Raw genomic sequence first — 144,179 nt, 5'->3', positions numbered from 1 at the left:
AGCTCAAGGTTTGGAGTCAGGAAGCACAGTTATAATCATTACCAGTTATGGACCACCCACCAAGAGCCAGGCATTGTATTTGGGGCTTTGCATATATTATTTTTAATCCGTAAGACAATTCAAATAGTTACTACGATCCCCATTTTAGATGTGAAAAGTGAAACCCAAAAATGATAAGGAACTTTGTCAAGTCACAAACCCTTATGTATTCTTTCCACTCTGGCTGACAGCAATTTCAATTCTCTCTCTGACACTTTCTTACTAAATGTTAGACATTGGGCAAAATAGTTAACCTTCCTCAGTGTCTTCATCTGTAAACTGGAGAGTAAAATAAATAAATAAATAAGCAAGCTATATGGAAATGTATTTGCCATCAGTTCAAAATCTGCATCTAAATCACCAAGGTAAAGGGGAAAGAATCAGCTGCTGGAGTGAGCAGCAGGAAAACGGTCACTTACAAGCTTGGTTGTACTGTTTGGCTCAAGAACCAAGAGGGCCCAGTGTTTGTAAACATTCTCCTTACTAGAGATGCAAAGGTTAGTTTGGGTGTTTCTAAGATGATGTTGAAAGCCCAAGAATGAAATGGCAGATTGTGAGGTAAGAACCAGCTCTTGACCAACGCTTACTAGACACCTGGCCCAGCAGAGCAGAACATGTCGCTGGCAGCCGAGCAGTCAGGGCAGGAAAAACCCACTAACTGGGCTGCACCTGCTCTGCTCTGTTCTGCTCTGCCATTACAAGAAGCCATTTCACTTTAAACCAGCTCCCTGTCCTTGGTGAATTAATCAGTGTCCAGGTGGAGGTGTGCACCATGGGATGTTGGGGAACAGATGTCCTCTCACCAATCTTTAATGTACCTGAAATATTACAAACACCCACTTCGAAGAGTTGTTTAGAGCTGGCTGCAGAGGCTCACACCTGTAATCCCAGCAACTCAGAAGGCTGGAGAATGGCAAGTTCAAGACAAACCTCAGCAACTTATTAAGAGCCTAAGCAAATTAGTGAAACCCTGTCCCAAAATAAGAAATAAAAAGGACTGAGGATGTAGCTCAGTGGTAGAGTACCCCAGATTCAATCCCTACATCTCACCCCTGCCAAAAAAGAAAGGGAGGGGATAATAAGGAAAATCACCAAATTCTAATGCTGTTGGTACTGGCGGAATGCAACTATGGATGAGTTGTTCAGACTGAAAAGAATAACTTTAAAGTGCCTGGTAGAGTGGCCTGCACAAAATATGACCTCATTGAATGATAGTTTTTATTGCTATTTTATTTTATTTTTTTACTGACCTTGTATTACCTTTTATGGGTAAGGAAATGAATGTTTAAATAACTTTACATTTCAGCTGGGATTATGAATACTAAGTAAATTTGAGATGATGTTACATTTAAAAAAGGGTATTTAACTCCTACTTTATACATTTTGAAAGCCATACATAGAACACATAGGAATTGACTTTAGGGAGTATATTTTCAAAATAAATTGTTTTCTTTAAAAAACACATTGGCAAAATCATCCTTATAAGGATGAAGTATCTCTTGGGCATTGGCTTCTATGAATCACAATAAAGAAATCTGGTCAAAATGAAACATAAGTAATAGAATTAGAAACCTAATAGGCAAAAGTGATGCTAAGGCTAAGAGGTAAAAACAATTCAAATGTCCACAGGTAGGTGAACAGATAAATAGAACGTAGTATATAAACACAATGAAATATTATTTCATATGCTATGTTCAGAAGAATATGCTAAGTAAAATAAGCCAGTAACTAAGAGATCATTATTATATAATTATACATATATAAGATATTAAATAGTCAAATTTGTAGAAAAAGAAAGTAGATAGTAGTTACCATGGCAGGAGAGGGGAAAGGGAGTTAGGGACATAGAATTTCAGTTTTGCAATATCTATTACTAGTCAGGGTTCTCCAGAGAAACAGAAATAATAGGATGTGTATGTGATATATATGTGTACATATACAGAGAATATATGTATAGAGACATATATGTCAGAAACAATATTACACATAATGAAAAACTGGCTCATGCAACAATAGAGGCTGGGAGGTCCCATAAACTGTCTTGTACAAGCTGGAGACCCAGGAAAGTCAGTGGTGTAATTCTAGTTTGAGTGCAAAGGCCTGAGAACCAAGGGAGCTGATGTTATAAATTCCAGTGCAAGGACAGGAGACAAATGTCCCAGCTCAAGTGGGCAGGCAGAAGAGAAAAACTTTCCTCCCTTCTCTTTTGTTCTATCCAGGCCATACATTAGATGATTAGATGATGCCCAGCCACTTTGGTAAGAGTAGTTCCCTTTACTAAATCCCCAGATTCGAATGCTAACATCTTTTGGAAACATCCTCACAGACACTCCCAGAGATGCTGCTTACTCTAAGCATCACATGACCCAAAATTAACACAAAATTGTGTTAAAATTAATGACCCAAAATTAACACAAAATTTACCATCACACAAGACAAAAAAAGTTCTGAGTATCTGTCTCACAATGTGAAGTACTTCCCACTACTGGGTCATACTCTTAAAAAGGGCAAAGATGGCTTTTTTAAAAGTAATGAACTCAATTGCCAATAAATCATATTAAAAGATCATTACCTTCCCCCCAATAGGCATTTCATCGAACATGTATAAAAATAAATGTGAACCATTAAAAAATTGATAACAAATAAAAGAAGCTACTAAACATTAAAGTATAGTTACTACTGAAGAAGGAAAATGGAAGATATGTTGAAGCAAAATTCTCTCTATGTCTCCAGGTGGCAAAAGGAGGGGCCATTGGTATGCAACCTTGTATGAGAACACAGACTTTTTTTCAGAGCAAGGGCAGAGCAACCTCCTTCTCCTCTACCTGTGCTGTGACTCCTGAGTCCCAGCTGCCTTGTTGTCTTAGGAGGCCCCTTCAGCTCTTCAGACCCATGCATCAACCAGGTCTCCTGCAATGTGGGCCACGACCATCTCCATTTTACACCAGGTAAGTATTGATTCTGCTCTTGGCATCATTATCACCTGCTGCATGAGACACTTGAGTCCAAGACAACCCTACCTCCACTCTGAGAGTCTAAATCATTAGCTTTGATCAAGAAAGTAACCATATGCCAGTGGAAAAGGCATGGGAGAAGATTAAAATAAGAAAGTTCCTTAGCCAGCACGCTTCTAACTATGAATAATATGAAGGCTTGGCTGGAAGTAGTTAAAAGATAAGCGAATGTCTTAATGCAAGAAGTCAAAGGTAAGTCAACAGATGCAATAGGCTGCTGGTTTGGTCAGTGAGTATCTCAACACTGTAATCAAGCCTTAGGTTGCTTCAGTCTCTGCTCTGCCATCTGGGGTATTGGCTTTAACCTCAGGCTGTTGGCAAGGTGGCTATACAGTTCCAGCTATCACATTCAGACACCAATACCCCCAGGAAGAATAGCAGCTGCCTCTTCCTGATTCTCATCTTAGTGCAGGAAACTTTCCCTATTTCCTTTTTCATCTCATTGGCCAGAAAATTGAGCCACATGTTCTTTGCTAACTATTTATTATAAGAATATGTTTGCCAAAATTGGGTGAGTCAAATTATTTAGGGAGACCATAGTGTACAGTAATGAATGTAAATAAGCCTGTAAGAACGGCAGTTGTGTCAAAAGTTGGCCCTGGTACTTTTCAGAGCAGAACCATAGTGCTTCCTCAGACCCACTGTCCACCCCTACCCTCAGTCTCAACTCATGATGCTCTGAATTCTCAGCATTGAAATCACTCATCTTGGAAAGAAGAGAGGGAAAAGGATTTTGTGGTCACATATGATTGGGAAATATATACTCCACAGCTCTCAGGGTGATTCATGGGTATCATTAGTACATTTATTAAAAGCTAGGTGAAGTCCTTCAGATTTTTACTCCATCGTTTCTCAAATTTATCTGTCTATGCTTTCCCCACCCCATTGATTTAAGTTACCTGTACAATTAATGTTCCTCAAACACTGAAAAAGTTACCATCTTTCTTGGAAACAGACAATATTTTGCTCCTCCCTGTTCCTTAAATCTTAGCATAAACTGCTCTTCCTGGAAGACTGCACCCAATAGAGGGAGACCAAAGCACTTATCCTATTGTATTGACTTTGCTTGTTCTCTGAGTTTTCTTCCCCACAATTTCTTTGAGGTCAGGAACCATGTCTTGTTCATGGCTATGTGTCCAATGCCTAGAATAGTGACCACCAAAGAAAAGAGATTGAATATCTCTTGAAAGACTCTGATGGCTTCATATGGTTTTGCAGAAAGGCAAGGGAATGAACTAGAATGAGCCAAGATAGACAAATACTGACTTCAGCCTTTCTAATCCACTCTGCCTCTGTGTAATCACAGAGCACCTCTCCAAGACTGCTGGAGAGCTAACTTCTTCCAGAAACTCCAGTCAAACAAAGGAAGTCTTTGTTTGGAGACTGCAGGTCTGCATCCAGAGCCCTCCTTGTGGGTGGAGTCCTTCTAGGCTGTCACTCCTATTGGAGAACCCAGAGGAGGATGTGTTCTGCCTCCAGATTGGGCCTTGGGGACTGCCTTGTGACCCTCACACCACCTCTATAAATGGAAGATAATAATCCTTTGGGCATAGGTCATCAAGTCTGCAAAAGTGCCTTTAGCTTACTGGAAGAAAGGCCTTTTCCTGAGTACAAAGTAAGATTATAACTAGCCCAGCTGGCACAATCCAGAGGCATCAGATGTGGAGGCCCCAGGGTAGGGCTGAGTAAGGGAAGATACAGGGGCAAGTAGCTTCCCCTCTCTGGTGTGCAGACAGCCTGGAACGTGTGGGAGCTGGAGGATGAGCTCTTGATGCAAAATCTCCTGGCTGCTCAACCAAGATCTGTTGCCCACCTCTCTCCCTCCTTTCGAACAGAAGTGAGATCTGGCTCAGGTATGCCCCTTCCTTCACACAGCCATGTGCTTCAGCAGAAGCTAGGCTAAACTCAGCTCCAGATGGTTACTCTGGTGTGTCAAAAGCCAGCCATAGTAGCCCCATTCCCCTAGACAAGGGTGTGTGGAGAAATGGGCATTCTCACCCATTCGACTTGAGAGTAAAATCTGCTAGGAGGCTTCTGGGAAAGTTTCCTTGTTTCTAAAAATAGATGAAAACAAACCTTTCTTCTTCTTCTGGCCATTACTGGCCCAGGAGTGATGGCTGGGAGTGCAGCAGCCATCTTATCACCAATGTAAGGATGAAGCCAACACTGAGGTGACAGGTGGAGAGAGAGAAGCAACCTTGAATAATGCTGTTGGGCTCCAGTCTAACCTGAAGCCATTCCAGATTCCTTTATTTTATAAGCAAACACTTGTATCATTGTTTCAGTTATACTGTGACCAAAAGCTTTTTTTGACTGATTTGAATGTACAGGGCCCCAAAGCCAAGTTTGTGCATTCCGTGTCCAATCACTTTGACTTTTCCTCCCCGGTGTGGGGCAGTGAACACCAATCACCAGTATGAACTGCCACAAACTAGATGTTTTATGTCACAGACAAAACCCTCAGGCCCCAGGCCTGTACGGTGCAAAGCAGCCATCCTTCCTGCTCGAGAATGAGATCAAAGCTGGACTATTCCTCTTCCTCTTGAGAAAGAGTAGAGCTTTCACCCAGGTATGTAAACTGGCAACTCTGTCCTCAACTGAATTAGGGCAGGAATGTGGCCAGTGGTGTAAGGCCACTGCCCCTGATCCAGGCAAAACATTAAATAGGGGCTGGGTACAGTGGTGCACACCTGAAATCCCAGCTACTCGGGAGGCTGAGGCAGAAGGATTACAAGTTCGAGGCCAGCCTGAATAACTTAGTGAAACTCTGTCTCAAAATAAAAATAAAAAGGGCTGGGGATAAAGCTCAGTGGTAAAACACACCTGGGTTCAATTCCTAGTACTGCGAATAATTAATAAACAAGTCCTCAAATAAATAAGCTAGATCACAGCAGAATCTGGTCTGGGATCAAGGATGAACAAGACTGATACATTTGGACTTAGATTACAGCTGATATTATTTTGTTCAACTGAGAGAGCAGCTAATGAGTAGTACAAAATGAATAAACTAGGTAAAGTTAAACATAGATGAAGGTAGCTTTCCACAGACTCACCTTATTTCTTATGGACATAACAGAAATTTGGGGTCTTGGCTATTACTCAGGAATGAAACACCTGGCTGACTGGAGCTGCATGGAACTGTGATCAGGGAAGCACATAGGAACCATATGAACTCTTGATAATTCAATAATTCTGTCACTCAGAAATATATGCCACCCCTCCTCACATCCAGCATCTACATTTTAGAATTCCCAAGTGCCAGCACTGGGCCTGAGACCTGCCTTGTAAGGCAGTTTTCCATTTGTATCTTCCTGGGAGTTTCTGTGGGACTGACCCATGAGATAGTGAGTAAAAGCCTGGCTTAAGACCTGGCACTTAGTGCTAAATAAATGATAGCATCATTGACAGTCGTTGTCTTTGTCCCCATTGAACATATGACTTGTTCCACTGCACCAAAAACTCGTAATTCAAGAGCCATTACAAAGGATTTACTGAGTGCATACCACATGCCCATACATAGGCACAGACTGAAGCAGGGTTTAGGAAATCATTTTTAAATGTCAGATCTCTTCCTCCTCCTCCTCAAATCTTCTTTAAGTCAAGGGCATCACTATCTTTCCCCTCACCCATCTGATTCTTCCCTTGCCCTCCCCTACCACATCCTGGCTGTCAGCAGGTTCCAAAATCTCCCTGATTCAGATCTTCCACACCCATTTCACTGAGTTCAGTCCCCTTTACCTCTATCTGAGGCAGGCAAGGCTTCTGATCTTCTGTCTTCACCTCACAACTCTCCCCCTCCATCTCCATACTCCTGCCACATACTTCTTCCTATCATTGTCCTCCCCCAAAATCTCATTCTCTTTTAACTATCTGCAAAATCAGGACTAATTTATTAGCAAATATTTTCAATGTATCTCTAAACTACTTTCTAGATTCTTCTGTCCCTGACTCCTTACTACAACATTCCCCAAAATTCCCAGACAGAAGCACATCATTGAACCTCCACAAGTCTCCTTTCTCCTTAAGATGTTTTCCTCTTGCCTCTAGTAGCTATTCTAGCAGTACTCAGCTGGGGGTCATCTAGCAATGCCTGAAGTCATGGGTCTGGTAGAACATGCTAGTGGCATCTAGTAGGCAGAGGTTAAGGATGCTGTTAAACATCCTGCAATGTACAGAATAGTCCCCAAGAACCAAGAATTTCCCAGCCTCAAATGCTCATAATGTTGAGAAATCCTGGTCATGAAAATGCTACTCAAGCTTCAAGACCTACCTGGGTGCCATGAATCTTCTATGTGAGGGTCTGAAATGGGAGCAGTGTACCTCCTCTCTAACCTCAGCCCAGCTCCAGGGATCCCCATCAGTCTTCTCTTGGCTTTCCTAAACCAGAGGTCCATTTGCTGACTTGTGTTTTTCTTCTGCCTAGACGAAAGATCCCAAATTCACTCACATCAAATCACAACCAGATAAGACCGTCTTTAATTGCCATAGGTCAAAATTAATTGTAACTCCAGATTGCTACCCAAATCCATTTTTCCCACTTATTTGATTCTGCTTCATGCTAGCAGTTAACAAGTTTTGTCCACATATGGAAAGAACTGTCTAATCCCTGGCCCCATGTACCACATACCTGGCCAAAGTAGGGATGGTAGTTTAGTGACAGTTAAGTGTCATTGAATAAATCTTGATTGTCTCCTCCCAGCTCCTACAGAAAAGGTTTGACTGAGCAGCTTTTGTTTATATCTTTCATTTGTCTAAATAACCTGTCAGTTACCTCCTCCAAAGTACCATATAGGGAGGAATGAGCAGCGGGTTCCTTTTCTCCTTTGAAGAAGAGCATAGAGTAATCCAGCTAGTTCTACTTCTGTTTAAGCTACACCCTACTTCAGCATTAGCACATCCCCTTCCCTGACTCCCTAACTTTGCCAGGCCAGATGAACAGAATATCCTTCAGAGAAACACCTAAAACTTTAAAGAGCAGAGAGTTTCTAAAAGCGCCACTCGTCTTAAAACTGACACATCTGCTGAAAAGACCAACTGACAAGTATGAAGTTAAAAGCTGACACCCCAATAACTTCCCATACATATCTCTGAGCAGGACCACCCTCAGCAAGGCAACTTTGGACTTTGGGAAACAAATCACTGATGGCACCATCAGCTTCAGCTTCCCTCCCGAATACAGGTACCTGCTCCTCTCCTCATAGTGTCATGGGTGTGGTAGCTTGGCACGTGCCCTCACCCCATTTCTTATGCTGTGACTCAGTAAGCAGCATGTTCTCAGGACTCCATTGAAAGAAGATTGACTTGGCTACAACATGGAGCAGGTCAAAGTATGTGACTGTAACTGATAAATAAATTATAAATACTGTTCCCAGGTTAATCTCCGATTCCTGCCTGGCATGGATCCCCTTGGCAGACCTGGCCATCAGGTTGGCTAAGCGCTTTGTGATGTCATTTGCCTGGCTCAGCTTTGATTTGGGGGGCATCAGGTTTCTTCTACTTTCAAATGCAAGTCTTCCTTCCAGATCCAAATGATAAATCCCATAACAATTTCTTGCTTTCCTGGATTCACTCCATCTGCCCCTAAACAAGACCAAATTCTTGATGCCTCACTGGCAAACTGAGATTAATAAATGGTCCTTAAATCCTCTTTTGTCTTGCCTCTAGGCAAGGGTGCTTAATCTGGGTGTCAGCTAAGAAGGTGGTGGCCTGTGTACTTGAGTCTTTGCTCTCAAGGGATTCCCTTAGCCACTCTCTGCTTGGGATCTCACTTCTCCTAGGGTAATTAAACTGCTCCACTTCTTACCATTCAAAATGTCCACAATCCTTGCTTCTAATCATTTATTCCTTCTCAAACCCTTCTTTTTAAAAATCATATGAGACTTTTGAGTCTACATTGCTCATTGTCCTGTCCTGTCCAACTTACTGACGGGCCTGAAAATCCATCTCCAACATTATAAGATAATCATTCCCCAACTACACTGGTATGTACATCCTTAAGGCAGCCTTTGTCTTCAGAAGAAAGGAACAAAATCAAACTGCACATAATTAGGACAAGAGATTGTTCATCACAATCTGATATCACTATAAAACTAGAGGCAAATTTTCATCAGTTTCCTATTATAGACAATCAATCCAGATAATTCAAGAGAGCAAAAGGGATCCCCCCCCCCTTCACTTCCAGAATGATTTTCCTAACCCCAATAAAGTGATAAAGAGAACTGAACTTAGGATCAGAAGACTTGTGTTCAAATCCAGCCTCTGCCACTGACGAGTACATGACACTGGGAAGGTTTAAACACTCCAAAGTTCAGTTCACCCACCTGTACAATGGGAAAATAACATCAGCCTTGCCTAGTTACAGTGGATTTGGATGACCTGCTCCACCTCCCAAGGACCTAGCTCTAAGTTTATTCATGGGCAGTTTGATCTACACTGGCTTTAGCACTTTCCCTTTGCCACTTGCTAATTGTACGATCATGGGTACTTAGTTTACCTTAATCTCTCAAAGATTCAGTTTCTTCATCTATAAAATAAAAATAATGTCCCCTGTCCTGCTTATCCTATATAGGACTTTTTAATCTGAAATTTCTTGGTAAACTGAAGCATACCATAAAGTGTTTGTTTGTTTTGAATTGTTTTGTAGTTGTAGATGGACAGAATGCCTTTGTTTTATTTATTTATTTTATGTGGTGCTGAGGATCCATCCCAGTGCCTTACACATGCTAGGCAAGTGCTCTGCCACTGGGCTACAACCCCAGACCCCATAAGTTGTTTTGATAATGCCTCTCCTTCTAGGAAAGACTGGACTGGTGTTATAACCAAACTTCCCCTCCCCCATCCTTCCACCCACCCCGCTGCCCCTTTCCATGGTCATTATATTCCCCAGGAGAAAATCAAACAAGGGAATCCTTACAGTTTCTGTCTCTGGGAAAGTAGGGCAGACTCTATTCAGCCTGGAGGAAGTTGGGCCTGGAATTAAACCCTCAGGCACTCCTGAGCCTTGGAGTTGGTAAATCATCAACCTTTCATTCCTTGGCCTAAGTGACAACTAAGCTCCTTAAAGTCTCCCAGAGAAATTCAGCAATGATAAATATTATTCATACTATCATTTTTATCCAGCATTTTTTGAAAACTGATGTGCATAACAATACGGTTTTTGTTCTGTGCTGTGTTCAACTTTAGCCTGTCTGAGCAAGTGTTTCCCATTAGTGCATGTGTTCTTGGTGTATCACACTCTTACCAGACCCCAGAGCTGCTAGGGGACCCTGTTTCGATGGAAACCTGAGGTGAACACAATTAATGTCAGAGACAAGCAGCTAGAGTTAAAAAAAAAAAAAAAAAAAGGCATAACAATGACCATCAGGAATGTTTTCTTCTGAGGAGGAAAACAAAATAATCAAAACCTATAGCTCTACAGAATTCCTCCCAGGCCTGGATTATGACCCTGGCTCTACAAATGTTCAGTTCTCAGAAGGTTCCAGAACTGTCTATAGGCATATTCTCTGAGGGAAACAGCCCAGCTTCCACCATTCCTTTATTAGGTCTAACCTGACCTTAAATGTCACTGATAAGTGCAGGAGGGATGGGAGGAGAAAGGGGTCACGTTTTGCTTCGTTTTGTTCACAGTTTCGTTGTTTCATCTGGTTTTCAGCTTTCATCAAAACAAGTTGTTTACCAAGATTAATGCCGGGTATAATAAAGGCTCTAGATATTTCTACCTGTGGGTACTGAGACTCAATAATGTGCTGCTCAAATTACACACCCTGCCTCCGCAGGGCAGCTCCAGTGTGTTATTGTGAGCTGCTTTCTGTTGATTTAAAGCGAGATGACATGGAAACAGATTAGTGAAAACCACACACATTATAAATTGCAATTTGGCCTCAAAAGAGGAATGAAGAAGAAATCCTTTGATCTGCGATTCAGAGCTGAGCTGCAGTATTTACAGCAAATAAAGAGAAAGAGAAAGAGAGAGAAGCATAAGAAAGAGCCTTTGACTATTGGGGACATCTTCTCAAATTGCAGAGGAACTAAATGAAGGTGATGGCATAAGCAGAGAGTGCAGGGGTGCTCTGGTGATTTCCTCTGTCAGGATTAGGAGTGAGGGCGTTTGCACTGGAACATTTGTGATGAAACAGTTGTGGCGCCTGGCATCCTCCAGTTCAGAGCTACAGCAGACCAAGGCTCCTCATGCATGATGTCCTCCTGCAGCATTTCTTCTTCCTTGGTGCGTTCCCCAGTGAATGTTTCATGGTCACCATGTGACCAGAGCAGAGGCACTCAGGGTCAGTCCCCTCTTTGCCCCTGCCCCACTGTAGCATATGAAGCCATTCTGGGAATTCTCAAGGACTCAGCCTAAGGACCCTGGCAGTTGTTCAACTTCATACAGAGCTGACATGTCCCTGGCACCCAAAATTGGTCCCAATCTCACTCTCTAGACTCCTTCCCACTCTCACCTCAGCTCCTGACTGATTTATCTTTGATAGTATCATGGAATGTTACAGTGGAAAGGGCTATTGGAGGCTAGAGAATCATCCTCCCAAAGTCATACATGGGTAAACTGGCTCAGAGAGGACAGGTCACTTCCCCAAGGTCACACAGCTGCCTACTATACTTCCTTATGGGAAACAATAGTTTTATAACCGAATGGACATAATGAAGCCCTAGTGAAATCAACGCTTAAGGAATATCTTATTCCCTCCCCTCCAGCTTGCATCTGTGACCTACAGGAATAAGGGATGCACAGAGACCCTTTTGGTATTCCCTTCCCTGGAGGTAGAAGGGTACAGAAAAACATAGGTTAGCAAGTAAAATGTCAAATTAGGTGTTATATATACTTATTATTGCTGATGTTTATAGAGCTTTCATTGTGTGCCAAGCAGGTAGACGTATTTATTATAGTATTCCCATTTTATATGTAAGGAAACTGAGATCTAGAAATTTGAAGCAACATCTCCAAGGTCACACATGTAATAAAGAGCAGAGGCAGGCCTTTACCCCAGGCATCTCAGTCTGTGTCCAGCATCTCCCAGTTCTTTAGGCAATACCAGCAGGTCCCAGACCTCAGTGTGTGTCCAAACCACCCGAGGTGCTTGTGGGCAAGACAGATGGGGGCCTCCCTGCTTGGTTTTCCTCAGCACTCCTGGTCTAGTCCCCACCCCTCCCTGTTTTCTCCCCATCAGCACCACCTGAAAGCCTCTGCCATTCAAGCTGCACACCTCACAGCTGATCTCCTTCCTCCCCAACCCCTCCCTCTTGACTCTTCCTTTCTTTTGTGACCTCCTTTCCAAGGCTGCTCTAGCTCCTTTTCATTGCAGTCTTCTCCTCCTCCTCCCCTGGATTCCCACACCAGGGCCCACCAGCCTCCCACATTCCTCCCTCCTGTCTCCCCTCCACCCTCCCAGACACATCTCATTTGGATCATAGATCTGGTGCACATCTCTTGGCCTTCCATATTTTAATTAACTTAGACAACAGTGTTATGTGAACACCAGTTGACACTGACACTTGTCCTGGTGATATTCTCACTGGGGGCTGGAAGGAGGGGCATTTGTGCCTAAGTCTGTTTTTTTGATTGTCTCCTGTTTACCCAGTAAAGGTTCATGAAGCAATAGCACCATGCTGGGTGAATGAGGCACAGATCCTGGCCTCAAGAGGTTACAGTCTAACTCTTCTATCTGAAAAATGAGAAGCCCACCTCCCTTTCTTCACAGAGCTGCTCTTCACTCAGTAACTCAGCAGATATATTTGAAGCACCTTCCATTCTGCTAGATAGTGTTTGCATCTAACAAGGGAGAGACTGCGGGTTGTACTGCAGTGTAACTATAGAAGCCAGCGAAAGGTTTACTGCCTGCTCACAAGGCACTTGGGAGCTAAATCTTGAGGGACTCAATGGCCAGGTAAGACAAGCAGAAGGGAAGAGCAAGCAGGAACCACAAGGGCAGAGAGACTGAAAAAGTAGACTGCATTCAAAGAATGCCTAGTGCCTCTCTGAGGCTTTGGGTGAGGCAGCTGAAGTGGGGGATAGGAAATGGAAGTGGGAGGGTTGTTTGGAGCAAAACCACAAAGGCCCTCCCTCTGTGATCAGCCTGAGAGTACTTGGCCCTCCTTCACCAATCTGGGATGCTAACACTGCTCCTCAGATGCTGCTGGGGGTCTGAGGACCTTTTTCTCACTTCTCTATATATTGCTTTCACAAACCTGTGGCCATATCCAAGGATATCCCTCAAGGATCCTTCTGTTTGGAGACTGACCTTGGCATCACCTTGTCCCAGGACCTCTGTATGAGTCATCAGCCCACCACATAGACGGCCAAACATTTTGAGGTCAAAGCTAGTTTATTACAGCAGAAAGAAATCTCAAGGCCCAAAAGCTAGACAAGTATTTAATTATGGGTGCACAGTTTAATTACTTAGTCCAGCTTTATGTGACTTAATTTATAAATATAATTTACAGCTCCCTTGTTTCTTTCTCAAGCCATTTAGCTCATTAATAGTGCTGACTATAAGAACTCTTCAGTCCTTTCTTGCTGGGCTCCAGGCCAGTGGTGTGCCTAGGTAAGGCTGAGGCTGGGAGAAGTCTGTTCCTGCAAAAAGCATGTTATCACTGGTTTTGTTGAGAATTTCCAATTCATGATGATAATAAAAAGCAGAGCAATATTTGTTTATTATTGTTTTTTTCAATCCAGTCCACTCTCTGCTCCCCTAATCCCATGACCTACACCCATGACAGATCACTTGCCCCTCAGCCTTCTCCAGGCCTCTGCTCCAGCACAGTCTTCCCTTCCCCACTAAAACCAGCTCTCTGCAGCAACCTGCTGTGGCTTTCTCATTCGACCAGCATTTATTCTGTTACTACTATGTGTAAGACTTTGTTGGCAGTGAAATGCAAAGCCAGGGTAAAACACAGTGCAATGATTAGCAGTTCCTGCACACTCACTAAGTGCCAGGCACTTTGCAAAACTTTTGCAAATATTACATTTAATTTTCACAGAAACCCTGGAAACAAGGCTCAGATTGTTTTACTCAGTGGCTCACAACCTTGACTGCATCTTTTTATATATATATATATTTTTTAGTTGTTGGTAGACTTTTATTTTATTTATTTATATGTGGTGCTGAGAATCAAACCCAGTGCCTCACACATGCCAGGCAAGTGCGCAACTGCTGAGCCCCAGCCCCAGCCCCTTGACTGCATCTTGAAGTCACCTGAGGAGCTTTGACAAGAGAGAATCCACCCTCTAGGGTTTCTGGTTTAATTGGCTCAGGCCATGGCCTGGTCATCAGGATATTAAAACAGAACAAAACAAAAAAAGCCTCTTAAGACAATTCTAATGCTTAGCCACACTTAAGAACAACTTACTTAAGTAATTTCCCTAAGGTTGTTTAAGTAGAATGGAAAAGGCAGGCAGGCCAACTGAGCCCTACTGTGAGCCAGACACAGAACTCAATTCTCTCACTCCAAAGAATGGAACCGAAAGCATGTGCCATTAAAAAGATAAAATGCTACTGAAGTTCAAAGGACAATGAACTCAGGGAATTCTTCACAAAATAGGTAATTTCTAGATGATTGTTTTAAGAATTTACAAACTATGCAGAAGTGGTCAAAGCAGTAGGGCACAACTTGTAGGCAGAAAGAACCACATGAGCCAATGGGAGGAGGTGCAAAAAGTGAAGAAGGTGTAAGGAACAGCAAACAGACTGCAAGCACAGAACCAGTTGAGAGATATGGGCAGGTAGCTGAACTCAAGGGCTCAGGCCTGTAATCCCAGCTGCTCCAGAAGCTGAGGTAGGAGGATTATGAGGTCAAAGCCAGTCTAAGCAATTCAGTGAGGCCCTAAGCAACTCAGAGAGACTCTGTCTCTAAGTAAAATATAAAAAAGGGCTGGTGATGTGGCTCAGTGGTTAAGCGCCCCATACTGAAAAAAAAAAAAATAGGCAGGAAATATAGGTCATTGACAGGTTGTAAAAGACAGTGTTTCCCAAACCACTTCAGATTGAAGCTCATGATCGTATTTGTGGTGCCCAGCAGGGGAAATGAGCGAGGCTGCTGCTCATGGGATGGATGGGCAACTCCCCCATCTGGCATTCCCACTGGGAAGCTCTGGTATAAAGCCTTGAATCTGATCCAAGAAGTTTGAACTTTATTTGTTGGGTAATAGGGAGCCAATGAAATTTTTATATCAGAGTGGGCAGATTGTGATAGAATCAAAGTTGGGTGTTTTTAATATAAATCCTAGCGTTGTCACATTGATTTTCCAAAGACAAAGGCTTGACTTAGGGAACTTTCTGCTGAACACTACTAATAGAATACTTTCATAATATGTTATGATGAGCCAGCCATACAAGTGATGTCTTTCCTGGCAAAGTCTGAGCTCTTCAACCAGAGGGATTGTGCCAGACAGGTTTTTTGTTGTTGTTGTTTTATTTCTTTAATGCTAGTGTGTAGCACAAGGCTTGGCACATAAGAGGAATACAATTAGAAACAGCCTTTGAACAGCTTTAGTCCAGGCTATGACCTGGTCATCAGGATATTAAAAGCAGAACAAAGTGGGAAAACAGAACAGAGTGGGAAAGTCAGGCAGACCTGCTGAGCCCTACTATGTGCCAGGATAAGCACTCAATCCTTTTCTTAAAGTCCATTCAGGAGGTGGTCATTTAGTCCAGGGGCAGGGGTCAAGAGATGACGTGAATGAGTGTATATTAGAAAGGGAATGTGCATTGGGGTCAGAGGGCCACTGTGTCCAGCTGTGCAGGATGCACAACATGAGCTCTCTGAAGACAGACCTGTTTTCCAAGGGTAGTTCTCTTCCCCAAGCCTCTGCTCCTCTTCTGTAAGATGGATGACTTTAAAAAAAAAAAAACAGCAGGAATGTTATAAAATAACACATGAAAGGACAAGGTAAAACAGCTGGCACCCAGAAATGTCCATTCACCCCAACCCTCTTGACCATGTGTAATATTCAAATGCTTAAAATCAAATAATGAGATCAAATAATTATTCTAACTTGTATGAGTTGTATTTTCCTTTTTAAATGTCTTTTCTGATGGGTGTGCGGCAGGGTTGCTACCCAATATGAACCAGAAGCTTCATGCCTTCACGCCTTTAGTTAGTCTCCCATTCGGTCACCAATGTGAATTATCATAGCCACTATTTATTGAAAATTTCCTGTTTTAGGTTCATACCATTTTACGTATGCTATCTCATTTGATTTTCTAATCCTCTTTTTTTTTTGGAGGTACTGGGAATTGCACACAGGGCTGCACTACCACTGAGCTACATCCCCAGGCCTTTTTATTTTTAACAGGGTCTCACTATATTATCCAGTCTGGATTTGAATTTGCAAACCTCCTGCCTTAGCCTCCAAAGTAGCTGAGATTACAGGCTTAATTTGCTCACCCTAAACAACAGGAACTGCCAAATCTGGTCCTGGGCCTTTTTTTTTTTTCTTCTTTTTAAAAAGTTCATCCATTTATTTGTTTATTTATTCTTTCTGGACCTGTTTTTGCATGGTCTTTGAGCTAAGAATAGTTTTCTACATTTTTAATGGCTTATAAAAACAAACAATAAAGACTATGCATAAAAGACTCTATATATGCCACAAAGCCTAAAATATTTACTATCTAATCCTTTTCAAAACAATTTTACTGATCCCCACCCTATGAAAACACTAAAATTATGCCCACTTTGCAGAGGAGAAAACTGAGTTTTAGAAAAGTAATTAAATAGGTCACACAGATAATAAGTGTCAAATCTTGGTTCCAAGTCTTAAAGACTTAAATTAAGTCTTAAACACCACCGCTATATTGCCTTAAAATACATTGAGATTTTTCCTTTCTCTTTAATGTAAACCCACACTTGACCCATCCATAGTTTGTTTCTAAAGGTTCTGGGACGTGCCTTCTCTGTTGCCTACACCCCTGAACGTGCTAGTCCTCACCTTCCCTCATGTTACAAAAAAAGTGGTGGGGCAAACTCCCATAGCATCAGTTTCCTCTCCCACACTGCCCATGGAGTTTTCAAAGCTGCAGAGGGTCAAGGGCTGCAGGAGAGTTGCAATCCACAGGAGAGCCTGCTGAGTTGGAAACAAAGTGCACTGTCTGCGGGGAGTCTGGAGTCCAGCCTTGGGGGAAGGGAGAGAAAGCCTTTCCTTCCAAAGGAAAGCACTGCCCGCCAGACATTCCCTGTCAGCACAAATCTGAGCAGCCTCCTTGTCACTGTCTGGGTTTGGAGGAAAGAGCCCTGAAAGCCCTGGTTCAAGCTCCAGCAACGCATCCGCTAAGAGCAGCTGCCCCCTTCATGGGTCCCCTATTCAGCAGGGGTTAGTTTAAGTCTCTGACCCTGAGAGGAATAAGCCTACACTGAACCCGTTGTCATGTCCAGCTGGGGAGCAAGTCAAGTCCAGCTGGGGAGCAAGGTATTCTGCTTTGTCAAGTACACTGGTTCATGGAGGGCTTACATAAACCATCATTAGTGGGCAACCATACTCAAAGACCCAGAAGACATAAATAATATACTTTTACCATAACTATCCAGAGAATAATTCCACTTTTTTAGGCATTCTGCAGGCATGGTGCCTCATGACAGTGTCCTAAAAGGAAGGGGGTGCATTGAAACAGAATTCTCACTTACCAAGTTCTATACTGCTGACACTACACTGGATGGTTTCAATGTGCCTTTTAACACCGACAATCCCCAATGTTCATTATCTCCACTTTATAGAAGAAAAAACTGAGGCTCTAGATGGATTCCTTCATTCATATGACATTTGCCAAGTGCTTCTGATGCACTTCAACACTAGGAATACTGTACTGATAACAAAGACCCTGTCTCTGCCCTTGCAGAACTTCTATTCTTGTAGAGGAGTGTCAATTAAACAGCGACACAAGTAATCAACGAGTTTTGGTAAAAATAAGACTTTACAGAGGGCAAGTAAGGATGCCATGAGAAGATGTCACAAGTGAACTTGACTGTCAAAGGATTCAAGAAGACTTCCCCGAGGAAATGAGACCAAAGCTTTGACTTGAGAAATTCTTCATGAGAGAGACAAGTACATAATCCCAGGACCATAGATCCTCCATGCTGGAGGGAGGCAAGGCCCTCAGAGAATTGAAAACAGCCACAACAGCTAGAGCAAAGGTGAGAGGTGGCACAAGGCAAGATTAGTATAGCTTAGAGCCACACAGGGCAGCATCACAGGGCAAGTCAGAAAGCTGGACTCTATTCTAGGTAGTCCCAGAGGAATAGGAGCCATGAAGAGACAGAATAGTGATGCAGGAGGCCATGCTCACAAGCAGGAAAGGAGCAACCAAATGCAGGTCAGACTGTCAAGCCTGTGCATTTCCACTAAATTCATCACATTTATCTCATTTTTAAAAATTTAAAATTAAAAAAGCCTACAGGGGGGCTGGGGATGTGGCTCAAGCGGTAGCGCGCTCGCTTGGCATGCGTGCCACCCAGGTTCGATCCTCAGCACCACATACAAACAAAGATGTTGTGTCTGCTGACAACTAAAAAATAAATGTTAAAAAAAAAATAAAAATAAATAAAAACCCTGCAGGGGTGATCAATTGACAGGATCTGCCAACCAACAGAAAAGGAATCTGATATAGAAGGAAAGCCCGGAGTTAGGCATCTGAAATCTTGTTCTCCAGTCTGCCTCTGCCCATTCCTTGTCCCTAATGTCCCAGTTTCCTCGCCTTTAAGAGTGAATGCAGGACATAGGAACACAGGTAAACCACTCAGAACTAGGCAGGGCCCAAGACAGACACCCTCTGCATCTTGCTGTTACTTTTTTTTTTTTTTTAGTTGTAGATGGACACAATATCTTTATTTTATTTTTATGTGGTGCTGAGAATCAAACCCAGTGCCTTCCAACATGTGAGGCAAGCACTCTATCCTTGAATTACAACCCCAACCCCCTTGCTGTTACTTATCAGCAACAGAGCTCTAATATTCTATGACTCTTAACATACATTCTGTGACTAAGACTACGCTATCTCCAAGCCCTCCCTTCCCAGGCCCAGTAATCAATCTTAGTTAATTCTTGAAAAGATGGTAAAATCATTCTTTTGACACAATCCTAGAATCCTCCAACACTTAGGAGTTCTTGTCTCCAGAAGGAACCATGGATTTTATAGTTCACTTAAATGATCACATAATTGATTTGCCCCTCTTACAGGATTTACCCACATAACCCACAGGCAGAAATTTAATTACGGTTCTGAAGGGACTTACTGTTATAATACTGGCAGAGCTTTCATAGGTTAAGTGATAATTAAAGTTTAAATTCCGCTGAGGTCAAGCAACTTTCAAATGTGATCTTCCCCCTGATCCACCCCGAATTACAAAAAAAAAAAAGGTAATTTAGTTTCATAATATAGGATGATCCTAAACATTAAATTATTTTGTTCATCTATAAAGTTGTGCCTTTTATTTGGTTCCTTGATTTGGCAATAATAAACATGCACATGTGTATGTATATGTGTGCCTATAACTTATTTTGGGGGTTAGGAGGAATTGGGGGAGCTCTTCTTGATGATTACTGCAAGTCCTAGGCTTCTTTCCTCACAACCCCTACCCTGTCATTCAGCAAGTTTTCAGGCCCTCTCCTTTCTTTGCCCAGCTGGTGTGTGCTTTCTCTGGGAATGCAAACTCATTTTAATATTGGCTTAAGCAAGGCTAATTAGGAACACAAATCTGCTGCAAGAAAACAATACAATTCATTCAAAAGCCAAGATTCAATGACTTTTGGATTATCTGTTGTTAGGCTTTTTTGCATCCTCATTGCTCTCCATTCCAGTAATTGAAAGCTGTCTGCATTTCTAAGTATGCAGCTGTAATTGGCTAATACACTCTCCAGAGCAAGTTCTGTTGTTTTGTAAGAAAAAAAAAAAAAAAAAAAAGGCTAGCTTTTCTCCCTTCAGCAAACCTAGAAGAGGAGGAAGATGAGGTCCTTTCCAGATTCCTCCTGTGACAGATACAAGAATAGAACTCACTATAAGCTGGAGTTGAGTTGCACACAAAGGGTATTTCTTACACTGGGTACTATTGTTTTTTTTTTTTCCTTTTTCCATAACAATCTTCCTGTGCTTTGTCTTCATACTTAACCATCTGCCCTGTTCAACAGACTCATTTTGTCTTGAGACTTGCTTGCTTTATCCTTTTGTCAACATTACAAAGCTAAAACAAAAGTAACCACGCACCTGATTTTTTTTTTTTGTCACTGAAGGACTTCAATTATTAAGTGCTTGTTTATATAACTGTGTGTGTGTCTGTGTGTGTGGTGTTTGGGGGTGTATGTATAAATGTGTAGGCTTGCCAAACCTAAAGTCAGAAACTAGTTTATAATATATCATGTCATAATGGGCATTAGGCAGGCAGAGGACTGTTGGCTGGCTTCTATATTGGATAACACCATCAGATGACAAAATTCTCCATGATTTAGCTCCTAACTCTCTTTCCAGGCTGATCTCATGCCACACCTCCACTGCCGTTTCTACACTCCTATCATACTGGCAGAATTGAGTCCTTGAAAACTATGTTCTTTGCCTCCTGCAGGGCTTCGCACATGTTTTCACTCTACCTGAAATCTTCTGCCTCATCACAAGCTTTTTATTCCTTACCCTTCAGGTCTCAAGCTCCTTGTCACTTCCTGTGAAAGTTGGCTGTGCATCTGGATCCACAGTTACACAGGTTTTCAACTATGCAAACACTTTTAACTCTTTCTTCAGGCAAGTCCATGTGTTAAGGGAGAGGAGGAAAAGGGCCTAAGGGGATCATCAAAAGACTTCCCACATCTCCATCTATAGCACTTCCAAAGAAACTCATTTCTGGGACTCTGCAAACTGCTAATTTCCTTGTTTTATAAACCATTTAATTTATTGATTCTTTATGCCATTTTGCACAGGTATCTACTAATTTTAAATTTCTTACATATAAGATTTATTATACTTCTAAACTACTTACAAAGCCTAGCACTGGATGAATCCACAAGAAATACACAACAAATGCCATTGGCTAATTGCCTATTTACATGCCCTAGGGGTAACTTCCACAGGAGTCATTCAACAACACTGTGAAATGCCCAGGAGATTGTAAGCTGCATAAGAACAGGGACCTTGTCTACCATGTTCAGCATTTTCCTAAGGCCAGACACAGTGCTTGGCATTCCACAGGCACTCAACAAAGTTTGATCAAGTATACAGATGAATGAATGAAAGAAATAAAGGCAATAATGAACACAAGTCCTATTCTAAGGGAACTTTTGGACAATGGAAAGAGACACATTCTCTTCTCATTTCCCCTACTCTTGCCTTCAATGAATATTATTTAATTCTCTTTCTCATTTCTTTTTAAGATATTTAAGAAGAGTTTTTACTCTTATGTAGCCTTTGTAAGGAATATGAATAATCTGAGCAGATACATGTAAGCAGGAACTTTTTCTTACACAGCTTTAAAAAATACTAGGAATGATGATTCAGATAACTGGTCTATCCCTGGAAATCTTCACAGGGTTGAGGTTAAAAACAACCTTCTTTTATGGCCTTCTTTTGTTCATAAATAGTCAGTTGGAATCATTAGACATCATAAGATCAAAATCTGTATATCAATATAAGTCAACACATATTCATTCTGTGTTCAGTACTGGAGATTAAAAAATTAAAAGATTAATAAGACTGGAGTGTAGTGAGAGATAATGTAAACAACTGCCATACTCCATGGTAATTGCTATGGTGGGGGATGGACAGAGTGTTCGGGGAATAATGAAGATGGAGCAATTAATTCTGTCTCAGAGCATGGAGGAAAACTTCACAAGGAAATTGGTCCTTGAGCTAGCCCTTCAAGATGGTAGGGTTTTGCAATTAGAGGAGGCTATATGTGTATTCCAAGTGAGACAACAGCATGAAGTTATCAAGTATGCATCATTTCCCGGATGATCAAGACCAAGTGGTTAAGATAGATAGTCCTGAAAAAAGCCAGACTCAGAAAGTCAAAGGTTGTATGTTTTCTCTCATATATGGAAGCTAGAGAGAAAAAAAGACAGAAAGTGATCTCTTGAAAATAGAAGGGAGACCAATAAAGAAAAGGAGGGAAGTCAAGAGGAGGGAGAAGGAGAGGTCAAGGGGAGGTACTGAGGATTGATATTAATCAAAGTATGCTGTATGTATGAATGTGTCATAATGAAACACACTATTCTATAGAATAATTGTGTTGTGCTCCAATAAAAAAGAGAAATGCAAAATAAAAATATACCCAACAATGTTATTATCAGTCTTATTCACCCTTATATGAAAATAGTTGCAGCTTTAGCATCCCGATTGAATATCACAACAAAATATACCACATATTTATTAAAATTATTAAACTAATATGTGTTTTATTAATCACCACAACATTATTGTACAGCCCAAATATAATAATAGATGATATCAGACTTAATTTGTCTTTCCTTTCCCTAAGTGTTCCATTAAAATTAAAATGGAGGAGACTTGGCTAAGAAAAATATGTATTTTATTAGAAAATCCTCAGTATCAGAGACCACTAAGGTATCAGAGACCACTAAGATTTTAGGGAGCAGGTAGTTATTTAACCCACACAGATAATCAGTCATGTGTCAGGGATAGGGGAAGAGTGATCAGTTGAGAAGCCACAAAGAAAAGCAACTCTATGCATGAGTGAAAGGCAACGTACCAAAGTTCTCTGGCACCAAAGCAAAGCATTTTTGCAAGAGTAGGGGTTCCTAAATGCCTTCTGGAGGAAAACCTACCTACTTAGGAAGAGTCCCATAAGCAGCCTTTAAGCTCAAGGATCTATACAGTGCAGAGAAAATATATCCAATAGACTCTTTTTTAAAAATCTTTTTTTATTTGTTATACATTACAGTAGAATATATTTTGACATATCATACATACATGGAAAATAACTTCCCATTTTTGTGATTGTACATGATGTGGAGTTACACTGGTAATGTATTCATATGTAAACACAGAAAAGTTATATCTGATTCATTCTACTGTTTTTCCCATTCCCATCCCCCTTTCCTTCCCCCTAGTCCCCTCTGTCCAATCCAGTGACAATGGCCTAACTCTTACAAATATAACCTGGGAATTATCAACAGATGTTCTTAAACCAATTGCAAAGAAAAGAACCCAAATACTAAGCAAATGATCACAGAGGAAATATAATCCAGGAAACACTAAATAAGCTTAAATTTTTTTAAATTAGAATCCTCAGAGATTCAAGATGTTGCATCCATTAAATAAAAACAGGATGCCATATTTAAAAAGGAACAATCATCTAAAACCAGGAAATAGTTCTTAGATATTAAAATTTCCAAGAAAAGACATTCAATAAGTGGGCCAAATAAAACAATGAATATAACAGATGATTAAATCAGATAAAATCAAGGAGAGTTCCTAAAATTCAGATCTAAAAAGGAAAAAATAAAAAATATGTGAGAAAGAAGAGGAAACAAGAAGAAAGGAAGCACAAGGGGTGGTGAGTTCGTGGTCTTTCATAACAAAGAGTCAATAAATAATTCTCTCCATGATGTGATAACAAGAAATAGAGGTGCAAATAAAGGTATATAGTTACCAGTAAAATTAAAACAGCTTGAAAGCAGTGACTGACTCTATGACATGAAACCAGGCAACCACCTCTAAGATGAAAGAGTTTCTTCTCTCGTCTCTTGTTCTTTAGAGAGAGAGAGAGAGAGAGAGAGAGAGAGAGCGCACAAAATACAGATATATTTTTCCTAATATTTTTAATGAAACTATCCTTAAAATATTGTGACATATTGACAGAATTGAGACACCATTCTCATCAAGTCCTCCTACCCACTAGAATTATTTAAGGAAGGGGTAGATGGAGCTCTAGGTGAAGAGGCATTGAAGAAAGAAAGAAAGGGAAGGGAGAGAGGGAGGGAGGGAAGCACGGAGAAAAGAAAGAGTGTTATGGTTCAAACTTGAGGTGTCCCCCAAAAGAGAGATCATTCAAGAAAGGTTAGAGGTGAAATAATTGGGTTGTGAGAGTCTTAACCTAATCACTGAATTACTCCACTGATAGGGATTAACTAGGTGGTAACTATAAGCAGATAGTTTGTGGTTGGAGGAGGCAGGTGATTGGTGGTGTGCCTTTGAGGTATATATTTGGTCTCTGTGAGCAGAATCTCTCTCTGCTTCCAGGAGCCATGTCCTGAGCTGCTTTTGTCTGCCACACCCTTTTACTATGATGTTCTGCCTCATATTGGGCCAGGAGGAATGGAGTCTACCATCCGAGGACTCAGACCTCTGAAACTGTGAGCACTCAAATAAACTTTTATTTCTCTAATTGTTCTTGTCAGGTCTTTTGGGCATAATGGGGAAAAAAACTAAAATAAAAGGGAAAAGTAAGAAAAAAGGAAGGATGGGAGTAAGGGAGGGAAGAAGAGTTTATCTGATTATGTGTTATGGGCAGTAGCACATATTTTAAGGATAGTTTCATTAAAAATATTAGGAGAAATATATCCAGGTGCTTAGATATCACTTAATAAACAACAAATGTTCCTGCATTCATGCAGCCTGTGCTATTCTCTTAATACAATAATTCCAGCATTATTATTTTGCAGTTAATAGAATCACTGCTATTTAAACTGAGGGCTGTATTTCTCAGGTGGGAATGGGTCAAATTATCTTCAGAAGAAAAAAACTTGAAATTTCATAATGATGAAGTGTTTTTGTTGTTAGGTAAATTCAGGTGGAACTCAATATTCCCCACCCCACTCCACCCCAAGAAGAAATCTTCCCAAGGAAGGGTGGGGAAGGTGACCAGATGGGCAAGATTTGGAGAGCTTTAGGGAAAGGACAAGATAAGGGAGCTGTCATGAGAGACCAGAAAGAGAAACACCATTGTGTTGTGCATGAGAACAAGGTAGCAGAAAGAAAAACAATCATCAGGCTCTGTGCTATGTGGTTTGCTTAACTGAGATCAAACTTTTGCTGAGATTTGGTCTTGGTGGGAATTTGCATGGGGTCCTCGGGAACATTATTTACCTTGAAATGAGGACACCTTGTAGGTTCATAGAAAGAAAGGACAATTCCCCAAGGCTGAGAGCCTATCAGTGGCAGACCAGTTCCTGATCTTACCCTTAGCACATCACTCAGGACCACCACCTGACTCCAGGAAAATATGACCAAAGAAAGAAATATCACTTTCTCTTAAATGGGCTAATATTTTTGACCACTACTAGCAGATCATGGAATAAAAAAAAAAAAAAAGTCATGAAAGAAAGTGGATTAGATTTAAACCAATTTACAAAATACCATTTTCTCTACATATCCGAGAAGTGTGTTGTTTTGTAAACGTACAACTGATATTTAGGTCACATTACTTATTCAGGTCAAAAAAATCTTGATATACTTATTTTTTAAATAATCCCATAGGACTCTGGAGTACACAGGTTGGAAGCATCAGTACTAGTTTGAGAAATGAGATCAGGGAGGTATTGGGGCAAAATTTTGAAAACTACCTCTCTGCCATACCAAAACCTCAGAGGAAAGTCAAGAAATGTACAATGGAATGAAATGAATAAAAAAGAAATGAGTGAGGGAGAAAAAGATTTTAAAGGAAGGGGTGATATAATAAGATCTGGGGTTTAGAAAGATGATTCTGGCAGTATTGAATAGTGAATTTGAAGGGAAAGAGAATTACAGACAGAGAAATCAATTAGGAGGCTACTGTAATTACTCAGGCAAGTGATGCCCTAAAGCAGTGACAGTAGGAAAAAGTTATTTCTTGTGCACTACTTCAGATCCTTCCTAGCCCATTCTATACCCTCATCACTGCTGCAGTTGTCTTTTCTGTGCAAACTTTAACTAGCTCCTGGTGCAAACCAGTTGCAGGCCATGTACTCCACAGTCCTTGACCAAATTTCTCTGATGTTGCTGCATGGAACATTCCAAAAATCCACTCTGCAAAATCTCATACACACTGCAGCTTTACGAGGATACAAATGCTCACGGGGCAGGGCTTGAGTGATGGTAGACAGGAGTCCCCTGCATGGACCCTTCTGTTACATTTCACAATGCTCCTCAAAAGATCCTGCAAGGAAGGCTTGGGAGGCTGAGGCTGGAGGATCACAAGTTCAAAGCCAGCCTCAGCAAAAGCAAAGTGCTAAGCAATTCAGTAAGACTCTATCTGTAAATAAAATACAAAATAGGACTATGAATGTGGCTTAGTGGCCAAGTACCCCTGGGTTCAATTCCTGGTACACCCCCCCCCCACACACACACACACAAAAGATCCTTCAAGATCAAGAATTTGCAGCATTGGCCAAGTCAGTAACATAACCTTGTTTCAGCTCATTCTCCTTCTCTGTTCATTCTCCTTCCCTCTCACTGTTCCCTGGGTCCACTGTCAAATAAACCACTGTCCATAGGACTTGTCTCTGGCTTTGTTTTGCTGGAAACCAGACTAACGCAGGTAATCAGAGAACCCAATAATTCCCTTGCTATTGGGGTCAAGAAAAGGTTCTCCTTAAAAGTTTCTACTTGTAAGATGGCTAGAATTTCCACTGTGGGTGCTGGAGCTGGCATGTGCTGAGGTGACCTGGTGTGACTGTGTCTACCTTGACACATGCACACACGCATGCACATGCAATTCTTTTTTGATTTTTATGTGTAGCTCAAATATAACTTCTGGTTCTTGAGTAGCCAACTTCACCGAAGATCTGACTTCTTAAAACTGTTTGCTTTCTTCTATCATGTATATGTTGTTTTTATCTCCCTTCCTCCCTCCCCCTCCTCCTCCTCCTCCTCCTAGTCCTTTCTCTCCCCTCATGTCTTTCTTTTTCACTCATACCACATAGTCTATTTTCATGTTCTGACGTGAAAGTCTAACAAGCCAAATTTACATAGAGGGAAATCAGTAAAATTTATTATTATTATTATTACTATTATTAAAGGCAGAAAGACAAGAGTAAAGGCAACACATCCCTTTAGTTATTTGGGGTCTGGCAGGGACTGACTCCCCAGGCTCCTGTGTACAGCAGCCATGACTCAGTTTGCTTCCCCACCCACTAGATGTGGAGGAGGTCCCTGCACAGGTAGAGTTAGAAGAGCCTGAACCTCCTTCACCCGCTGCTTTGTGCTTGTGCAGTGTTATATTGAAGTCGTGGGTGGTAAGCAGAGTGTGATTTTGTATGTCAGTGAGTCATGTTACAATGAGACTCTATTTCACTTTAGAAAGTCACGGTGACAAAAAATGTGAATCTGGAAATATGACCATTCAATTCAACAAATATTTATTGAGCAACACTCATGTTCCTTGATGTATGATAAGGTGACATCCCAATAAACCATGGTAAGTTGGAAATATTATAAGCTGAAAATGCATCTAATATACCCAATCCACTGATACCATAGTTTAGCAAGGCAGTCCGCTGTAGAATATTAGATATTTTCCCTTGTGGTTCGATAGCTGACTGGTAGCTGTAGTTCATGGCCACTCTTGGCATCACAAGAGAGTAACACACCAAAAAATATCAAAATTCAAAATTCGGTTTCTACTAACTGCGTTAGAAAGCTGAAAAAATTGTAAGCTGCACTATCATAAGTCCCAGACCATTCATACCTCCCGACTCAGCCTAATTAGACTCTTTGGTGTAGGATCCTAGGCATCTTTCATTACGCAAAAAAAATCTGTCTTTTAACTCACATCCCAGAATTTGGAGTAGAACAAATGAAATTAGAGCCCAGTGTTCTCCATGTGTGACTCTCCATGCCCTCACAAATGGCAACAAAATTCCACCACCGCCCCATCCCTGACCCCTGCCACACATTCGCCCCCTTTCTTTCTCTTGTCCAGGTTACAGAAATCTGGTCCCTGTCTTAGATGTATAGAGTACATATCAGAAGAAATTGCTATGTTAAAAAATGTACTTAAAAAAAAAAAAAAAGCTTGTAGCAAGCTCTCAGTTTTCATTTCCTTCTGACTCAGACCACCCTTTTCACTGATGCCAGCAGGAGCTGACCTCTTGTCCCGCCATCCTGAATCTCTTATTGTCATCTGCCTTTGACCAGAAATATCTCTATAACTATAGAGGGAATGAGAGCATAGATCCCCTTTAAAAATTTCATGTTTTGTGTTCAAGGTCAATTTCCCAAAGATTCTTTGGGGAGTGAGGGGTGGGAGTATTGGGGCAACCTGCCAATGGAGCTGGGTAGAAAGCAGCTGGATGAGGTGCCATTTTTTTCACACGCAAACAGTGGCAAAGAGATTTGTTTATGCCTTGTCATGACTAGACAATCCAAATACCACCAAGCTTGCATCAGCAGTTGGGTCTGGATTTTGTCATTGTCAGTCCCTCTGGTATTCAGAAGAGATGCTGGCTCAGGAGGGCCAGCAGAGTTTAATTTCCAAATGCATCTGAAATCCTTTAAGCCCTTTGTTGGAGGCATTGCAAAATCATAGTGGGTATAAGCCTTTTTTTCCCTTCAGTGGTTGCATCACAGTCACCAAGACAAGCACAACTGGCTCTTTCTCCAGAGAAACATTGGCATCTGTGGTCCAAAGGTTAAGCATGCTAGGGCCTGGCTTGTTGAATTGCATTTCATTAGAGCGTCCAAGGGAGCGCAGGCTGAGCTCAGCAGCCCCGCTGGGGAGTGGGAAGCAATTGCTTGCTGCTCTTTCTCCAGGGAAGGCAAGCAGCATATGGTGTTCTGCCTGCAACACAAACAGTTAATTTCCACTGGCTTTTCTGTAGTTTCAGCAAGTCTGGGATTAGAAAGGACAGGTTCTTTGCAATTCCCTCCAATATCTCTCAAAGTTGCTTTCCAAGTCTCTGCCTTTGTTCTGCTGATTCCTTTTCAGTAGCTTTGTTTTGCTAGGGAGGTAAACACTTGGTTTGGGATTGAGGGGGATTTAGCTGCTTTGATTTTTCACTGCCTTTGCCCAGGGTCTCTGAAAGAATTATTCTGAATCTTGTGATAGCCTTAAATGTTTCTTCTTACATGCATAAAGTACAAACACTTCTTTTTATTTTTCCCTCAGCCCTTCTGTGTAATGTTTACTAATGATCATGGAACCATATTGGTCCATATGGAATAAGAACCAAATGAAGCAAAGACAAGATATTTGATCAGATTGGTGGTGGTGGTAGTAAGTGTGAGAGGGAGAGACCAAGAGAGAAAGAGCTGCTGCTTTGAATCAATATTCATTGAGAACTTTCTATGCACCAGGCCCACTGCTAAGTACTGTTCATGCATTCTTGTATTTAATTTTTGAGTTCCCTCCAAACCTTACAGAGGCAGGGTTTATTACTACCCCCATTTTACAGAGGAGAAAATTGAGGTCTAATTTGCTCAGGATATGATTGGACACAAGATTTGTGCATAATCATTGTGTTATAAGCCTATTGGGGAAGCACTCCCTCCTCTTTTTTTTTTTTTTTTTCCAGAATTCTGCTTTATAGGAAGACGATTTATCATAGTTTTTTTCATGGTAAAAAGTCAAGGGAATATTAATGGTAGCTATAACTGTTGGAATTTTTATGTATCAGACACTGTACTTGGAGTTTCACATTTATTGCTCACACAAACTTGCCCATATATAAATTATATATATTACCAATTTAACATCCATAATCCAAAAATTCCAAACCCAAGTTGTTCCAAAATCGGAAACTTTTCAAACTCTGAAATCATGCCACAAGTGGAAAATTCCACACCTGAGCTCACGTGACAGGTGAGTTCAAACTAAGATACACTTAAGTATGCTATAAATTTACCTTCAGGCTACATGTAAGGTATAAAAACAAATGAATTTCATGTTTATACTTTGGTCTCATTCCTCAGATACCTCATTTTGTATATGCAAATATTTCAAAATTTGAAAAAATCCGCAATTACTTCTGTTCCCAGGCATTTCAGATAAGAGATACTTAACCTGTATTCCCATTTTATAGATGAAAAAAAATGGAAAGTAAGACTTACCAAATAAGTAACTTGCCCTAGGTCATAAAATCAGGAAATGGCAAATTGGAATTCAAACCCAAAACTGCTTATTTCAAAGTCCAAAAACTTCCTAAATCCTGGTTTGTGCTATTTTGTTTTTGTTATTTAGTAACAGTGCTGGGGTTCTCTCTTTGCCTTTTTAAGGAATCCACAACCTAACAGGGAGATAGACTCAGAGACATAATTTTCAATTGAATGTAGTGAGACTACTGAGAGGTTGTGGTATCACTCCCAGAGAAGCCCCTAATGCAGTTGAACCCTTGACAAACCCTAAGTCCATCTACTCTTTGTTTTCAGATGTTCCTATATGCAAGGTTGACATAGTTTTGAAGGATAACAATGTTACTAGCAGTTCATGAAACTGAGAAACAAAGCAACTGTAGTAAATAAATAAATAAACTGGAGCCTTCTATTCAGAAAGTTTCCCAGGCTCCCAACTCTTCCTACAGAAGGGATCTACTCAGCCAACTGCATTGCAAATGCTCAGACCTGCCTGCCCTGCCAGGATTCCCTTTCAAGGACACTGAACCCAGAGGTGGTTCAGTAGACAGCAGCAGGTTCATAAAGACTTTCTTCCAGCACAAGGTGGCTTGACTAGGGTGGGCATACTATCCAAAGACAGCCAGCGAGAGACTGTCTTGCAAAACTTTGAGTCATGAGACTTAAGAGATTAAGTAGCTATCCTGGGCTGGGTTATGAGAAAAAAATAAATAAATACAGGAAACCCATAAAGGAAAGAGAGAGGTAAAGTAGACAAATAAGAAGTATTCAGTTCCTGGGAAATGGTGAGATCCCTTGAAATTTCCTACAACAAGTTTTGATGAGGCCTAATTGTACTTTCTTTCTTGAATTTCCCTATTTTATTTTACCAAATTCTTAATATGTATTAACTGAAATGTGTTTCTGTTTTTTCCTATCAAAATATCCTTGGTTAGAATACCATCAAGTCCTTCTCAATCGAGTCATTATTTATCTTTTCAATCTGCTATTTCACCTCAAAAAACAGACCAAACCAAAGTTCTGCAAATACATTCAGCCTGTTGCTGCCTCTACTTCTTGGTTATAGATTCTCTTTGCTACAAAGACCCATCACCTACATGTCTGCATGTCTACATGCCAGCCAGCCTCTCTGAGCCCCAAGGGGAGCTTTCTCCAGATGGTTTCTTTGAACCCTCATGGCTACAAGTAATCTCTGACTCTTCCACAGGGCTTTGTGTGTAGGTGTCTTGATTCTGGCGCTTTATTCCTTGTGGTCAAGAAATTAATATACTCAGCTTATCTTTCATAATATATCATGCTCCTAGGTCAGAGACTTTTGTCTTACCCTTCCCAAATTTCATCAGTGTTTAGTACGTGGTAGACATTTAAAATGCTGTTTATAGAATTTGTGAATAAATAAATTCAAATTATCAGAAAGCATGTAATTAACTGAAAAGTAACAACACTCCAACTTTGGAGGAAAAAACGACAAAATAAATCATATCAAACATATGCTCAAAATACAAATTAAGATATGGCCAGAGATCAGTGCAAATTTAATCAAATCTTAAATTTAATCTCCATGGTTTCTTCCATGTGGTAGTTGGTTTTTCATCACTGTGACCAAAATATCTGACCAAGAACAAGTTAAAGAGGAAATTATCAGTTTATGTTGGCTGATAATTTCAAAGGTTTCAGTCCATGATCACCATGATCCATTGCTTTGGGCTCAAGGTGACACAGCATTGTGGTGGTGGAGCATATGGAAGAACACTTCTTAGGGCTTTATAGCCAAGAGGAAGAGAGAAAGAGGAAGGAACTGCAGGGGAGACGAATGTTCCCAGGCCACTCTCCAAGTCACCCATCACCTCTAACCAGGTCCCACCTGCCTTCAGTTACCACCCAATTAGTCCATTCAAACTGAGCTGGACTGATTCAGTTATGGCTCTCATAATCTGATCATTTTACTTTCAGACATACCTGTATTAACATAGGAGCTTTTGAGAATACCTCATAAACAAACCATGATGTTCCACTATAAAAAATGCCTATATGGTTCTATATAATGTATGTCTATACTACTCCACAAAGGGATTGTAGTTTACACATCAAGTCAAAAAAGGTGTACATTTTTAGTGATGAGAAAAAAAAAAATGCTGTTATCCATTTACCATAGTACTTACTACCATATAACATGGTATGTAATTATTTACTCTATTATCTCTCTCCCACTGTAATGTAAGAAAAGAAAATGGCCTTCATTCATTCACTGATGTATCCCATGCACCCAGGGAGTGTTCAGCATAGAGGTGGTACATGATCGATAATTGCTGAAGGAATGATTGATTGATAAGTGAATAAGGAAATGTAAAAACACATCAGCTATAGTCTCTTCTCTCAATAAGGATCTATTTATTTTTATTATAGAAGATGCTTTTTGTGTCCTGCCCATCTCCTCGACCAGACTCCTGCCTTCATCCCAAAATTGCTTGAGGTATTGACTGCTAACAGCTCAGTGTTGTCCCTTCTCCTGAGAATTGCCTTCAGTGGATGGAACATCTCTCCCAGAAAAGCCAGGGAGGTTGCACAATATCTCTAGAGGAGGCAAATAGCTGATGATTATAAAAGCGTCCCAACATAGCCCACCCCCTTTGTGCTATAATTCACCATCTCCCCAGGGGATCAAGGTGATTGATTGCCCACTTTCATCTGGTTCTTCCTCTTCCTGCTTTTCTCACTCACTCCCTGACAAGTTCTACCTGAGAGCAAGAACAATCTAAAAAAATCTCTAGCATAAAAATTCCTGTCTCAGTCTCTGCCTCTCAGTAACTCACCTAAGATATTTTGGGTTATTGACCCATGCATTGTTTTTGAGATTTTATATCCATTTAATTTAATCTTATATTCACAACCAATTTGCAAGGTAATTATCAGCTCTGTTTTACTCAAGTTGATATAGGTGAATGCTTATATATTTAATATATTCCACATTATCTGAATACAGATCTAACTCCAGAATTCTACATTCATGCAGGAGTTCATTCAGTTATTCGGAAACAGTTTTAATGACAAAAATAAAACAAAAGAGATTTAGTGGCTTGTGCTCATTTATTCAGAATATGCAATCAATCTCAAGTATATAATTCCTCAAATTTATATGAGGTAAACAGTCTCTCCTTTCTGAAATTGGCTGTCTCTTCACATTCTGACCACCAGAGTCTGACTTAGAAGCTCACATACTGAAGAGTATTTCCATACCTTTCACTGCCATCAGGACGGAAAGCAAATTCTTAGCACTATGGGGAAACAGATACCTGTTGACCTACTTTGTTGATTGATGAAAACATCCAGACATTGAGTGACATTCCCCAAGGCCACATAACACGGCTTCATTAGACCCAAGCCTTTCAAATTCCTTACCAGTGCTTCAGACTTACCATGACTGAGAGAGAAAGTCACTGATAGAAACCTGTTTTGACTCTGGTCTCTCACTAGCTGTATCTGATTCTACTGGTCAAGAATAGGGAGAAAACATGTGTAGGTAAAGAGTGATCATCTTTCCAGGGTAGCATTTGTAGTTACCTAGATCAGACTAAAATGGAATTTGAGGTAATTAGTATGTAGAATTGAAACCTATAAAGTATTTAAAATTCAGAGAAATTGACAGTTTAGTCATTTGTTTTCTATTTGGGAGGCTTGAACTGCTTAGCTTCCATGCTTCATGCCTTTTGGAGATGTGTTTTATTTTCATAAAGGAGATTTTGAGCTTCTAAACACTTTGAAATTTTTCTGAGTAACCAGGGTAAAATAGTGGGTAGATGTATTATAAGCCAAATGTGGATGAGAATGATGTCACACCATGACAATTCTCAGAGAATGGGAAAATTGTATTGACATTTGTGGCTCATTGGAGCAACTATTTTTTTTTTCAATTAGAAAAAATAGGATGGAAAATATGTTAGACAACAAATTGCCATATTTTTTCTATCACTGATATTTTTTTGGTTCTACCAAATGATAATTTGAATTCTTATGCTGCCGCAGTCCGGCTGCAGCAAAATAAGGGTTGGGGGGGGACGAGCAACTTGTGTACATTGATACAGCAGGAGTGAGAGCCGTTTATTGTAGGACAACAGAGGTATTTATACATTCCACACAGCTTATCTTAATTAACATAAACTAGATACAGCAGTCAACCAATAAGGAATCTCCACACTTAATGGCTCGCTGGTGTTACTTCACAAACCACTCCCTCTGGCAAAATGCCAGGTGCCATCCAGACTTGTTTACAGACTCTAACATTATGCCCTATCTAGATTTGATTTGTACTTGGTGATGATAGAAATTCCAGAGTTTTCTAGTATAAAAAAGGAGAATTGTAATGTGGAAACCCAATATGTATCTTTCATTTTTTTTAATTTCTTATTTTTTGCCTTTATTTTACATTACTTGTATGAAAATTGTATTTTTCCACATTTTTTATTGGTAAATTATAGTTGTACATATTGATGGAATTTGTTATGTATTCATATGCATACAATATAACAATATGATTTGGACAATATCATACCAAATATATATTGTTTAAATTTTTTATGACTACATCCTACAAGTGGGTATATCTTTTTCCTTATTTTATACAATTCTATGCTGTAAAGATGAATCTTCCCCCGAAAATATATTCAGTATGCTAATGAACACTTGGACATCAACATTTTAAAGATTTTAATATAAAACTCAAAGATAGCATCATAGAGAGGAGAGGCCAAGTGCCCCGGATCCAGGAATCTGGATTGCAGCACAACACGAGCTAACTCTGTGATATTGGACATTTATTTGTTCTTTCTTGGCTTCAATTTCCTCAAAATTATACATTAGAATAGAACTAGGCAATCTCTATACTTCTATGTTTCTTCCAGCTCTATATTTTTATGTGAATTCACATTTATGAAATACTTTAAATACTTTGGAGAAATATTTCAGAAGTTCCACAATTTTTCCAAATTACATGAATTATATTTCTCAGAGCATTTCTGTCTAGGATATGGTGATATGATGAGACGTAAGCTTCTCCCCCAAGATATATGTCATGTTGAGACCTACTCAAACAAAATACGTTGGTATAGTTATTAGATATTGAGGCCAGATACATGACTAAGGAAACTGATTGACATAGTAAAATGAAATTATACAAGAGAAAACATCTGGGGAGTGACTCTGGAGAAGTACTCAAGACTAAAAAGGTTTGCCATACCACATAAATCTCCATAGGTCAGAAGTCAGGCCCAAGCAAATCATCCAGAGCAGTAAGGGGGTGGAGACAAAGTCCAGTGTCTGAGGTCAGAGAATGGATAATAATAGCTCTGAAAAACAGAAAACATCAAGGAGAGATCATACTTTATGACACAGCTTCTTTATTTTCTATGCATTTATTTCCCTCTTAATATGGGTATCTAGGCCTATAGGTGCTCATTATTGTCAAAATAATGAGAAAAGTAATACTGGTGAAATCAGATACTTCCTCAAGTAAGACACTGGCAAAAATTTTGGAGGATTGCTTTCTATCAAAGAGCTTTGAAAGATTCAGATGGTCTAGGGATATTGAAAGCAGGAAACAAACTATGAAAGGAGAAAGGACTAGGTCTTTGTCTTTTGGACACCATTTTGTCCTGCTTGTGTATAGAGGGAAACCAAGTCACTGCCTACTTCCTTCAGACTCTCACACCAACTTGAACCAGGATTGCCGGCACCAGGGAGCAGGATATGGGTGATGGAGTTAGGGCCTCTAGCCTCACCTCAGAGCACCCCACATAACAGTAGACACAGCCCTCACCTCCCTACAGCAACTCCTCTTGGGTTTCCACAAGAAAACAACATAAAAGGCCACTCTGTATAAGGATTCCCTTTTACCCACCTCCTTGTGTTTTGGTAAGAAGATATGCTGACTCATTCCTGTTCGAAAGAGAAGATTTAAGAGACCAACAGGTTTTATAGAAACATATGGCAACATAGAAGGTGCTATGGACACAATAGAAGTTCCTTTCCCAAAGAAAAGTTCTTCCCATGTGTCAGTTGACTGGCTCTCTGGAGGTAGATATTATAATTTATATATTCAATAAATTTTCTTGTTGCACTCTGAAGAATGTACTTCAGTGGGGCAAGAACAAAAGCAAAGAGACTAGTTAGGATCCATGTGAGAAATGCTAGTTGCTTAGAACTGTAGCCCAATGTCTATTTTACTCTCCTTTCAGGCACAATGAATTTTATTTCTTTGTTTCCTTTGCAGTTGGGTGGTGTCATGTGACTAGTTCTGGCCAGCACACTGGAGAAGAGATGATGTGCGTTACCGCAGACTGGAGCACTGACGCTGGGTGAGACCCACGTTCCCTTACCACATAAATTGCGACTGCTGATATTCCAAATCATGGACCCTTTTCACTCAAGGGCCCCAAGTGAGGAAGAAGTGGAGCAGATCGCCTCACTGATACCCCATGTTCATGAAGCCACAGAATAATCTAGCATATCCTAACAGATGTAGGTACTAATTATAGAAATATTGAAAAGTAATCAGGGATATAGTTTAGAAGTTTAACTGATAGTACTTCCTGACAGGCTGAAGTTAAATAGCAAAAGAAAGAAGAATAAAAATGAGCCCAAAGTTTAGAAGTGGCTGGCATTGCTGATCCATTTTGGCTTTTTCTCCCACCAAGCTCAACTGCCTCATGATCTTTTTTAACATATGCTATAAAAATGTATAGTAATGAGAAAGAAAAATGAATGAAATGATGTGCCAGAGGTGGAACAATATGGTCTCTTGAATCTTCTAGCTCTAATGGTCTTTTGACAGTTTGTGGGGGGATTAGAGACAACAAATGATTAGGGGTTTTATTTTATCATTGAACTAGTGGATGAGATGAGGTGAACATAAATCCCACTCATTTTAACCTCCCCAGAAGGTAAAATTGAGGACATTTCTATGCCAATACTAACTACAGAAAAAGTCAGGAAATATGAGAAGCAGCATAAGAAATCTACCTCAACAAATATTTTATGATAACCAGAAATCAGAAAGAACATATAATTCTTGGGTAAGAGCTATTGGTCAATTCGGGTTTTTAAAATATTTTACCCTAAATCTAGTACTGAATTGAACTAGATTTCAAAAGCTTTTTGTTGAAAAATTCTTGCTTTCAGAGCCAGATGCACTGGTGCATCCCTGTAAGCCCAGTAATTTGGGGGGCTGAGGCAAAAGGATGGAAAGTTCAATGTCAGCCTCAACAACTTAGTGAGACTCTCAGCAACTACACAAGACCCTGCCTCCCTCAAAAGCCTGGGTGCTACGATGTAACTCAATGGTAATGCATCCCTGGGTTCAATTCTCAGCACCAAAAATATAAATAAAAATTTAAAATTCTTACTTTCAAATAATATTGGAGCTCTGGCACTAATGATGACTTTGGACAAGTCACTCTAACCTCTCTGAATTGTAACTAAGTTATTTTAAATCAGAAATATTTATGAGAGTTGCTTTGAGAATTTAGTGAAGTAATATGTATAAAATTCTGGACAATCCACACAGGGCTAGTCTAATATGCAGAGTTATTAATGTTTTCTATTGAACTACAGGGGGCTCCTCATTTATTTTTGAGAACAATTTTATAATTTGATGAGGCAATGGAAGAAATATGAGAAATCTAAATCAGTATAAATTTAAATCATGACATAATGGCATTTCCAATATATCACTGGCTCTCTGATCCTACAAATCAACTCATGTGGGAGAAAATTAAATCACTATTCACTGCAAGCATCATTAGAACTAATGAAATCAGCAGAGCATGCTCTTATTAATTCAAGTGTTTGTTAAGTAGTTTATGGTAATAATTACATAGACTAAGTGTAGTGCCATTGTCCCCACCCTGAACAAATCCTACCTCTAAGAAGCTGATTTTTAAAAAATGCATCTGAAGCTCATTCCAAACTCACCCAACACCAATTTCTCAATTCCCTAGATTTTAACAGTTTCCTAGATTTTAACATTACAGCTGAGCACCAAATATACAAAGTACTGAAGGAAGTGGGAGAGACCACCAAAGTCTTGGAGTGACCTTTCAGTTGCATGGCACAGAAAGCACACAATAGCATTTCAGTCATAAGCCTAGACAGACATGCTGTAACTCTATCACAGGCCTGCCATGAAAAATAGAATAAACTAGTCTTGGCAACAATTGGGGAGCATGATTAAATCCCTAATGGATGTGATGCAATTTTAAAGAGTTTCTCTAATTAGGCTCTGAACAAATTCAACCATATCTTGATTCTTTTCCTTTGGGATATTCAATAACTTAGATAAGATGTGTAATGTCTATTCTCCAAGTCATTAGTTTTAGTTAACAGCTAATTGAGTCTTATTTTTTTTATATCAAATTTCCTCTTTGCATTTTTTCCCAGGTCTACACAACACAAAGCAATTAAAAAGCAGGACAATTAAACAGTAAATCTGGGAAAGCTAACCAATAGGTCACATCAGCCTCTCTATCTGCCTGGGGCAGACCACTTAATTTAAAATGATCTGAGGGTCTATTTATAGATTATGAATTCATATGAGTTTCTGTTTCTTTACTAGGACAACAGCTCCCAGAAATATTTATTTATTAACACTTATAACATGCCAAGCACTTATGTTATGCATTAGGAGCACAAAAATTACTCAAAATCCTCTGCCCTTAAGGTGCTTAGAGTCTAGTGAGAAAGACAGGCACACAAACCACGCCGATACAATTTGGTAGGTGATGTGGAACTTCTGGCACACCTTGGCTGCTTTGAAGAGACGAAACTTACACTGAGTTTTAAAGACATATAAGAGTCAGCCATGTGAATCAAGGCAGGCAAGGGTATTGCAGACACAAGGATCAGCCTGATCACAGAAATAGAGGGGCTGCAGATTCAGGGGCAATGATGATCCCAGCTTGGAACCTGTTGTGAGAGAAAGAAAGAAACCTAGAAGGAATCTTTTGGGGAGGTGCTCAGCTATTCAGTGATACCCTGTTTCAATTTCAGGGATTGAATTTAGGGGCACTCAACCATTGAGCCATATCCCCAGCCTATTTTGTATTTTATTTAGAGACAGGGTCTCACTGAGTTGCTTAGCATCTCGCTTTTGCTGAGGCTGGCTTTGAACTTCGAGATCCTCCTATATCAACCTCCCAAACCTCTGGGATTACAGGCCTTTGACACTGGGCCTCGCCCTAGCACGAATCTTGATATAACAAATCCAAGCCCAGGAAAGAGTTGGGGTCTTTCCTGGGCAGCCATCAACTGATATAGAGAAGAACAAGCCAGGAAACATATCAAGGTGGAATGCCCAGGCTTAAGGGGCAGGGAAAAGATGAAGAATTTATGAAGGGGCAGCAGAGACCTGATTAAGAGAAGAAGAACCAGAAATACAGAATCTGAAAGTTAAGCAGACAGCCCACAACAACAAATAAACACAAAAGTACAGGTAATAGAGGCCTAAAGTAATATCCATCCCATTTAGTACCATGATGAGAGCTTGCACACTTTAAAAAGGCAAGCTCAACAGTATGGAGGCTAGGGGTAAAAGGAAGAATAGCTGGAGCTTAAATTGTGCTTTTTGACTAAGAAAAGCAATGAGTTGAAGGAAACCTAGATCAGGTGAGGATAATTTTAAGCTGAAAGAAATGAGAGAGCATTATAGACTGAGGGGAAGAATCACTAGAAAGTAAGCAATTAAATATGTAGAGAAGGCAGTCACAGGAGTGAGAGTTCTGTGGAGTATGAAGAGGTGGGGAGAATATCCTTGAAGAGGATAGAGCTTTTAATTTCTAACCATATTCCATTGTAAGAAATATCTAACTCAAGACCAGTACATACACAAAGAAGTATACATAATCACATGTGTAATATGTTTGTGAACTAATATTTACCCTCACTACATATTTTATACCCTGACATTTTCTTATCTGTTCTTTTTTTTCTTTCTTTAAAAAAAAAATACTAGTCACAACCCACTAGGTTGATTCATGTCCCACGAATTAGAACAGTGGAATGAAGAAAAGACTCTTCATACCCTACAATTGAATGGAAGAAAAAAAGTTGGATAAAGTTGAGGATAAATATTCAGTTAAAGGAAATCAAGGAAGTTCAGATCTCAAGAGCTCTTATTTCTAGAAGTGGGAGTTGAGATCAGGCACTGACTATGAATAGAAGAGAGTCAGGGTAGAGGATATAATGAGAATGGTTTCACTGAAGAGAATGGAAGAGGATGCTAAGCAATACAAGGACAAGGCCATCAGGCTGCATCAGGCAGAAACCAGGTATGTATTATAGCACCAGTTTGGAAGTTCCTGTAGATCAGAACCTCAGTTCCCCTAGGCTTGTCAGTTTTGTTTGGTATTCCTTCATCAGAGAATCAAGTAAATTCTCAATAAATAATTATTGAATGAATGCTGAATCAAAGATACTCTATCCCTATGAGCTAGTTCCCTGTCTATACTAAAAATGTCACATTGCTCATTTATATTTCTCTCTATTTGGGGCAGGAAAGATACAAGCATTCTCCCTGGATTCTCCTACCCACCACCACCTCCTTAAGGTTTTCCTCTGGAGCCTTGGAGCCCATCATATTGTTCAATTGTAAGGTTGATAGCTCTAAGCATAGCATTTGGTGCCCTGTAGATGCGAGTTGCTCATTGATTGACATCTAGTTTTTGGCATACTGCAGAAGAATGAAATGTAACCAGCCTTTATGTTCATAATGTTTGTCTAACAGATCAATACTATGCCACGAAACTGTGACTGTTGGAAACAACCTGGTTGCATTCAATCATTTAATAAATATTTATTGAGCACTGATTACAAGCCAGGAATTATTCTAGGTGTAGGATTAGAATGGGAATAAGAACAACATGGTCCTTGTACCCAAGTTGTTAATACTCTCTTTCAGGGAGGAAAAGAGATGATTTTGTTTTGTTTTGTTTTGTTTGGTGTGGTGAGGAGAGAGGGAGGAAAGAAACACACTGGAAGTAAAGCATTTGCAAGCTTAAGGCTGGGTATGACTGGAACATGGTGCTGGGCTGTTCAGTAACAGAGAGGAGGTCAATATGACTACAGCCCTGTAACAGAAAGGACAGAGCCCAGATTGTGCAGGACCTCATAAATGCATTAAAGATATTCATCCCTCTCCTAAGAGCAAAGGAAAGCCATTTTAGACAGGGGAATGATAAACTGATTGCCATTCCTGGATATACCCAGAGTCTGAATACTTAGCCAATTGTTCATCCTGCAGAGGCATCTCCAGGCTGACAGATTAGTCAAAGATCTGGTTTCTATTTTGCTTTGTTTTCTCTTGTCCCAGATGCAAATACTCTGAGCAGGGTCTGCATCTTGAGCCTCTTCCCTTCCACCCTCACAATTCAGTTTAATTATCTGGGACCTTTTGTGCTTTTATCCACTCAAACTTTAGGCTGAATGGTAACAGGAATCTTTGGGAAAAACTTACCCTAAGAGCTTGGGGTTTACAGAGCACCTGTGACTGAGCACTCAGTTTTAAATAGGACCTTAAATTTCAATTCAAAACATAAAAACAGTTTGGAGACAGTTCCCTTTGTTAAAAGTGGTGGGTTTTGCCTCCACTCCACTCTGCTGACTTAATTCCAAACTGGAAATCTTGGAACAGCCAACCAACCAACCACAGCTTGCCTTTTCAGTTTCCTACTCCATTTCCTGTCGCTTACAAGCCTCCAAACCCACATGACCAGCTCCTTCCTCTTCCCTGGGCTCCAGAGGTGGCTGCTGATCTGGGATGGTAGGTGGAGCTCACTCCAGGAAGTACACCAGGCTGGGTGAGGCATGAGAAATGTAAGCTCCTATGTCATGGGTCTGGAACTTGGCTTGTGTCTCCTAAGTACAAATCTGCAGGCTTAATAATTAATTAGAATGACCCCAGAGGGCTCTGTGGGGTGGGTAGCCAGGACTCAAGAATGGCTATGTTTCAGGGAGGTCTGGCAGCCTTACCCTTGTGGCCCTGGACATAGACCTGATGCACAATGTGGCTTTATTAAAAATATCTGGCACTTGCCAGGGAAACCATGAAACCAGTTTGGAGCAGCCACCTCCACCTCACTATTAGGGAGGGGAGCTATTGACACCTTAGGAGAAAAAGCAGGGGTTGTTAGATTTGTAATTATCTCCTCTCCATTTGCTGACCTTTGACTTCTGCCTCTTGTGCATTCTGAGACTCCCATTTCCTCCCCATTTAGTCAGCCCTGATTCCAGGAAGTTTTGTAGTTCTTTATATCTATAAGATAAAATCTTCTTTAATTTTTTGAAATGTTTTTTCTATGATTGCAATGAAATGCAATTAACTCATCAAGTAAACCTGGCTTTGAGTCTAAGCTTTGTGTTTTATTGCTTAAGCAATTTAACCTCATAAAACTTTATTTTCTCAACTATATAATAGTGAGATTAGTAGAAGCCACTTCATTGGGTTGAAGTTAAATGAAATGGGATAGTGCACAGTGTCTGGCACATAGAACTACAGTTAGAAAAGTTTAGCTGTTACTGTCCTCTACTAATCCAGGCAGGAGGAAAAGTTGCAGGCAGGGTGAGGGTGCTTGATCTTGCTACATAACAATTGTAGACCCTTGAAGAAGATCAGAGTTTATCCACTACACTCAGTTCTGTATACTCTTTGGTGGTGCAGAATTTTGATAGTATTTTTTTCCCCATTGGTTCTAACCACCAAGATGAAGTAGTATGGATGGGGCTCCATGCCACTTGGTAGACACAGCTGTGTTACACAGTTGTTCTTCAGAACTGTGTCCTCTTCCAAATGAATGAATGCATGTGATTAAAATACCAATATTTTTTATTTAGAGTGAAAAATGAAAACACAGGCTATTCCCAAGCCAATCAACCTAGGTTTTCAAAGTTCTAATTTCCTAGAATTTGGTGAAATCTTCCCAGACACTGCAGTTGGGTGGGTTTGGAAACAACACAATAATCAATCCCATGCTTCATCACTGGTCTATAGCCATCCCTGCGCCCAAGTCTTCTCCTTTCTTGTGGCTAAGCAATCTTCTCACAGCCTTCCGGATGTTCATTTCAACAGCCCTCCATTGCAATGACTCATAGCTCATTCACTGAACTTTAGATGGGATTCTGAGCTCTGTACAAAGTGTTCCAGAAACACAGTCCCTGTCCTTAAGTTCTCTCCAAAACTTCTATTTGTTAGTGAAATTGGCTTTCTCCTTATTTCCAAACATACCTGGTTCTTTGCAGCTTTTAGACCTTTGCTCATGATGCTTGTTTCCAGGAATGCCATCTCCATTCCCTGCCTGCCCTCCCACAACCTTCCTCTATTATTTATATTTGTCAGTATTCTTTTATCTATTTAACTTTCCCATTTCAACTTGCAGTTTTTGCTTGCTTTCCCTTATCCCTCTTCCTTCTTCTCTAAGTCCCAGCTTGAAGTTCTTAACTTATTCAAAGTATCACTTTGGATTGTCATTTTACATTTACACATTTCACTCTTCTAATTCTAGGAAAAGAAGCCCATGTTATTCATTTCTGTGTCTTTTACATTTACATTTACATTTACATTTACAGAACTTCACAATAGATACTAAAGTTTGAATGACTGATCTAGAGAATTCATTTATTCAACAAATATTTACCAACTTCCCAGTGTGGGCTAGGCACTGTTCCAGATGTGAGAGATACACAGGTGATTAAATAGACAAAAATCCTTGCCGTTGAGAAGCTCATTTTGTTGTTGTTTTTTTGTGGTGCTGGGGATTGAACCATGGGGTGTTTTACTACTGAGCTACATCCTCAGTCCCTTTATTTTGAGACAGAGGCTAAGTTGCTGAGGCTGGAACTTGCAATCTTCTTGCCTCGGCCTCCCCTGTTACCAGGATTACAAGTGTCCACCACAGTGCCCCACTGAGGAGCTCATACTTTGTGAGCTCATAATAGTGTTACTATTTATTGGGAACTGTGCTATGTATGTATCATAACAGAAATCATTTCATTTGATCCGCACAACAATGCTAAGAAGTTGGAAAGTGTATTACATTTGAGGATGATGCCTCATGAAAGCTAAATATAAGAGGATTTAGTGTATCCAAGTACTAGAGGGTAAGTGAAACAGAAGGCTGAGATTTGAACCCAGTTCTTCTTAACTTCAAAGACATCTATCAACCACTGTATTATACCACCATAAGCTTTGGGACAAGATTCTGATGTCAACAGGGAAAGCCACGTGACCCACAGTATGGTTTTTTTTTTTTTCATTGAACAGGTTCCCTGAAACCAGCCTTCATTTCAACACTCCTTTTGACATACATTGTCAAGTGAAAACATTTGCTCCATAAACTTCAACAATTTCAATTTCTACATTCAGAAAACGGTGTTACCAATAGTTCCCTTGTTCAGAGTACATGTTAGGAGTACAGTCATCATTAATTTGGAGTCAACTGTGTTACATGCAGTCACAGCCTAAACTCTTGGCAGGACGGCCATGCCCCACACACCTAATAGGACCAGCTGCTCACAATGTTCCCATATTCCCCACACTGAGTCAATGATTAGCTTGTAAATTACCTTCTAAAAACTCGCAATTTCAACAAAGATGGCTCTCCTAGGATTTGATGTGATTCTATTCAAAATCATTCTTTGGGCAACTAGATTCAAACAGAATCAGCTGACCTTAGTGGCAGAGTCCCAAGGGCCTTAAAATAAGGGTACTGCAGAGGGAGCTTCCTGGGGGGAAAACTACCTTTGAACTCTATATTTTCCCTATTTTATGTCTGAAACATACTCATTCAATGTTTGTTAAGTAAAATGAATAGACAAATGCATTATTTTTAAAAAATAACTGAGAACATCAATGCAGAACATTGGCTATGGTACTCCCTACGACACTGGCCAGGTTATTCACTGCTTGAAATATTTCCTGCAGGACTCAGGGAAAGCCTGTAAATCCATTTAGCCCCCTTAGCTCTGAGACATTTATAATGGAGGGAGTTTCAAGGACCAGAAATTCCAGTTATCTCAAATAAGTAAATGTTGCTCTATTTCTCAGTTTTCAGTCCCATGATCCAATCTGCTATCTCTAGGAACCTTGGTTGTTGAGTTCTGAAGGAAGTATTTTAGTCAGTTTATCCACTCCTGTGACTTCAAGACCCAACCTGAACAATTGTAGGGGAGAAAAGTTTATTTAAGGGCTCACAGTTTCAGAGGGTTCAGTCCATATCCAGCAGCTTCATCATGGTGGGAGAGTATGGCACAGAGAGAAGCAGTTTTCCAAAATCACATGATGCTCAGGAAGCAGGGAGAGAGACTTTACTAACCAAATATAAAATATGTACCCCAAAGCCATGCCCCCAATGCCAGTCTCCTCCAGCCACACTCTACCTGACTTCCGTTACCACTCAATTAATCCCATCAGGGGAATTAATTCACTGATTGGGTTAAGGCTCTTGTAACCCAATCATTTCTTCTCTGCACCTTTTTGTATTGTCTCACACATGAACTTTTGGGGGACACCTCTCATCCAACCACAACAGTAAGGGAATCAAGTGAGCAAGTTCCCAAGAAGATAAGGAAGAATACTTAAAGTGAGATGATCAGGTCTGCTCATTGGATTTTTCACCATAGACTTTGCCCCCAAAGGCAGCTTCAGAAGTTACAGGCAAATCTCCTGCACAGTTGTCCAATACATAGCAGAATATCAATAAAGGTTACTTCCTCTTCTCTTAGATTCTCACAACAGTTAACGGAATTTAAGCAAAACTTCAAAGTTGATCAAAGAAAGAGAAAGAAGAAAGAGTGACAGCAGCTTAAGTAGCTACCAAGCTATGTGGCCATGAGCAAAATTTTTCACTTGTGTTACTGAGGGATGACAACTTGTGTGTTAATTATCTTTCCATCCTCTTATGTGTGAGATAGGTATTGCTGTTCTCTGCTGTTACAGATAAGGACGGTGATTATCAGGAAGGTTAGGAAGTTTTCCAAAATCACACAGCCTATGTGTGATTAAGCCCCTGATCTCCTTGCAAATTAGTTTTTACCACGCCTCCAGACTTTCAGCTCTAAAATGCCATCTTTTAGATCCTCTCCCAGCTCTAAATGTCTACATTATTTATTTATTTCATTAAAAATTTGGAGTTCTATAATTAGTTCTAATAATTAATTCTTTTAATTGAATTATTCAGGTTCAATTATGCTAGGTACAGTTGGGCATTATCAGCAAGAATAAACTGTGAAACTTAAGGTCTACATTGACACATTAAAACATAAAATGAGATAGGAATAGGAACAGTCATCAAAGAGCTCTAGAAAAGGGGCTCAGGGACTTCAGAAGAGAGGAATTTGGTCTTGCTGAGCAGGTTGAGCAGACTTCCTGGAGAAGGAAGAATGTGATAGACCTCAGATGTCCACTCAGGGTTCAAAGACACTTTAATTTCACAGGCAACAAAATGCCTGTGCTTTTTCTGTTTGTCTATTTCGTTTGAGAGAACCCTCTGTGGATTTAGAGCTTGGTATTATTTTGGACATTTTAATGGCAAGAGAACTCCAAGTGCCCATAAAAGTACATTCCAAAGTGCTTGCTTTAAAAAGCTATGACATTTAAGGTTCAGTTCATCTACATCCTTTCAATTTATCATCTTTGTCATTTCTTCTATAAATCAGGCACACATGAATATCAAAATAATTTCAAAGGCTCATTTAGATTCTCTTGGTTAAAAGAGAGCAGGTAGAAGATTTGGGTTTCAAACCTTAACACTAAACAGAGCTATACTTGGTTAGAAATCATCACTCTGGCAAAAGCAAACACAAGTAGCATTCACCAGGTGCCAGGGATGCTTCTAAGTGCTTCACATACATCATTCTCATGTAATATATGCAATCACCCTATGATATAGGATGAGATAGATACAATTAATATTGTCATTTTACAGAGAAGCTGAGGCTAAATAATTTGCCAAAGGTCATTCAGCTGGTAAGTATCAGAGCCCAGGTTAAATGAAGAAAGCGTGGATCCAGAGAATTAGGCTCTTAACCACTTTTCCATATGGCCTTCTTCTGTGTTTACCCAAATTGATTTGGTTGATTTAAAAGCAATAAAAGAAGAAAAACTAACATGACTCCAATAATTAGGAAAAACCAATAAGCTTTTTTTCTTTTAACTGTAAATGTTTGGTTCAATATATATGCATAGGTTTAGTGGCTTCAATTCTGTAGGATTAGCTTTGAAAAATTATTGTGAAAGTACATGCTCTGCTATTTTCCTAACCATAAATCTAAATCAATATCATTGTAGAAAACAATTTAAATACATATAGTATAAAGAAGACAGGAGCTGGGTGAGTGGTGCACATCTATAAACCCAGCTACTTGGGAAGCTGAGGCAAGAAGATCACAAATTCAAGGCCAGTCTGGGCAACTTAGCAAGACACTGTCTCAAAATAAAATTGGAAAAAGGCTGGGGAAATAGCTCAGTGTTGGAGCACTTGCCTAACATATAGGAGTCCCTGAGTTTAATCCCCAGTACTAAAAAAAAAAAAAAAAAATCACAGGAAAAATCATTTATGACAATCACTATTTGTATTTTAGAGTATTTCCTTGTAAATTACTTTTTTTCTCTGTATAAATTACTATTTTCCTCTTCAATATGCATTTTGGAGATCATGATATCCAGTTAATATCTTGGCATTTGCCCATATCTCTTTTTATTAAAAGTCTTTCTAAAACCTCATTTTAAGAGCAGAAAAATGTTCCACCAAATGGACATTCTATAATTTATTTAAACAAGCCTCTACTTTAAGCATTCATATCATTTTCACTTCCCTTATTAAAATAAATGCTTCAATTAACATCTTTGTACATTTTTATAACTGATATATTTTTTAAGCTTTGTTAGGTTGACATCAGATTTAATTAACTAGTTAATTCCTTAAATACTAAAAATCTACTAGGTGTCAGCTGCAGTTGAGGGGTTCAGGATACCATTGGTGTCACTGGGTCAAAAGAGATAAATATGGTTAAGGATCTTGACATATGACCATCTGCTGCACTTGAAAGGCTTGCCCCGTAATTCTTCCCTCAGGAGCTGTCTGAGACTTTGCATCTCACTGAATCCCTATATGCATGAAGAATTATAGTTCCTGATTTGAAAGGTGAAAAATCACATCTCAACATTGCCTTTATATTTCTTTGATTTCTGGTGAGGTCATACCTTTTCACATATTTATTATTCATAAATGTTTAATTTTTAAACTCTTGTTCAAGACCTTGTCTAATTGAAAAAATTTCTCATTCCATATTTCTTCATAGCTTGAGAAAATGAATATCAAAAATATTCCCTGAAAGCCTTAATGTTGCCTTTCAGTACCCATAAAGTCAAGGTCAGACTTTAATATTTCCAGCTCTCAGAAACCTGGGTAATTGTAGAAAATCATAATGGGCTCCCTGTCTGCCTTGAGAGCTGGAATGACCTGGCAAGAGACATGAAAGAAAGTTGAGCAGAGGGTATCAAAATCTGTTGGTCTTCTGGTTCAAGAAAGTGAAATACATGGTATCATCAGTTGGAGGACTTCCTTCTACAAAATAGTTGGAAGTTCTAGGTTTGTCTCAAAAGCAAATATTTATTTAACAAATATAAATTAATAGCAATGTTACTTATTGTACTATGTGCATCTTACGTAATCCTACATGCCTAAAGTATTTCAAAAATACAAAATTCTCTTTGGAACCAGATTTTCAGAAACACCATCCCTGCATCTTTGCCTTGTTCTGTTCATCAGAGGTAAATCGCAATTCGGTTGATGTTCAAGTAATTATAAAGGGCATCAACACTACAGGCAGAGATTATTTATGACCATTGCAGAGGCTCCAATCAGACTTTCTGACATATTTTATTTTCTTCATAGATTTTATGAGTACCTAAAATTACTTGCTTTTATTTTTATTGTCTATCTCCCTTCTCCAGAACATAAGCTCTGTGAGAGCAGGGACTTTATCTGTAATGTTTACCACATTAACTCTAGAACCTCAACTACAACTGGATAGTAGGTATTAAATAAATAATGTGTAATTAATTAATTAATTAATTGGACACAATGCAATGGCCTGGAAAGCAGATGTGCAGTGGTAAAGAACAAGTTTGGTTGAATAAAACAGATTTCAGTTCCTGGGTTTGCACCTTGCTAGCTGCATGACCTTGGACACATCAATTGAAGATTTTCAGACTCAATTCTCATAATGAAGACTTAAATTGAATTTACTGAAATCAGAGAAAGTGAGAGAGAAAAACTTGGCACGTAGTAAGTTTCCAATACACATATTGGAAATAATTATAATTATAATTCAGTAAATGATTCTCCTGACTGACCCAGCATCTGATGCCCCCCCACTGGAACCATTTACTAAGAAGACTATCACTTTCCAGGACATTTCACTTTCTCCCACCTTGTTTGGACAAACTGAGCAATGCAGAAGGAGAAAATGAGGGCACACCAGAGAAGACACCCACATTGAGTAGAGCTCGTTTTTAGTAACTATCCAGCTCTTAGCCACTGTCCTTAGGCTGAGCTGCTGACCATTGTGGTGAGTGCTGACCCCTCTGTACATTTTCACTCTGCCCTTGAAATGGAGGAAGAGGCCCTGCCCTACAGTTTCCCAGTATCACTTGGGTTTAAGGAGCTAACTGCAGTTGACTCCAAAGAAAGGCAGGTCTCTATAGGAAACCAGTTCTCTGAACTAAACAACTACTGCCACAGTCTGATTAAGCAAGTTGATGGAGTCGAGGTTAAATTTTTCCACTAACTTCAGATGAGTTAAAGATTTTCACACTAAACAAACACCACACATAAACACAACAGTCAAGATTTATTATTTAAGCATTTATTTAGCATAAATATATACTAAATAAATGGACATTTATTTAGTATAAATATAAACTCCATTTCTGATGGAGTTACATCCAAACATGCCCATCATAAATTGAACACATCCTAAGTTGAAAATGCATTGAATATGAAACATCATAGCTTAGCCTACTTTATCTTAAACATGCTAAGAACACTGACATGACTGTATAGTTGGGTAAAATCATCTAACACAAAGTCTATTTTATATGTGATGATCATCTGATAGTGCTGCTGGCTGGGAGCTGTGGTTTTCTCTCATGGCCCCATTACAAAAGAGTATCATACCACCAGGAAAAGATCAAAATTCAAAATTCCAAGTTTGGGGCTGGGGATGTGGCTCAAGCAGTAGCGCGCTCGCCTGGCATGCGTGCGGCCCGGGTTCGATCCTCAGCACCGCGTACAAACAAAGATGTTGTGTCCGCCGAAAACTAAAAAATAAATATTAAAAAATTCCAAGTTTGTTTTCTTCTAAATGCTTTTGTACCATCACAAAGGCAAAAAGACCTTAAGTTGAACCATCATGAGTCAGGGACTGTCTATACTTATTTGCAAAGCACCATGCATGGATCTGGTGAGATTCATGGAGGGGAGAGAATTGATATAAGAAAGTCATGAAAGAAGGCAATGACATCTGGGAAGGAACTCCTAATTCGGGTATTCAAATGGGGGTAAAACCTTTGGAATGGGTCTTGAAGGCTCCCTTCTTCAATTTAATTCATAGTTGTCAAGCTTCTCCTATATGCTAAGGAAAGTACTGAGTGATAGAGAAGAAACAGTGAATGAGAGAGATCCTGTCCTCAAACTGCTTGTTGTTTTGTGGGAAAATGGAGGTGGGAAGCCTCCAGGGAGGAGGTAGGTACAGGATTTTAGAAAAGGGACCGTCATGGCTTGTTTGGGAAATACTATTTTAGTGTGGTTAAGATACATGAAATATGGGGATAAGGGGAAGGAACTTGAACTTGGAGAGGGTTGGTAGGAAACAAGCCTGAAGGGGGATGTTTGGTCCATATGTGAAGAGGCTGATGCCAAACTAGATTTCTGACAGGATTCTCTAGGCAAAACCAGGCTATAGAGGTATGTGTAAGGAAATCCTACTTACAGATCTTTATCTACAAAGATTCCCCACACACTTTACAGGTTGGAGGGTAGAGCAGTTACTTCTTGCCTGGAGAATGGCAAAACTGCTCTATACTCTAACCTGTAAAGTGTGTGGGGAATCTTTGTAGATACAGATCTGTAAGTAGACACTATTGGAATAAATTGGCTTCCCCAGGTAAAGATGTGGCACTGTATACAGTGACTCATTCATTAAAAAAATAGGCAGGTCTTGACTCTTAGTTACAGCTGCAGTGGCAGTTTATACCCTTTTCTAACTCCTCCATTTGGACTTGAAGTGATTGGAACAGTGAGGTGCTGTCAGGAGATCCCGACTTCCTGTTTGATGGTTTCCCCATTCAGCTTCTGCACCCTGCTGTCCTAATATGAACCTTCAGAAACCCCCAAGTGATCTATCAGTCTCGTCTATGGTTCTGTACAGTGGGAAAAAATGGGGCTTCTCCATGGTACAGAGATCAGCGCCTCGAATGAACAACAAATACAACATTTCATCTTAGTCAGCAAATGAATTGTTCAGGAGAAGGGCCCAGTGGACCATTTCTGTAGTCTTCTTGGTTATTGACTAATGAGGAACCAGAGTCCAAAATAGCTGATTCGGCCTCACCCAGGAAGTGCATCCCCCACCCGACTTCCTTCTGCCTTCTTCTCTGGGCACCACAGCTGCTGTGACCTCTAACCTGCCCTGGGGCTTTTGCCTAGCACAAGCTCCTGGTCTAACCTGTTCTGCAGACAGCTTTTCTAAATTTCCTTAGCATTGGAAGTATGTCCCTTTGAGGGATTCAGATGGAGAAGGAGAAATGGTCATGACAACATTGGTTCAGATATTTCATGTTTTGTATCTTTCTAAAAAAGACCACTGATGTTATAGAATGTTAGAAGGCCGGTTGCAATTAATCTGAAGGCTCTCAGAAAAGTGAAACTGAGATCACAGTAAGGCCACCATCATTCGGAGTTTGGGGTCAATCAAACAGGGTCTAAACTGAAATTTAATTTTGCTCTACCAGTGTGGATTTGCTAAGCAAATTAATGCCAAAATGTAAACAAGGCTTCCGGAGCCTGCCTAAGAGCCTTTAAAGGACAGCATGCTTTCAGGGCTTGGAAGCAATCCTTTTACATGCTAATTATAAGTCCCACAGTATTTGTGAAAGTGGGTCTCTCTGGGATTTCTATTTGCCAACAAGTTGTTTATTTCCAGTTTAAAGGAGGTGGAGGGTCTGTGAATTATTGAGTAGCTACTATGTGTTCTGCCCCTGCTCAGTGAAAGATTATTTATCTTCACAACCATCCTTGCAATCCCCATTCCACTGCCCTAGTTTGCTCTTGTGGAATGGGGATTTGGCCTGAGTTACAGAGCTGGTAAGTGATGGAGCTGAGATGCAAACCCAGGAAAACCAACCTGTGTGCTCCCCTCCTGCCTGGTTTGGACCTCTGACCTTATTAAGTCTGCTTCTCTCCAAAGAATATCTTCGAATCCCGTCTTCTCAATATTCCAGGTTGTGATGTGTCCCTAATTAGCTCAAATTAGCTCATTTTTATAAATCCTGTTTTCATTTCAGTAATGAAGGAAAGGAGGCATTCAGCCAAGAAGCAAACTATATAAAGAGAAAGGGATTGGGGCAGGTCTGGGCTAATAAATCCTAGTCTGATGTTTCCTGAGTCCTACAAAGACTCTGAAAGAAGACACGATAGAAAAATCACTCCCTCTCTGTTATATAGCCTTTCTTTTGGAAAGATGTGTTTTCACCACTTAAGGAAGAGACTGCCTTCCAACCTTAGCTAGCTCAGAAGAGGTGGATATCTGGAAGGTGTGAAATACTGTGATGCTGGTTGGGTAAGTTTAACCCTTCAATTGTTTCCTCTTCTAATACTGGGATCACTGTGTATCAAAGAGAACTGACAAAATATTTGAGATAACCTCATGTTTTCAGAAACACTACAAAGTCTCCCTTACCTATGAGGCAATGCTTACAAGCCACATTGTAACCTTTTCATTTAGACTTATCTTTAAGGCATACACAAATACATTTTACTGGAATCAAAAAAAATAAAGGTTTTGACCCAGATATGAAACAGCTGTTGATTTCCAGAGTGCTTGTCATTAAAGGGAGGACTTGAAACATCACAGGCAAATTCAAACACTATAAGGTTTATGGAGTATATACTGAACTTTGTATTCGGCTCATGTGTGATTAGCTCATTAGCTGCTCAGCAGCACTTAATGCATGAAACAAGTTCCAAACAATTATAAGGCAAAATCTATAAATCAAACCTTTAAAATATTTATTAATGTTGACTTTTTCATTGCCCCCCCCAAAAAAAAAAACAACACTTGCAGAAAAGCAACGTTATGACTCTTATTACCCATAGGACTGTTTCAACAAAAATAATCATAACTGTTTGCACATCCATAGGTACCCTTTCAGCTAAGAAGCCATTCAGTCTCAGCTTCAAGTGCAGAGGAAGTGCAAATAGCCCCTGCACTTTAGAGCTGAGCTAGCTTTGCTAGGAGACAGTTGAGCAAAATCCCTGTACACTCTGATTCATTCTGCTTGCTGATTGGTTGTTCTTTCTGGCCGCTGACATCATCCTGTTGCTGGGTGGAAAACTTCTGCAGCGCAGCCCTTGATACTGACTTCAGATTCTTGTGAAAGGGACATTGTACTCAACAGCGAAATCAGATTATAGCTCCAATGGAATTAGAAAATCTCCTTTTTGTGTGATCACTCCAGTCATCTTATGGCTCTTAAAGCATAGCGTCCCCCCACACCCCTCCCCATAACCTAGCAAATGCTTTTGTGTTGCACTGTCTTCTCTAAGCCACCCTAAGCCACCCAACCCCCAATGCCCTCTAGAATTCAAGACACTAAGGAAAGAACCTTAATGTATTTCTTTTACTGTAGATGGAAGGTGTTTTACACATCACCCAGATGGGGCTGGCTTTCTGATTGGTTTATGTCTGCCTTTACCAATCAAATTAAAGTATGTCCTCACTTGCTAAAATTAATTGTGGAGTAGTATTTATGACTTTTCTGTAATAAATGGCATTTTAGCTCGTATTTATTCTCCCACCATTCTGTGAGGCATAGATCAACTAGGAAAATGATGGCAAAGGCCAACTAATCTATTTTGTCAAGTTGCCTATTTACAGTTTGCAAAGCATATATATAGTCTCATATGTACTCTCATATGTTAGAACAGTCCTAACAATTAGGTATTATTAGGTACTATTACCTCTCCCATTTTATAGATAAGAAAACAAGACTCCAGGGTTGGGAATTAGCTCAGTTGGATTTAGCTCAGAGTGCTTGCCTCAAATGTACAAGGCCATGAGTTCAATCCCCAGCACCACACACACACACACACACATACACACACAAGACCCCAAATATTAAATTCTTTGCTAGCTACCTAGGTCATAAATGGGACTCAAACTCAGGCTTCTTGTCCCTAGTTTCTGAACTCTTTCTACTTGAAAAGCATCTTTCAGTCCTGAGAGCTAAATGATTTGCAAGAGCCAATCTAAAGCAGAAAAACCAGCACCAGGACCCAGCAATTCTAGTCCTCCATACAGGGCCTTTTCTTCTATACCTCTTAGTTTTTCTCAAGATAACCTTGTTCTTCAGGTTTTCTTTAGAGATGCACCTAAATACACATTTGTTTTAGAAATCTCTAGGCTTTAACACACTTTTACTTAAGTGCAGCTTTGAGGAAAAAAAAAAATAAAAGCCTAATAATTCAAATGCACATTTGCATATATTACATAAGGCTTCTATAAGGGTAAGATTATCCAGTTGCAGGCTTATTTTAAGTTTTAATGGGATGACTTTGACAGAGCAGAAATAGAAAGCTTAGTAACCAGCTCAGTAACTTCGATGTCAGAGACATTTCCACGGTGGATAGTGGGGCTCCTCCTCGCCTCTGAGGAGACACTGTTTTTCTCTTGTTTATCTCCAGCTGGGATGATTAACGACCCTTTGCTTGGCTTTCATCTTGCCTGAAGCAGCTTTCTCTTTCATCTCATTCATTGCTCCAAACCCTTGTCTCTTCAGCTTTTAATACACATTTGCAATATTTCAGCTTCCATAAGTTATTTTTATATAAGCAGAACAAACAAACAAACAAAGAAATCAGAATATGTATTTACTCCACGGAGGCTGTCGTATCTGGCCTGCTCATCTGAAAACAACACTCTCTCACCCACCTTTATTTTTAAATGAGACAGAAAATCCTTCAACAAAGGCTTATGAAGCTAAATTGAGGAAAGGAATGAGAGAGCGAGGGACACACATTACTTACAAATGGAGGTGGAGGTTTTTATTTTCTACCTTGACCTTTGTGCTTGTGGCCTCAATTCATAGCACTCTGGCTTGAGCTTCACCATGGGCATAGCTGATGCATACACCTTGCATGCTTCTCTCACTTTCCTATTACTTGTCCTTTTTGCCTTGGAGGGTGTTGTGAGTCATGTGTCCCCCTGATCCTCAGGTCTCTTGCTTCCTTTGTGTGACAAAGGACTACTCAGTTATCAACTTTTAGAAGTCATGGACACACACAGGTCACTCTTAGTTTCAGCAAAATGCACTCACTGAAAACTGGCTTCATTTCATATGTCTCAGATCTTCACATTTTCACTGCCTATGAAAATAGAAATTTACAGCTTTTTGTTTTTCTTTCTGTGTTAAAGTAACAAGCAGTTTTTCCATATCAAAACATAGAATTTTTGTCTCATTGACTCTCCAGAGTGAACCTGGGCAGTCCCCATATCCCACTGTCCCCTCTGCTCAGTGGAACAGCACATGTGTGCTCTTGTTGTCTTTCTTGCCTGAAATGTATTTCTCTAAAAAAGGCACAGAGCACTCAGTAAATGTTAAACAAAACAAAAAACCTTATGGTCACATAGCTAACTGGTGGCAGTTAAAGCTAAAATGAGATGGCAATCTTACTTATTCAGTATTTTATTGATGAGAAAACATATCAATCAATGTAGGTTTAAAAAGTTTGTAGAATAAAAGTTTATTTTTAAAAGGTGAAAAAGAAAAAAAAAAGAAAAGAAAGAGATTTTGCAGAATATCCATACAATTCCAAAGCTCCAGAAATGCAAACCCTCTCCTGGGAGTCTGGGATTAGATTTAACCCACGCCTTCTTCTAACCCTCTCTTCTACATGCCTTTTGGTCTCCAATGGGGGTTTCATTTTGCCCAGAAAGTGACAGAGCCAATCAAATCCACAAGCATGCATCATGTTCTGAGCTAGATAATCTCTAAAGGTACTTTCAACGTGGCATCCTATGTCTTTGGCCCTCTGCAGACTTGTGTATGCTGAGTTCAGGCTCTAGAATCAGGTATCATTCAAACCTCAGCTCTGCAACATGCCACCATACTGGCAAGAGGGATGGAAACAATTATATGACTGATTTAACCGCCCCCCTGTCCATTTCATTTTTTATAAACTAAGAAGAATAGTACTCCTGTCTCTCACTGACGAGGATTGAATTGGCCCATGCCTATGAAATCCATAATACAGGAATGGGATGTAGAATGCAGAAAAGTCCCAACTGATATTATCAAGTATTTTTTGCCAAACCAGATATAGTAAGAGGAAAAAATAAAATCAAGGCAGTGAGGAATTAATGAAAGTAAATTTTAAAAATAAGTGTCTGTGATATCCATAATTTAATTAATCAAGAGAACAGTGAGACTTGCCAGGACAAAAAGAAAATCTACAAACACCTTAAGATGATTAACACAAAAACGGAGGATATTTATTATTTTGACAGTTTACCCATATTATTATGTTCTGTATACCTGTTAACCAGAGTTCTACTAGCAAAATCCAGGCCCTTTTGACACTTCCTGTCCATGAAATTGGGGATCAGTCATGTATATGAGCAGTTACACATCTCTTTACTCTTGATTTCACTGCATTACTTGTAGAACCTCTGGGATAAACCAAAGAGGCTAAAATTTCTACAAAATGTCAGAAATACTCCAGAAAGCAAAGTATATAATACTGTGGAGCCAATCTGAGAAATCAACTTGAGCCCCAATTTCTCACTTACATAGAGCTGAACTGTCCACAGACCTGGGAACCATGTGCAGGGATAAATTTTATATTTCAGTCCTCAAATTATATCAAATTGTCTGTCTGTTTTACACAATTTCTTCACGTCTATAAAAGTTATGCAGGTTAAGTTACTGAACAAATGCTTATTGAATGCCCATCATATGAAATGTACTGTGCTCAGTGTTGGCAATACACAAATAAGTAAAAGAGCACTCCCTTACCAATAGCAATATAGAAAAATTAAAATGTAATGTCACAAGTACTGTGAAGTAAGTAGGTATTCACAGGTGTGGTGGGTACCCATAAATATGGCATTTATCTCTATCAACAAGATAGGGAACCATGTTTCAGAAAAAAAAAATGCCATATGGCACTAACCAATATTGACTAATCATTCCCTGGAAGGGAATTTCTACTACTGCCAAGCTAAGGGGATTAAGGGGCCCCTGAGAACTGTCAACATTTTTTTTAAGTAGGGCCTTAAACTAACAAAAAGAAGACATGCTCATCAGATCTACATATAGGTGAGAGTTGAAAGAGAGAGCTAATAAACTGATGACTGAAGCAAGATTTAAAAAGATAGGGCAGTTTGGGAGGATAGTTGAAACCAAGAAAAATGTAAAATTTTGTACTAAAAAAAATCAAGGGCTGGGTCTGTGGCTCAGTGGTAGAGTGCTTGCCTAGCATGTGTGAGGCACTGGGTTTGATTCTCAGCACCATGTATCAATAAATAAAATAAAGGTCCATTGACAACTTTTAAAAATTTAAAAAAATCAAACACTGTATATCAGAACAGGAGGTGGGAAAACTGTCTCTGAAGCAGTCTGGGTGAGCAGACATAGTCGATGATTAACTAATTGGAAGTTCTCCTGGTTTTATTATGTATGAGTTTCTTTAATGGAGCAGAATGTCTTTACTAAACTGGAATATCTTTAAAGGTGGGGATTGCATCTCACATATTTTAATATCTCCCCCTTGTTCACAGAAGGCCTAGTACAGAGACCATGTTCAACAAGTCATTCTTAAACTGTGTGAAAACTAAAAGTCAAAACTAAAACACCTAAAGCAATAGTCTCCATAATGAAGGGGCTGTGCTCAGAACCCTCAGAGAAGGCTATGTCAGTTCTCTTCTGTGTGGGCTTCCCGATACTGCTCTGGGCTTTCTCCTCCCATTTCCTTCTGAAGATAAAATCAAATCTCTTTTGCATGATAGGAAGGCTGGACCTGATCCCCTGCCTGACCTCTCGCCCCACTCCATACACTCCTCAGCTCACATACTGCTTCTTCTGGCTCTTTCTGTTAACCCTAAGACACTGGTATTTGCATGGAAGATTCTTACACTTACACACACACACACACACACACACACACACACACACCACATCCCATACTCAATACTTGCTTTATCTGGTTCACTGCTGCTTGTCAGTTTAAACTTACCTCAGGGAAACCTTCCCTGAACCCACAGACCCAGGGTGGGTCCCTCAATTGGATGCTTGCCCAGTTCCCTATGTTTCACCTTTCTGGCACTAATCACAGCCATCATTCAATGTCAGCTGTGGAATTATTGTTTTAAATCTATCTCCCTGCTGGGGTGTGACCCCACAAGGGCAGGGACCTAAGCTGTCTCGTGTCTTCATCACTGTATGCTGAGGAGCTATGTCAGTGTCCCTCCAACTTTAATGTGCTTGTGAAAGACCTAGGGATCTTGTTAACCTGCAGATTCTGATTGGGTAGGCCTAGTGTAAAGCCTTAAATCCTGCATTTTTTTTTTTTTTACAAGCTTACAGGGACTGCTGATGCCCCCTGTCCTCTCACCCACTTTGAGCAGCAAAGGTCTGCAGCACAGCCTGCCTGCATATCCTCACTGGCTTTAACCCATCTTCTTCCTCACCTCCCACCCAATCTAGTCCCCCAGCTTGTTTTCCTGACGTGGTTTTCTAGAGGTCCATCCCCCAGATCATACATCTTCAAAATGTCTTTCTAAAATGGAAATGTAATCATGTCATCTCCTTTCTTCAAAACCTTCAGAGACTCCATGTCACTTCATGGAAAAAAACCCCATCTCCTTAGTGAGGCATTCAAGGCTCTATCATGAGCTTATATCCCTGATGACTTTTCTAGTCTCACCTTTTTTATATCTCCCTCCCACATCCCCCTCTCCTGCCAAAGCGTTTGTAGGACCTTGCACTCACTAAGCTATTCTATTCCATCTTTATTCCATTTTGCTTTGCTCAGGCCTCCAACTCTCCCTAGAATAACCTCTCCCAACCCCAGCCACCTGTCAAAGGTCCACCCTCCTCTCCTAGCTCACCTTCTCAGCATCAAAAGCACTTTAGGGATTCCGCTCTATAGACAGAACTGTCAGTTCCCTCTTCTGCATTTTGCTATAGCCCCCTGTGCTGTCCTAGTTTATTCACACAGCAGCTTCCCTCTGGTCAGGGAGTCCTCTGAGCACAACGCTGTGTCTAGTTCATTGTTGTTTCCTTTGGGCCTAGCACTTGGTTGGCACTTAAAATATTTGCAACATAAATGAGACAAGGCCATCATATTCTGCTCCAGATACCATATTTTCAAGGGGATGATTTGACACAGTGGAATCTAAAGAAGGAATAGCAATATTAGATGACTTGACACAGGGAAGTTCTAAAGAACAAACAGCAATATTGGCCTAGAATCCCTGTGATATGAGAAACAGTTCAAAGACAGTCTAAATATATAACCTGAATGAAAGATGTGCATGCACATAGTAAGTACTCAATAAATATTTATTGAATGAAAGAATGAACAAATGAGTCATAATTGCTCTCTCCATATGGAGCTGTCAGGTTGAAGAGAGATTACATGCATGTGAATTATCTGTAGTTCCAGAAACTAGAATACTATATCTAGGGCAGAAGATTTCAGTCCAATAAAATAACGAATTTCCTAACAAGACCAAGAACTTACCAAATTTTACTTTCTCTTAGAGCCTTCTAAAATGATCCTTTTCTTTTAAGAATATAAAAAACTAACAATGCCATCTCGGAACTAGATAGTAAAAATTTTGTGGCAAATGAGAGAAAAAACTAAGATGTTGGTGACTTATTGGCTCCTAAAGGTATCAAAATAACCCTCCCCTTTCCCTTTCTATCCCCAGTTCCCATCTGTGTGGCTGCCCATGGAGGGATCTCACAGATCTAATTCATTTCTTCCCAGAGTAAAGACAAAACAGCCTCCTGCTCCAGAAGTGCTCTGATAGGACCAGCTGGGACTGTGGCTAAATAAACCTTTGTGGTCCTGAGAAAGGCAGTTTCCTGAAGGAACAGAGTATCACATACCAACGTTGGACCCACCATACCTGGGGAAGGAGGCTCCTACTGCAAGAAGACAAGGGCCTGGTTGAGAGAGAGCAGTTTCCCAGACCCCAACTGCCAAGAGTTACCCAAATGAAAAATGATAGCTGGATGACAAAAATAATAGTTATTCACCACAGACCTAAACAATTGTTCTTATTCCAAAACTTACAACAAAGATTCAACATTGCATTTACATATAATGTAAATTCAGCTTACAACTACTGTTTATTATATACTCCCAAGAAACACAACCCACATTTTACTAACCTGATAATAATTCACTATTCCTATCACACAGACTAGAAGACTTTTTGATGCTGACTTTATTTATTAATTTATTCTTAAAAATTATTCAATTAAGGATAGAACAATGAAGAAAACTCTCCTTGCAAAGCCCATAATCTTATGCAGAAGGAAGCCAAGTAAAAAAAAAATCACAAAGCAGGTGACAAATACTATAATGAAGAAAACTATATCCATTTTATTGTATAGAGATATAAAAGGATAAAATGAAAACAGTTTAATTAAGCTCCTTTATGATTAAATATCAGTTTTCTTCATTTACTTGACTAGGTGTCTCTTCGAGTTATAAAGCAGATTGGGAGGAAGGTTATTTTTGCTGGAGTACCATCCATTTCCCCCACTGGCATACATACCAGAAGAAAAGAATCTGCTTGCTTGGAGTCTCAATTTCAAACCTAACAAAGAGATAAATATGACATTACAACACTCACACTGAAATCAGGACCTTCAGAGGCACAAAAAACATAACCAATGATTCAGGTCAAATGAGTGACACTCATCAATGGCTGGAGCTGTAAGGAATAAAATAGGAGAAAGGGAGCAGGGTGTACTGGTGCAGGCCTGTAATCCCACTGGCATGGGAGACTTGTTAGTTCAAAACCAGCCTCAGCAACAGCAAGGTGTTAAGCAACTCAGTGGGTCCCTGTCTCTAAATAAAATACAAAATAGGGCTGGGGGGCTGGGGATGTGGCTTGGGCTGGGGATGTGGCTCAAGCGGTAGCGCACTTGCCTGGCGTGTGTGCGGCCCGGGTTCGATCCTCAGCACCACGTACAAACAAAGATGTTGTGTCTGCCAAAAACTAAAAAATAAATATTAAAATTCTCTCTCTCTCTCTCTCTCTCTCTCTCTCTCTCTTTAAAAAAAAAATAGGGCTGGGGATGTGGCTCAGTGGTTGAGTGCCCCTGAGTTTAATCCCCAGTACCCCAGTGCCAAAAAAGGGGAGAAAGTGAGGAGATTAGCAGTGTCATGATTCCCATGCTATTCCATCCCTTTTGTTACTCATGGTTCTGACTTGGGTCCTCTGTTTCACTTATTTTTCTTGGGTTGCTGCTTCAATTTTTTTTCACATTCCCACAAAGTTATGATCTCTCAGGTATTATCTTTGCTGCAGATATATATGCATATGTTTTTCTTTTTCTTTTCTTTTTTTTTGTCTGCAGTGACAGGACTTGCTACTCCTTCTCCCAGAATTTGAGCTAAATGAGAAGGTGATTATCATTCTTTTCTTAGAACATAAATGCTTTCTCTTACTTCCCTCTCCAGACTTGGCCATATATTCAGTTTATTTTGCTCCTAAATAATGGTGGAAACCTGGCTTACCACAATTCTGATTTCTGCTTTTCACCTGATTTTTTTTTTTAAATGTGTTCCTATTGCTTTTTAAAGTCTTGGTTGTTGTTGATAAATAGTGCACTGTATTTACAGAGTTTTTTTTTTTTTTTTTTTAAATCTAGAAAATTGCTGTGGATAACTTTGTTACTCCTTTTGCAGAAAGCACAGATGTGCTACCCTCAGGTGACCTAAGAGGCAATGGGTTCCATTGTAATTGCTGGCCCACATTGTGGGCCCAGCTGGACTGACATTTTAATTTCTGCCTCTTTTGTGGCTTCCATTATCCTGGGGGCCAAGGTATAAACGTGTCTGGAATCACAATTTGTGGAAGGTTAGTAAAATTTTGGAACTGAGCCAGGATCATTCAGTGCTTGGGATGGATTTTTTGGAGACTCTCCAAATGTATGGGTTGTTCATTTGTGCCATGTGGGCAGACTTGAGTCTAGAATAGACAGTTAAGATAAAATGTTGCTTACTGCAGCCTAGCTGTACAATGGAAAAAAACTGAGGTGAGCAGTCTGGAGAGAGTGGCTTCTGTGCCTTAGAAGGCTAGTTACTTTGAGGAGGGCTGCTTGAGTGTGCTAAATCTTTAGGAAGCTTAGGAAGCAGTTACCATATAAAGGATGATTTAAGGGGAAATGATAGCTTAGACTGAGAAGGCTCTGGTTTTTGACATATGTTCTCTCTACCCAAAAGGTAGTCCTATGTAATGAATAAAAGCAGGGTCCTTTGGTTCTGCCTGTGCTGGTATTCCAGCTCTATCTCTTATCAACTGTACAACTTTGGAAATCTTCCTTACTTATAATATTATGAAGTTAGGGTGAAATAGTTAATGCATATACATGTTTAGCATAAAACTGACACACAAGAGTTCTGCTACATCTTGTAGAAAGACAAAATACTATAATCCCATAGTTTTATAAAGTTTTGGGGTCTCTAACTACCTTGGGAATTTGATTAAAACTATGGATCCTTGTTCCTCATGGAAAAAAAATGCACATATACAAAATGTTTATGCACAGATTTAGGAAACTCAAATATACAAGGTAGTAAAACCATCAACTTTAGGTCAAGACTCTGTTCCACAGTAATCCCATTCCAAAAAGAGAATGAAGTCTTCAGTTTTATTTCTATAATTTTCAATCATCTATAATCATAATACCATAATTTTTAAATTTGTGAAGGATCTAGTAAGATACCAAACTAAATCCTTTATTTCATTTAAAAAATTGTTTAGGAGTAACGTAATAAGATCCTCGGAAAATACTTGATGTGCAGATATACAGGGAACTCATCAATTTTGTATTTCTATAACTTTTTAAAACATAAATTTTCTCTTTATCCACTATCCTTCATGTTTGAGATATCTCTTAAATTTTGGCATATTTCTACATTGCCACTAATCCTGGTCTCTGAGATATGTTTATAATCCTCAGAAATCTATGTATATGCAAAGCACTTTGATGGATAAAATGATCTTTTTCTCCTGTGTATTTTAATTGCTATATTAAAGTTTACTCAGTCATACCTATTTGACACTGGGAAAAAGAGAGAATATAGTCTTCAATTTAATGGAAAAGAGCCTTATTGCAATGCAATACTAGACTAATACCTTCATCAGATAGAAATTCAAACGAACAAAGAGGTACTGAATACATACAATGGAAAAGGCTCCATTCCATGGCATTTGGTATACACGAATGAACAGATCCTAGAGATATGTCCCCCCAGGGAGCTTACAGTCTAACAGTGAAAATGGTCTTTTCTTTCTAAAGAATGTGGCTGGGGTTGAGATTTTGTTCCTGGACAAAGCTAGAGGTAAACTCCAAGTATTTCCATTACTACCCCTCAAGGACACTTGTTTTAAAAATAGCTAATTCAATGTGGGCAGCACCAAACACAGAATGTCCAAAGAATGTTCAGGTAAAATCCCACCCATAACTTCCCCCGAGACAGGAGTGTGACTACAGGTAGCAAGCAGGCCATGTTTAGGTGAGTCTTTCTAAGCTTAAAAATATTTTTAAGCTCTTCTACTTTGCTACCAGAATAATTTGGATGACTTTTGAGAATTTGAACAACAGAGCCCAAGTTCTGGAGTTTAGTAGTTTGCTACAGTTACAAAGTGGCAGAGGTAGGGCAGATGATGAAGTAAGAAGCAGATTAATAAAAGGAATATAAGCCTGGAACATGAAAAATTAGAAATAGATCAGATAAGTGATAGGGTGAAAGGGGGGAGACATTAAAAGGTCTTGTAATCACAAAACATTGTTGAAACTGCTCATGGAAACCAAGAAGCAGGGATGACACAGTCTGATTAGCTCTGGAATTCACCCGATCTCACTCTAGAAGGGGCGCAAATGATGTTGAAGTTCTGAATAAGGATGTGGAGAAGCAACTGCTTGATGGGCTAAAAAGCTGTAAGTGAAAGGCAGAAATTGTGCTTATAAGTCTGAGGACAGAGAAGTCAACCTAAATGAGGTGCATCATTAGTTTAAGAGAGCAAAATCATTTATTTACGACCTAGTAATGCAGTGATCCTACACATGTGCCCTCATAATTCAAAGACCACAATATTTTTGGCAGATGAATTGCTTGTCTCTTCTCACAGTGAATGCTTTGATAAACAACAGTATAAATATCCTGTCGCCTGGCTTCTTGGTTTTATAAACAATCAGGAAACAAATAAGGCATTTGCCTGATGACCAATACAGACTCACAAATAAACTTCTATAAACAGAAGAAGGCAGAATCCATGGCAGATGGTGTAGGCTTTCCATACCTACTGCTTATACCAACCAGAGAACCCTCTCAGCCCAGCCCTATCTTTAAAAAAGCCAGGCCTATTTATAATATGGTTAGGCTCTTTCCAGAGTAATAAGGGGTATTTTAGTTGTAGGTGGACACAATACCTTGATTTTATTTTTATGTGGTGCTGAGGATTGAACCCAGTGCAGTGTCTCACATGTGCCTCAGTGCCTCACTAAGCCCCAGCCCCAGCCCCCATACTACCCTTTTGATGTTGTTCACATTGCAAATGGTAGTTGCCTCCTGCAGAGTAAAACTGGAACCATTAGCTGTGACTAGTAAGCAATCTTGAATTATTCCAAAACACTCTACCTCAGAGTTCCAGCCCTTAAGTGGTAATAACATTTCCTTTCCATTACCTGGTAAACTGAAATTCTTTATCCAAAAGCTTAAAGAATGATTCCTATTTTAACTTAGGAAAAAAAATGTTGATAACAGGACTCATAAATGTTATATACTCACACTGGATGCTCACATACACTTATCTGTAGACACATGCAAACCCAAACTCTAGACATCTTCCTTGAGAGGTCTGAATGGAAGATGCATTCTTGTCATTTAATTTTCCACATCCTTAGCCTCATCATTATTCAACAGTATTCTGACACTAAGTTTTCTCTTAGAAGGTGATTGGGTAGACTAATAGAAGACCAAAATGAACTTTGCAAATACACATGCAATAAAAATGTTTAATGATAAACCCTGCATGTTATCAAGCACTTGAGGACTTTTAAATCAAAACAACCTACCCTTGGTAAAAGTATCAGGGAACCTAAAATCAGGGACATTAAAATTTAAGTAAGTTTCAATCACTACTGAAGAAGATACATTATTATTATATGAATTTTTAAAATATAAATGTAGCTAACACTCATAATAGGAGAGACACTGTTCTAAGCCCTTTACTTGTTCTTTGCATTTAATCCTCACAAAATTCTATGAAATAAGTACTAAAAACTGAAGTTTGAAGAGTTTTTGAATAGTGACTAGATTATACAATATGACGGCAGAAAACAGCCACAAAAAAATTCAATTTTGCCTTTATAGAAGTACTGGACAATCCATCTCAGGTCACAGTTAAATTTATGTGTATAATATGAAACTGTTTCCATCTGCTTCCATTCCTAGACATTCTAGCTCCCCATAGACCTTAATCTCTAGATGTTCATATCTTCACAAAGAAACAAAGTACAAAGTGACAAGTCTTGTATATACAGAAAGAGCAGCCCATTTTCTCAACATCAAGGCCAGCACAATCACTGCCCTTCTAGTATTGCCCAGGGAGGCCTTTTGCTTTTCTTCACCATTCCTGCAAAGATGAGCTCATGGGGCAAGACAAGTACCTCCTTTATCTTCCACGGGCTTAGCAAATCATAAGAACAATTTCACCTAGGAGATAGCAAATGGGTTCAAGGGTTGCAAGAGTTAACTATGAAAGTGAGCCTAGTATAAACAAGAGAGAGACAGAGTGATTAAGAGTGTGGCTCCAGCAGAGACCAGGAATATGGTATACAGGAATGGAAACCAAGAAAATTCCAGATCTACTAAGATTGGCTAAGACTCGCTCCTCTAAAGCTAGTGATTAGTTCTATAGAAACATATCAGTTAGCTGTTAAGGCACATTCCTCATCTGGAAAATTGGGTCAAAGGAAAATGTTTACACATGTTTGTATTTCCAAAACAAAATGACTTCCTAGTATATACCTGATAGATCCCCTTGGTACCCCACAGAGACATCACAGTGATCTTTAACCTATCTCCTGACAGAAAACTGTCCTCATTCACTTTATCTTTTTTTCTTGACTACTTAATTCTTGGAAAATTTTGCTTTTACTTTTTTTTTTTTTTTAAATCTTTTTGGTTCATAAATTCTAGAAAATTATTAAACTGGGCCTGCAGGTATTAAGTCTGAATGAAGGATAATGAGTGGGAAGGGAGAACACTTTTACCTTTCCAAGTTTTCTTTTGAGGCAATTGATAGCATACACATATTAGAATTACTTTCGTATAAACTCTGAAGAGGAGAAGCAATTTATGTAAAAGATTACAGATCACTCTTCTCTAATGAATAACAAAAAGAGGTTCTATAATTTGAGGTTTCAGCAGAGCAGATTTTCTTCATGAAACATAGGCTGTAAGAATATTTTCTGTGCAAAAACTTACATGGGGCTTTCTGGCCCAGTGAGTTCTAGTTCTTTCTTTCAGAGTGTCTTACTTTCACATCCATTTACTAATGAGAACTAAGAGTAATATTTCATATTTATAAGTGCCCAATAATGAAAAAGAAGGAAGACTGTTTTGGCCAGTTTCTTTTGGTTGAAAGGGTCCCAGGTACATTTAGTTACTTCAAAAATTAGCAGTGGGAGGAGATTAGGTTGGGTGAAGGGAATTATTACAAGGATACACAGAGACTAGAAGTGGAACACACCAAAATGTAAGGCAATTCTAAGTACTGGAGTCTTCATGTCTTTGCCATCTTTCTATGCCTTGCCTCACCCTTCTTCCCCTGCCAGCTCTTTACTCTCTGATCTGTTTCTGCATAGGTTTAGTTCACGTATGGTTATAACATCTTGTGACAATCTGACTTTGCTGTCAACTGGCTTAGTATTTAGTTTATCAGTGTTGATTTTCCAAGAAAGGGATCTGATTGGTTCAGACTATCATTTTAAACTATTCCATACAAAGAATGGCCAGGCCAAAGAATGGTTCTGCAGGTCAAATATCTACCCCTTGGTTTGCTCATCTTAGACAAGGTGCAACCACATTTTATAGAGGATGATATTGAGTATGTGCAGAATGAGGCCACCAGCTCAAAGACTTCCTTAGAGAAGGATAGAGATGGTGTGAAGTTGACATAAACATTTCAAATGTGCTGGCAGATTATGTGGGAACAAGTTTATTAGCAAATTGAGTTAGTTGCAATAGATCTGGATTTGCCTTGATATAGCATGTGAAAATAACAAAAGCACCTTTCCCACAACTTTATCAACTTTATCTCCATGAGTAGTCAAGTGCCTAAAAGTCTTCAGGCTTTTATCTCAAACATTTGGAATTTTAACTTAGAGTGCCAATGAACATACTTTTCCTTATGTAAAGATCACCTATTTGCTTTATGTTAGAGTAACATACTAGTGGGAAATAACATATTAAAATAGGGATAATGAATACTTCTTTACTTGATCCCATAGAATTCATTTCAATAGAAATCCAATTCACAGAGGTGACCAAACTATATTGGGTGAATATATGGGAGCTCTGAGTCAATTAACCTGACAGTTCAGCAACCTAACACAGAGAATTTATTCAAAGAATATTATAATAATGACTGAATAATGCCAAGGTGGAATCATATAACACTGTAAATGCACATTATATGAAGAAAATCTGGGTTCAAATCACAGCTCTGCTTTGAAAAACTGTGTGACTTTGACAAACTTTCATCCCTTTGAATCATGAAAAGTGCAGATTATATAACCACTTGATAAAGGTTTTATAAATAGTAGGCAAGATAATGTATGTAGGCTACTGCATGATTGACATGTAGTAAATACTCAGTAAATGGAAGTGGCTGCTTCTATTACTCTATATATGATGATTATCAACACCATGGGTATTACAGGGATTAGAGAACACAGATTAGAGTTATAAGGGTTCTATTTTCAAGAACTTTATAGTTTTGAGTACATACATATAACTTGCAATACACAAAAGGAACTCAGAAGAGTGGTAGGTTAAGTGTAAAATACTAAATGTGAGACAATAAAGCTAAAATTAATAAAGAATATTAATTCTTTAATCAGGAAAAGGAAGTTAACATTCTAGTGAAGTTTTAATAGGGGTAGTGCTCTTAGGAAAAACAATGCGGGATCTCATACTGTAGCCAAGATTTATAGGAGTTTTGTAAATGGAGCATGAACTATAATAAAAGGGGAAATTGAAGCATTAAGGTGAGAATTGCAAGAGGAGAGGAGTCCTCTTAGATGTAATACCTGAGAGTTACTGTTGAAAACTAGGGAGGGTATGCATACTAGTTGGGTATACATTTCACTTTGTCTGGGAAGCCTAGACCTGGTTAGAGTTCCTTGCTGGGTATTGCCTGCCTGTGTTTTCTCTACTATAACAATCATTACATAGGGGCATTACTTGTTTAGAGCCCATTTTCTTGGCAGTTTTAGATTCTGACTCTCATGCTCACCACTCTGATTAGCCAAGTGTCTGGCACATGGTAAGCACTACATAAACATATGCTGAATGAACAAATGCATTAATGCAATAATGAGTTGAGTAATTAACATGGAATTAAGAGGTGATTGCATCATATGCTGTTCTGTATTGTTCTCCAGTGTTTATAGGGGCTAATCCTATCTTCCTGTTGACACTGTAAATTGTACTGAAACACAGCAAGAATTCGGCCCCATATCGCCAACACTACCACTGGAAGGCATCCAGTTATAGACAAACATGTTCAAAAGATCTTTCTGAGTTCTTTGCTAATAATCTCTTTTTTTCTCTATTCTCCATATTCTATTTATCCTTTATACCAATGCAAAGACTCACTATGAGATTAGAAGCTTGTCTTATAATGAGTGAATTAAGGAGTATCTTGACAGCATATATCTCAAGGTATACTCTTCCAACCTGGCAGCCTTCTAGAATCTCACATTGCTGTTGATTCCAAGCTTTCAGGTGATACAGGAATATATCAACTGAAGCCAAAATTTTATCTTTGAAGTGTTATCTTTGTTGTTATCATTTGGTATTACAGAGATTTTCTTCTTGCTAAAAAGTTCAATTTTACCTTTTCATGAAAGTATGTTTATAATTTAAAGATAATTTGAGAAATTTTTGTAGGTAAAAATGATATGTTCAATTGATTTCTAGTTAACAAACTCTAGTACGTTCAATCATTTCATCCAATGAGCCTTTTGAACACCTCTCAGATTCCAAGTAGTGGAAAAACTCAGATGAATAAGACTCACTGCTGAAGATGCTCAAAGTCTGGATGTGCCATAGCCACATTTGTAGGATCTGAAAGGTGACATTCAGACTATTCCCTTCTAGGGGTTCCCTCCAATCCCTCTTCAGTCCTATGTGTTGGTTCCCTGCAAATACCTTACAACAGAATAAGACTTCTAATTCAACAAATTATAATCCCTCCATACTCCCGTTAACTAGCCTTTCCTCCAAGCTTCCTTATTCTCATGTGGATTTTTCTATTTTATTCTACAGTTCTCCTTTTCTAAAACCTAGACTGTGTATTTCATGGTTATCTTTCTGTGAGACATACAAAATATTTCTGTCTCAAAAAGACATTGAAAACTTGGGACAGTAAATGTAGAACATCAAGGAGGTAAAGAGGGAAAATCCCTCAGCAAACAAAGGAAAACCAACACACTTGTAGGGAGTCTGGAGGATAGACTCCTTTTTCCTTTCTCTCTGCCTACTTGAAGAAATTCTCCCATTTCTTCTGTTTACACTAGCTTCTCATGGAAATACTAAGACAAAACAAATTCACAGAATTATAGTTCAAAATTATATTTTGAAAAGTCCAAGGAGCTCTTTAAAAATCTTAACTCAGATCTGGTTTAATCATGAATTCAGTGAAGTTTCAACGTTAGGGTTCATCACTACCATGGACTCCTTTCATGGCCCTGGGAGAGGTCCAAGCAATGTATTCACAAGGTCAAATTTTAAAAAGTAAACTCTTTTACCATTGTTGTATGTTGTATGTTTATAATTTAAAGATAATTTGAGAACTTTTTGTAGGTAAAAATGATATGTTGGTAAAGACCACAGCTTCTTTGTATTCTGATTTTCATCTTTTTCCTCATGCTGGAGGCACTGGAGAAGCTGTGGTCATATTTTTGATCTGGTTAAGGGGAGGTTGAGATGAGCATAAGTTTATCTTGTTAGAGTGAGCGATATTTATGTGGATTGCAGTCATTTCAGAGTATGATAGTTATTTCTAGTTAGTCCCTATGGAAGAATGGGTTCAAGTAATATTTCCACTATGCACTAGGCCAAGCATCATGTCACAAGTGCAGGATTATTCACATTTCGTGATAAATATGTGTCCCAGGACACACAGTACTGAGAGTATTTGCTAGTGGAAAGACTGGATATCTTTCCATTCTCTCTAAAAAAGATAATATAGCAAAAAATTATTATCATATGAAAAGGAAATCAGACTATTCAGCTCCAAAGATGTAGTAAAGTAAGTAATTTAGGGTTGTGCCAGGCAGTTAATAACATTTTCTTATTAATCCAATTTTGTGATTTGTATGGTATTTTCAGCTTTTTAACTATGATTTTGTTACTGATTTAAAATAAATATTTACTTTCATAATTAATTTTACATCTACAATATTAAATTCTTTTCTCAAAGAAGATCCCATAGTATGTAAGTCCCCACAGAACCTGGATTTGTCCCTAATCCAACTTAATTATCCCTTCATCTTTAGAAGATTTCTCTTCACATTTCAAGAAAACTGAAGGCCAGTATCATATAGTTCATAGCAGCACTGTACAAACTCCAGGCCTTCTGACTTCCTCTCCATTGCTGTTATTACCCTATATTGTTTTACTTTTGAGAATAAGTATCATGAAAGTCAAAGACCTTTAATGAAAAAAAAGGCAAGTAAAAAAATCTCCTGATGACAGTTTATAATAATAGGACTTATAGCATTTCTTATATGCTAGTGGTTGTTTTAAAGTGCTTACATAGAACTCAATCTTCAAAACAATTTCATGACTAAGCTAATCATATTATCCTCATTTTTCAGATAATGAAAGTTGAAACAAAAAGGTGAAGCAAGGCTAGAGTTATGGCTTAGTGATAGAGCACTTGTCTAGTACATGTGAGGCACTGGGTCCTTTGATCCTCAGAACCATTTAAAAATAAATAAAGGTATTGTGTCCACCTCCAACTAAAAAATATTTTTTTTAAATGGTGAAGCATACAGACTGAGTTCACACAGTGTGGGGAAAGCATGACATTCTTTGTTTTGTGGCAGCTTGCAGCAAACATTTACTGAGTGCTAACAGTGTTACAGTCACTTTGCCAAGCATTACCATTCATTATATTATTCTATCTTTACAATCACCCTTTGAGATATGTAGCATGACTCTTATCTTGCAGTTGAAGAAATTTAAGTATAGAGATATTTAGTCATTTTAAGTAAGTAAGGGGCAAAGTAAGTATTTGATTCATCTCTGACCCCAAAGTCTGGGCTCTTAGCTTCTATGTGATACTGCCCATCAAAAAAAAAAAAAAAAAAAAAAAATATCCTCAATGCACCTGCCATGGTTTCCTTGACCTTCCACTATTGCCACATCCATTCCCTATGGTTCTTTCTTTTAAAGCAACAATTGGAATGGGCATGTGGACAGGGTTAGGATCAGGAATGGGGATAGCAGCATAAAGAATAGTAGGCCCTGTCCTGGCAATTCTGATATACATACTGTGTATACCTAAAATCAGGGCACCTGCCATCATCATACACCATGATGTTCCTTTCACTTGACCCCTTTCTTCAACTTTTGCAATGGTCAAGAGACGACAAATTCATTTTTAATTTATGTTCTATGATAAAATTATGAATAAATATGAACAGATATGTAATTTAGATACTGGGGAAAGTTTATAGAAGTAGCAAACTCAAATCCATACTAAGGTTAGGGAAAATAATACAAATAAAATAGCAAGAATGTAATGCCAGGGTGTGTCAGGGATAATAGTAAAGTAGAAAGTGCACATCCAAACCGAATAGCAGATACTGAGAGCAACAAAGGGTTGCCAGGTGGGAATATGAACCCAGGGTGACTAGATCTGACAATTTAAAAAAAATCTAGATTTTTGGTATAAGCATATCTCCTAAATTGTAAATATTTTAAAGCAGTTCATTTTTATTTTATTTTATTTGCTTTTTAAATTGATTTTTTAAAAAAATAAATGACAGCAGAATGCATTACAATTCTTATTTCACATATACAGCACAATTTTTCATATCTCTGGTTGTATTTAAAGTATGTTGACACCAATTCGTGTCTTCATACATGTACTTTGAATAATGATGTTCATCACATTCCACCATCCTTGCTAACCCCCTGCCTCCCTTTCCCTCCCACCCCTCTGCTCTACCTAGAATTCATCTATTCCTCCCATGCTCCCCCTCCCTACCCTACTATGAGTCAGCCTCCTTATATCAGAGGAAACATTCAGCATTTGTTTTTTTGGAATTGGCTGGCTTCACTTAGCATTATCTTCTCAAATGCCATCCATTTACCTGCAAATGCCATAATTTTATTCTCTTTTATTGCTGAGTAAAATTCCATTGTGTATATATGCCACATTTTTTTTTTTTTATTCATTCATCCACTGAAGGGCATCTAGGTTGGCTCCACAGTTTAGCTATTGTGAATTGTGCTGCTATAAACATTGATGTGGCTGTGTCCCTGTAGTATGCTGTTTTTAAGTCCTTTGGGTATAGACTGAGGAGAGGGATAGCTTGGGTCAAATGGTGGTTCCATTCCCAGATTTCCAAGGAATCTCCATATTAAAGCAGTTCATTTTTAAAAAGCACTAAACCAGCTGACACTGCAGGCCAAACAAACAAACAAACAAACAAACTTCACATCTGTAGGACTTTTATTTGTAGCCTGTCTTATAATGGGTGAAGTCAGAAAAATCTGAGATGGCAGGTTAAAAAGGCTGAAAAGAATTTGGATCTTAGTGAAATATTTGTTTTTTGAAAAATGTACTTTGGTTAGAATAATTTATGTGGTGGAGGTGGATGATTGAGGGGTGGAATGGGAATGGGAACTAAATAAACCAGTGGCCTTTTTGGAGCTGATCCTCTTCTTTCCCCCTTTGGAGTAGTATTGGTCTTGGGCCATAAGGAAAAATAGCAAGAACCTAATTAACAGCTCTAAGGTAGGAATCAATTTACAAATGTGTGAAGTGCAAATTCCTTTGGGCAAGAAATAAATTACAGTATTTGCAAATTTGTAAACAATATAGCACTTTTTCCTGAATGTATTGGGTTTCCCCAGAAAAAGAAAAACAAATTTGAAAAAGCAAAATGCTAGGAAAATAACCTATTGTCCCAAGAAATGAAATTTTAAAAGTATCTTTAGTAATTGATTTTCTCCATTAAATTCTTAGGAAATATAGGGGGGGTCCCAGTTTTTAGGTCAATAGAATGAGAGTGTCTAGAAAGTAAACAATTCAAATCCTTAGTCACAGTATATGATTGACTGGATATCTTCTTTCAAAAGAGCTGAACATAAAAATTTTCCCTCAGTCCTCCCTATATCCCTAATTTGTGCTAAGAACTTCATTTTAAAAAAGAGATAGTAAGCCACAAGCCATAATCACCAATATTTAATGTAACAAAGAGCATCAGTGACAAAGACATTAACTCAATCTTTCTGCTTCACAGAAGTAGTTTTTATAAACAATTCTATTCATAAATGTTTATCAGAATCATTTTATAAGATTCAATATCTGTTATTAGAGAGACCCTGAAAGAATGTATGGTTTATTTAGAAAAGTAAGAGCGCTAATTCATGATTTTATCCATTTTTAAGGACTTAGCTGCAGGCTGAGCTAGAAGCCAAGCATACAAACTAAATGTAACTCCTTCCTTGCCCTCCAGGGGTTCAAAGCCTAAAGAGAAAACAGTTTACACCAATCCTTTCGGTAGTGAGTTTGTTGGTAAAGAAGAAGCATGGCTCTCCATGGATACTTGGACTGATGCTTGACTCTATCATGAAATCATTGAACAGCAAAAGAAAATCAATTACCAAGCAGAAGGAGGGGAAAGGCATTAGAGGCAGAGGTAGGTGGAATATTAATGACCTTATGCAGGAGAATGACAGATAAAATTTGTGCTTTCAAATGATTGCTTTTTCCTATGTTCTTTTTCAAACCATTTCACAAAATATTTTTAGCAAGTCACCCAAGAGCCTTAAAATATATTCATACCTTTTTACTCAGAAATTGCAAGTCTAGGAATCAGAGATGCTGCCAGAAATTTATATATGAGGAAGTGTATCACAGCATTATTATAGTCAGAAAAAATCCCCATGTTCATCAATGAGTAATGGTTAAACAAACTTTATGGTATGTCCAAGCCATAGGTCTATACAATCATCAAGCGATTTTATGTATTCCTCATTAAAAAAAAATCACAGTTTGAAATAATATTTCAAAGCAAGCAAAAATGAATATGAAATAGATTTCAAAATGATGTAAAATGTTTCATGAAGTGTCATCCTAATTGTAATAAAAACAAAAAGCTCTCAACCTTGTTTATAATTTTCACCCATATCCTATTTTTCTAAAGTTCTTCCTTGTTTTAGACATACCAGAAAATGAAATGGGAGGAATTTCTCTTTGTTTTGTGTGAAATCAAAGGAATTTACTTTCAATTCTTTTCCTCTTATCAATGATCTTGACTTGGGGCAAATCATTTACTAAGTCACATTCTCATGATTGTATCCATGCTGGCCAGGACCTGAAAGAAGACCAGGTGAGGAAGTGTCCAGACGCTGGATTCTCCCAGGAGAGGGAACAAATATGATGGCAGTGAGAATTGAGGGTGTGAAGACCAGAAAGGGTAGCTGCTGTGTACTGAGAATGAGTTACCAGCATTGAGAATTGAAAGGATGGAAATTAAGAACTGTCCTGATGCACTACCTGATTAATAGCCAAATGAAGAGCACTAAAAAGATGTTATTAAAGTTTGGAGGAGCGTTGTAGTGGACAGAACCCCTCAGGTATCTGACCAGGTATCACTGAAGATATTCAGGCCCTAAAACTTCCCTTTTGGTCATCTTTGTTAGAGGGCATAATTGTGCAGGACTGGCCCTCTTGCCTATCATTTATTGGGAATTTAGTTATTGTAGAACTTAAAAGACCTCTTTGCAAAGGGTTTGAGCTGTTAGGCGAAAAAAACTTATAAAAAGAACATATTAGAAAATAATTTGAAGTTAAAACACTATTTGAGAAAATTCAAACTGTGTACAAAAATTCACTTCATCAACTCTCCTTCCTTCTAAAATGTACTCATACAAAATATGCTTTAAAAGACAGAACAAGCCAGGAATATAGCCCAAGAAATTTACCACTAAATGAGGACACATATGTGTTTTAGTTCTTGGAAAAACTGTGCCTTGCTGACTTTTTGCCTGGATTTCTTGGTTCTCTGCACTGAAGGGCATGTGGTAATTTCTCCCTCCGATAAATTTTCTTGCTTTTACAGTTTCTTCTTCTAACTGAATGTTAAGCACCTTTCCCACACCATTGCTATTCTAGGTTATGTAGGTCTACACAATCATCAAGCAACCTTCAGCAATCACTAACTAAATGGATCGAGACATTTACCCAACCACAAAACTTAGACCGTTTGGGGATTTTCCAGTCTAATTTAATCTATATAAACCTGACACCAGCAGATTTTCATTTCCTTTGTTCCTTGTGTAGACTTGGTTTAACGTGTTAGTCTCTAAAAGGGAGAGTGGAGACAGCTGTTGAGAAATGAGGGGATTGGCAGTTATAAACACGCAATTTGGTCTAATAGCTTTGATATGCTAAACTTGCTAGCTCCTCCAAGTGTACCTTCCTGATTTTGCATCACAACACACCGAATCCCTAAGGAAGCCACGATAGTTTTTTAAAATTAAAAATAAAAAGAAAAGCAAACCAGTGGAACGGTTCTTTTAAATCATCTCCAACAGATTCATTCTACGAACTGCAGGCCTGCACAAATCCTGGTACACTAGAGACCTTTAAAAGAGGAGAAGCCAAGAATACTGATCAGGTTCTAAAAAGCGAAAACAGGTGATGTCATAACGCACACTCCTGTGTGATCACTGCCAAGGCCGCGTGGGGAGCTGCGGCTCCAAAGAGCACCGAGCTCTGCGCCAGCGGGCAATCCGAGTTATCTCCGGGGCCCGGCGGTCACCGGTGAGCACCCGGCACCAATCAGGTTCTTGCTCAGCTCCTGCCTTTGTTCTCACTGGGGAGCAGGTTTCAGGCGTCTATCATCCGCAATACGCATTCTGCCCGCACGCGCGTTGCTGGCCCCCTCGGTATACCTGGCACCCGCATTTGTTTGTCCCTCCGCACCTTGTCAGCCAGAGCTTTCAGCTGTTACATCTGCCTTCTTGCCTCAGAGTGGACGTAAAACCCCTGACTCACCATTTTTAGCGTTGGGAGAAGCTGGTCCTGCCCAATCGTTTTAGGTGGCAATTTGTTCTCCGAAGCTACCTTCCCAAGCAGGGCTCTGTGCTCTGCATGTATCTGACCAGCTGCTTAAGAATGGACTTTGGAGTAAGAAGCAAAACCTCTCTTTGGCCATTTCGTGTTTTCACTGCTAAGAGTACTGTGAGAAGGTGCTTCAGAGAAGAAGCGGAAACTGCTAAACCAGAGATGTCTCCCCCCTCCCCCACCAACTGGATTATTGTATAAATATGCCTCAGACATCTACCCCCATCCCATTCTCAAGCCTCAGGTAACTAATTAGTCTTTTACACAAGTCTCACAATAAATGACGCATAAAGTTCTTTGAGATCTCTGGATGCAAAGTGCATCAAGACTGCAGCCTCCTTTAGAGCTAAGCTTAGATTTTTGGCTGAGGGAAAGCCCACCACTGCCCCGAAGGAAGGAACGTTTTAATATCTACCCTTCTCTCACCCCCACACCACCCCTTTCTCCAGAAATCAGAAAATGTTTAGCTCAATCGTAGACCCTCTAGCGAGCTCTAGCTTCCAGCTATTTATCTCACTTTCCTCACCATTTCTGTAGGGACCTAGGAGAGGGGCGTGGCTTGACTAGGGGGTGGAGCTGATCTGCCAGTGTTATTTGCATATAACACACCCTCTTTTTCTTATTGGCGGAGCCGTGCACATTGTATTCCCTCCCACCCCACTACCTAACCCGCCATCTCCCTTCGGTTCTGAGCCTCGGAGATAAACTTAACTTGCCCGGAGATTCAAGGCATTTTCGGCCTCTGCGATTGGCCGGTGAGGCTCTCAGCCGAGCCCTAGAAGCTCATTGGCTGCGGCCAAGCGCTCCGGGGGCGTGACTAGAGCTGTCCGATTAGCGGGAGGGGGCGGTACCGGAGTGTGGAGGTGGTGAAGGTGGTGGGACGGCGGGGGCGGGGCCCGCACTGAGGCGCTGCGGCGGCGGCGGCGGCTGTGGTGGCGGCTGCTCGTCCTAGGCTGGCGGGGGCGGGGGTCTGAGGATGGGGGCGGGAGGAACAACGGGCCGGTGAGGAGCAGCCGCCGCCGTCTCCGCCGTCGCTCCGACAGCCGTCGCCGGTGGTCGCCTCGCGCACCCCGGCTTGGCTTTCGGGCCGCTGCCTTCCATCTCGACATCCCACCCGGAGGAAGCTGAGGCTGAAGCTCGGCCGGGGGACGGTCCGGCCCTGCATCTGCGCGACTGGCGGCAGTGACAGCCCGGCCCGACCCGCCGCCCGCCCTAGCCTTCACCCTCGGCGCCCGCAGCCACCATGAACCGAGGCGGCAGCAGTCCGTCGGCCGCCGCCAACTACCTGCTCTGTACCAACTGCCGGAAAGTGCTGCGGAAGGTACGGGCTTAGCCTGAGGTCCGGCCGGAGATGGGCGCCTGCCGGCCGGGGTCGGGCTGCTCGGGGCGAGGCTCGAAGGGATCGCTGGCATCGTCCCTGCGAGGCTCAAAAAGATCCCTGGCTTGGTTCATGCACGGAGACAGAAACAGGGGGCGTGAGTTGAGGGTGGAGGGTTCGGGCGTTTGCTGCTTTTTATCTCCACCGGGACAGAAGCTAGTCCCGAGGGGTTGGGATTTGGGGGTGGGGGAATGCCTGTGGTCTGTTTTCAGCTCGCCTCCATACCTGGCTATCCCCGGTCTGCTCCTCGGTCAGACTGAGGGAGGGACTGGTTGGAGCCTCCTCCCTGTGCAGTTTAGCCGTAGATGGAGGTTGGGATGAAATCAGAGCAGCCTGGTCTGGTCTTGAGGAACCCTGGCTCCCTCTCTGCTGTGGCTAACTCTGATGGGTGCTGTTTTTGTTTATTCTGTTGCCTTTGCTTTGCGCGCCGTGCCGGACTCCCCCTTTTCACATTCTTTTGATGGTAGTCCTGTGTCTATAGTTAAGTCACGAAGGAACTATTAAGGCATCTTGAACTTTATGCCCATGGGAAATGCTGTTCGACCTTACAGTTCCTCTGGTGGGGTTACAGGAGAAGACTGAGATGGACATGGGTTGTCTCCCTCCTTAGCACCCCCACCCCGTGTTGATCCAGAAAAATCAGACGCACCATCAGCTTAATGCTTCCCATAGGGACTGATAGAAAGTTTACTCCAGTATTGTTTAGCTTACTTGGCTTAATCACTCCGTGGGGGATGGGGAGGATAAGATGGAAGAAGGAGATGAAAAGAGTTTTAAAATTAGATTTTAACTGCCTCCACGAGTAATATTATAATCAGTTTATTCTTCTCCAAACTCTTATTTTTTGCATTGCATTAAGTGGAAACCTTAGATGAGATGTTTCTGTTTGTCCAGTACAAATGAATTAAAATTGCTGAGCTGTGCAAATGCACCGGGTCTGAGAGCTAAAATGAATATGGTACCCTTCCCCCCTGCCACACACACACACACACACACACACACACACACACAATTTCTCTATATACAGTCGCTTTGGGATTGTTCTTTATATATGAAAGAAAGAAAGCAAGAAAGCACATAAGTAAGCAAGCTCAAATATTTGCGCTCTTTGTCCAAAAACTGTTTTTCTTCCTCTGTGGGTCAGGCCAAGTGCCAATCAAAGTTGTTTTTCAAGCCTCTTTTCCCTGCAGTAGGGCTGCTGCTTTTTTTTTTTTTTTTTTTTCCCTCCTATTTTATTTGAGAGCTTGAGGAAAGCAAAGAGATTGCAGATTTGAAGTTAATCAAAGAATTAAATATGCCTTAAATTGTGTTTATTGGATATGTTTCTCTTGAAACAGATTTTTATTAAATGTGCATGTTGAGTATGTGCAGTTATTTTTTTCCATAAACTTCGGGATCAAATTACAGTTGATACTTGCTCAGCTCATTGTAGGGCAGCTTGTGAGAAATGTAATGGATCAGAAGTGCAGATCAGGTTAGTTGAATGTTAACTCTTTCACTGCAGGGCCAGTTGTCATCTGAATTTAGTTCTTAAAAAATATTATTCCCTTACTTTAAAAGTGAAAGGTTGTCTTTGACATAAAAAATATGTCTTTAAGACATATTTTGATTAAACTTAAGCTTAGTTAAAATGACAGCAAGTTTTTTTTTAATCAAATAAGAAAAAGATGTACTGTTATTGACTGAAAAAAGATTTTTTAATGCCTATGGCAATTTGTTAGGCTAACAAAAGCTTTGAAGGTGATATTGGGCTTCAAACTATTTTATTTTTCTTTTGAGAAAACTGTGGCTATGGATCCATGGCATTTTACTAGTTAAAACATCTTTATTTATTTCTCTTAGTTTGTTAAAAACTAGTATTTGTTTACCTAGAAAGAACATCTTCATTTTTAGACATTATTGAGAAAATATGGAAAATGGATGTGAACATTTTTATATTTTATAATTGCTATGCACATCTCTGCCAATACTCCAGTTTTTAGTAACTACAAGGTATTTAATGTTGATTCATGTAGTAGCATGAAATGAATTTAGATGGAAATAGAATTGTTTGTGCCAGTTATGACATGACTTGGCAACATTTGTAGCTTTTTAAGATTGCCCTTCTTAAGTACTCTTAAATCAGTGTCTAGCAATTTAAATTTTTCATCCTTCTAAAAATAGCATGTAAGGGTTTTTTTCTAATAAGGGCATATTTTTCTTTTTGATAGAATGTAAGTAAAATTCATCTATCACTTTCAAAAAAATGTGATTCTGTGAGTTTATCTTGTGTTTTCCACTAATGGACTGTACACTAATAAACAAATGGATCATAGCACTTTTAATTTTAGTTCAGTGTAGCTTACAATGGAAGAATGAAAATCATGTGTATCTAGTGGAAATTATACTTTGCTGTTATAAACCCTCATTAATAATGAGGGAAAGGTCACCTTTTTATATGACAAAAATTTGTGGCAATATGTTTAATTTGGGAGAAACTTTAAAAAGAACTGAATTCACAATCAAGTAAACCTATTTGTTTTAATCCAGTACTTGAATATTCAATTTTATATTGGATGAGAATCATATTTATTCATAGACGTGTCCTTACAAATTTGATTCAGTATCTTCTTAAATATTAAATGTACCAAATTTATAACTTAGGTACTAACTTATCTCTAGGAACAAATGAACAAACTATCATCATATTCAAAACTCCTATTAAGTCTAACTTACTCCATTGTCACATAGTATAATAAAGTTTTTAATGAAACAGGAAATTCTTCTATTTACTTTGTAAGGTTAACAAGTTTTGAAATGTGACATATTTTACTTGAAGAAATTCCAGTGACACTGAGATGAATCTGATCCTTTAATTTGAAAAGTGAAATGTGAAACTAAGGAAGGTAGGTAATTGTCAGTCCAGTCATCTTCGAGTAAAGAAAAGTTGGTATATTACAACTCAAAATGTATTTTGAGTATTGAACTCTTATTATTACTCTAACATTTAAAATTTGTTGGTATGTGTAGGAGTTCTAGTGATATATCTTTGTGTGATTATTATGCTTTTTAATTTTCTTTATAAAATCACAAATTTTGACAACACTTTAATGTTTTGTAAGCATAGATACTGTCAAATTTGAAAAATTTAGATTAGGAAGTTTATTAAATATTAATAATTTTATGTATTTCAACCAATAGAATGGGTTTACTTATACTATGGACTAGTAATTTATTCTGCTTTGGTTAATCAGGTTTCTTGGGTTATACAGTTTTGATTGTCAAAAGCAGTTTTTTACTTGATTTTTATCTTAAATAACCTAAGAAGAAATCAAACAATGAATTTATGACAGCAAAGTTTTATGCAGTGGTTTTCAGACTACTTTATAAGATGCTTCAGGATTTTAAAATACTTAAATTGGATTGAAATTTTAAGTATCTTTTTTTTTTTTTTAAAGAAAGAGTGAGAGAGAGAGAGAGAGAGAGTTTTTTTAATATTTATTTTTTATTTTTTGGAGGACACAACATCTTTGTTTGTATGTGGTGCTGAGAATCGAACCTGGGCCGCACGCATGCCAGGCCAGCGCGCTACCGCTTGAGCCATATCCCCAGCCCTTAAGTATCTTTTAAATTATTTTAAAAATTTAAGAATACAGCTGCTTATAACATATATACATAATCCACCACATTGGAGCATACCACAGTTATCTTTTGTTACAAGATTATTCTTATGCAGGCCTTTAAATTAAACTTGTTCTATTATCTTTGTTCATATATTTAAACTTTTTTGTTGCTGTTATCTACAGGAAAGATTCTCATTAATTATGAAGGCATTGGCCTTTAAAAAAAAATTCCTGTACATATCTGCTCATGTTAAATTTCTGTGAGAATATAAATACTGTTATCAGTAATTGTTACTTTATAACTAAAATATGTATCAATTTTTTTGTATATTTATATGCTTCATAATTTAAGTTCAATATGAGATTTAATTTATAAAAGCAATTCTGCTACTTCTCCCAGCTCCCTACCACCAAAATTAAAAAAAGCATACCTGCTAATGTAGTGATACTGGAAGCCATAAAGATGTGTTTACAATTGAATCTTATAACAGGTCTTTTAATTTTGAGCAAAATAGCCAATGTCCTTAAAACCTAGTTTTCTTTGGAAAATGTGGATAATGTCTACCTGCTCCACAGGTGGCTTCATAGCTCAAGGAAGATAATGTGTCTTAAGTACTTTGTAAATCACGAAGTACAACTATAAACACAAAAAGGAAAGGAAAAGACTATATATTTATACTTTTTCCAGAACATCTAAGTTCTTTTTGTGTTGTTCAGTACATGCTGAGTAATATGGTTAATGTTCACTTTTCTCTTCAATTTGTTTGCCTGCATGAGAGTTAAGGATTATGCTTTTAGTTAGAATGATCATTTTGCATATTTTTATTTCTATATTTCAATTCTCTCACTCCACATACCCCTTAGTTAAATGGTAATGCAGTGCATTGTTTTTGGATTTTCAAATAATTAAATCACCTCTGATACTTCAGCAGATAAGGGAAATTGCTTTTTAGTGCAAAAAGATTAAGAGTTAAGGATGTTTGTGCTTAATAAAGGATGGGGGTAAACTTAGCATCAAGTACAGATTTTTTAATTAGTTCAGGAGAAGAGTTATAAAACTAAAAGTCTTAATCTTTTCTTCCCATCTCTGTTCTTTTCATTTTCTCCCTTGGAAAGATTGGATTATAACAACTTAAGTTTGTAATGATCTTCACAACTGTAAGAGTACTTTTACATTATCTCTGACATACAACCAGAAAGTCCACTTAAATCTAATGCTGTCTCTGTAATAAACTATTCAAATTGTCTCCTGCAGTATTAAGGTTTCCATGGAATATCGTAGCATCTGTGGAGTACCCATAGGTACCTAAAATTCTCCAGATAATAATGATTGGGAATTGAAAATTAGCCACTTTTTAACATACTATTGCAGATCAATTGGAGGAGAAGGAGAGTAGAGTAAGCTGGCTACTTTTATTATATATCTAGCAGTTGTTTGGTTAATTTTTTTAATAAGACAGTATAATAGTTCTCAAAATATGGTCCTCAGACCCCTGTGGGTATCCAAGACTCTTTCAGAGATCCTAGGAGATCAAACTTATATTCATAATTTTTTTGGTCATTTTTCTGTGTACAAAGCAATGGGGGTATAACTATGCTGGCCCCTTAATGTAAATCAAGATCGTGGCCCAAAATAGTGATCACTATTTCCTTCACCACACAACACTGGGGGAAAAAATTGTCACTTTCTCTGAATAATGTCCTTGGAGGACAGTGAAAACTTAAATTTTGTTTAAATCCTGACTATTGAGTACGCACATCTTTTTACCTGTTGATGAAATGGGAAGTTCATAAAGTGCTTCTATTGCATACCAAACTGGTTGTCTCCTGGGCAAACTTGGGCAGTTATTTTAGTTACAAGCTGAACTAGCCACTTTTTCATGGAACCCCATTTTTACAGACAAATGGTTACTCAGACTTGGGTATTTAATAAACTTTTTATCTTAAAGATGAGTAATTTGAACTGAAAGTTCAAGGAAAATAATTGACAATATTTGTTGCTAGTGATAAAGCTCAGCATGCAAGGAAAAACTAAGTTTGGAGAACATATATCTGCCTTCATTAAGCTAGAAACCTTCCCAGTTCTTAAAGGTGCTCCCCTTGAGATCAAGGATGTTATTAATAAATGTGATTTTTTTGATATTGTGTAATAAAATGTGTCAACATTTGGAAGATCTGTACAACTCATTGAATCAGTATTTTCTAAATGACCCCTGTATAAAGTCATTGATACTCAGGGCCTTTCATTTTTTTCACCAGCAAATAACCAGTTAAAGCATAATGGACACAAAAAAAATCTTAAATCTAGCCATTCTTTTTATTCCTGGCAGTGCATATTGTCATTTGTTGTCCTTGAATTTTCAGGATCACGTTACTCATTTTTTAGATGTTTACCAAAATCATACATGTAAAAGAGCCATTCAAAATGCAAGATGAACTAAATGATATTAATGTAATATAGAATGTTAAGTTCACAGATGTGGTTTCACATTCCATATTGCAATTAGCCTTGCAGAAGGTATAGTTAGTTATCAAGTTCTATTGTATCAAAGAGTAATCATCATTATCTACTTTTTTCAACTACATGTCTGTGTCAGGCTAGATTTCCCTCACATACTTCAATCAAAACATATCACAATAGATGAATGGAAAAAATCCAGTTGTCTTGTAATAAACACACATTAAAGAGATTTGTAAAAAAATGTAAATGTCAATCTGACTATTTTGTTTTGGGAAATAAAGTTATTTCCATAAAAAATATGTGACTTGTGTTAGCATGTAATGGATGTTATTATTTTCAGTGAATTCAACATTTAAACTTTTCTCAACTTTAATTTCTATTAGTAACCCACACATAAATAAAACTTTTTTGGTGACCTCAATTTTTTGAGTGTACAAAGGAATCTGAGACCAAAACCTTTGAGAATGGCTAAGCCAGAGTTTACTGACAGTAGAGAATGGTAAATATAAATGTAATTCTATGGAGAAAATAAAAAGAAAATGCTATAGCACTGATTAAAAAAATGTGGATAAGACCAACCCGCTTCTGTGCTGTGTGGGAATCACTTGTAGACAATGCCTAGCACCTTTTCAGTGACATCCTAGAAGCTTCTCTATTACCACAGTTATGCATTGGCTAATTAGAGATGATATTCTTTGATTTTCATAAACATCCCTTTACCTGGAAGAAATGGATGGTGGGGAATCTTTTGGATCTGAAGGACTGTTCTCCCTAGTACTGTGCAATAACTGAAGAAATGTCAGATTTAAACATTATGCTCCAATGATTGATGCTTGGCTGCAAAGGAGAGAAAGACCCTGAGTAGTACAGCTAAAAGCTGAGAAATGTGGGAGAAACAGCAGTGGAAGGGACAAAATACAATCAGACAAAAGTGTCAATGTACGCTACTGATAATAAGCATTCTTACCACAAAAGCAAAATCCTCAGTATAGACAAAAGATAGGATAGCTCTGAATATGATAGTCCCTAATCATCTTTCTCAAAGCTATAAGGAACTTTCCAGTGTGAAGTGTATGTGTCAGGTTTGTACACTCTACACAAAAGCTATGGCAGCCTACAACTGCCTGCAGTGTGGTCTTGAAGGTTCAGGATAAAGGTTCATTTATTCTATCTGTTTAGATTTAGTGAGACCTTATGACTACCAATATCTAACCTGTCCCTTAGACATCACTGCAATGAAAATGAGGATGGGGAAGGAAGTGAAATTTGCTATATACATTAAAATATGTTATCAGACATTTAGTTATGTTTCCCATGACAGTTTCCTTAAACCCATCAGTAGGTTGGCTATAAACTATTTTAAAAAATATATCCAGAGTTCATGTATGGAATTTTTACTTGTTCTTCAGACATTTTTTCAAAACACTTGTGACATCTCCCCAAAGCCTTTCCTAATCTTCCAACTTTCTTCCTCCTTCTGCTTATCCTCTAGATTGCCATGCCATCCAATTATACTGTATTTATTGGTATATAATAATAATAATTTAGTTGTAACTAGCATTAATGATGAATTGTCATATTGAATTATAACTAACAAGTTAACACTTTTTTTCCGTAACATAAATTGTCTTATTTGAGATCTGGTTAATGGAGAATATTTTTTAGCAAAGTGGAACTTTGATTTAAAGACAAATACTGGTGGTATTTTTATATTGGGTACAATATAGTTGAGCTAATACAATGAAAATTTCTCATTTTCTACAATAAGTTAGATTAGGATATGAAATCCCTAAATTTTTTAGTTATAAATGGACAGGACACCTTTATTTTGTCTATTTACTTTTTTTATATGGTGCTGAGGATCGAACCCAGTGCATCACACATGCTAGGCTAGGACTCTACCGCTGAGCTACAACTCCAGCCCCAAAGTGTTTGCTCTTTACAGTCCTATATTATTGTCATTTTAAGGAACACTTTCAGAAGTGCAATAGTAAGGATTATTTGAGAAAATAAAGTGCACCGGTGCCTGGGTTTTTTGTTTTTGTTTCATTGTCTTTGTGATTGTAAGAATGTTTCAGTTAACTATCATACTACTTTTTGAAGGGAGTTTTGACAGGGAGTAAGAATATTTGCCCACCAAGAAAGGCATCAGGACACTAGCCATAACTGCTGGTCTTTCTCAGAAATGTAAAGGGGCCATTGTTTTCATGTGGACACATGTTCTACCTCTTGGAATCTGCTTGAGTTCTGTTGGGAATTGGCTAGTTTAGAGTGTTTAAGGGCATATCTTCAAACTTCCAAGATTCTCTGTAAGCTACCTCCTAAAGTTCCAGATTGACTATAGAATTCTGATTAAACTTTTTCCTCCCCCACACACCCCCAGCCCTTTACCTTGGAAATCTCCCAAGACAGCTGCAATCCCCTTGGCCAGCAGGCACTCCCTTGGTAACTATGAAACAGAATTGTTCTTAGGCTTGGACTACCCTATAACTAGCCTTTATTTTTTAGATCCACCCAGAAGTGAGTCATTCATTGGTCTGTGGGCCAGGATATTGGCTGCCCCGGAGGGGATATTATGAATATTATGGATATAAATATTATGACATATTTTACCCTTATGTTGGGCTGAAAAACCTTGCATTTTCCTGCTCAAAACTTATGATAAGGTATGACTGGCGTTTTTACATTATGTGTCTTAAAGACAATATTGAAAATGTCATAAATAAGAATGAGCAGATATAAAATATGGCTAGTAAGACATACTTTAACTTTTTTCTCTGCTAATTAATACTACTTGTAATGAAGAATACCATCTTATTTCTAGATGTCTATTTTATTTTCACATCTTACCGTACCGTAAAGATGGTCAGTTGAATAAATTTATCTTTCCAATTATAGATACATACTGAATATTTAGAAAGATTAAATATACCTCATGAGTAACTAAAGGTGGATTTTGTGGGAAATCATTATAATTATCTGAGACTGACTCTTAGTTTCAGGATATATTTTGTGACATCAATAACAGTAGCTTCTATTGAATACTGCCTGTACACCATAGTCTCTGCTTTTTTTTTTTTTTTTTGCAGTGATGGTACTGGGGATTGAATTTGGTCACTCAATCACTGAACCACATCCCCAACCTTATTTTGTATTTTATTTAGAGACAGGGTCTTACTGAGTTGTTTAACACTTCCCAAGCTGCTGGGATTACCGGTGTGCACCACCACACACAGCCCTTGGTCTGTGCTATTTTTAAGTTCTACATATTCTACCATATTTAAGTATCATAATAAATGATGAGGAACTATTACACTTTATGGATGAAGAACCTGGCTCAGAGGGCTTTAGTAACTTACTAAAGGTTAGAGTACCAATAAATGATAGATTCAGGATTGAAACCAGTTTGAACTCTGAAGATTAACATATTATTCAGAAATAAGCACTGTGTTGTCTTATGTTTTTCTTTATGCAGATGATTTATCAAGTATAAAATTGTGTAAAAGGACTAAAAGTTCCTCATTGAGATGTATTCTATTATTTTCTCATTAAAAATGAAACAGTCTTATTGAAGAGTTTTAATCTCTTGGACTTTTCTCTTTTATCTCCATAAATCCACTATTATTTGAGCATTCTTTCATAATTTTTTCCCTAGCTTCCTAGCATATTTTGCATATCACTTCCTACCAACTAGTCATTCATCATTTCAGTGGCACTGAATCATTCAGTACTGCTGTAGTACTTTTGACAACAGTGTCTAGAAACATTTAAAAAAATATTTTTAGATGTAGATGGACACAATACCTTTATTTTATTTATTTTTTACGCTGTGCTGAGGATCCAAACCTGTGCCTCACGTGTGCTAGGCAAGTGCTCTACCACTGATCTACAACCCTATCCCCTATAAACATTTTGAATTTGAGTATTGTGTTTCTTGATGGACTTCTAAGAAATATTTTCTTTTTGTTACATTTTTTATGGTAAATTTTTCATGGTTATTTATGAAAATAAAAAATAACATTAGTGCTCATTTCCACCATTCACTTTGGCTTTCTGTATAAGGCAAAAATGTTAGTTATGGGAGCAAAACAAAGCAAAAACCCTATAATGGGCATCCTTTCCCTCCTTTTTTTTTTTTTTTCCTATTCACATTCCTTACAAAAAAATACTACCTCTACAGAAGAGTTTCCAGTCTTACAAAAGATTTGTTTTGGAGAGAGGAAATTATGGCAGATGTAGGGCTGTTATTTATGGATTACAACTCTTGAGTTTTCCATAGAAGCACAGTAAGATATATAGTTAAGTTCCAGAGTAATATTATAGATATATCCAGCATTTACTGATTATAATAAATCTAACATATCTAACATTTACTGATTAGCTGCTGTAACATTGTTTTCAAAGGAAAATACATCCCAAAATCTAAATAACTGCTTCACTTGAAGCTGTCTTTTCTACTTTGTTCATTGCACGTTAATAGGGTAATAATTTGGGTATATAAATTCCAATTCTCTTATCATAAATTTTTGAATATTAAGATTAAATTCTCGGGGTTTAGAATACCTATTTGCATTATAGTTTTATTGTTTTAGTAGATTTTGAAATACACTATTAATAATCTCATGAAATACATGTGTAGCTGTTAAACATAAGTTGTAGATTCACGCATTCCTTAGACAAAGTGTATTGTTGAACACCTAGAAATTGCATGAAATAGTGGATATTCTTTTTATTTTATAGGAGGCTACTTAATATTTGGTGCTCTTAAAAATGATGGAAAATAGCTAGGCACAATGGCAAACACCAATAATTCCAGCTACTTGGGAGACTAAGGCAGGAGCATTGCAAGTTTTAGAACAGCCCGGGCAACTCAATGGAAAACTATCTCAAAGGATGGGGGATATAGCTCCTGTAAAGCATTCTGGGTTTGATATCCAGTTAAATCTAGTGGGAAGTTCTTTGACTAGTTCTTGTTATGATTATCTATGGGAGACCATATGCTCATGTGGTTATCTTTCTGTTCTCTTTTATCTTAAGAAGTAATCACTAATCTGATGCTTCTGGTTTAAAAAAAAATTCCCATTATATATGAGCATGAAAAAAAATTATACTGATGTATACTGATGACTAAATCTTTATTAGAGGTATTACAGTGAACATATTTATCACAGTGGAAAATGGAAGAAATTTATAATTAATGTTTACCTTGATAACTTATTTAACTTCAGATACTTATAGAAACAATTCAATTTTTTTTTTTTGTGGGCTACAAATCCAGCAACTAGATTTTTAAGATACCAAGTAACTAACTTGCATATTGCTATGAATGTGCTATAGGGTATTCCTGCTTCCATTTTAGATTGCTACTAAAATTCAAATGAACTGTAGCAGCATGCCTTTAAAAAAACCACTATTCTGTTCATAAAAAATACTCTGATGTCATAAAAATGAAATGTGATCTGTATTCTAACTCCTAACTTGTCCAACCTTTTTTTCAGTGGCAGGTATTCATTACATAATGAGAAAAGAGGGAGAGAAGCCAGGCATGGAAGCACTCACCTGTAATCCCAGCTACTTGGGAGGCTGGGGCAGGAGGATTGAAAGTTGAGGCCAGCATGGATGGATGCCTTAGCAAGATCATGTCTCTAAATAAAAAAGAATTGGGTGTGTTGCTCAGTGGTGGAGCACTTACCTAGGATATGTGAACTCCTGGGTTCAATCCCCATACTAGGAAAAAAAAATAGAGGAATGTATTGTTATATAAAGCCCATTTCCTTTTATTCTACCTTTATCTTCATCATCATTTTAATATTCCTGCTTCATTAACAGTTCATTAACTGTTTGGCAGAAGCTGTACACCACTTGAAAACTAAAATGTAAGGCACTGTTTATTGTAGGTCAATCAATTCAAGATAAAAGAATTTCAAAAATGAAGATGTAAGTCAGTGGAAAAGCTAGATTTGGCTCATAGAAAATTGATTCTTCAATGTACTTACACAGACACCAACTTCCTTAACAAGACCCCGAAAGCTCAAGAAATGAAAACAAGAATCAATAAGTAGATGGTTTCAAATTAAAAAGCTTTTCTGCACAGCAAAGGAAACAAAAAACAAAAACAAAAAAATGAATAGAGAACCTACAGAATGAGAGGGAATCTTTGTCAGCTACTCTTCCAACAGGGAATTAATATCCAGAATGTATAAAGAATAAAAACACCACAAAAAAAAAGAAACCTTGAATAACTCATCAGTAAATGGGCAAAAAACTAAATGGACATTTCTCAAAAGAAGAAAATACAAATGGCCAAAAAATATATGGAAAAATGTTCAACATCCTTAGCAATAAGGGAAATGCAAATCAAAACTACCTTGACATTTCATCACACCCCAGTTGAAATGGCAAACATCAGGAATACAAATAATAAATGCTGGTGAGAAAGTGAGGGAAAAGTTACACTCATATGATGTTGGAAATCCAAACTAGTACAACCACTTTGGAAAGCAGTATGGAGTATTATGGTTTAGATATGAGGTTCTCCCCCAAAGTTCATGTGTGAAACAAAGAAGAAGGTTCAGAGATGAAAAAAGATTATGAGCTATGTGACCTGATCAGTGGATTAAGCCACTGATGGATTAGTTGGGTGGTAACTCTAGGCAAGTAACGTGACTAGAGAAAATAGGTCACTGGGGTCATGACTGGAGTTTATATTTTGTCTTTGGTGAATGGAACTATACTTACTTGTTGACATGTCCTGAGCTGCTCCACCATGTACTTCTTCCATGATGTTCTGCTTTACCTTGGGCCCAGAGCTATGGAGTCAGTTATCTATGGACTGAGACCTCTGAAACCATGAGGCAAAATCAACTTTTCCTCCTCTACATTGTTCTTTCGGTCATAGCCACAACAACAACAAACGGATTAAAACATAGATTCCTCAGAAGACTAGGAATGGGCTTGAGGAAGGCTGAGGCAGGAGGATTAGAAGTTCAAAATCAGCCTCAGAAACTCAAGAGAAGCTCTGAGCAACATAGTGAGACCCTATCTCAAAATAAAAATAAAAAATGCTGGGGATGTGGGTCAGTGGTTAAGTGCCCCTCAATTTCATCCCTTGTTTAAAAAAATAAACAAAAAAGCAAAGAACTAGAAATGGAACCACCATAGGATCCTGTTATCCTACTCCTTAGTATTTATACAAAAAAATTAAAATCAGCATGCCCCAGTGATATAGGCATATCAGTGTTGATAGCACAATTCACAACAACCAAGTTATGGAACAACTCTGGTACCAACCAACAGAAGAATGGGTGAAGAAAGTGGTATATATATGCAATGAAGTTTTATCAGTCATAGAGAAGAATGAAGTTATGGTATTTGCTTGTAAATGGCTGGAACTGAAGAATACCATGCTAAGTGAAATAAGCCAGACTCAGAATGTCAAAGGTCTCATATGCAGAAGCTAGAGAGAAATAAGGAAACATAAAAAAATGGGGGGATCCTAAGAAAATAAAAGGGAGATCAGTTGAGTAGAAGAATGGGATTGAGAGGGAAGGAGGAGCGATGGGGAAAGGGAAGAACTGTGGAATGAAATTGACCAAATTCTGCTACATAAATATATAAATACGTCACAGTGAATTCCAACTTTATATCTGTAAAGCACCAATTTAAAAAAAACAATAAATGAATAGAAGGAAGACCAGTAGAAAAGAGGAAGGAGAGCAGGGGGAGGGAAGAGGGGAGGTAAAATAGAAGTACTAGGCGTTGCAAAGGAGCAAATTATATTCCATGCCTATATTCATATGTCAAAATGAACCTCACTATTACATGTAACTATAGTGCACTAATAAAAACATTTTTTAAAAAGAGGAGAGGGCTACATTTTTACATAAAGCCCATTCCCTTTTATTATACCTATATCTTCATCATTTTAATCTTGACAAACAATGAACTATTTGGCAGAAACTGTGGAGCACTTGAAAACTAAAATGTAAGGTGCTGTTTATTATAGATAATCCAAGATAAAGGATTTTTTAAAATGAAGATTTAAGTGGAAAAGCTAGATTGGACTCATAGAAACCCGATACATATCTTTTCTGGAACATATGTAAAACATAGCTGGTTTACAATTATATCTAAGAAAAATTTACATACAAATACTAAGTTCCTCTTTACCATTTTATAGTAGATGTTTGTTTTTCAAGGTCAATTTAACTCATAGGTGACAGAGATATTAACCACTCAGCAGGGTTTTATTCTTAATGTCATTATAACTCACAGCAGTTTGCAAAACATTGGACAGCAATTTGTAGGAATTAAGTAAGTCTTGACTAAGTTAAGGTGTTTTTTACCTTTTTACTTTTTTTGGTGCTGGTGGTTGAGCTCTGGGCCTCACGTATGCTAAGCATATACTCTTCACTGAGCTATAGTCTCAGCTTCTTGACTGAATTAAATATCCTTTCTAAGTTTCTATGATTGTCATTATGCTCTCCCACTCCAACTAAAACTTCCATTGGGTGGGTGATTGGGATAATTAAACTATTTGTTAACAGAGATTAACAATTCCATTGGCTAATAAGCTTGTGTAGGACAAGGTTCTGAAGTGTGTTTCTGGAACCAGCAACATCAGCATCACTTGGGAATTTGTTAGGTTCCTAGGACACCACCCCTGAATCTGCTCTAACAGAAATTTTGAGGGTGAGAACCAACCATCTGTATTTAATAATTCTATCATGTGATTCTGATGCACTCTGAGAACTGAGAACCACTCATCTAGGATTACTAAATCAAATGCTTCTACAAATGGAAATTATTTACATTCATTTCATCTTTAACGTGGATTAACAGTTGTTTTGCTTATTTAAAAAAAGGTCACAGATTTAAAACTTTCAGGTATAATCTGCTTTTATCTTATGAAAATACCCTATTGTTACTAGATTCTTAACTTTGGCTTAAGAAGAAAAAGAATTGGGTTTTAAAACTTATTTATGGGGCTGGGGATGTGGCTCAAGCGGTAGCGCGCTCGCCTGGCATGCATGCGGCACGGGTTTGATCCTCAGCACCACATACAACCAAAGATGTCGTGTCCACCAATAACTAAAAAAAATAAATAAATATTTAAAAAAAAAACTTATTTATGACTAAAATCAAGTGAAAATATCTCTTGACATTGCTTGCTTACATAAAAATTAGTGCTTCAATACTAACATTGGTAGACTCTGGTGCGTCTTTCTATCTTAGATTATTTTTATTTCAAAGGAGATTTATCAATCTAAGCTTTTGTGAAGAAAAGGACTTTTTTTCTTAAATCAAAGAAGAAATTATAACATTTGTCCTAAAGACAGATTTAGGATTTATTCATTTTTTAAAATTCTTTTGAATCTTTAGACAAGAGCACAGGTGCACACATATATATGTATATATATACATACACATGTATCTACATATGAATATTATGGTTATTCTTTATATATTATGGTTATTCTTTTTCAATTTACAGTAGTTTGCTTTTTAATTACAAATGGTATATCAGAAAGTCACATCAGGAAGTCTACAAATTAAAAGACAACATATCTAGGATACATATATACGTTATACATGGACCCTAGACAAATAGAAGGTTGTTCTTTGAAAAGGAAAACAATTGTCTCACTTATTTTCAGTTCTATCTAGGACAGTGACTATAATTATATTTTGTTGTTTGCTTGCATCTAATTTTGAGGTAATGGCTGTTTTCCTCATATTGTCTCTAATTTAGTACTAAAATTTAGCCTGTATTGATCTTATTTAGGAAAAATAATGGGTTCTATTAAATTGCCCCCACCATACTTCCAAGTTCTCTTGTGTAGTAGCTGCATCAGAAGGGTATGCAGTTACTTAATTCTAAACTGTGAAGAGTGAAGCTTTTCTATTGACCATTTTTCTATCTTCTGTAAGGAAAGGACTAATACAGTACCTTAAATAGAACTGTTTCCATGGCAATGGGCAGTCAGCTTTTGACTTTGAGTCTCATAAAAAAGGAAATTTATAAAAGCATTTTCATGGTCTAAAATAGCAGTATGGCAAAAAGTAAGGTATGAGAATATTTCCTGTCAGTTATTGCATGACTGATTAAGCTAGCAGAACATCTCTTTTCTTTTTTAATATAGCACTTCATCTGAGCATTTTGAAATGCTATACCATTCCTTCTCTTAATTAATGAGTGATAAATGTTGTCTTGAGACTGATAAGAAACTAAAGAAATAAGCTTAGGATTGGGGCCCATGCCTGAGAAAGAAAGGTTGCTTTGCACTGGTTGTAATTTTATCCTTCTAAAGAATTTTATTCTTCTAAAGAGTAAATACTGACTAAATTATGGTCATTCTAGATTATATTTAAACAGAATTATATATATTGTATTTAAACAGTTCCTACAGTTTGGGGTATACAGATCACTTATCCTGTTCCACTGGCAATCTGCCTCCCTTGTTTTCTTTTGTATCCACACCCACTGAAGAAGCAGAGCTCTTTGATTCTAGTAGTCGTCATCTTCCCTCCAGTAAAGATCCATGAGGGCCCACTAGACTAGAGGCTAGAAAATAAGACCATATTATCATTTATAATCTTTGTTTTTTCCATTTTTATAGTTGATTCCTCTTTGACTAAGCCTTATCTAAGTATAGAATTATAATGTTTCTAGTTGAATCAGTTTTCATCTTTAAAGGATCACTTATAAATACTTAACACTCTGAGGTTACTCTTTTTTAAACTTATTTTTTAGTTTTAGATAGACACAATATCTTTATATTTATGTGGTGCTGAGGATCAAACCCAGTGCCTCATGCATGCTAGAAGCACTCTATCACTGAGCCACAACCCCAACCCTCTAAGATTGCTCTTAAGGAGGGAATTGGTTGAACAAATTACGTGTCATAAATACAGTGCAATACTGGGCAACTTTCAGGATGTAGATCTATGTGTAGTAGAAGTAGACAAATATCTAGTAGGTTATTGAGTGGAAGAGGCTGGTTTTGAAAGTATGTGAAGTTTTTTATTTTCATTTTTAAAAAAAAGAGTACAGAAGGATGGAGTCAAAAATTAACAGTATTGATTTCTTAGTGAAAAGGATTATAGGAGATTATTTTTACCATCTACTTCTCTTCATTATCTTTTTGTTTTGTTTTTAACGTTAAACATGTATTTTTTAAAAAATTTAAAGGCTATTACTGTTTTTAAATAATACAGAAGAACAAATAACGTAAGTGAAGGATAGTGAAGAGAGGAAATTCAAATGAGATGATAAATTTAAGATGCATTTATATTTGGATGAAAACAAAAGTTCATAGTAGCTTTGAGTAAATCACCAAGGGAATAATAGTATATGTGACTAATAAGAACTCATATGTAAACTTTGATATATATATAATGAACTGAATGAAGTTATTGTGGCTGTCTATATAGCATATTCCTTTATGCTGTCATATCAGTTGTGCTAGGATTTTTCTTCAGGAACCTGAAATATTTACTAATATTTCATTAGAAAATCAGTATTTCTCCTTAATTTCCAATTTAAAAGATAGCTGCAGTCATATTGTTCTATTTTTATAGCATGTGGTAGTTAACAAGACATTGCACAAATTTTATTTTTTAAAATTAATTTATTTTAATTAGGTGTACATGACAGCAGAATGCATTTTGATTCATTGTGCACAATTGCAGCACAACTTTTCATTTCTCTGATTGTACACCATGTAACGTGGCACCATATGTGTAGTCATACATATACCTAGGGTAATAATGTTCATCTCATTCTACCATCTTTCCTGCCCTCATACCCACTCTCACCTCCCTCCCCTTTGCCCCATCAAACTTCCTCCATTTTCCTCACCCTCCCCCGCCCCCCCGCCCCATTATGGATCAGCATCCACTTATCAGTGAGAACATTCGGCCTTTGGTGTTTTGGCATTGGCTTACTTAGCTTAGTATGATATTCTCTAACTCCATCCATTTACCTGCAAATGCCATAATTTTATTCTCTTTTAAGTACAAATTTTAGAAACATACAATATGTAATTGGATGTAGAGATGTTATCTAGACCTGAAGATAGAAAAATATGGTTATTTTATAAAAATTTAGAGAGTTGTTTAATGCTATGTATGTTCTGGTTTTTTTAAAGAATAAAATGTATCCAGAATCTGACCTTGATTTTAGAGAGCTTATTGTGTGGTTGGAGAGAAAGATGTTTCTATAAATAACTATAAAGAAAGGTAAAAATGGAAAAATATACTCTTTTGACATATATTTAGTTGTGGATGAACCTTTATTTATATTTATTTATTTTTATGTGATGCTAAGAATCAAATCCAATGCCTCACATATACTAGGCAAGTGCTCCACCACTGAGCCACAACTCCAGCAACCCCCTTTTGACTTTTTATAGATATTCATAGATTATTATTTATCATCAACAATTGTGAAGGCACGGGAAAAATTCAGTCATCCAAGGATGTTACAATGTGGTAAAGAAGGGTAGTTAAATACTTGTTCTAGTTTTCAAGGGAGAAAGATGTGCTTTTGATGACATTCTTTATTCTTAATAACTTTTTAAAATCTAAATTTTAATTCTTGAAAATGGAAAAATTAATGTTATAGGTAATATTATAGATTTGCTTTAATCTGTTATTTTATAAATGAGTGTTTCTTAACTGTCTTTCTTTTGCATTTTTAACACTTTGAATCATTTATTGAGCAAGATAGTGAATCAAGGGATTCCTGTGAGCCAAATAATTTTCCTAAACCAAGTCCATTTTATAAATCGTTTATTTGTTAGATGATCTTTAAACATTTCAATTTAGTTATATTGTACTTTATGCACTCAATATGGCATATTTCTAATAACGAATGTTTATGCAGTAGATAAAATCACACTATTTTAAGCTTTACAGGTATTTATTCATATACTATTTCCACTGTCTGTTTTGTTAGCCTCCTATTCATTCCACTGGTGAGGGAAGGATTCCCAACCTTGAATCATGAGGGTGGCTGAACATGCGACACCCATCGCTGGACAGATGAGATCAACAGCAATTTATTAGTCATATATACTCACAGCCCAGGGGAGGAGGACATTTCATCCATGCAAGGCCACATGGAAACTGCACTTGGAAACAGAGTGAGCAGCCAGGAGCAGTGGGAAGCAAGCTTTGTAGAATCAAAAGGATGAAGAGCTCCCTGGTTTCTGCAGGAAGCTGTGATTGGCTTGTTTGAATAATTCCATGGGCTGGCAGTGAACTGAAGCCTGTTACTGAGGAATAAGTAGGAATTATACCGAGTTCACTTGATTAGGAGGATGTTTGACCAGGGGACCTTATCTACATGAGTAGAGTGGGGAAGAGATCTTGCAGTTAGGTGATTTCAGGTCCTTATGATATTACCAGATGTCAAGGCAGCACATAATATTGAGCTCTAATTTTAGGCTTTATACCATACTACCCTATAAGGTATGTATTATTATTGTCCTCCATTTTATAGATGAGGATATCAGATACACAGGATAACTTGCTTAAAACTATGACATCCATTCCCCGCCTCCCAACCTCCCACCCAACTATTCTCTGCTTGCTTTCCTTTCCTCAGACGGACATTCTCAATATCTAAAAAGGAAAGCATATGAAAATTCAAAGTTTTACCTCCATTTCTATCTTATTAATAGAAGTCAATTATCTTACTATTTATTATTAATTGCCAAGGCGTTTTCATCCAAGAGCCTGATGATTCTATCTCCTTTCCATTCATAATTCTACAAACTGATTTAGGCAAACACATTTGCCTTTCTTGATTGAGAGCTGCTAGACATAGTCTTTATCAAGAGAGGTGAGAGATTCAGTTTTCTTTTTCAGATCCTTTAAAATAAAAGTAAATAATAAGATAATTTGGATTTTGTGCTAGTATGAAGGCAATGGTCTGTTGGTCTTTATTTCTATAAACCAGTATTTCCATGAGTAACTTGGTTATGTTTCTTGTAAACATACAAAATACCTTTTGATTGATAAAAATTTTGCTGACTTACTTGATTGCAACTTTGGAGTTGGCAAAGTTGATTTGTCATTATTGTTTTAAAAATATACTTTTCTATATGCCAGAAAGTAGTTGATGATTATCTGGGATGGACTTCCTTTCACTCTAATTATGTCAGAGCAGCTCATCCTTCTCTTGATAAAATTGGATATTTTGTGTGTGTGAATTTGGTTTTCAAATAATGAAAATGTAATAATAAGATGCTTCAACTAATTCTGCTTTTGATTTTAATTTTTTTTAAAGCATGGCCAAAGCCTTGATACAAGGAAGGCAAGTATTTATTCATAAAATATTATTTATAATTAACTGTATGTCATAAAGCAGATTTTGTACATTTGGGTTTTCTTCATTTCTTTCACCTTGCCTGTGAACTTTGTCAAATTAAATTTTTGAAAATAAGAACAATTTAGACCTTTATTTAGTAAAGATTCATGAATCTAGTGTATTGGGATAATAAGTTTCTTTTGCCTTCCTTTTTGCTTTAGTAAGAACTATGCTTAGGTGATGTAGTGGTAGAAAGCATCATGTCAGTTCTGCTTTAACATTTATGAAGTTTGTTTCATTATATAGATTAGGAAATAGTTTTAGCAAAACAGTGAATTTTTATATTATTCTGCAAGTCTATTATTAGCTCTGTCCGTCTACATCTGCTATTACAACAGTCCATTCAATTTCAGATATCCTCCCTTCTCAGCTGAATAACTTACAAGCTGTAGCCCTTCCAACACACACTTTTTTTAAGTAATCTCAGGCCTTTTTCAATATAAAGTGACATATATTTCTGTCAGGTTTTTTAAACCACTTAACCTACATAAAACCCTGGTGTCATTTTTAGTACATTCCTTTAAAGAAAATCTATAAGTGATATTGTGTGTGTGTGTGTGTGTGTGTGTGTATGCCCGCGCGCGTGCATGCCATGCCCTCAGCTTCGTGTCATGCCCTCAGCTTCGTGTCATGCCCTCAGCTTCGTGTCATGCCCTCAGCTTCATTTTCCCTGTAAGTACTGTGGTTTTTATTGCATTATTTTTTGCAGGGATTTTTGTTTGTTTGTTTTTAGGCCCAACATGTTGTGTTACAGCAGAATGATTATAATTAAAAATGTTATCTACATTTTAAAATTTATCTTTGGATTTTAGTTAATTTTATTAGAATAATATGATTAATTCAGGATAATCTGTACTAATTATAAATGTAAAAATTAGGTATAGGAATTCAGTGGTTTCTTTTTTTCTTTTAATTGAATCACTTTAGAACACAGATGTCTTCAACCTTTATCACCTGTGAGGGCACAATATGGAACTTCACCAATGTATAATAAAAGCACTGTTGATTATTGTGAAATTATTAAAATTTTGCTTCAGGGGGATATTATGGAGAAAAAGCATAAAAATTTCACATTATGATCTCTAGTATTTTTTATTAAATATGTGTGTGTGTGTGTGTGTGTGTGTGTGTGTACCTACACACCTTGGAAAGATAAAATAAACCATGTTAACAGTTGTTGTTGTTTTGTGGTGCTGGGTATTGAACCCAGGACCTGTGCAAGTAAGGCAAACACTCTACAAACTGAGCTATTATCCCCAGCCCAACAGTGGTTATTTTTGTATGTTGATATTATAAAGGATTTTTATTTGTTTATTTATACCATCTGAACAGAGTGTTATAGTCAAGAAAAAAAGAAAAAGAAAAACTACAGAGAGAGATAGTGTACACAAATAGATGTTGGGGAGATATAATATTTTAATTTGTTTCTTAATGAAGCTCTTGGAAAAATACAAACTGTATTGAGGGGAAATTAATAAATCTTGCCAGGTATAATTCTATCTAAAATTTGAACATACAGCTATATTTCATTTTGTGGTTACTGTATTCTTGACAGAGCACTAGATTCTTTTCTTTATACCTTGTTTTATTTAATTCACATAACAATCTTGTGAAGTTGAGATATCATCCTTACTGCATGAAAGAATACATTAACATTTAAAGAGATTAAATATTTACCTACAGGTTGGATGTTGCACTAATATAATCATACCATAATACTTTTCTTTTTCTCTGGGAAAATGTGTATTTGGGGAGCATTTCACTTGTTTTTTTATTTGTAATAAGGAGAAAACAGCCATCTTATTCTCTTAAGTTAGAAGAAGCACATATTTTCTAGGGAAAAAAGGTTGTTACCTTTTGTGGCAAAGGATTGCTTTATAACTTTATGGAATATTGCCACTCAAGATTTATGTATCTATATTTCATGTTTTGCCAATACAGAAATAAATTTTACTTATTAATGAAATCAACCTGTTATGTATTTTCATGCATTTCTCTAAGAAATCAATTTAACATTAACAAAATACAAAAGTATTTTGTATTTATATGTGCTATATGAAATACAGACATCTTGGTGTGTATTTAAAACATATGCCTACTAAATTCAGAAGATTAAATCATCGTGTATGCCTATGCAAATCGTTTTTAAAATAATTTTATTCACATTAAAGGTAAGAGTGACTTGACTTTGGTAAATTCACTGCTATTGATTATAAAGACAAGTCATTATATGATTAGTCTGAGGCTTCTAAAAACTACCATTCGACTAGTTTTATTGGCTTGGAAATGAACTTTGTCAATGGAACTTAATTCTTAGGATTTGTTACCACTCATGTAACTGTGCTGAAAAATGTCATAGTTGTTCCCAGTGTGATACACTCATCTTAGAGGAATTGATAATTTGGGGTACAACCAGGGAAACTAAAATTCTTTGCATTACAAAATAGAATTAGCTTTTGAAGGGCTAATGGTAAAAACTCAGAAGGAAGATTTGCCCCTTCAGCCTTTGCCCTTTTGGGTGCTTCTGTTTGGACCCACACTCCCAAGTTCTGAGAAAGCAATAGCAGTCCTTGTGAAGGAGAAGCAAGGCACTCCCACCAGCAGCCAGTACCAGCTGCCAGCCATTCGAAGGAAGCATTTCAACCTACCGGCCAACTCATATGCCTCAATAGCTGTGAACATGCTTGGCACACTGATGATCATCTAGTTCTTCTTTTAGAAGAGAAAAATGTATTTTTGGAAATTTTATTCTAGGGAAAGAGCAGCTGTATTTAAAGGCCTGGTAGCATTATATGAACTCCCTAACAAAAGCTTGAAAAGTTAAAACTCGATATATCAGGCCATCTTAATCTTGAATGCTAAAGTTAAAATTCCATAATTTTTTAATGGAAATATCTGAGAATGACAAATCCATTCATTATTTTGTAAAAGACTTTCAAAAATTATTTGTAATATGTTGTATATTATAAAGATTGTAAAGTAACAAAGATTATTCATCTTATAAAGATTATTTTTAAAACAACCTTCATCACATATAAAATTTCTTATTGTAATCATTGGATTTATTTGGAAAAAAAACTAAAGAAAGAAGAAAATCACTAAGCATCATAAATTCTGACAATATATTTTTATTTTTAATTTTTTTAGAGTGGTATATTTTCTTGACTGGATCATTTATAGAGAACAGAGTATAGAACATTGAAAAGAATCTTAGATGTATTTAAAATTAAAGTGATTCTTTTATTAAAATAAGTAAATATATAATTTTCAAAATTGCTTTGTATCTGTAATATAATCTTTGTATCTGTAATATAAGGTTTTTTCCCTAATCTTCATTTTATCAAATTCCAGAACTTGAAGGCTTATCAGTTTATAAGTAGATTAAATAAAATGTTTTTTTGAAAATAATAAAATATTTATTTTAAACTAGTAAAAATAGTGGGGAAGTAATTTTTAAAATATCATGTATTTTGTTTCTGAAAACTTTCTGTAGCATTTAGAATTTCTCATAGCATTCTCTATAACCATACAATGTTAATGCAAAAAGACTCTCAGGGATTGTCTTTTTCACTTTTCAGATGAGAAAAATTGATGCCCTGGAAACTAATCAAGGTCTTTCAATGTTCAATAAGGGAAAAGAACTCTGATTATTAGTACTCTTTTCATTATGTCACTTAGCATTGAGTCATATGACATTCTGATTATTATTGTTTGGGTATGTATGTCTAATTATACCAACTAGTTTGTATGTCCCTTTATACTTTGCATGGTCTTTCTTAATATCAGTCTCTATATAAACTGCTTAACAATGAAAAATTCAGTTTGTATGTACTGGTTAGTTGCTTTCGTTGATATGAAAGTACCTGTCCTATCCAACTCTAACCTCCATTTCTGAGTATAAAATGATAGAATAATGGGGAGTAGTGGTGGTTAGAAAACATACTGAGTCATTGAAAAAAAAAATGTGAGCAAGTGGCAAGATAACCTAAATGTGAAGTTGTCATTATAGAGTGTTAAATGTTTAGGTCTTTAAATACAAATTAATTAAATATTTGACTCTTGCCAGCACTTCCATCTCCTTGAAACTCATATCTACCTATATTCCTGCCTTACAAACATATATCGCAGGATTATTAGAATCAACTTCGATACTACCTCATTGTGATGACTTATTTTATGTCGGTGACTCCATTATTCATCCACACAGTCATCCAATGTAGGATTCTGCAAAGCACTCTAAACTTCTCTCATTGCTTTAGTACCTTCACATCCAGTCAGTCACTCAATTGTGTTTTTTGTTTCCCACGTAGTTTTCAACAGTTTCTTTCCTAAATCTATACTGCCTAGGTAACCCAAATCTTCTCTTTCCTAGATAACTGTAGTAGTCTACCTAATAGATCTGTTTCCTTCTGAGTCCCACAACCCAGTCCATTTTTTAACAGATGTCAGAAATATTTTCCTAAAAGACAGTCATTTTACTATTACCCATTGTTTATATATGACCTGAAACCTCTTTAGTATGGCATTTATGATATAACTCTTGCCTATGTCTCTAGTCTTATTCTGTGACAAATTTTCAGGGGTCATATATAACATATAATTCCCAAAGTGTGTCATATCTTTGTATTTGCTTTTCCTTTTGCCTGACATGTTGTGCATACTTAGACCTATCTATACTTTTCTAGGTAGCCTGACACATTCCTTCTTAAAATTCTATCTTATCTGGAAGGTTTTTTTGATCTGAAGTCCTTCAGGCGAAGTTAGGCATTCCTATTTTGGCCACAGCAGTTATAGTTCCTAATATGTATTATAATTGTGCATTCATATTTATTCTCTTCTCATTTTCTTGGGCTTTAGTTCAAAATTTTAATAGCATATTCAACAATTATGTTTTGTAGCTCTACATCTCCAAAAACGTGCCAAATATTTAAAAGCTTGTGTAGGAGCCTTTGTTGCCCAAGATTAGTGTCAAAGAATTTTACTTTATGTTTCCTTGAGGTTAGCACATATGCTTTATTTATCTTTGAACTTCTAGTACTTAGCTCAAGATCTTACAGGTAATAAGCCTATTCCATTAAGGATGCTATGACAAAAATCAAAGATTGGGTGAGTGAAACAACATTTTTATTTCTACAGTTCTGGTGGCTAAGAAGTCCTGGTGCCAGCAGGTTTGGTGTCTGATGAGGGCCCACTTTTGGGTTCATTGTGAAGAACTGTCTTCTTACTGTGTCCTCAACATAATAAGAAGGGACCTCTGGAGATCCCTGTGTTCTCTTTTGTAAGAGCACTAATCCCATTCCTAGGGCTCCAGCTTTATGACCTAATCATCTCCCAAAGGCTCCACTCCTAATATCATCATGCTGGGAGTTAGAGTTTTAATTTATAAATTGGGGGGGGGGGTGCACACATATATTTTGTCCATAATAGCCTTAAAAAAATCTGTTGAGTGAATCAATAGTTCTTCTTATAAGAGTTATAGTATTAAATTTCATAGTTTTTAAATTCTGCTTTGTGTTGACATTTAATTTACTCTTCTAAACCCAGTATTTCCTTTTCGTTCAAAGTTAATATTAAAGGTCTGATTAGATTCATGTTCAAGGTTTTTTGTTTGTTTGTTTTTTGGAATATAGATATTTTCCTCATCCTTTTTATGGTATTTTAAATTGATGGAATGGATTCCTGTTACGTGGGATTACACACTCAAAGGAAAAATACATATGCGATTTTACTAAACTTTCAAATTCCTCTCCATAGGGGTGTTTAGTTTTGCATTCTTATAACCACTTATAACCATTTTGAAACTACACGTTCCCTTAAACTCTGTGAATAAGTACACTGCCTAACTTGGATTCATAGCAACCTGATATATGAATTACAGTACTTGCTTTTCTCCTTTATGACTTGTATTTTGTCATCATTGTATTTAAAAAGATCTTAAAACTATTCTGTCATTCTGTTTTCCATTGGAATAATCTAAGCCCTTTAATTGTTTTTATAGGCAAGCTAGTAGATGCTGTATATGAAGGCTTAACTTAAAACTCTGCTTTTCCCTCATACCAAGATAACTACATTCACAGCATATTTTTGTTTGTTTGTTTCTCAAAAAAGACTAGTAGCTATCAAGCATCTATGGAACAATATTAGAATGTTATGTAACTGAAATTGCCTCTAATAGGAATTTTACTTTCTAAAACTCTCAATTTTAATTTAATTCTTAATCTAATTTGGATACAATTTTAGTAGGTAATGCTTTCTAAAACTCAGGGTGAAGTTTTATTACACGGTACAGAAACTTTAAGAAACTGTGTAAAAGCAAACTCTTTAATATTTCTATGGGATTTGATCTTATAATTAGTAGTATTAAAGTATATTGTTTATGTGTTAATAGGGAAGCATTGAGGTAGGTGGTTATTATGAGCTTACATTATCTCAGGTGTAAGACTTGTAGTTCTCTTCTCATTTTCTTGGGCTTTAGTTCAAAATTTTAATAGCATATTCAACAAGAAAGTGCCAAATATTTAAAAGCTTGTGTAGGAGCCTTTGTTGCCCAAGATTAGTGTCACAGGTTGAAATTTTATTACTGATTCCTAAGAAAATTGTACAAATATGGGAAACTTCAGGTACTATTTGTTTTAACAATGTAAGAAACTAAAGAAAGAATCCATGAAAAGTAGTAGATTGATGTCCAGTACTATGTTTAACTTATTAGTTTAATTTATTCATGTTTCTAATAATAAGAGAACTTCCTTAATTTCAAAAAATGCTCTTATTCTGTTTAAAGAAGAGAAAAAGGGATGCAAGGGGCTATAGCCAGACTTTTTAATCCAATTCAATAAATATTTGAGATTCTATTATTTTTACTTTGTTGTGCTATGACGCTACAAATACTGTGTTAGAAATTGATATATTAAGGTCAAATGTTGAATATCTCGTGATTTATTGAGTACTATAATGAAGCAAAAATCAGAATAGTTGTATAGATATTCACCATTAATGTATGGTTAACATTAAAGTATGATTTCTACTGAATGCTTATTGCTTTTTGTACCAACATAAATTAAAAAAGAAATTATAAGTTGAACCATTGTAAAATGTGGAGCATTCACTAAATATGAAAACTTGACTGCACTTTGAACAGGTTCAGTTTTCTGCTGAGTAATATTTAAGGGATTTTGTTACTGGCCAAGGGAAAGCTTGTTTAGAAACTTAGCTATACTGGGGTGCATACTTAATTCACTAGCTACCTTTTGCTATATGGATATACATTTTTAATTCTTCGTACAATTTAATCCTTTTAGTTCTGAGATGAGTCCCATTCATCTTTGAATATTTTACTGCTTCTACAAGAAACACTGCTAATTTCCACTATCTGCCATACTAAGGTTGAAGCACACAAAGATGAACAAAGGACTATTCCAGTCTGTTAGGAATTGGCTTAATAGAGGAGAGAGAAGATAAAGAAATTGCTGGCTACAGTTCTAATAAAGAAAATGCTTTTGAGTGGAAATGTTTTGAGATTTTTGACAATCCATATGTATTGTTGAAGAAGGCTAAATTTTACACTGTAAGTTAACAGAATTTTTGTGATACTCAAGTTACTCTACCCAGAAGGAAGGACTTGATAGCCTTGGTTTTAATAACTCAGTTAAAAGCAGTCTATTCCTGAGTCTCAAGCTCTAAGAATGAGATAGGATTCCCAGTATGAAGGGAAATTTCGAGTGCTCTTTGAGGTATTAGTGAACTTCCACTCTCTGTAGTGCCTCTCTGAGCTCCTGATACTCAGTGGTTCCTTGAACCACTCTATCTCCAAATAAGAAGAAAGATAATGGTGTGATTTGGAAGATACTCAGCTTCAGTGCCATTGCCATTTTATGTTTCGAGATCTTTTCTTGCCAAATGACCTTGGATCTGAGTTTTTAATAATACTTCAAATTACAATACATGTTTTAATCCAGCATGGGATGTCACAATTTTTAAAAATAATCCTTTAGGGATGGGAGGAACAGTTTTATGTTCCAGATAATGATTGACATTTAAAGTTGAGTTTCTTATAAAATTACACTCCATTACAATTAATCTAATTTAAAAACTGTTCTTTTCTCCTTTAGGGTTAGAGAGTTTTTAAAGCAATTTTTTTGTGTTCTTTTCCGTTTGCTCTTTCCCTTCAAATATGCAATATCATTAATTTCTACAAAAAATTCTATTACTTGAAATTATTTGCCAAGGAATAAATACATGGCACCTGCATTATTTCATAGCATTGAGCCAACATCTCTGTTCCTTTTTCAATATTTCTGACAAAATGGAACATCTACAAACAACAAAGTAGAGTCAACAACTAAAATATACTATTTGTATTTACAATTACAACTGGCTTTCTTTACATTTACAAACAAAATTTTTGTTTGGTCCATATGTTTCATGTTTAAGATATTTTGTCATTATGGTATATTCAAATGTTGAGGTTATTAAACTATCTCTTAAGGATGTCTTTAAAAATTGTGAGGTTAATATGTTCAGACTAGTCAGATTACACTTTGCCAGAACTTTTTTAAGTCTCTTCTTTAAATGTCTCCATGGAAAATTAATTACACATTCTACTATTAGTATTCTTTTCTCCTATGGAGATAAATACATAAGCAGCTTTTACATTTTAATGTATACAAATGCACACTTTTTGCTTTTCTAGTTCCTAGTGGAATAAACTGAAGAAAAGTAAAGTGAACATTACATCTAATAATTTATTTTAAAGCATTATGTAGTTTAAAAATGCAGCAACTAATTCTAATTGGCAGTCACCCTTTAGGGGCAAGTAACTTGCTGATTATTCCTAAAGACTCATAATTTTAAGAGTTCCTAACTTCTAAGTATCTTCATTTCTATTGGGATAAATTTATATAAAGTGATCTAGTAAACTACTCAGCTATTGTCAAAATAAGTAATTTTCTAAATATAATTCAACTCTATCCTTTTCAGTGTTTTTTGTTTCCCCTGCAGATAATTACTGAATAGACATTCTCAACTGATTATTTCAGCTGTATCTGAAAAAAACTTCTTTGTTAGCATTATTAAGATCACAAGTCTGGGAAAATAATCTTTTAGAACATAGAAATGACACATAGAAAGTATTTTATAACTAGTGTATCTTGATTGAAATGGTGGGATTTTATGGGGAAAAAAGCAAAATATGAGTTGTCTAACTTATTTGAAAATGGATCACAATTAAAGTTATCACTGTTTAAAGTTTTTCAAATACTTTTATACTCCTTATTTTTAACACTGGAGTCAATATTTTATATAATTTCTTTCTAGATAGTGATATCAAGGTTGCATTCAAATTAGGAGCAAAGAACAGTAGCTTCCAACTTTTTTATTGTTGTAGGTTATTTTTTGGTTTTATCAGTTTTTTTTACAGTTTTAACATTCAAATCAATTTTTCTACAAAGGTATCTTAATACTTGTGTATTATGCTTACCTCCCTGAATTTGCAGCCGTTTTCTTTCTTTACGTTATCCTGGTTACTGAAAAATGCTATGCAGCAGGCTGAACCTTTGGCAGTGATTAAAATAGATGAAATTTGCATTGTTTTTCATGGTTCCCACAGTCCACCTTGGCTTTTAATGCTGGATATGTGGTTTGCGCAGTTGAGGTTCTGAATTTCTCACTTATTTAATGTTCATAAACTAAAGTAGTAGTCACATGCGGCTAGTAGCTACTATAATGACAGTATAGCTAAAGAAACTCAAGGGCTTATTTGTTGTTGTTTTCACAGATTTAAAGGCCATTGTGTAAAATTCACTAATATGGTCTGAGTCTTTTATTCCCTAGATAAAAATATTAGCTTTATCTCAGATACTTAAAGAAAAGGAGCCATGATGCTCCCCCCCACCCCTTGAAGTTAGCATGGCTTCAAAACACCCTTAAATTTTTGTATTCATGTTGAGGAAGTACAGCTATTCTAGTTTGACTTTCGTGTGTGTGTGTGTGTGTGTGTGCGCGCGTGCGTGCGTGTTTTGACATTGGGGGAAATGGGCAGAAGGAAAAATAAAACGTACTTTATTTTGTATTGTGCTTTGCAGTTTTTACATTTTTTATGTTTTCTCAAATCTTCTAAATGGGGAAAGCTGAGGCCCAGAATTGACATTGTGAGGAGAAAATACTTCTCAGCATGGGAGAAATTCTTACATTGAGAAGGGGCTATAAAAGGATGACTTAAAAGATTTAGTTGGGAGCCGGGTGCAGTGGTGCACGCCTGTAATCCCAGCAACTTGGGACATTGAGTTGGGAGGGTCTGAAGTCTGAAGTCAGCCTAGGAAATTTAGCAAGACCCTTTTTCAAAATTTTTTAAAAAAGGGCTGAAGATGCAGCTCAATGGTAAAGCACCCCCCAGGTTCAATCTCCTGTACTGGGGCAAGGGGAGCAGGGGAAATTCAGTTGAAAAAAGGTGATTACAAGGTTTGTCTGCTATATCAAGCTTCTTAGATAAAGATCCAAAGATAATCCTGTGAGTCTGAGCCAGGGTTACTGCTGAATATGGTGACTTTATAACCTGTACAGGAAAGTGAAGAACAACAACTAGTTTAGGGGAAAAGATTGGTTTAAGCCTGATTTTAAGGTGCTAATGTTGCATCCAGATGATGTCACAAAATGCCCCAAAGACAAGACTTATGGGCAGAAAAAGGCTAGCTTGTTGGGCAAATATAGGAAATTTCAGAAGTCACATGGCATGTTCATTTTCATATTTCAAGCCCTTATTTTCCCCTCATCTGCTCCACCATCTTCCCAGTACTATAACTGTAACAAATTTCAGTAGAATTTTGTTTGTATAATGATGCAAGCCATGAAAGAGAAGCTCACTTGAAAGAGTGAACAAAGGGGGAAGAAATGTGACAAAGAAAAATTATAATGGTAAGCTCTCAAACAGGTTAGTTGGTTGGATGGTTCATGTAGAAGCTGAACACAGGGAGCATTGCACAGAAGGTGGTGATCTGAATTGTTCAAGGAGAATAGAAGCCTGTGAGAAACTCAGCTATAATCTAAAGAATGTGCTTACATAAAAAGCAGAAATAGAATGGTGGTACCCATAGGTGGAGGTGAGGGGAGATAGGGAGTTGCTGTTAAATAGTGTAAAGTTTCAGTTATGCAGGATGAAAAAGCCCTAGAGATCTGCTATACAATAAAGTACTTACAGTTAACATCACTGTATTGTATGCTCACTTGTTAAAGGGTAGATCTCATGTGTTTTTTTAATAGAAAGAGAAAGAAAGAGTCCTTGATACTTTCCTGGAGACTGTAGTATGAACAGGAATTGAAACAAAGATCCTGTGAACTGGTGGATTTTTTTTTTTTTCTTTTCCCAATTTGGCACTATCTGGGTTTACTCTTGATTCGGTCCAGAACATTTCTACAATTATGCTAAAGTTCTTGATCCTGGGATTGAATAGGCGTGACCATAACTCTGTAGAGCTATAGTTTATCATTTCAAAAGGAATAAACATGCCTGAAGATGTGATTTAAGAAAAAAGAAAAACCAAAGGAAGATTCCGGAGCAGCACTGTCCAGTAGAGCACTTTGCAGAGGCAGATAGAGATGTCAGCACCATCCTGTGGGAGCTGTCACCACAGGTGGTTGTTGAAAACCTGAAGTATGACTAATGAAACTGAGAAACTTTATTTAATTTTAATTTAAATTTTATCATATGTGGCTCATGGCTCTCATATTGAGCAACACGGGTCTAGAGATTTCAAGAAAGTTCATCAGAGTGTGAATGAAGTAGGAATGCAGTCCTTGGCATGGGATTTGAATGAAAAATTAAGGAAAGGGTATGACTGGATCTCCAGTTTATGGTTTAAAATGAATCTTTTGGATATTGTGATGTTATATTTCTTTTGTGTTTGAACTAATGAATGTTAAAAACATACACAGATAGAGGTTGGCAAAATTTCCTTTCAAAGTACAATGAATTGAGAGTAGAATTTATGAATTGCTTTTATCATTTAAAAAATGTTTTTCACCATTATGAATATACAAAATAGTCATCCATCATGTACAGATGTAAAAACCAGGCTGATTATTTAAAAATTGATGCCATTGAAAAATACAATTAAGGAACCATACATGATGAAAAACTTTAAAATTAATTTTCTAGTCAATGAGTAAACAGTTCTCTTAGGTCAGTCTGCATGGTTTTTCTCCTGGACTGCTACCATAGCTTCCCAGCTAGTTTTTTGGTCTGTGGCTCATGTACTACCTCACCCCTAGAATTGTATTACTAAAAACACAAATCTAAATCACATCTCTGCTTAAGAATTTTTTACTACAAATCAACATGTAATAAAAGTTTTCAATCACACTTTTGAAATTAGTAGGTGAAGAGAACTGATGAAAACAAAATTGTTAAAACATTTTTGTTAGTACATTGGCAATAAACAACAAGAAGGTTAAAGATACTTACAACTTAAACTCTAGTTAAATCTGCTTCTGGGAATATTTCTAAAGAAACAATTTTAAACACTATAAAATATGCCCAGGAAATTGCTTTTCACATAGTAGTAGAGAATGTCTGAAATTTTGTTTTCTATAGGGAAGCAAAGAAAAGAAATCTATTATTCTCTTATAAGTTCTTTTTCTGGATCAATCTATATTATGGTTACTTAGACAAGAAGTGCCAATACTGGAAATTCTGAATCCATTTTACATATAGACCTCTAGCATGCTTGACCAGTAAATTGAGACCTATTATCATCACTTTATAATCTAGATGCCATATTTTTTGTAAAACATAAGTCATTTAAGGTTTTCATTATGTAATCTATTTATTTATTTCAGTTGAACCCTGAAAATATATGAAGAGTATGTGCTAAACTCATGAGGAATGGGACCATGTATTTTCTCCTTACCAAATATCCTCAAAGTCTATCACTCTCAAAAAAATTATTGAATGTCTTACTTTGTTAGTTTGTTTTGTAACTGCTGTAAGGGATTTTCAGTGTTTAAATAACTACTTTGTCTTTGGTAGTCTCTTTGATTTGTAAGGAATAAAAAAGACTTAAGTTACCTACTAGTAGAAAAGGAAGCATGAATATAAATGACCATGACTAAGTTTTACTTTTTCTAGGAACCCATAGAAACTGGTGCTTTTCCCTCCTTAGAAGCAGGTATCTCTTGATACCTGCCTGGTGCTTTTCATTTATTCCTCTCTGCCTCTGCTTCTGAGTACTATTTTGTTTCTCTTCTGTAAGATGACATTGCTTTCACATAACTCTAGTACATAGTCCTAAGAGGAGAATTATTCTGCTAAGTACTGTCAACTCTAGGCAGAACTTTTACATCAAGGTTCCATGGGCTGCAGATCAGCTTCTATTTTGACTGGTAGGGATCTTGCTCTGGTCAGATGTGGCAGGGAGACAAGTTCAAGTGAAAGAGATATTGCATTTTCAGATAAGGAAATATCTGAGTTATTTTCAGCTTAGAAGTTTCCTTGGGAGGATTTGGTGATATCTGAAGCTTTATACACTATTTTCTAATAGATATGTGCTCCGTTATTCCTCAGTTTTTTCCCACTCAGTCTTTATTATCTTTATAAACCATGGCATAGTTCTTAGCTTTGTAGGACTTCTTTTTCAAAATCTTAGGATATTTTATTGTTAAAAAATTAAGTGGTTAGGGGGCTGTGGCTGTGGCTCAGTGATAGAGTGCTTGCCCAGCACGTATAAGGCACTGGGTTTGATCCTCAGCACCACATAAAAATAAATAAAATAAAGGTATCATGTCCATCCACAACTAAAAAAAAAAAAAAATTAAGTGGTTGGGTTGGGGTTGTAGCTCAGTGGTAGAGCGCTTGCCTGGCATGTGTGAGGCACTGGGTTTCAGCACCACATAAAAATAAATTTACAATTTGATGAGGTGTTTTAAATAATTAAATAGTCATTTCCCCCTCTTTCTTCACCTGGCTAAGAAGGAATTCAAAATATCATAGGCTTCCTCACACTATCCCTTCTTCAAAACATGCCTGTGGAAAAGGAAGCAATTCTTTGATTGGAATTTTCATGGCTTGTATATAATTATGTTTAAATGAGGACACCAAAACATTTTCAAATTTAAAACTTTAGAAAAAAAATTTAAAACTTAAAAAAATCTACCACTTAGATATTTGACAGTTGACAAGCAAGTAGAACAGTAAGAATTATAGTATTCTTCATTTCTTAAATCCAATTAATCTCTGCTTCACCCAGGTTTTACATTTTTTCTTAAAGTTCAATAAATTTATATTGATATGTTCCTTGATATCTTATTCAGAAAAAACCCCATAAGTCAGGTGATTGCTTTGGAAATTTGCTTGCAATCCTCTGAGTTTAAACATGTTCTTCAGCTTTCAGATTAATATCTAACAGAATACTCTTGTACTAGGATACTATCAGATACAATTTTATTATGGAGGTTAATGAATTTTCAGTGATGTAAAATATGGGCTAAAAATATATGGATGTAGAATATGACTGGGGTAAATGACATTTTGCTGAGCCTTACCATGCACCCAGCACTGTGGTCCTATTACCTTATCCACATAATGTCTCTCTGGGTTTTCTTAATTGGGACCAAAAACTTATTCTGATTCCACATTATTCTATTTACTTGTTTATTTATTTATTTATTTTAATACCTTAAGAATAAGTATGTATCAACTTAACATTTCTTAGAAAATGTCAATATTAATACATTAAACTTTTCTTACAGGATAAAAGAATAAGAGTATCTCAACCCTTGTCAAGAGGACCAAGTGCCTTTATTCCAGAGAAAGAAGTAAGTTTATCTGTTTAAAATTCATGAAGTGTGATTTAAAATAACTTCATTTTATCAAAGAATATCTCTTCTCAATATGGAGATAAAAATGTGTTTCACTCTTGAGCTTTTTATTCCTATGTCAGAAAACCACAGCGATGTTCTTTTCAACTTCACTTAGAAATCTAAGTTTGACTTATTAAAGTTAGGGAGTACTGAAAAGTTAAAAAGACAAAAAAAAATTAACAATATTTTATTTGATATATAAGTTTTCTGAGAAAAGTAGCTAAGAATAATAAAATTTAATACTAAATAGAAGGTTTTTGGTTTTAAAAAGTTCATTATTTGATGTAAACTATAACAATGTTTAGAAAAGATATTTTGAAATGAAAAAATGAGTTTCCCAACTAAACGTCTAAAATAAGATACATTACTAGCAGTTCTATTTTCATTTTGTTCTTTGATTGGACAACATGTCACAGGATCTCCAAACAATTGTGTACCTTTAGTGAGGGTGGGGAGTCAAGATGGTAAATGCAAGGAAGAGGGTTAAAATGATATAAAGGAGATTACAATCAATACAAAGTCGGTGCCTATTTTGTTGGTATTGATCCCTGAAAAATAACAACCATCTGCAGGACTCTCTAGATTCCTAGATCACTCTTAGATATACTTAGGCTAAGAACAGTTTAAAATCATTGATAAAGGAGTTTTTCTCTGCTTTAAGGAGTTAATAATGAACCAAATATAATTATCATATATACAGGTTCACTGTTTACTATTTGCATAGACATATTTTATCTTAAAGCAATAGGATTATTCCTTTATTGTTCTGAAATTAGTCAACAAATAACGAGTACCTATTATACGCCAGACATTGTCTTAAAGAGACTAATAGAATTAAAATAAAACCAGATCATTGCCAGAGTAAGCAGTTCTTTATCTTCATCTCACTTTTTTAGTGACCTTCTCATTGAATGAAAATTTAAAGTAACAGTAAACTTTCCAGATCTTGGTGACAATAGCCAATCTAGGTGGTGGCCAGCCTTGTCTATAGGTTGGCTACTACCTAGATTGGCCAGGCTGCCGTGTGTATTCCTGTTTTCCTCATGTCCAGAGATTGCTTAATACATATAAAAGGCTTCCAAAGCACATTTTCACAGTATATATTTGAAGCTATTCTGGTTTTTCAGGATCTATTGCATCACATCAATTTATTAATGTATCTTAGGCATCCAGTTAGACTTAAGAAATGTCTGCTGGAGAAAGCAAATTAAAAAACAACAAATATTCTATCCCTAACTATGTATGGTTCATCTAGATCTTTTTATATTTTTAACTATCATTTTGATTCTTATAGTTGACAGAGTAGGAGAAAGTGGGCAGTTGAAGGTTAACTGAGCTTCAGTGAAACTGCCTTTTTTTTAAACATAGTAAATGAGTACTTTTCAAACATAGTCCTTTGATTTTTAATTTCCCTCAGTCATTAGTACCTCTGTATAATTTGTTCTTATTTTTCAGAAAAAATTATGTGAAGCTAGCTCTGAAGAGTAAGCAGAGTTTCTTGATAACAGTGTGAATCTTTGAAAAGACTATTTGATCTTTAGGAGATCTAGATTCCAAACCAGATTTTGCTATTAACTAGGTGCATGAACTTGAATTTCATCTAGACTTTGTTTCCTTATCTCTAAAATAAGAAACATATTCATCTTAAGTCTAGAAAAAGTCTAGAACTGTAATTCTAAATACATATAAACAATGAACCAATACTAGAATTATGCATTATATGTTCATCAGTTCTGAGAATGAGTCATCTTTCCACAAGGTATTAATAAGCTATTCATGCCTTCAGAGCCAGTTCTTGGTGTAATGCCTAAACTGTTATTGTGTATAAAGCTATATATAAGTAATCTACTTTTCAGAAAGCTCTGTGGATTCACTAAGATAAAGGGTGTCCATTTTACTAATTTAACTTGTTTTTAGTAATTAATATTTTAGGCTAAAACTACCAACAAGAGAATTCTTATGACCTTACTTTTTATTAACACTTTCCTAGAAATTATCATATGTTTCTATGCTCCCTAAAAAGACTTCAGAAAACTTTTAAAATGTTAAATAACAAAAACAAGCAAAGAATGATTTAAAATTATTTGTTTAAAAGTAAGCAGGGTCCCAGCTGCTCGGAGGGTGGAGACAGGAGGATTGCTAGTACAAAGCCAGCCTGAGCAACAGCAAGGCACTAAGCAACTCAGTGAGACCCTATCTCTAAATAAATGCAAAATAGAGCTGGGGATGTGTCTCAGTGGTTGAGTAACTCTGAGTTTAATCCCTGGTTACCCACCCCCCAACACACACACACAAAAATAATAATGTGATTGTCTTCACAAGCTGATGAGATTAAATTATAAATTTATGTAGTCAAATGCTGCTCCCTTTGCCTCACCACAAATTGGTGTGACAATGGCCAGGCAAGTGGGCTCTGAAAATCTGCCTAATATATGCCTAGCAAAGCAGATGGAAGCTTTTTTCCTTCAATTTTATAGCTGTGTATTTAATGTTTGATGATTTAACATTTGTTGTTTAATAAATTGTGGCACCAGAGCCAAAAATGAATGGAACTTTTTAAAAAATGCTATGATGAGCAACTGCATAATTTCTCTGTCTGCAAATAGTAAATGAATATTCATTTGCTTCAATAGTGGCAAAATTTATGTAAACCAAGGATGTGTTTACATCACAATAGCTATTTTGTTTTGTGGTTTTCTTTGTTATAGGTTGTCCAAGCAAACACAGTGGATGAACGAACAAACTTTCTTGTGGAAGAATACTCTACATCTGGTCGTTTGGACAACATTACTCAGGTCATGAGTTTACACACTCAGTACCTGGAGTCTTTCTTGCGAAGCCAGTTTTACATGTTGCGCATGGATGGTCCCCTTCCTCTACCATACAGGCACTACATCGCCATAATGGTAAGTGCCCATTTTCCTATTTTCATGTGACATCTTCCCCTTTTCTTCCTACCTTCTAAAAGCATATCTGTGTTTGTGTGTACATGTGCATGAGTGCAAACACTTCATATATATGCAGAAAACTAAGTATAACTTTATGGATATAAAAATTGAAGATGCCTATTGCTTTCTGAACACCAAGTCCTTTGGATACATTTGGGGTACTTTAAGCCACTTAATATATTGAATGTTTTTCATTTAATTTTCAGTAAAATCATTTTCCATATTTAATCTCTTATTGTTCAAGATGTTCCTAGGGTCTAAAATAATATCTCATAAGTTTTGTTTTTAAATGAATGATGACACTTCTATTGTTCTTGTTATACACTAGTTAACTAGTTAATGTTATTGGCAGGTGATGGGTGTCATGGAGGAGAATTATAAATTTGTATGACAAGCAGTAAGAATGAGAAAAGTAGAAAGAATAATGCTATAGTTGGACTGCTAATGGAGAAAAAGGAGAACATGATGCAAGTTTTATATGTTTGGAGAGGTTAGGGGAACAGCTGGGCTGACAGAAATAGCAGAGCTAGCCAGGATTTAGTAGATTAGTGTTTACCAAGTTTGATTTGATTATCTTTTTTATATTCTCACTGAAGTTTTGAACAATAACAAAAAGCATTCTGTGTTTTATTGAATAATGAACTTGACTAAGATGATAATTTTAATTTTTCAGCTTTGGTGACACTTAATGTGCCTTAAGCTGAAAAAGCAGACTTAGAATACTCACAAACTAAGAGAGAACCCAGACATAGAAAATGGAAAGAATAAAACAATACTAAAAAAAATACTATTTTACTAAGAAGTAGCCCTAAGGCAAAGAGAAGTCAAAAGTCTGATTTACATGAATTATACTAAGTTGTTGGCCACTGAGACTGATTTTGACTACATAGAAAGGAAACAATCAGCAAGTTCAGTGTCATCTGAGTAGGACAGTGTAGACAGATGTGACTGATATTATAGCTGTGTGTGTGTGTGTTTTCTGACTTGAGCACTGTCTTCTCTAGGCTAGTTTCAAAACTCCTTGGTTCAACCAGTCCTCCTGCCTTAGACTCCCAAACAGCTGGGACTATAAGCATGCACCACTGCGCTTAGCTCACAGTTATCATAAAGTGAATAAGAGAAGTACTCAATTAGTATGAATTCTGAATTGTTAGAATATAAATTAATAAAATGTTATGGTGTTTTAAATAAGAATACAGTATATGCTTATACTGAAATGGGTATGTATTTCCTTAAAATAGCTAGAAAGTGGGCTCTGGGTTAATCTATATAAACTTCTGGATGAAGAAGTAATTGGCTTCATGTGATAATTATTTGCTTTTAGAAGTACATATCAGCTTCATGTATTGATTCAAGAATCTATTGCAGCAGTATGATAAACATTCTGAAAGAAGATTCTGTAATAAAAGAGTTGTTAGCTATAAAAACCATTAACTCCATCTGAGTTGTTCATAAATAGTTGAATGAGACTCTATTTTGATTTTTTTTAACATCAAATTCTTTTCTTTGTGCTTTAGGCTGCAGCTAGACATCAGTGTTCTTACTTAATAAACATGCATGTGGATGAATTTTTAAAGACTGGAGGTATTGCTGAATGGTTGAATGGTTTGGAATATGTACCACAAAGACTGAAAAATCTTAATGAGATAAATAAGCTGCTAGCACACCGACCCTGGCTGATCACAAAAGAGCACATTCAGGTACTGAGCATTTCTTTGAAATAAAAAGGAAGTTTACTAATGATTCTGAGTTAATTTTTTGGTTGAGTTTTTTCTTAAGACTTAAATTTAACACTTGCATATTAGGAACTTGAAAAGAAAAAAAAAACAATAAATTAATCTGTGAAGCAGTGGTAAATTTAGGAAGTCAGTGGGTTTACTTTAAGTACAAATGAATACTTACCCTTCTTAAGTAGTGACTAATTAGCTTGTACTAGAACTTTGGTGAGCAGTAGGAGAAAAGTTGGCTGTATTTTCAAGCAGTAGATAGAACAAAGAAACTATAGAATCATGACAGGATGCCTGGGTTCTAGGATCTTTGTTATTCACAAGTTTATACTCTTTAGCAATTTCTATAGACCTCAATTCTCCCCTTTGGTAATGTGAGGGGTCTAGATTAAATAATTCTAAATTCTTTCTAGTAGTAGTAACATTTCATCATTTTAAGATTCACAAAAAATAATTTTGCAAATAAAAAATGATTTGCCAGCTGGTGTGTGAATACTTAAATGCCTCCAGAAACTAGAGCCTAGATGAGAAATAGAGTTGTTGTGATTGAATAAGAGCACTTGAATTTCAAAAGGAGCTTCCATCAGAGGCCAACAGGGTGAGGTCATTATACAGTATATTTAGCACTATGCTTGGTACATGGTAAGTTTTCAATAAATAGGAGTTGTCATTTAAATTATTGTCAGTAGAAGCATTAGTTATTTAAACCCCTGTTTCTAATGCATTAAAATGTTCTTTTTTTTTTGTTATCCTATTGAACCATATTTTTATTGGTTATTTGCCCAGTTATTTAACCAAATGTAGCGTATATCAATCTGTATACTCTTAGATTCTGAGGATCTTTCTGGGAATCTGTGAACACAATGCTATCCTAAGGTTTATGTTCTGATTTGATAGCATGTTAGAAAATTAATTAACCATTGTTCTTATGTTATATCTTACTTTGTGTGAAATACTTTGGAGGGCTAAGAAGATAAAGACTTTGCCCCTGGATGTGCTTGGAGTCCAGGGGAGAAGAGTCAGAGGGTAATGACAATAATCTTACCAAACATCATGTTCAAATATATGGATAAAGAGAATAGGATCAGATTGTTTCTTAAAATAGGTGACATTTGAGCTAGGTCTCAAAAAAGTGGAGGTTTTCAAGTAGTAGAGTATGCATGTATAATTTGTGAGAAGAATAGCTAATACCTTCAGGTTATTGAAGCGTAGGGATATATATGTAAGGTAAGGGATGGGAAATGGGAAGAATTGGGATAATATTGTATGACCCAGTAAACTCTATATTATTATAGAATTTGTGTTTTTATCCTCAGAAAGTTATGGTCTTCAAAGTTATATTACAGTACCTCATGGGGTAGGGAGACATATTTTCAAAATATTAGAAAATATGTGTGTGCATATATTGTTATCTTTAAAAGATTTCTCTGTGTATTTGTACTATTATTACAGTGCATATATGTATCTGTTCTAAATAAAATATAATTTATAAGTATATATTTATATATAAAATTAGGGGTTGGACCCTTTAATTGTCACTGTCAGAAATATATATGATCAAAAGAGATCACTATATTAGACAATTGAGATCATTAAAGGTATTTGTTCCAAGTTATAATATAAACTTATTTAGTGATATAGAAGGTAAATTACAGGTGGTAACAGACTAGAAGCTGACTACTCATTACTATACTTAAGAGCTGAGTTTTTTAAAAAAAAGTCATGTTAAGATAAAGAGAAGGAACAAGACTGTAGTAATTATTCTACATGAAAATAAGCAAGACCTGGTAACTGGCAGAATATGAAGATGGAGGAAAGGGGGTAGGGGAGGAAAATGACTCTGAGGTTCATGAAATGAGCATTTATAGGACCGAGAAAATTATAACACCCACAAGGTCATGTCCAGTTAGTAAAGGAAATACAGGTCTATAGTTCAAGATAAAAAAGGGTGGATTAGAAGTAAAATCCAATAGTTATGAACTGTCCATTCAGGTCTTAAGATACTGTACAAGGAAAGAAGATTGTGGATGGACCAGGGCAAGCCAACATTTTGAAGGCAAGTAATAACAATGAGGGCTGGCTGTGAATGAGAGAAAGATCCATCTCAGGGTAGAAAAGGTGTAATTATTTTAGTCAGGGGAGATGAATTTCAGGAAGGGAGGAAGTGAACAAAGTAAACTCTGCAAAGACCAAACAGGGCACAGACTAAAATGAAATAGTCAGCTTGGGCCATTTGAAAGGTCATCATGTATGACTTTAGTAAATGTAATTTTAGAAGTTTGTTGGAAAAAAATCAGATTATAGTGAATTTATAAAGTAGAAATGAATGTGAGGAAGTGAGAAATTACAGATGATGAATGTTGGCTATTTTTTCAGGTTTAATGATAATCCTGCAAAGATTGGCCAAAGCACTGTAAATTCTACCAGTGATTTTCGAAAGTTCTTGGCAGTTTTATAAAAATATCATAAAAATATTAATACTCTTTATCCTAGAAATCCTATTAGGAAATGTTTCCAAAACACGAACAAAAGTGTAGCATGAGGAAACTATTTATTGTAGCAAAAAATTGAAGCAATTTAACTAATAGTACAGGAATGGAGAAGTAGTCATATATATGTTTTCATGTATCATGTAGGCATAGACTTAAAAACTCATATGACATTGTAGCTCCATGAAAACTCAACATGTCAAAATATCAGATTTGAAAAGCATAGAAATAGATGTTTATAGTTTTAACTTGTAATCATGACTATAAAAAAAGTAAAAGTTCTATTAGTGTGGTAGAATTTTAAGAATTTAACTGATCTTTTCCATTTCTTTCTCCTGAGCTTTTAATAATATATTAAATCGTGTGTGTGTGTGTGTGTGTGTGTGTGTGTGTGTGTAGGTGTGTATTTTGTTGAACAATAGAGAGCAAAACAAAAGAAAGCAGGTTTTTTTTTTTTTTTTCTGATTTAGCAGTGAAATGAGCCAAATGAAAGTGAAAGAAAGGAAAAGGAAACCCACACACCCCCCACACACAAACACACACACGGGGTGGGAGGAGGCACACATGTGAGTGAATGTGTGAACTGATGGGAAAGAATCCCTGGTGGATTTACTGATGGAATTCACTCCTAGAGAAAATGGGGGGGGGGGAAGGAATTACTATTTTTAATGGCTTTAATTTATCATTCAGGTGGAGCATTGAGTAAAAAAGCATATGCTCTTATTCAAATGTAAGGGAGTATTCTACAGTCTATTATTGGCTATAGGATCTTTATTGGAAGGTATCCAAAGGATATCTAAAAAGCTGACTTGCTAAGTTGGATTTTTCAGGTGATTTTGTGGGATATAGTTTCCAAAACCTCAAAAAGTGAATGGTTTTGCTATAAGATCTTTAAAGTTTCTTCTAACTGTAATGTTCTTTGATTCCCTGAAGTATCTCATTAAAATAACATAAAGTATAAAAGGCTTTGGAAGCAGTAGATGCATCGTGTAATAAGGCATTTAGAAGAAGCTACAACATAATTATATTATTATGTATGATAGTTATTAATGTAACATTGTTTGACCAAAGCTGAATCTAGAGCCTGTGAAAAATTTTAAATTGAGTTTTAAATATATTACTATAAATAGGTATATGAAACCTGTTAGATTGTCTGTGCTTTTTAAAATTGCTTTGTAGCATGCTATAATTTTCATATTTACTCTGATGTGCTTTCTCATTTCAGAAACTTGTCAAAACTGGAGAAAATAATTGGTCTCTGCCTGAGCTGGTACATGCTGTGGTCCTATTGGCACATTATCATGCTTTGGCAAGCTTTGTTTTTGGTAGTGGCATCAATCCAGAAAGAGATCCAGAAATCTCCAATGGATTCAGGCTAATATCAGTCAACAATTTCTGTGTTTGTGATCTTGCTAATGACAACAACATAGAAAACGCATCCCTTACAGGCAACAACTTTGGGGTTAGTTTTCTTAATTATGTTTCTTTACCATTTTTGCTTTAAATTTTTTTTAATGTTAAAAATATCTAGAGATATTTTCTGACTAAATAGGATATCATATACTTGAAATATTTTTGCATAATTTTTATTACTATAAAACTTTAATACCTACAGTTCTGATTTGTCTTCAAGAGGCCTTTTTAAAGCAAATAGATAAGATTAAAAATCATAAAAACTAAACACTGATGGATTCTAGAGATTATAGGCTTTTTTAAAAAGTTGTAGATGGACACATCACCTTTATTTTATTTATGTATTTATTTATTTGTATGTGGTGCTGAGGATTGAACCCAGTGCCTCACACATGTTAGGCAAGCACTCCACCACTGAGCCACAACCCCAGCCCCTAATCATAACCTTTTAATTTAGATCCTTTACATGCCCAATCTCAAAACAATGTATCTGTTTCTATAAGATGCTGGAACAGTTAACAGAAAATATATGAGAGCAGAAAGTAGAAAATTTAAGGATGCCTCATTTTTCAATAAATTATAATATAATTTCATATATACCAAATGCTATAATTCTACATTTAAAAATATATATCCATATGCACATGTATATATGTACTTGTAAACTTTTTAACTGAATCCGTCATGTGATTCTCTTTGTAGTTAGTGAAAAACTCACTTATGACTTTTTAAAAATAATTTTAATAAAAAATAATTCATATATCATCCATTTCACCTATTTAAAATAATCCAATAGTGCTTAGTGTGATCAGAGTTATACATCCATCACCATAATAAATTTTAGAATATTACTATAACATAAAAAAGAAATTCCAGGGGAGGGAAGGAAGGGGAGGGGTCATGGGGGCAGGAGAGATGGTAGAATGAGATGAACATCATTACCCTAGGAAAATGTATGGCTACTCATATGGTGCGATTCTACATCATGTGCAGCCAGAGAAATGAAAAGTTGTGCTCCATTTATGTACAGTAAATTAAAATGCATTCTGCTGTCATGTGTAACTAATTAGAACAAATAAAAAACAAAAAAGAAATTCCATAACCATTAGTAGTCATATCCCATTTCTCTCCTCTGCCCCATCCTTCCCTAATTCTGAGCCCCTGGCAACTACTTATCTATATTCTGTCACTACATATTTTCCAATTCTAGACACATTTTTGCAAATGTATCTAATTGTAATTACTTATAATTTGACAAACATCTCTCCTACAATCTTAATAAGTGTGCCTGAACCACTACACATAATAGAGTGACTGGAAGATGAAGATGTTTACCAGAACAATTTTTCATATTAATAGCATCTGACATTATCTTATGTGGTTCCAGATTGTGGATTCTCTAAGTGAGCTAGAAGCCTTAATGGAAAGGATGAAAAGGCTTCAAGAAGAAAGGGAAGATGAAGAGGCATCTCAGGAAGAAATGACCACGCGATTTGAGAAGGAGAAGAAAGAAAGTCTTTTTGTGGTCTCTGGAGATACTTTTCATTCATTTCCTCATTCAGGTGCTTCTTCCCACCACCACTGTCTTTTATTTTTAGTTGTTTGTAGAACCTTACTGAATGATCTTTAGTATTTTTCATATGAGGATGTAAAAATAACTGTTACCATCTTCCTTTAATTTAGTTTTCCTCTTCACTTTGCCTATTCTTTGCCCTTTACGTTGGTGCATCTTTGAATGTATAGTTATGTATCACTTTAGAATGACAATATGTTCTGATAAATGCATTGAGGGAACATTGTGGAGTATACCTAAGTAAACCTAGGTGGTGTAGGTCAGTCCCTTGAAATGGCATCTTAATGCAAACAAGACATACAGTAAACATGAGCTGTATGAGGTTACTACCAGCATAACATGGCATACTGTTTTGTAATAAGCTCTTTTTACAAGTAGGAGTATACTCAAAAGTAACAAAAAACACAGTGTAATATATAACCCATACATAATTGTGTATTTGCTGTACTTTTGTATGACTGGCAGTACAGTGGATTTGTTTACATTAGCATCACCACAAATGTCAGAAGTGCACTCCAATATTGCCATAACTACATCAAAAGGCAATCAGCTCCATTATAATCTTATGGTGTCACCTTTGTAAATGTAATACATCCTTGACAAAAATCTTACCATGAAGCATTGGGACTATATTTCAGATTCAGTTGGGACAAACTTCTAGGCTTGTTGTCTGCATTCTATCTTGGATAAAATATTATTTAAAGCAAACCAATCATTTATAAAGATAGATAGGAATATTTAATTCATTGTACTTTTGTGACTTAAAAAATAAGTGAAATTCTGTTTTAATAAGTAAATGTTTTAAAAATTCATTGCCATCTTTGTGGGTGGCATATGTGGGGGAGGATCATTCTTTCAGTTACTTTTCCAGATTAGTTCTAAAATTACATTATACTTGCATTCTTTGGAATTTTTTAAAAATGTATTTTTTAGGTCATTGTCTTATATTGAATTTGGAAGAATTCATTTTGTATTGAAAGCTAGAATTCCTGTCTTAAAAATGCACTTTGTATTGAAAAAATATTCATTTTGTATTGAAAGCTAGATTTCCTGTCTTAAAAATGTACTTTTTCTAATACTCTATGAGACTTTGAAATAGAAAGGAAACTTTTCAATTTTAATTCCAAAGGATATTGAACACCACATAGTAAATTTTATTAAAATACCATAAATTCTCAACCCAAAGCTGAAACTCTTAGAAGTCATCATTCTTCATAACATTTCTTTTTAAAATAGAAATTACTGTGTTAAGGCTAGGCTTGTCAATCTTAATTTTGGAGAATTGTTTTGGCTTTAACTTGTTACTGCCAAAAATAGCATTGATCAATAACTTTGAAAAGTTTACAGGAAGAACAAGAACCCTTTTCATCATTTCCCCTAAAAGAAAAAAAAAAAAAAGTTCAGGAGTAGAGTATTCCTGGATTCGTTCCCTAGTGTTGGAAAAAAAAACAACAAAAAAACACTAATGATCTTTTTTCATGAAAGATTTTAATCTACCCTATTGGATAGCCATTTTAATTCATTTACTCCATTGAAGGCTACTATAACTGTAAATCAGACATTTACTCAACAGGAAATCCCAAAAAAAGAAACTTATTGTTTTGGTTTAATATTTATTTGTTGAGTACCCCACATAGTCTCAGTGCTATGGTAGGAACTAAGGTTTTAAGACTAAATAAGACATGATTCCTTCTTCAGGGAACTTTTATGCTAGTGAGAAAAGGAGAAATAATTATAATACACAGTAAAATGTGAAAAATCTGGACATAGAAAAGAGCAATGAACCCAAACATGGTAGGGAAAAGGCATGGACTGATGGGAAACTAGAGGAGAAAGAGTAGTAGTTCTCTTGACTCTTAGATGTCTTAGGGAGTTGAGTGTGAGGAAGCCAAGCAGTGGCTGAGTGTGGCAGCGGCACAAGAGGACACCTGAGGTCAATAACATCCAGACCTGAGGAAAGGCATGATGATAAGGAAACAGGATGCAGCATATGGGAACAGTACTTTTATATTTTTAGGACATAAATCATGAGGTAGGCAGTAAGAAGAGGAAGTTGGTTAGGTAGATATCAGCCTTATCATAATGGCCTTTCTAATCTTGAGCATGTAAGCTTTCATGTTTGGACATTTTGACCTGACATGTTTGTAAAACATCCACGCTAGAGACATCCAGCAGTGTTTCTTCAACTGCAGTGTGCTCAAGAGTCACTGGGTATCTTTGGGATGCAGATGTTTTCAGTCAGTCTGGGTGGCCCAAGAGGCCACATTTCCATGAAGCCCGGGAGTGATGTCAGTGCTACCAGTCTGTAAACTGCACTTGAAATAGCACAGGAGATGAGGAGAGGGTTACAACCTTTATGAGAATTTTTGGAAATTATCAGCATGTAACTCAGGACTAAAATCAAAGTTGATTATAGAAATCCAGGGAGAACAAGCAGAGACAAAGGAAAATAATGAAGTTGGGATGAACCTTCTGATAAGCCAGTATTTTAAAATGTAAACATTCTTATTAAGATTAGTAATGTCTGTTTGCTTTCAGACATTAGTTTTTAAGAACTTCTTTAAGATAACTAGAGCTTACCCAAGGCCAACATCATTCTAAATGGCAAAAAATTGGAAGCATTCCCTCTAAAAACTGGAACAAAACAGGGATGCCCTCTTTCACCACTCCTATTCAACATAGTCCTTGAAACTTTAGCCAGAGCAATTAGACAGATGAAAGAAATTAAAGGGATACACATAGGAAAAAAAGAACTGAAACTATCATTATTTGCTAATGACATGATTCTATACTTAGAGGATCCAAAAAACTCCACCAGAAAACTTCTAGAATTAATTTAGCAAAGTAGCAGGATATAAAATCAGTACCCATAAATCAAATACATTTCTATACATCAGTGATGAATCTGCTGAAAGAGAAATTAGGAAAACTAATCCCATTTAAAATAGCCTTAAAAAAATACTTGGGAATCAACAAAAGAGATGAAAGAGCTCTACAATGAAAGCTACAGAACACTAAATAAATTGAAGAAGGCCTTAGAAGATGGAAAGATCTCCCATGCTTTTGGATAGCCAAAATTAATACTGTCAAAATGGCCATACTACCCAAAGCACTATACAGATTCAATGTGATTCCAATTAAAATCCCAATGTCATTCCTTATAGAAATAAAAAATGCAATTATGAAATTTACTTGGAAAAATAAGAGACTTTTACATTAAGAGATAATGCATTGAAAGTGCTATTGGTAGTGTTTCTATTCATTTTAACAGAGTGCTGAAGCACAAGGAGAATACAAAGTGGTTATGGGTTTGGGGTAGGAATAAGCCTAAAATTTCTTTTTAGAGAACTGAAAGCCACTTAAAAACTTCAGGTCAATTTAAGTAGTTTAATGTTTAGACATTAAACTACTTTTCCACATCATCATATACTAATTCACATTGAATTTCTCACTGACATTTAGTATTGACAGGAGTATTAATAACTTATAGTAAGTTTATTATGAATAAATTTATTCATTTCTTTAGTTGACATTTGTTTTTGTATTAATGAAGCAAAAATAGATATTAAGAGTATAGCATAATAAGTGGCATTCTAGTAATTACTCAACAAAGTTTATCCTCTTTATGTGTAATAAAGAAGTTTTAAAATTCTTATTTTAATGAGAATTTTTGGGGATTAAATTTTTTAATTTGTCCTTTTGAGATTTACAGACATAGACTGTATTTTGACATATTATACATACATGGCGTGTAACTTCTCATTCTTGTGGTTGTACATGATTGTGGAGTTTGATACTGGTTGTGTATTCATATGTGAACATAGGAAAGTTATGTCCAAGTCATTCTACTGTCTTTTCTATTCACAGGCCCCTCCCTTTCGTCATTCCCCTTTCCTCATTCCCCTTTGTTTAATCCAGTAATCTTCTATTCCCCCCCAGCCCCCCCATGTGTGTTAGTATCCACATGTCAGAGGAACATTCGGCCTTTGGTTTTTTGGGATTGGCTTATTTCACTTAGCATGATAGTCTTCATTTCCATCCATTCACCAGCAAATGCCATAATGTCCTTCTTCTTTATGACTGAGCAGTACTCCATTGTATAGATATGCCAAAAAAAATGTTTTAATCCATTTCTCTGTTGAAAGGCAGACACCTAAGTTGGTTCCATAGCTTAGCTATCATGAATTGAGCTGCTGTAAACATTGATGGGGTCATGTCACCATAGTATGCTGATTATAAGTCCTTTTTAATAAGATATATATAAAGTTGAATAGCCTTTCCTACTATTATGAAGCACACTGGCTGGGCATGGTGGTGGTGCACACCTGTAATCCCAGCAATTTGGGAGGCTGAGACAGGAAAATTGCAAGGTCAAGGCCAAGCCTCAACAACTTTGTGAATCCTTATCTCAAAATAAAGAGTAAAAAGGACTGGGGATGTAGCCCAGCGGGATAAAGAGCTCCTGGGTTCATTCCTTAGTGGAAAAAAAAAAAAGAACTCCAATAATTCTATGAGAGCAACCTAGATACCCAAAACCAGGGTCTTCAATGTACCGCGAGACATCAGATGTTACAATCATGTCATCTTCAAAATCTAGGTAAAAACTTAGGAAGAAAGAATACTTATTGTTGGGATTGTTGTGAAATAGCAAATATTAAACATAATGAAGTGTCCTATTCATTAGTCTAACAATGTTTCAGAAGAATTATTATAATTGCACTTATTTTTTAAACTTCCCCAAATTTTGACTAGATAAGAATTATAGTTTTTACTATGCTTCAAAACTTTTTATTAACTGTATTTAAAATTTATTACTTAATATTAATTAAAATACTAGTTAAGAAAATATGCTTACATAGGAGCTAATTTTTTTTCTTTCATTTTGGGAAATATATATTTATTTTCTAGAGCAAAAAGAAGAAAATGAAGCTCATGCATTCCATTTTAATGGTTGAAATCAGGAAAAAGTAATCAAAAATACAGACTAAAGTAAAAGAAAAAACAGTGAATTAGGGACTGGGGATGTGGCTCAAGCGGTAACACGCTCGCCTGGCATGCGTGGGGCGCTGGGTTCGATCCTCAGACCACATAAAATAAAATAAAGATGTTGTGTCCACTGAAAACTGAAAAATAAATATTAAAAAAACCCAGTGAATTAGAAGATGATTATCTTCAAGCTAAATTAATATGCATTGAACATTTAAATTTTTCCAGTGGTAAATTTTTAATATCATCAACTATGTAGTTGTCACCTGTCTTAAAATATTATTATTGTCTTTCTATCTTCCTGACTGCCAGTTTGGTACTAGTCTACTCACAGTCTTATTAGCAAGTTGTTTACTTCACATGTATGTTTTTATTTTCATGTGCTCAGAAAAATGAACACACATTACGTGTAAAGCTCAATGAATGTTCACAAACTGAACCCTCCTGTTTAGCACCCAGTTGAATAAAAAAAATGATAGTGTCATTCAAAAGTCCATTCTCCCCTCCCTGGAGCTTCTTTCCTGACCCTTTTCCTTATAACATACCACATTGTAAGCTAAAAACAAACTTTATTGAACTGATTTTTACTGTGAATAGGTCAAGATGAAACAATATGTAATTTAAGCACAGTTAATCTAAAATCTAAATCTTAAATCTAAAATTAATTAAATTAATTAAAATTAATTAAATCTAAATTAATTAATTAATTAATTAATTAATTAATTTAGATTTAATTTAAAATTAATTAATTAATTTTAGATTTAAATTAATTAAATCTAAAATTAATTAAATAGTTAATCTTAAATCTAAAATGGTCTTGTACCTTCATCTCCTCTCCTTCGTCACATCCCCTTTATCACCTGGAGAGAACAAAAGGATGTTTAAACTTTATATTCACAGGCCCATCCTATCTTCCATTTCTAAATTAGTAAAATTAGTGTATTAGTCTTTTGCTACTATTGTTTAGACTTTTTAAATTTAGTCAATTTTTTGCCTGGATAACTAGAGTTAAATTTAATTCCCAGAATTTAGAAATGAAATTATATTCAAAACTTCAGCAGCAGATATTTTATATGAATTTAAGCCACATAGTCAATATTGTTACATCATAAATTAATGATAATGCTAAAAAGTAGTGGAAAATGGGGTTCGGTTTTATTATCTTATCCAAGTACAATATTCTTATGAACTGGATTGTTCATTATTTTCTCTAGATTTTGAAGATGACATGATTGTAACATCTGATGTCTCGCGGTACATTGAAGACCCTGGTTTTGGGTATGAAGACTTTGCGAGACGAGGAGAAGAACATTTGCCAACATTCCGAGCTCAGGTATAAGATGTCTTTAATTCAGAGTAGCCACTTTAACTGCCATTTTAACTATTAACTGTTGAAATATAAATAAATTGACTTCAAAATAAATTGGTCATTTGATAGTATCTATAAATCTTGGTATTTATCCTCCTTTTCAGTCTCATATAATTTGGTATCCCAATAAGTGAATATAGTTATTTTAGCATTTCCCCCCTAAGAAGGCAAAAGGAAACTATCTGCTTTATTTAGTTATTTTCATTATTACATGGTAGTTGTACATTGTTCATGTGTTTTTCTAAAGGAAGCAGGGAGGAAATCAAATGGTATGGTCATGTTTATATGTAAAAAGGTATTTTGTAATAAGATCATATACCAGCAGGCATGGGCTTAAGGGCACCCTCCCACTCCTGAAAATGTAGCCAACTATAGTTAGGTGAGTCCTAAAGAGAGTGTAGGTTTGAATTACACAGATTCTTTTATGCCTATTTTAGATGATTTCTATGCTAACAGTCCATGTAACAGTTTGGTGACATAGGGATATTCCAAGATCTTCGAGGATCCTTTCAGATTCAGGTATAGTGTGCATAGTACCTGATCATCAGAGGTGGCCAGAGTTCATTACTAACATGACAAACACTGGGCAAACATTCTGGCACTCCAATCTGCAAACCGTTGTGAAGGGTTCTTGTTAAAGCCATAGTGAAGCTGCAAACCTAGATCTGAATTAGCAGTATGCTCACTAACTAGCTTCAGTAGTTTAATTCAATAAAAACATATTGGATACATTTTGTTCACTTAGGACTACACCTGGGAAAATCATGGGTTCTCCCTGGTGAACAGACTTTATTCAGACATTGGACATCTTCTTGATGAGAAGTTTAGAATGGTCTACAATCTCACCTATAACACTATGGCCACCCATGAGGATGTTGACACAACCACACTGCGCAGAGCTTTATTTAACTATGTTCACTGTATGTTTGGAATCAGGTATGTTCTATGTGCATACAGTTTTATACTATTTTTAAGTGAAAATTCTGACATGAGTCTTATTTATGTCCCACTTTGTAATTATAGGATTCTGGGGAGAGAATAATATATGTGAACTTCTGATTTAAAAAAAATTCTGTTTTATAGAGAGCATTTTTCTTCATTTAAGTGTTGCAAATCTTAACAATGATGTACATATAAGGACAGCAGGAAGAATTTACTGAGGAAAGGAGAAACAGCATCAGTAATCACTGGGATAGGATAGAATCAGACTAAAGTTGAGAATCCTTCCTGGAAAATAGATTAGTTTTTTAAAAAATGTGTATTGTGTCCCTTTAGATCACTGTAATAAATTCTGTTTTTTTTTTAATTTATTTTTGAAGGAATGGTAATTGGGGCATAAGCAAAACTAGAATAGATTCTGTCCTCATAAAGCTTATGTAAGCTCACATAAGAATACTGAAATGAAACATATCAGTCAATATAAATTAAGGCTTCTAAGTTTAGGAAATTAGCATTGAGAAGATAGTGAGTAAATGAGGGAAGGAGATTGAATGGGCTAATCAAGAAAGCTCTATTTTGGAGAAGTGCTTTTTGGGGCTGAGTTTGGAAGGCTTTTTATGGAATAGATTTGCAGAAAAAAATTTGCAGTTATGAATACATTTAACTTGACTGTATAGTGTATCTTTTCTTATATATTATGTGAAAGCCTTTATGGAATGAAATTAGAATTCAATTTGTTAAGCTGAGTATTTTCTGTAATTTTAGCTAAAGGATCACAAAATTTCCCGATTAATCAACTAATAATGAAACATTCTATGTAAACAAACAAATAAACAAACAAACAAAAGAAAACCACTACAGGTTGAGCATCCTAAATCTGAAAATTTGACATCAAAATACTTTAAAATCCTAAACTTTTCATCTTATTAAAATTTGGGGGGTTTTAGAGAAATTGAGATTTCAGATTTTCTGATTAGGAATGTTTGATAAAGTCTATGCAAGTATACCAACATCTAAAAAACTTAGAACTCTGAAACATTTCTGATCCCAGTCATTTTGGAGCAGGGATTCTCATCCTGCATTATGATGGTATATAATAATTATGCTATTTGTCCATTGACTATCCTGAACAATAAATTATCAAAGAATTATCGTATGTTTAAACATATATATATATATATATATATATATATATATATATATATATACACACACACACACACACACACACACATAAAAATATACTATAGTGTATATATAATGTACACTATTATGTGGAAGAATATAGTATATATATATACATATAGTGTATATAATGTATATATATATATATACACACACACATAATATGTGTATATAAAGCATATGTAATATATAAAGGGGCACAATATACTTTTTTTTAACTAATCCATTTTCCAGGAAGGATTCTCAAATTTAGTCTTAATTCTATCCTATCTCCAATGATTACTGATGTTATATAAAACATACATACACACACATTATAGTTACACAGTTAAGAAAAATAAACACTAATAAAATTTAAGTCCAATAAATATTGATAGTATACAAGGCAATAAGTAACAAATGTTGTAATCATATTTAATCCGTTGGATGCTACTAAATGAAGTTTTTATGAAATCATCAAGATATCATTTATTTAAAGCAATACTTTGGATTTAAAAATATAGGAGATAAATTGCAAAAGCTTCCAGGACCACAGACCCCCTCCTATCTGTACCTGTGCCTATTCTTTCTGCTCTCTCTCTTCTGTTTCTGTGGATGACCTGTCTATGCTGCTGTGCACTTAGACACAAACTCCCACATCCTCTCACTTCTGAAGATCTCTGTCCTCACTTCTCCCTCCTCTCTCCCACATAGTCAGCTTTACTTTCCTGTATCTTTTCCAGCAGTATGGAACATGTTTCTCCCATCACTAAAGAAAATTCTTTCATCCTCCTTTTCCTTCTGGCTGCTACCTCATTTTTCTACTCCTATGCATAGCAGATTTCTTTGAAAAAAAAATTGCATTTACTGTCACCATTTTCTCATATCCCATTCTCTCTTGAACTTACACAGTTAGGCTTTTTCTCCTACCATGCCTACAAAACTATGCTTATTGAGGTTACCAATAACTTCTGCTAGCTACTTTCCGTGGTCAGTCTGCAATTATTATTTATCTGATTGTTCAGCAGCATATTAGATACATGATGACTCTGTCATCCTTGAAACACTTGACTCCAGCCTTAGGGCCTTTATGCTTGTTCCTTCTCCACCTTATGGTATTTGTTCAAATGTCAATCTCTCAGAGAAGCCATCCTGCCCACCCTATTTAAAATCATAACTTCTTTCCTCCTAGACCACAGATTTCATTTTCTCTGCCTAGCAGTTGTCACCATCTGTATACTACATGCTTTATCTTTTAAATTTTTTCCTCCATATAGAATTTGAAGTCAATGAGATCAGGGATTGATTTTTTTTTCTATGTTCATCAGCGAATCCCCAGTACCTAGAAAGGTTCAGGGCATATAGAAATCACTCGGCAAATATTTGTTAAATTAATTAATTAATGAGCTTAGTGGTAAATAGTTATTAGACAATCTTTCTACAACATTAGAAATTAAAAATTTTAATTGTATCATAATAAAGCTGTTGCCCTGTTGCTCATAGGTATGATGATTATGACTATGGGGAAGTTAACCAATTACTTGAACGAAGCCTGAAGGTTTACATTAAGACAGTAACCTGCTATCCCGAGAGAACTACAAAGCGCATGTATGATAGTTACTGGCGGCAGTTCAAACACTCAGAAAAGGTAAAGTTTCATGACAAAGCATTATACCATAGACAGATATTCAGTATAATAAGTAATGATTATGAAAAAATGACGCAAGTGCTGTACTAATAAATTTGTGCTTTTGAAATTGAAGTGGAATTATCTAGCATTTTATGTTTTTAAATTCAGAGTTATTGACTATTAACTAAATTTTAGTTGTATGCTTTGTCTATCATAGTGTCTAAAGTAAATTTTAGCATCAGTCTGTGATAGAGTGTATCTTTCAAATAGTGTCTTTAATGTCTTTAAAATATGAGAAACTATCTACCATTCTAACTTTCAATAAAAACCAAACCTACTAATAAGTTTTAGTGGTATAATTGTATCTTGACTCAGAAGCATATCCATTTAAAGATTCTTTAGCTAGCCACAAGAATTATTAGAACAATAGTTTATCATCTCAATTTAATAACTGGTATTTAAGTTATAGATAGACCCTTATTTATTTTTTATTTATTTACATGCTGTGCTGAGAATCGAACCCAGTGCCTCACACATGCTAGGCAAGCACTCTACCACTGAGCTACATCCCAGCCCATATAATCTGGTATTTTGATAATATAATATAGGACCTTTTAGACAAAATATTATTATATAAGAATATTTTTTGCAGGAAATATATAGGAATCATATTTAAGTTAAAACCTAATAAATGTTAAGGATTTTTAACCAACATTAAAATATAAAAAGCTAGCTTTAAGTATTAGGCCTTTTAATCCTTAAATCCAAGAGTCTCATTTATATCTATGTTTGAGAATAAGAAATATTTCTAGGGTTCCAACAGACACTAATTAGCTGTTATGACCTTGGCAAAGAAATATTATGACCTCAGTATCTGACAGATTTTTTTGAAGTCTTAAAGCCAGTCACACTCAGGTAATTGCCCATTTTATCTTCAGCATCTCTTGGTGGATCTTTATGCCCTGTTTATATGTTTGCAATAGCTTTTCCTCCTTTTCTAGATTCTAGATTCTATCTAGAAATTTTCTTTACTCATCAGGAAACTATATCCAACAATATATTCAACTGGTAGAAAGATATCAAAACATTATATTTCCTTATAGGACATTTTGAAAATTTGCATGTATTCATTTTAACTGTCAGCTGAGAAGTATTCCTAAAAGAAGTGCTTTTCACAATTTTACCTGAAAGACTCTAAGGAAACTATGCATAGCTAATAAATAACAGACAGTACATAGAAAAAGTGTCCAGCATCAAAGTTTCACTTTAAAAGTAAATACTGGTAAAATTTTGAAGAGCTTTTCATGGTGTGTGTGTGTGTTTGTGTGTGTGTGTGTGTGTGTGTATAAACATATATATATGCATATATAATATGTACACACATCATATATATATATAGATATATGATGTTAAAAATGTAGGGTTAATTTTTAGCCATGTCAAATTTTATGACTTGGAAGTATAATTTGTAGGAAAATTATAATTTATAAAAATTAGTTTTGTAATTGAAAAGGTTAATTGGCTTTACATAATGTATAGTCTTAACAAGAGTATAGAATTTTGTAGACATTATGGGTTGTTTTTACTATTTGCAGAACTATCTTTATAAATACACATTTGAATGTTACATTTGTATATGCATAGATATACCCAGGCATGTATGTTTGTATATAATCTCTATACACATAAAGAATGTTTGTAAATGTAATATGTGGGAAAAACCTTAAAGATTTTCCCTTTGTGTATTATGTTCACTAACCTGATAACATTTTCCTTTCCAGGTTCACGTAAATCTACTTTTAATGGAAGCAAGGATGCAAGCTGAACTGCTTTATGCCCTTCGGGCTATAACTCGGCATTTGACCTGAACCATTGACCAGGGAGAATGGCATGTGTGTAAAGACCTTTTCACATATGATTTACATCAGAAACTATTTGTGATATAGCATCAAAAATTATCCAATTCTCTAGTGTCAAAGATTAGTCGTTGGGTTTTTTGTTGTTGTTGTTGTTGTTTTTCTTTTTCCGGCTGTAATGTGCAATGATGTGTTTTATTTTTCTTGATGCTTAACATTACTAACAATTGCAAAAATAATACTGAGGAGCACTACTTTGCATTGTTTATAGTTGGATTTTTGGATACTGATCATAAATCATGAACCTGGTTTGTTAATGCTTAACTTCAATGCTTAGGGGTTTGTGTGTATGTATACTTTTTTCTTTGCCCCCCATTTTTTTAAATAAGGAAAAGCGCTTACAATCTGGTCAAGCTAATTTTTTTTCAGATATTGGAATTCAGCAAAGAATGACCTCCTCTGGCCATTCTAAAATTTTCATGTTGTGTCCTAAGTCTGGTGGAGGAAAAGCATGCGCTGTTGAACCAAGCTGCTCAATGGACACAAATTTGTGTCCCCAGGAAATTATTTGTCAGGCACTGCGTTTTTGTTTATTTGTTTGTTTGTTTTGGGGTTTGGTTGTTTTTTTTTCTGCTATTGGCGATAACGTGAAATGTGATACAGCCATTGTCCATAATTTAATGTGAAGTTAATCATGATGAATTCTATCGCATGCTACTGAAATGCCAAATTTAGCAATTTTCTTTCTCTTCTAAACCGGAAGTTTCAGTTTTCCATATCAGATGTATATATGAAAAGCAGAATTATGCACAATCCTTCCTATCACTGACAGTACTTCTCAGTCACCTTAAATAATCAGTGCTCACAGTGCTGCTCACAGTTCTTTCAGTTGGCACATATAAACCTGTACCCACACAAGACTGACCAAAAATTTTCTTTGCACATTTTCCTTTCTTATAGTTTTTTCTATATTATGGTAAGCAAAAGAAGGTTACATGCCTATATTTTTCCAATTAGGCTTTTAGAAATTGTTTCCATGATTTTCTTCCTATAATAGATTAAACATATTATTATTCAAAGGTTAAAAATTGTGTTTCTATGCATTAATGTGATTAAACAACAACAAAAAATGAGTGCAATATGTTCTAAGAAATACTCAACTTCCCCCTATTAAGTCACTGCAGAAGTGTCCTTTTAAACAGAGCCATAAAGAAATTTTGTGTAAATTTCTTTATTGAACTAGGCTTTTTTCAATTTTACCTTACTGGGGTTCAAAATGTTCTTTTAATAATGCCAAAGCATTTCTCTTCCCCAGAAAAATCTCTTTGGACAACTGGTTAAAAAAAGATGTCAAGTCATAGGGGAGGAATAAGCAGCCAAAAAGTCACATTTTTGCATTGGTTTATGTTGCTTATTAGACTATCTTCAGAGAGCACAACATTATGTGTTTATAGCTTTAATTTGTATTATGTTAATGAACCAGTGAAGTGCCTAAAGAGATGCTTACAACTATCCAGTAGGACACAACTGCACTGCTTAAACACTTTTTGGTTAATTAAGGGTGACTTGAATTTTACACATACATATTAGTTTTTAAAAAACATATTCATTTTTAATAGTAAATAATATAGCTAAAATTTTCCGTTATATTTCCCACAAAGATTTCAGTTTATATATACTTACTTATTTTATAGGACCTACTTTTTTCTCTCACGAAAGGATCATGGGGTAGTGTTTTGTTAAGTCACTTTCCCATTTCATTTGCCATCCTTCTCTGGTACAGTACATTAAGTTGCTTTGCTTTAGCTTTTGTTCCAGATAAGAAAACAAAGATGACTATACACTGTTAACATATAAGATAGTTTGCATTTTGGGATTCCAGGATCTTATTTGAAATCTTCCATGTGAGGAAAAAAAGTTACTAATATTTTTGAAGACAGGGTGGTTTATTTAAAGAGACTATTCAAAGAACTCACGCCAGATCTCTTGTGTTTTGTTTATTGCATATACCATATGTTGATTTTCTTCAATATCAAATTATATAGATACATATTAGCTGCAAGGAAAGTATTTAGGAGAATGGCAAAACACAGATGGCAGCATAAATGTTCATTAGATTTCCCTTACCTTAGGATTTTCAAGTTGAGGATATCTTTTATTCTTGTGTTTGTTTTCTTTTTAGAATCTTTTCAAGTAATAGCCCTATATTTTTGTGCAGGTGAATTGTATTACAGGAAGAAAAATGATTTTTATGTATTGAATAGAAAGAGAAATTCTCACAGGACACCAGATGAGCTTTAGACCAAAAGGGGAAACAAAGTTTAAATAACTAAAATGGCCACTTAATTTTTCCTTTTTACTTTTTCCCCAGAAATATAAGTAGTTAGAGGTTGGGTTATAGAAATATTAGTGCCTTTAATAGATCTTTTTCCTAGCAAAGTTTCTTTTTAGCTCAACATTGATCTGTCTTATTAATAATCAGGAAAATAAGTTGACTTGGAACTATAAACAGAAATAACATAATATATTAATAAACCTCAATGAACCAGCCTAGGGGAATTGACTAGTGAAGGTGCCAAAGCACCTGTTAGGATGCAGCATGCACAGCGTTCCAGGCTTGGCTCCCATCTGACCAAGAGTTTGCTGTCCACTCTCTTTATCCATTGCAAACTTGAAATTCTGATGCGGTTTTGCAGGGTGGTATTTTTTCAAAGTATTGAATTTACTATGTAGTAATTTATAGTGTAGTTTTTATATTAAAAATGTGATATTTTTAAAAAGAGATATCTGGTTCAATTGGTATAACGAAGTGATTATCTGATATGCTAATCTACACCTTGGGCTCACATTGTGCCAAACTTAAATGTGCAAATATATGTGAAAAAAAGCACATATGAATGTGAATTCTTTAATTACATGCTTATTATGTTAAAATCAGTCTAATAATCCACTTGTGTGTGCTTGAGTAATATCTACTTTGGAATTCCAAGTTTTCCAGCTTTGATGGTAACTCTTAATTTTTCAGATCACCTTAGGAAATATTAAAATGCCCCCCTCCTCCACCCATGTGAAATTAAACCTGTTCTTTAACCCCTTGACTATGGAAAGGTCCAGGCATGTGCCTCAGAACCTTCAGGTTAAGTTTCCTCAGGTGGGCTTGTGACAATAAAAGGGAAATGGGTTTTAGAGATGGGACTGCTTCACCTTTATGAACTAAGTATATTGTCTCAATCTCAGGAAGAATTTGTCCCACATGGGCTACTCTTTAAATCAAAGTTGGAAAACATGGAATCTGGGACAATTCCTTGGCTTTTAATTATGGTTTTAAACCCAAATAATGGCAGAGCAACACAGGGCTGTTTTTAGAACAGAAAACTCAAATGTAAAGTTTATTTAAAATATCATATAAAATTTGAACCAGAGCCCCTGTTTTATTTGTGCTTTAATGTCTCCTAAAGACTTTAAATACATCTAAAATCTAATTAATATTAGTAGGGCAACTTTTTCCTTTCCCACATTATGAAGTTTTCTTAATGAAAAACTTAGATTTCTGTGCCGCAGCAAAATAAATTTATCAGCAAACAAAGATCTGAACTTAAAATAGTTCACCATTTTTTAGTGGAGAGTGCATGCAAATATGGTGAGATTCTTTTTAAACACTAAAGACAATTCATCAGGGAAAATCACAAATTTCAGGGCATATGAGGCTTTTTGTTTTGTGTTATATTGCTTTAAAAAGAATTCTATATAATTTTTCTAAAAAGCAAGAGTTTAAGTTCTTCTTTTTATCTCATAGGTCTTTTTCATCTTAAATGCAAAGAAATGGTCTTACATGGAGTAAAAAGCACACAATAGTAATGCTGTACAAATAGCATAGTTCAACACCAAACTGAAAGACATGTGATTACTCTGCTCCCTGTTCAAATCAAGTTTTCTGCTTTTTAAATTTTTTTTTTTATTACTGGGGATTGAACCATTGACTTGCACATGCTATACAAGTATCCTATCATGAAGCTACATCCCTAGCCCTAGATTAAAGGTTTTAATCTTGGATTTTTGTTTTTTTGTTTTTGTGATGCTGGGGATTGAACCCAGGACCTCATATATGGCTAGGCAAGCACTCTGTTGCTGAGCCACACACCCCAGATTGAGTTTGAAATTATGTAATTTGTATAATCAGAACCCACTGTAGGTGGCCATCATCCTAAACTGTGTTTCCCTAATATACCTGTGTGGAGACTGAGAATCAAATTAAGTAGTCTTTCCTCAAAGCAGTACTGTAACCTGAATGTATTTATCTCAGTCAACAGAATTTAAATGCCCACTGTATGTGGAGCTTACTTCAGTGCTAATTTGGCATAGTCAGCAGTGTCTGCTCAGGTGATACCTAGAACAAAAATAGCCGGGGCAAAGTAGATTATGAGGTAGAGGTATATGTCGAGGCAGAACCCTGTGAGGAATGAATCGCTTTCAAAGATCACATGGAACATAAAGCTGACACTGTGGCTGTCCTCAGTGTTGTGTACCTAATACAAAGGAAACATTTCCCACATGGAGCTCCTACCTGCATTTAGCCCACCCTTTCCTGCCTGCTTTCTCATCCTCCAAGTGCCTCAACCTCTGTACATGCACTCTGCTCCCCTTTCCTCAGCCTATATTGGTCTGAATGCCTTTCACAATCCAAACCAAACATCACCAGCCACCTGCTGATAGTCACCAGCATTTACTTTTCTGAGTTACTTTTCTTCATTCATTAAGAAAATGGCTGTGTCTCAGTTCCCTCTAAATCCCTCATCCATCCATCTATATATACTTGGGCCAACTTTTGCCCTAGATGCCCTACCAGATGTTATGCAGCATCAAGTGTAATCTTGTCCACCCCATACTGTTTCTACCCTTTTCCCAGCTGCCAAAATATCTTGCTCTCCTCTACCTCATCCCCAAAGAGCCTATAAATTTAGAGTATCCAACCTTTTCATGGGTTCACTCTCTGTTGTTCAGTAATACTACTTCCATATTTTAAATAAATCATAAAAGACTTTTGCCTTCTATCAGAGTAGGAATCTTTATATTTATACATGATACAGAAATTGAACTATTTCTACCATACAGAATTTAGCATTTAGCAGGATTTTAAAGTGATTGAATTGCCATCCTAAACTTGGATCTATATTAGATAATGAATACTGATGTTAGACCAAGTTATTTGAATGTAAAGTTAAAATTATCTAGCAATCCAGACTGACCTGTAACCCTTTAGTGGAACAGGAAATTTCTGGCATACAAATAGGGTGGTTTTTCAGACATTTGTTTTATTGGTGGTGTTTGGGCCTTGACACATTTGTCATAAAAGGACATATGAAAAGAGGTATTTATACAGTCTGAGTGGAACACAGAAGACCATTTGATTTAATGTAGATAAAATCCCACAAGACTGGACACATGAGGGTTTGACCAGGACTTGCTGGGTTACGTTAATCCTATCCCCCATTCCTATCATTTAAAAAAGAGGAAATGCAGAGAGAGGGAAAATACAAATTCTCATAATATAATTTAAAAAAGAGGAAATGCAGAGAGGAGGAAACTGAAAATTCTCCTCCCGTTGATGTACATTCAGTATGGCTCACACTATAAAATGTGTGTTTCTAACATATAGGAAACAAGTTTCTAACATGGGGCATGTGTATCTACAGATGCTTATCTCATCTGAAGATGAACCCTATTTGAAAGTGTAGATTATTATGTTCTCTTGTGGTATTTGATGTTTTCCATCTCAATCATAAATAGCCCAACCTGGAAGCAGTGTCCAATAAATGCCCTAAGGACCCAGGAGTGAACTGGTGACCTAGTACAACTTGGAGACTGATAGAGTTGTTAAATCATGTGTCATAAAGTGTTCATTCTAGCTTTAACCTAACTATGACTGTACCACCATGAAGTACAGAACTAAAAAAGAAAAAAAAATATATAGGGGGGAAAAATAGAGTACCTAGTTCTTTTGAGTGCTTGTGGAACACTCTAAAATAATGCAGTGCATAACATAAAATAGCCTTTAGAACAAAGACTCCATTTTATAGTCATAGGACATCATCAAGAATTAGTAAGTCTTAAATATGATAAAATATAATTTTGGTATGTAAAATTTTGCTAAAAACAGTCTATTTTCTTGCACCCCTCAAGTTAGCCTCTTAAAAAAATGAATGTATAATTTCTACAGAAAGACTATTAAAGAAGGAGAGAGGATCTCCAGTCTTTAATGTTCAAATATTCTTCATGGATCCCAAATCATTAAGTGTATACATTATGATATAGAATAAAACTAATTACACATTTCTTTCTTAATCAGTCTTCACCATTTTCAACTGGATCTCCCAACTCTGATAAGAATCAAAAGATAGGATAAAGGAAATATAGCAGTTAGGTGGCCAAGGATTTTCCTTTGTAAAGTTGAGAAACAATTTTCTCCTTTATGAATTTTACTGGTTCTCTAAAATAAAAACTGAGTTAAACGGTACCCTTGTTCGCCAAGGAAAGTGATCCAAACTCTATTTCTAGTGCAAATATTTCCTTTGCATTCATATGTCTTCTCTGGAGAGAAAGTACAATTTTTCCCTTCCTCTTTCTCTTCACATTAACTCTTTTAACCCAAAATAAGATAGACAGTGAAAGCAAATCACAAGCCAGTTTGGCATCTTCTCAGTGCTTATAGAATATACACATCCACACACAGTCTGAGCAAGGTAAACAAGAACCCTGTCAGGTCACCTTGGAATGCGGCCTTGCCACTTGGATTAGTTCCTTCAAACCTGAAAACAACTTTCCTGGTCATGGAAGAACTGGATGTATCCTTTAACTTATGAAATAGAATTTGAACTTGAAAACTCTTTTTATTAATCCTGATTTTGCAAGGCAGCTACATAATGAATGTATATATTAAGACTTTGTAGCTGAATTGCACATGAAATCAGATTGCCAACTTCTTGACTTTTCAATTATAGGCATCATTTTATCCTTAAGTTGTGAGCGATATATGTAGCATGCTGTGAAACGTCTATTATAGTTCTTTAATTCATCAGTATTAATACAGAATTATCCTTTGCGTTCCTTGGTACTTTTTATTCAGTGTAATCAAAAGCTGTGATGTTTTGCCTTTGTAGTCCTGTGCTTTGTTACTGTAATTTTTTTTTCTACGAAGCACGTGACTTTGGACTAATGTTAAGGCGGATGATATGATCTTTAAGACTGCTAATATATATATATACACATATATATATATATATATATATATATATATATATATATATATATATCAGTCTCTTACTCTATAAGGATTTAAATTAGAATAAGCTTTTATCAAATAGATCATTGATGCAGTTTAGGATTCACGCAAGTTTCAGTGTCAAATGGCAGTCTTATATTTATAGTTTCAATTCTGAAAATAGAAAATTTAATAAAACAGCCACTTTAAACTTGTTCTGGCAAACCAGACCCTGCTGTAGATATAGTCTAAGGTAGTTAACCATATAAGCCTTTTCAACTCTTAAATGCCACATGAGTCAGCAGTTAAGGAGATTTTAGAACCCATGAAAGCTTTTTGTATGTATAACTAGGTTTTATTTTTTTTATGTTGCTGATTTTACAATTCTGACTAAAGCTGACCTGAATGGGTCAGTTTATAATATTCTAGTGCTTTAATGCCTCTTTTTGTTTTTTTATTTTTTGTTTTTCGAGGGATGGGTAATATTATTTGAACAGATGTGGAAGGAACTGTTAGTGAGTCAAGACAAACACATTTGAAATAAAGGAATTGTGTATTAACATGTTAACAATTCATAACTGCACTTTTTATGACATTTTGAAAATCTATTTATAGGTACAGAACAATGGGTTTTGTTAAACTGTATCACATTTATACTTGCAGAAATTTATTTCATTGTTATTAGTAGGAATTTTATTGGTTCAATAAAATTGGCAAAACTGAACCCAATTATTTTCTTTCTTTCTTTATATTATTAAAGTAGCATTTTCACCTAGGTTTGTTTCTCCTTGATCATTGAAACATGCCTTCTGAAAGACATCAGAATTGTAGGACTCATTATTTTCCCTGACCCATACTTTTCTTATGACATTTCTTCTTTTTTTCTTTCTTTCTTTTTAGTACAAGGGATTGAATTCGGGGGCACTCAACCACTGAGCCACATCTCAGCCCTATTTTGTGTT

The 144,179-nt window shown here is 36.6% G+C and overlaps 1 protein-coding gene across 2 annotated transcripts; it reads left to right on the top strand.

The window, feature by feature from the left end:
* Positions 1–78,174: 78,174 nt before the first annotated feature.
* Positions 78,175–143,941, top strand: Sesn3 (sestrin 3). Of its 2 annotated transcripts, XM_071616633.1 has the most exons (11): positions 78,175–78,524; positions 113,755–113,820; positions 116,574–116,771; positions 118,331–118,513; positions 122,255–122,491; positions 123,830–124,004; positions 130,216–130,334; positions 131,116–131,306; positions 133,977–134,121; positions 135,885–135,995; positions 139,756–143,941. In XM_071616633.1, the coding sequence occupies exons 1-10, from the start codon at positions 78,447–78,449 to the stop codon at positions 135,969–135,971; spliced, it is 1,479 nt and encodes a 492-aa protein (XP_071472734.1). In that variant the 5' UTR covers positions 78,175–78,446; the 3' UTR covers positions 135,972–135,995; positions 139,756–143,941. The 2 variants fall into 2 exon arrangements, with proteins under 2 accessions (XP_071472734.1, XP_027807169.1); XM_027951368.2 differs by having other exon boundaries at positions 135,885–143,941.
* Positions 143,942–144,179: the final 238 nt, after the last annotated feature.

This window comes from Marmota flaviventris, chromosome 9, assembly GCF_047511675.1.
Source record: "Marmota flaviventris isolate mMarFla1 chromosome 9, mMarFla1.hap1, whole genome shotgun sequence".
NCBI lineage: Eukaryota > Metazoa > Chordata > Mammalia > Rodentia > Sciuridae > Marmota > Marmota flaviventris.
Note: the sequence above shows the minus strand (reverse complement) of the source record. Positions and strands in the feature narration are given on the sequence as shown.

Bases quoted from the DNA above. Each gene is read 5' to 3' on its own strand.
- Sesn3 (XM_071616633.1), top strand. From the start codon at position 78,447: ATGAACCGAGGCGGCAGCAGTCCGTCGGCCGCCGCCAACTACCTGCTC. The intron at 122,492-123,829 runs GTTAGTTTTCTT...ATGTGGTTCCAG, and splicing joins TTACAGGCAACAACTTTGGG to ATTGTGGATTCTCTAAGTGA. The intron at 124,005-130,215 runs GTGCTTCTTCCC...TATTTTCTCTAG, and splicing joins TCATTCATTTCCTCATTCAG to ATTTTGAAGATGACATGATT.